At 43.0% G+C, this 113911-nt stretch overlaps 5 protein-coding genes and 3 long non-coding RNA genes across 25 annotated transcripts; 2 read left to right on the top strand and 6 right to left on the bottom strand.

Moving 5' to 3' along the window:
- Positions 1-473: 473 nt before the first annotated feature.
- On the top strand, positions 474-2579 carry LOC148863691 (uncharacterized). Of its 5 annotated transcripts, none has more exons than XR_016109064.1 (6): positions 474-806; positions 893-923; positions 1024-1067; positions 1166-1474; positions 1568-1686; positions 1858-2579. It is a non-coding gene; the product is annotated as an uncharacterized LOC148863691 (long non-coding RNA). The 5 variants fall into 5 exon arrangements; XR_016109065.1 differs by having other exon boundaries at positions 476-806; positions 1024-1077; XR_016109066.1 differs by having other exon boundaries at positions 476-806; positions 1911-2286.
- Positions 2580-6776: 4197 nt separating this feature from the next.
- On the bottom strand, positions 6777-45068 carry LOC148863692 (LEAF RUST 10 DISEASE-RESISTANCE LOCUS RECEPTOR-LIKE PROTEIN KINASE-like 2.1). Of its 3 annotated transcripts, none has more exons than XM_088978900.1 (3): positions 43661-45068; positions 8083-8109; positions 6777-7983 (listed from the first exon to the last, which is right to left on the bottom strand). In XM_088978900.1, exons 1-3 carry the CDS (start codon positions 44451-44453, stop codon positions 6860-6862), a joined length of 1944 nt encoding a protein of 647 aa, XP_088835026.1. In that variant the 5' UTR covers positions 44454-45068; the 3' UTR covers positions 6777-6859. The 3 variants fall into 3 exon arrangements, with proteins under 3 accessions (XP_088835026.1, XP_088835024.1, XP_088835025.1); XM_088978898.1 differs by lacking the exon at positions 43661-45068 and adding an exon at positions 40988-42312; XM_088978899.1 differs by lacking the exon at positions 43661-45068 and adding an exon at positions 30159-31014.
- A 3209-nt stretch (positions 45069-48277) lies between these two features.
- Positions 48278-71293, bottom strand: LOC148863693 (uncharacterized). 6 transcript variants are annotated; one of them, XM_088978902.1, is made up of 4 exons: positions 71099-71253; positions 70962-71019; positions 68646-68711; positions 48278-53042 (listed from the first exon to the last, which is right to left on the bottom strand). In XM_088978902.1, the coding sequence occupies exon 4, from the start codon at positions 52963-52965 to the stop codon at positions 52063-52065; it is 903 nt and encodes a 300-aa protein (XP_088835028.1). In that variant the 5' UTR covers positions 52966-53042; positions 68646-68711; positions 70962-71019; positions 71099-71253; the 3' UTR covers positions 48278-52062. The 6 variants fall into 6 exon arrangements, 2 of the variants coding, with proteins under 2 accessions (XP_088835028.1, XP_088835029.1); XR_016110084.1 differs by lacking the exon at positions 48278-53042 and adding an exon at positions 66879-67319 and having other exon boundaries at positions 68665-68711; positions 71099-71293; XR_016110083.1 differs by lacking the exon at positions 48278-53042 and adding an exon at positions 66879-67319 and having other exon boundaries at positions 71099-71293.
- LOC148863694 (mitochondrial-processing peptidase subunit alpha-like) lies at positions 49051-49873 on the top strand. 3 transcript variants are annotated; one of them, XM_088978905.1, is made up of 3 exons: positions 49051-49299; positions 49423-49590; positions 49736-49873. In XM_088978905.1, the coding sequence occupies exons 1-3, from the start codon at positions 49051-49053 to the stop codon at positions 49871-49873; spliced, it is 555 nt and encodes a 184-aa protein (XP_088835031.1). The 3 variants fall into 3 exon arrangements, with proteins under 3 accessions (XP_088835031.1, XP_088835032.1, XP_088835030.1); XM_088978906.1 differs by having other exon boundaries at positions 49051-49248; XM_088978904.1 differs by having other exon boundaries at positions 49051-49590.
- A 2526-nt stretch (positions 71294-73819) lies between the features above and the next one.
- Positions 73820-75740, bottom strand: LOC148863695 (PR5-like receptor kinase). Its single transcript, XM_088976276.1, has 2 exons — positions 75722-75740; positions 73820-74925 (listed from the first exon to the last, which is right to left on the bottom strand). Exons 1-2 carry the CDS (start codon positions 75738-75740, stop codon positions 73820-73822), a joined length of 1125 nt encoding a protein of 374 aa, XP_088832402.1.
- An 8502-nt stretch (positions 75741-84242) lies between these two features.
- On the bottom strand, positions 84243-85854 carry LOC148863696 (uncharacterized). Its single transcript, XR_016110370.1, has 3 exons — positions 85499-85854; positions 84994-85425; positions 84243-84919 (listed from the first exon to the last, which is right to left on the bottom strand). It is a non-coding gene; the product is annotated as an uncharacterized LOC148863696 (long non-coding RNA).
- Positions 85855-88027: 2173 nt separating this feature from the next.
- On the bottom strand, positions 88028-90037 carry LOC148863697 (uncharacterized). The gene is made up of 2 exons (XR_016110369.1): positions 89173-90037; positions 88028-88296 (listed from the first exon to the last, which is right to left on the bottom strand). It is a non-coding gene; the product is annotated as an uncharacterized LOC148863697 (long non-coding RNA).
- Positions 90038-98356: 8319 nt separating this feature from the next.
- Positions 98357-111383, bottom strand: LOC148863698 (putative protein phosphatase 2C 15). 5 transcript variants are annotated; one of them, XM_088976755.1, is made up of 10 exons: positions 111052-111261; positions 110471-110762; positions 109708-110186; positions 108798-108969; positions 108532-108685; positions 108390-108453; positions 108128-108235; positions 107834-107959; positions 107409-107641; positions 98357-98775 (listed from the first exon to the last, which is right to left on the bottom strand). In XM_088976755.1, exons 3-10 carry the CDS (start codon positions 109942-109944, stop codon positions 98556-98558), a joined length of 1314 nt encoding a protein of 437 aa, XP_088832881.1. In that variant the 5' UTR covers positions 109945-110186; positions 110471-110762; positions 111052-111261; the 3' UTR covers positions 98357-98555. The 5 variants fall into 5 exon arrangements, with proteins under 5 accessions (XP_088832881.1, XP_088832879.1, XP_088832878.1 ...); XM_088976753.1 differs by having other exon boundaries at positions 110346-110762; positions 111052-111242; XM_088976752.1 differs by having other exon boundaries at positions 110346-110762; positions 110906-111175.
- Between the last annotated feature and the right edge of the window lie 2528 nt (positions 111384-113911).

Below are 113911 nucleotides of genomic sequence, written 5' to 3' on the forward strand. Positions count from 1 at the left end.
AGGAGAGGAATAAAATAAAAAAAAAAGGAAAGAATATATAGATAAATACATGATATCAACACCGCCTTTAACCATATATCTGAACACATCCTTCACTTTTCAAGATTCAATATATATGCATTTTTAGTATCATATATATTCAATAATTTTATAATTTGGTATATTGTCTAAATTAATATAGATAAAAAATCTAGTAATGTTATATATCACTGCACCAACCAAATATAGTTAATATCTCCCAAAGTCTCTTACACTGAATTTAATTATTCAATTAACGGAGAAGGTATGCATTAATAACAAGCATAATCAAACAAAACACTTTCAACAAAAAAATTAAAAATATACAAATATAAAAACCCGTGCTCAGTACGGATAATTTCGCTAGTATATCCTAAACACAGAATGGGCCTTCGTTAAGGCGACGTGGCCTTCTCTTCTTGCGGTATCGGCATGTGTATTCATTTTCTTCGTGCGAAAACTGCGAGATGGGCCTTCCCAATGTAGCTGACACGTCTTTCTCCCCTGCTTCCCTCTTCCCTCTTCTCTCACTCTCTCGTCCTAGTCCCTCTTCCTCTCTGGTACAGTTGAAAACTTGAAATGAATCATATCAGTGTAACTTACTCGGAGTTCATGTGTTCTTTAGTTCCTATGAGTTCGGCACACCCCAAACCCTGCTTAACATTCGCACCCAAATTGCTGGGAGAATGGTAGAGAGGTTCTTCTTCTTATCCACGAAACAACACATCGAGAAGGAAAAGGATGCAGCAGCAGCCAAATGGTGCTCCATTCAGGGCCTCCCTCATGCGGTAAGACATCCCTCCTCTTCCAGTTCGCTTTTAATTCCGCTTACAGTAACCCATTGTCATGTCGTCTTCATCTGCAACCACCGCAGGTTAGAGTCCAAACCCCCTTACTTATCCCAGGTATTTTACATTTATTACTACTCTCTCTGTTTTTCTTTCCATTTTAACCTGTATCTGTATGTAATGTAATCAGTAATTCATTTTTGAATGTTGCTTGCAGGGCATCGATGCCTCGTCTGATGTGTTTAACCGAATACGGATGAAGTGAGTGCGAGTGAGAGCATTGTCCACTAGGATATCAAGAAATTCACTTTTCCTTACTAATAATTTACATCTATCCAAGCATTTCTGTTCGTTGCCAGGTATGTAGAAGATTACGAGGGGATCAACAAATACTAGGCTGGATTTCACCTGCACGAACTCGGAACCTACCCAACAACCGTTGTAATCGATGATTTCGGAGATTTCTTCAATGACAAGTAAGTCAAGTCAGTCATGTGTTTGTGTTTATGCTCCTCAGAACCGAGAACTACCCTGGTTTCGGTTTTGCCGTTTTGGCTCCACACTTCTACTTGCAAGAATTGTAAAGAGAGACTGGGTAATCCAAGAGGAAGAGACCTCGCCATGGTTCGAACTCTGGCCTTGTGCAGGGATGCCATCGCCCATGCCAAGTAACTATTCTGTTCCCATAGTCTACATTTTTTTTTCGCTTGAAGCGTTGTTTGGTTGTTTTCTTTTGATTCTTAGCTCTTTATATATAACAGTGAGAGCTTGGCGTCAGGAGAGCCTTGCAGGCTCTTGTTATTCGATACCCACCATGGCGATACTCCAAGGTGGTTGTTCATTTACAAGAGGTGGATTCCCTCCATTTTTACCATTGAAGGTTAGTTTACAAGATGTATTAATAACCTTAACATAAATCCCTAAAACCATCCAACCCATTTTTTGTTAGTCCATCCATGTTTATTGACAACTTTTCAATCTTTTCCCAGACTTTTCCAATTCCGCCCAGTTTTTTTTTTTCTTCGTTTGACTTATAAAAGAATGTAATTAGATTGAGTCTCTGGATTTCGGGGATGGATCGGGATCCTTCATTCTGACAAGCAGCGGCAGTGCTCCGGGGAGTGGCTCCACAAGAAACAAAAAGCGATTTGCAAAATTCTCCACGGCTCTACAGTATTTAGTGTTGCAGGAGATTTCCGAAGAAACCGAACAGTAATCTCTTTCTTACTTCCAACTTCCAACTGTCTTAGTTAGTCATCACAGACACAAAACATCTATTATGAATCCTGATTCTGTATTAAGATATAACATCTAAGCAATCTGGGAAAACTGATTGCAACTTTTCCTACAATCCAGCAGCACCAAGCCCAAACCCCATGGTCCCCATCACAAAGACAGAGCCCCACTCTTGCCATTGCCACCCTCTCTCCATTAATGGGAAAATTTCAACATAATGGCATTATTCATAACAGTGATGATCCAACGAGAAGGTTTTTCTATTTCTTTTCTTTTTCAGTATAATATGTCCATAATAAGATCCTTATCCCCGCTTTTGTATAATGACGATGATAGAAGAATAGAACTATAGAAAGGCTTTGGGCTTCTCCGAAAATATGTGGTGAAGAACCGAGGATTAAAAAGGAGGGAACGAATAAAGAACACCAACATTTTTTTGGGGTTCAACACCAAAACAAGTTGCCACGTGTACAATTATTTTTGTTGTTGGAATTAGTACTGAGAATCCAAATATATTAGCTGGTTTTCCTCTGTTAATTACTATGCTCAGCAAAGTTTCTTAAGTTGGAAATTATTTGTGAAAAACTGAAACTTCATGTTTTTTCATTAACATGTCTTCTTCAATACATTATCCATAATTTTCATGTTATTTTTTTTATTGGTCGTGGAGCTTGGGATCTGAAGAGGTGGATGAGTCCAAGATGATTCCAATACTAAACAGCTGCCACTTATAAATCCTTGATTGATTTTTGAAAACTGCAATTGACTGCATCTAGTAGCATTACAATTAAGCGGCTTCTTCTTCTTAGAACATTTGGGATTTAATTTTTTTGGTTAATTTCTCTTTTTTTGGATGAAATGCCTTATTACTTTTTTCTGAATTTCTTGTAATTCAATCCATAGATATTCTGAATCTATATGCATTGAAGTTTTGGTATTTATGGTATCTCTCTCTAATAATGCCATTCTTCCTCATCAAATTGCCTTTTCAATTTGTCTACGTTATGAAATTTGATAGAGTTTCGTTTCTCTTCTCATGAACAGTAGAAACCCTAATTTAGTGCCTATTAATCCAATTTCGTTTTTTGGTACGTTTTTTTTCAAGTTAATTCGGTCTGTTTTTTTCTACAATAAAATTATATATTTAATTAATCGGTTTATCTTTCTTACAAATTTAGTTGAAGTTGAACCTTACTCAATTTTTACTTTACGTTTTATTTTCTCACTCCTGTGCTTACTTCGCTAGTTATATATTAAAGTGGGATGGGCCTTGGTTAATAAGAATGGCAAAGGGAAATGGCGGAACGGGGATGGGGAGTAGGGGTATAAATTGATCGAATTCGAATAAGATCAAGCAACATCTGAATTTGAATCTGATATCTGAATTTGATTCGATATCTGGCGGATATTGAAAATTAATATCTGAATTCAGATTCAATTAAATATTTGAATATTCGATTTAATTGATTAGTTATTTTAGATAATTAATAAATATTTTATTGATATAAAGTATATAAATATATAAAATTTTTATATAATTTAATTATTATATATAAATTATATAAAAATTTTTATATTATATATAAGAATTAAATAATCGGTTGAATTTGGATATTTATTGAATCGAATCAGGTCATATCCGAATTCAAATCTAATTAACTATTCGGTAAAAATAGGATATCCAAATTCGATCAATTAGAGTTTTGAATTATCTGAATTTGATTCAATTATGTCGAATATCGAATTCGAAATTGGATTTTTAAATACCGTTGATACCCTTAACGGGGAGCCTCTCCCAAATCCCTACGAAAATCCCATCCCCGCCCTCGTCCTTGTCCCTGCTAAGGGAGACAAGGTTATCCCCATGCCCGCCTTCATGGGGATTCCCATCCTAGCATGGATTTCCATTCCTTGTGATTTTTTATAATATTAATCATTTTGTTTTTGCTTTTTATTTTATTTAAAAAATAAAATAAAATCATTAAATTTTATAATCCTATTATAAAAGATTTAAGCGTATTTAACTATATTTTAAGAAATATTAATATATATATACATATATACATATATATTAATGGGGATCTCACGGGGCAGAGATCGGGGTATCTGCGGGGTAGGATTTGCTCTTCTTGTCTCTGCCTCGTTCCCGCTAATGGGATGAAATTTTCCTATCCCCAATCCCCACCATACTTATTGAATTGCTTAATTTACATAGTTGGGTTAATTTACTTATTTAGTTTAATTAGCTTAATTTCTTTAATTTCTCTATTTATTTAGCCTAATTTACTTAATCAATTAGTTAATTTACTTAATTACATGGTTTTAAAATCGTCACTGATTGGGTGTCGAACCATTTGATCCAGGAATCAGTCAATTGTCCAATTCCATTTTGTACTTGGCCTAAAATTAAAAGAAAAAGACATTGAGTTGGTCAACAACAAATTGACCTAAACGGTTAAACCACTAAACTTTTCGATCTAATAAATGGATTTTGGGTCATTTTTATTTTAATTATATATTTTTATTTTTCAAAATGTATTGGGTTGATCCATTTGGACTAGACGGTCAAACCATACCCAAAAACTAGTGGCCAAAGTGATAAATTGGTAAATAAGTAAATTAAATTCCTATTAAAGAAGTAAAACAAAATAATTAAAAAAATTAGTTTAATTAGTTTAATTAGAAAATTGAGTTACTAAGTTAACTAAGTTAATTAAGTAAATTAAGTGATTGTTAATTTACTATTTACGCCAATTAAGTTAGTGGTTAAGTAATAATTTACTCTTAATTTTTGTTAATTATTTACTATTAAATTAACTATTGTTATTTTAATTACTCTAATTTGATAAAATCCTTGAAGTAATTTACTTTAAGATTAACAAAATTTATTTTCTAACTAAGAGATTTTTTAGGGTTTAAAGTGGTCCATTTTAATGGCTAAAATGATCATGGTGTCTTATTTGCCTGAGAATTATTTGCCCCTTTTAATAATGACTTTTTAGAGATAAAATGGTCATCTTCTTATTTACCCGGAAATAAAAGCATATAGGTAAATACAATTATCTAGGTAATTGCATTTTTATAGGTGTGTTTAGAATTGTAAAATGAGCATGAGTCCTGTAGGTTGGCATGGCATGGCCAGTATAATTAGACCATGTCGGCATGACCAATTATTTTTTTTTTTAATTTGTTAAGCGATTGCATTTTTGTTACTATTTTGTATTTTTTTGTTAATTCTTTGTCATCTTTACTTATAAAAAACAAAGAAAGTCAAAAAGGCAAACTTGTCTGTTTGGGCCAGCACATGCTAGCTAGGATTTGGGCCTTGGGCCATGCTGGGCTTCCCTCTTTGGGGGTGTTCTTTTTCTTGATTTTGAGAGGGGGGAAAGTTGGTCAATGGGATTTTGACTCTCATTGACCAAGAATCCTATGTTTTTGTTTTTCAGATTTATGTGGGGACCAAGGAAAGTTTATTTTCCTGGGTACCACTTACCTGGGTAAATGAGACCCATCTCATAGTTGGATAAATAACTTTCCCACCTGGGGGGGAAGAGTTGCTAACACTTGAATGGAACAAAGTGTCCTTTTAATAATGGACTTTTATGGTTAAAATGGTCATTCCATTATTTATATGGAAAATAAAAAAAAAATAGGTAAATACAATTACCCGGATAAGTCTTTACTGGAAAACACTTAACCGGATAAATAACTTACCAAAAAGCGAACATGACCTTAGAGAATTTGTGCTGAACAGTAACGACCCACCAAGGCCTGCATGTCAACACGGCCCACAAAAGTAGGCCAACCCACATTATAGCTCTAAGAGTGTTGTTATATGGGGATAGCACAGTTGTGAATCTGCCTCAAGGATGCGAATCTACGTCATTAGGTAATTATGGATCTACTTCACTAGGGGATACACACCTCTAAAGTGGGATTCATACAACAAATAATGAGGTGATTTAAAGGCCACCTGGAGTGAACCATAGAAGACTTGTCTCAACCTGTTGAAGATATTCCCTGAAGGCTATAAGCCTATAACCATTTTCCTTTCTCAGATTTTGACGAACTAGAAGTGAATATATGCTTTGAAAAAATCATTGGTATCCCACCTAGCTGTACAGTATGATGAATGCCATTATGATTGAGGCCCCGTTTGGTTCGTGGAAATAGGGGGTTTGGAATCGGAATCAAAATGGACTATTCCGATTCTAACTGTTTGATTGGGAGGAATCGGAATCCCATTTCCCCATTTGAGGAAATGGCCATTCTCTACCCCTCAGGAATAAATCTCATTCCTTCTGATTTTAATTCCCATTCTCATTCTTGTCTGAACCAAATGAATTATGGGAATGGACCATTCCAATTCTAATTCCGATTCCAATTCTAACTGCGAACCAAACAAACCATGATTATGATTAAATTAAATAATAACATGAAATTAAAATTGATCATTCACCTTTAACAAGTTATACAACCAATCAATAATAATCTTGTCCTTTTATGTGCAAGTTTAAAACAGGGCGACTCATGTAAGATTTCATGTTTTTGTATTTATTTTAACATAATCTACTATTGTAAGGCAACATCTTTTCTGATTTCATTTGTTCACTTATCTTTTTTAGGCATGCATTAACTATTCAAGTATTCCTTATTCTATCCGTGAGATTATCAGCCATTTCCAGCAGTGTAAAAACCTAGGAGATAATGTGAAGATAATGTGAAAAACACGTGTAAAAGATAATGTGAAGAAATAATGTACTACGTACGTACTTTGCCATAGCTACAGGATAAGCTTAAAAATGCAACTACATTTACTAACTCCATGATATTGACACGGTCGAAAATCTTGTTGGTGATCTTGGTGGGGATGACAGGAAGGGCTTAGGTGGGATTTGTAGACTATCAGCATTTCTTTCTAACATTTCTAGCACCTTACTCATCGATGGCCGATCTGCTGGGTCTATTTGTATGCACCACAAACCCACCAAAATCATCTTTCTAGCAATTTCACCTTCCATATTATTTGTAATTCCATGCAATCCTAAATCCTCTTCTAGCCCAAGACGCTTATAAATCCAGTGTGGAAAATAAATTTCGCTTGTATTATCGACTTCCACCTGAATATTTTTCCTTCCTCCAACCATTTCTAGAATCATCATACCATAGCTATACACATCCGATTTATGCGAGACCCTTCCAAAGTTTCTGGAGAACACTTCTGGTGCAATGTATCCTGCAGTCCCTCTGGCACCTGTCATCGATAGTATACTTTGGTTTCTGGGGCATAGTCTTGCAAGCCCAAAGTCAGAGATCTTCGGCCAAAAGTTGTCATCTAAAAGAATGTTATGTGGCTTTATGTCAAAATGTACTATTCGCGTCGTACAACCACGGTGCAAGTACTCTAGCCCTTGAGCAATTCCGACTGCAATTTTGTGTAGTATTTCAAATTCGAGGTGAGGAGTTTCTGTTGGTGTTCCACCATAAATAAATTTTTCAAGAGATCCTTTCGGCATGAACTCATAGATCAGAGCTCTTTTGTGTCCCTCGATGCAAAAACCTAGGAGAGTGACAATATTAACGTGGGAAGTCCTGCTAATGCTTGCAACCTCATTAATGAACTCCTCTCCATTGCCTTTGAATTCACTCAATACTTTCACAGCCACGAGACGACCATCACTTAGTTTTCCTTTGAATACACCACCATAACCTCCTTGGCCTAATTTATCTTTGAAGCAATTCGTCATTCTCTTGACATCTGAATACTTGTATCTTGTTGGAGTCAAGGATCCATAACTCTTTAGGAACGCTTCTACCTTTTGAATATTCTTTGTTTTCTCGTTTCGAGAGAGAATTAAATTATCTGAAGAGATTTTCTTTCTCATCCAACAGAATATAATTATTATTGCGATAAGAGCAAAACCTCCTCCAGTTGAGGCAGCTGTGGGCAATGAAAGGAGATAATGAGACAGACAGAGATGTAAATCAATGGGTGAATGGAGAATGAATAGAAGAAATTAGACTTTGCTAGGTGTGCTACCTATTGCAACCCAATTTCCTGTTTTCCCTGCAGCAGAATAAAGACGAGATAACATATCGTTAGAAAGCATAATCGGATTACTTGAAACTTATTTTGCAAGATCTCAAAATTATAGCCTATCAGGTTGAATGAAATTGTCAATCCAAGGGATAACAGATGAATGATATAATCCTGCATAAAGGCTCGGCATGTGACAATATATAGAGTTTAGATCGATGCTCATAACCATAAAGTAAAGAAATGCAAGAACTAAGACAGTTTCAGATCTTCAAGTCCTGTGGACCTCTGAGTAAAAAGGATTCCCTTGTCATCACATGATCAATACTCATGATGCTTTTGTCATCAAGCAAACCCTACACCATATGTAATGGCCCAAACAGAAAGAAGTAGTACACATTAATGAAAGTAGACCATTCAATTTTTTCTGTTATTTGTAGATGTATAATTAATATATTGGTAAATTTCTTAAACTATCCTTATAGTTTAGTTAATTGAACAAGTGTATACTTACTGTTTAAAAATTGACTGATGCTACTCCTACTATTTCTACAATTACCTAAATCTTACTGTTTAAAAATTGACTGATGCTACTCCTACTATTTCTACAATTACCTAAATCTTATCATGTTGTTAAACATGGACAGTGATAGAGTGCAATCCGGCCGGTCTTAGCTGTCAACGAACTCACCTCTGAGCTGGAGCATCGGGGGACCTAAAACTGGGAAGATGAGAGCTCCGGGGGGGAACACGGTGTGATAACTCCGAACCTCAAGTCAGTAATCTCTCAAAGGCAAATTGTAGACCAGATAGCGCAAAGTTCACATACCTTGTTTGTTGGGGGCAGGGGGTTTTATAATCACTTTGCCCACTCGCTCCGAGGCCCTTGTCAGGTCGGGTATGATTACCCTTGCGTCTGTCAATTTGGCCGCCGTTCTTTCTGCTGGGACAGAACCGTCACTGCCTAACCGTCTCTCTAACTGAACTTTAGAGTGCGGCCGTTTAGAGTGCGGCCGTCAAGCGTCAGATCCCAAGTTAGTCCGGTGCAACGCCCTCGGGTACGGACTTCCTCAGTGTCAGGCATGGTACGATTTGTTTGGTTTTGGTGCTCGGAAGCTGACGCAGAGTGGTGAGTGAGGCGAAGTCTTGAGTTCGGAGGTATGTATAGGGCGGGCCAATTCGGCGAGGTGTATCCCGAACTGTTACAAGGTTGGCCAGTTCGGCGAGATGTACCCTGAACTGTTACAAGGTTGGCTAGTTCGGCGAGGTACCCCGAACTGTTACAAGGTTGGCCAGTTCGGCGAGGTGAATCCCGAACTGTTGCAAGGTTGGCCAGCACGGTGAAGTGTATCCCGAACTGTTACAAGGTTGGCCAGTTCGGTGAAGTGTATCCCGAACTGTTACAAGGTAGGCCAGTTCGGATTACTTTCTGGTTTTGGGCCAAGGGTGAGTTCGGGCCCCCAGTAGGGAGTTTGGTCAGCTGGTGTCTCCCCTTGGTGTTCGCGCCTTAGGCTTGCTTTTGTGCCGAGCTGTTGTTTTTGCCACGTGTCGCATAACTGTGAGGTCGGGCCAAATCTTCCTTCATCAATTGCCCCCCACTCCTCGTGCAAGGGTCTTGCCCTGGCGCGGGGAGTTTTGCCAGGTAGTAGGTGGATTTGTCCCGTCCTTTGAACCTTGAATGCACGAGTTGCTTTTGCGAGGGTTCTTCGGTTTCTGAGAAGGCGGGAAACGTACCTAATAAATGTTGATGGTTGACCGCGCGCGTTTTGAATTTAAAAAATTCGCGCTACTGGGACGTGATAGTGGGTCATTCAAACTTGAAAAAAGCGCGCCACTACTGGACGTGCGCTGGCATTTGTCAGAGAGATGTGCGGCGCGGTCAGTTTTAGAAAGACGTGCATCAGCGGGACGTCGGTTTCAAAAAGACGTGCGCCGACGTTTCGCTTTTTTTGGAAGGACGTGCGCCAATCACGTCTCGACCTCAGGGGACGTGCGGCCAACGCGAATGTGGGCCGTCGGATCGTCTTTGATCTGTACGATCGGTTCTTGGTTACTGTATCTATAAATAGTGGGGGACCCCAGTTGATTTGTCACTTCTGCGGTTTGCCTATTGAGCTCGCGTCCAAGTTTTTTCAGCTCGCGCCTAGGCTGGTTACATAGCCTCCAAGGTTTCTTTGGCTTGTTCCCGTCTCCGGAGCCTTCAAAACTTTCTTCCGGTGAGTACTTTCCTAAATCCATCTCTTTTCCTCAATGCCTAGCTTTGATAGCTCAGACAACTCTTCAAGTAGGACTGACGTAGGTTCTACAAACCGAGTCATATCTCCCGACTATCTCAGTGATCCTGAGGTGGAATTCGAGGGCTATGAACTAGTAGGCCGAGCCGCTTCGGGTAGTTTGGCGTCTACCTCTCGCCGAGGTCGGATGCTAGACAGGTTTGGTCCCTCGACCATGATGCCCGAGGGGCTTCAATCTATACTTATGTCTTACAATCTGCCTGGGGGGTATACATATTTTATTCCGTCGGGTAGCTTTCCTTGGGAACACGGTCCTGATGAGATCATGATTTTTCGAGAGCAGCTCGCTGCGGGGTTGCGACTTCCTTTCCACCCCCTTCTCGTCGAAGTCATAAACCATTTCGGTGTCACCATTGACCAACTTCATCCGATGATAGGCGGGTTCTCTTCTTGGGGGAAGACGGGCGTATTACCTTTCTCCTCGCCGGGGCTTTAAGCTTCTGCACGATCTTCCTAATAAGGTCCCAGCGTGGAAACGGGACTACTTCGGTATGCGAAGTGCACAAGGATGGCCCTTTCAGACCGGGTGGGGTGAGGCCACTCCTGATTCAGGTGTTACTCACGACAAAGAGACGGTGAAGGGCCTCCGGCAATGGGCATGGCAAGGTTTAAAGTGCCATCACTACTTAACAGAGGCCAAGCTTATTGCGGCCGACCTGAGTTCGGGTAGGTTTCTAGTATTGCGGTTTCTTGTTGCCTTGTTCCTTTATTTTTTCTAATGTCGAACTCGTTTCTGCAGGTGTGATGGACGCGGAGAGAACTCGTGGGGGGGCGTCTGTTCCAAGGTATGAAGATGAGGAAGCGGGTCGCCAAGCGAACTCGTACCGAGCTGCCCCCGGAAGAGGAGCCTCAAGTTCCAGACAACACGCCGGAGGATCTACCCAAGGAGCCCGAGGTGACTCCGATTCATGAAGCTGCTGGGGCGCCTTACGTTGAGACCACCTATACGGGCGCTCCTGCATACTCAAGTGCTCCTGCTCACTCTGGGTCCGCTTATACGCGGGCTGGGCCCTCGGGTTCGGGAGCTCAAGGGGAGTTCAGGAGCGTGTTGACGCCGAACTACGCTCTTCAGAAGAGTAGGGAGGCTACTTTCCCTGAGGAGATCGCGGCGTGGACCGATCTTCCTTTGAACTAGGTCGCCTGCCGTGCCGTAACACATGCTATGGTGGTAAGTGAGATTTCGTTTGCCTTTTTCATTTTCTGTCGCTTTTGCTGTCATTGCTCACTTGTTTCTTTTGGTAGGTGAATTCTTCAATTCATGCCTTAGCAGCCCAAGTGGAGAGGAGCTCGCAACAGGCGCGAGCTGCTGAGGCTGTCGCTCATGCTGCTGAAGAGGCTTTCCGTGCTGCAGAGGCGAATACCCGAGCTGCTGAGGCGGCCGCTTATGCTACCGAAGAGGCTGCTCGCGTTGCAATGGCCAGGCAGGCGAGGTCTCTGCGTGATGCCGAGGCCATGGAGGTAGTTGTCAAGCACATGGCAGACTTGAAGTTGGATTTGCAACATCAAGTCGAGTATCTTGAAGAGAACATTAAGGAGAAAACACAGATTTTTTCCCAAGGCATTGAAGACGCCAAGAAGAAGGCCGTTGAAGACTACATTGCCTCTCCGCGTTTTGATGATCTGATGGTGGATTCTTACAGAAGGGGGTTCAAACTGAGGTGGATGATCCGGAACACATACCCTGACCTCGATGTTAGTGTCATATCCACCTCGCGCATAACTCAGGAGATGGCCAATGCTGCTGATGGCAAGCCGGACTCTGAAGGAGAGGCAGGGCCTTCGGGTGTTGTTGAAGTGCCTTCTGATGGCGAAGAAGTAGCTCCGGGCATGTAAAGATAATTTTTTTTTGAAGTGCCTTCTGATGGCCAATTTACTCCTATTTCTTGCAACGGAATAGGTAATCCTTTTGCCCAAGTGTTCCTTTGTCCTGAACTGATTCTTTCTCTAACTGATAATATGCCACTTTTCTTGTCCGGGTTATTATACTTTCGCGACCTGTTTTGTCACGGAGGCTTTTGCAGCGAGCTGTTTTTTTTTTTCGAGCTGATAATATGCCCATTTCTTTGCTTGTTTGCGTCGAGGTTCTTGGCTTGCATCGTGTTCCATAGGACCTGATTTCGCCCACCTCGCTTGGCGGTTTATAGGTAGTATCGCCTTAGGTTCACGATGTTCCATGCTCAAGGTACTTGTTTGCCTTCCAAAGTTTCGAGTTCGTATGCCCCCCCGAGCGCTCTCTTTAATTTATAGGGCCCTTCCCAGCTTGGTCCAAGTTTGCCCACGCCGGGTTCGGACACCATAATCTTACGAAGGACCAGGTTGCCGACTCGGAAGCTTCATTGCTTTACTCTGGCATTGTAGTAGCGAGCTACCTGCTGTTGGTAAGCCACTGTCCGGATGTGCGCGATGTCCCTTACCTCATCCATTAGGTCAAGGTTGGTGCGTAACTCATCTCCGTTTGTCCGATCGTCGTATGTTTCTAGTCGCAATGTTGGTACTTCGATTCCCGCCGGGATCACTGCTTCAGTGCCATAGGTGAGGTTGAAGGGGGTTTCTCCCATGGCGGTTTTTTCTGTAGTTCGGTGAGCCCACAAGACATTTGGTAGCTCTTCGGCCCACAATCCCTTAGCTCAATCCAGACGTGCTTTCAGTCCGCGCAGGATGGCTCGGTTCATTACTTCCGTCTGACCATTTGCCTGCGGGTGCGTGACTGATGTGAAGTTTTGCCGAATCCCCATGTTCTGGCACCACTCTTGGAACTTGATATCCTCGAATTGCTTGCCGTTGTTAGAAATTAGTACCCGAGGTAACCTGAAACGACATACTATATTCTTCCAAAAGAAGTTCTGTATGTTTCGGGCCGTAACAGTTGCCAGAGGTTCGACTTCTATCCACTTCGTAAAGTAGTCTACTGCAACAACTAGGAATTTTCTTCCGCCTGTTGCTGGTGGGAATGGCTCCAGGAGGTCGATGCCCCATTGTGCAAAGGGCCATGGGCTGGCGAGGTATTTGAGGTCGGAGGCAGGCTGATGGTGGAGATTGGCGTGCTTCTGACACTTGTCACATTTTCTGACGAGCTCGACAGCTTCTGCCTTCATCGTTGGCCAATAGTATCCTTGTCGGAGTGCTTTTTGGGCGAGTGCTCTGCTCCGCAAGTGTCCACCGCACAGGCCTACATGAGTGTCGCGGAGTACGAACTCAGCTTCAGCAGGTCGCAGGCAACGCAAGTAGGGGATCGTGTAGGATCGTCGGTATAACCGTTCGTCTATTAGGACGTATTTGGCTGCCTGGTGCTGCACCCTTTTGGCCGCATTGCGTTCTGCAGGGAGGGTTCCGTCTATCAAGAAGCTCGCGAGTGGGTCGATCCAGCTCGGCTCTGCTTCCAGGACGGGAGCGACCTCCTCTGCCCCCCCGAGAATACTAGCCGAGGTAAGTCCTCTATGTACACAGTTCTCATGTTGTTGTGACTTGTGCTGGCTAATCGGGACAGAGCGTCGGCCTCAGTGTTCTCTAACCTCGGGATTTGCCTGATGAAGTGTGACTAGAAGTTGAACAGGGCCTCTTTTACTTTTGCCAAATATGCGATCATGGAGAGCTCGCGTGCTTCATACTTGCCCGTAACTTGGTTGACCGCGAGCTGGGAATCGCTACAGATGACCAAGTGCTTTGCCTTCACCTTTCGCGCTAGGTCCAGCCCAGCTATCAGTGCTTCGTACTCTGTCTCGTTGTTGGATGCCGCGAACTCAAAGCGTAGTGCGTACTCTAATTTTGTGCCGCCCGGGCCGCATAAGACTATTCCAGCCTTGCTGCCTTACTGGTTCGAGGAACCATCCACGTGAAGGATTCAGGGCTCCTCATCCCAGTTCGCGTTTCGCCTGACTAGGAGAGATGCCACACTTATTGCTACTTCATGGGGTTCAGACTATTGGCTCGGGAGCTCCAAGTTCACCCGAACTTGGGACCTTAGGCTCGACCTGTAGGGCTTCGTGGCTGAAAGTGCACTTGGCGATAAAATCTGCCAAAGCTTGGGCCTTAATTGCGGTCCAGGGTTTGTACTGGAGATCGTACTCGCTGAGTTCAATGGCCCATTTCGTCAGCCTACCGGAGACCTCGGGCTTCAGCAAAACTTGTCTTGGGGGTTTGTCGGTTAAGACAATGACGGTGTGAGCTTGGAAGTCTGCGGATACCTTGTTTCTGCTCCCTACAGAATTTTACTAACATAATAGACGGGCCATTGGACCCGATCTACTTGTTTTACTAATACTGAACTGATCACTTCGTCACTCGCCGAGAGGTACAGTTCTAGGACCTCGCCCTCCTCGGGTCTGGCTAAGGTCGGTACGGTGGCGAGATAAGTCTTTACCTCGTCGAACGCGAGCTGGAAATCTCGGGTCCATTCGAACCCTTTGCCTTTGATTGCCTTGAAGAAAGGCAGGCAGCGGTCTGCCGACTTGGACATGAAGCGGCTCAGGGCGGCTATGCGGCCGTTTAGCCTTTGAACTTCTTTTACTTTCCGATGTGGTCTCATATCAAGGATGGCCTTTATTTTGTCCGGGTTGGCCTCAATGCCACGCCGGTTGACAATGTACCCTAGGAACTTACCCGAGGTGACACCGAATACACACTTGTTTGGGTTTAGTCTCATGTTATACTGATGTAGAATTTGGAAGACAGAATCCAAGTCTCTTATTAATTCTCGCGAAAACTGTGTTTTGACGACAATGTCGTCTACATAACATTCGATTTTCGTGTCAATTAAAGGCCGAAAAAGTTTATTTACAAGTCTTTGAAAGGTCGCACCAGCATTCTTTAGTCCGAAGGGCATGACCTTGTAACAGTACAGGCTGAACTCGGTAATGAAGCTGGTTTTTTCTTGGTCGGACTGGTCCATCTTAATCTGGTTGTAGCTTGAGTAGGCGTCCAGGAAGCTTAGCAGCTCGTGTCCCGAGGTCGTGTCCACGAGGCGGTCAATTCGGGGCAGGGGAAGCAGTCTTTTGGGCAAGCTCGGTTCAGATCGGTGTAGTCGACCCACATGCGCCACTTGCCGTTGGCTTTTTTCACCAGCACTGGGTTGGCTACCTAGCTCGGGTAATGAACTTCCCTTATGAAGTCCGCTGCGAGGAGCTTTTCGACTTCGTCGTCGACCGCCCTCCAGCGCTCCGGGGCTAAGTTGCGTTTCTTCTGTCTAATGGGTCTGACAGTTCAGTTTGCAAAGGCTCCTCAGTGGGTGAAGCTCGTTCCTCGCCTTGCTCTGCCGATCGCTCTAGTTCGAGGTCATTGGCTGCCTTGTTTTTTCCCTTTAGGGCGGCAACATAGCACTTGCGGGACTTGAGTTGGTCACCCCGCGCTACCCCACACCGAAGTCCGTGGGGAACTTCATTGCCAGATAATAGGTGAAGACCACTGCATGTAGAATATGTGTAATTGATCGCCCTATTATGGTGTTGTATGGGGAGGGGGTCGCGACCACCAGGAAATCATGGTTGAGTCTTACCGCGCACGGTCATGTGCCGACTTCCACAGGTACTGTTATTTTTCCCAAGGGCCTGACTTCCTCTTCGCTGAAGCCTACCAGAGGAGTGTGAGCGGGTTTCAAATCGCTTTTCTGCAACTGCAATTGGTCGAACGCCGATTTGAATAGTATGTCCACCGAACTACCTGAGTCTACCAGTACGCGCCGGACTTCGAAGTCGCTGATCCTTAGCTTTATGACGAGCGCGTCGTCGTGGGGGCATTGAACACCTCGCGCGTCGTCTTCTGTAAAAAAGATCGGGTCTTCCTTCTTTGGCCTCTTGGGAGGGTTCTGCTCCTTTCGGGTTGCTTCGCGAACTGACGTCCTTGCTGCCGCCGAAGTGCATCCTGCCACCACCAAACCACCCACTATCATGTGGATGGTTCCCCGAATTGGCCTTTCTTCTAGGGGAGGTCGCTGCAAGGCTTCGGCCGGTTTGTTGCTCGGCTCGGGGACATCCTTCCCGCGTTCCCCTTGCCGACCTGCTTTATTACTATTGTCATAATGTACAAAATTTCTTAAGTACCCATGACGAATGAGTCCTTCTATCTCGTCGTGGAGATTATTACATTGCTCGGTACTATGACCGTGATCTTTATGGAAACTACAATATAAATTTTTGTTCCGCTCGTTGGGGTTGCTCTTCAGGCGAGGTGGCCACTTTACGTAAGGGGCGTCCTTGATCGTCATCAGGATCTTGGTTCGCCTTGTGTTCAATGGCGTGTAATCCGTCCGAACTGCTAGGGGAGCTCGGGACGACTGACTTGGCTTCGCATCTCGGTTGTGGCCTCTTCTGTCGCCGAGGTTGGAGGGCTCGCTTTCTATTTTTCTTTTTTCAACACCGCCTTCGTTTCTCTGGTTGATCTCTCTTTCTCTGTTCTCATAAACTTGTCCGCGAGCTTGAGGAAGTCGGCCACGGTTGCTGGCTGGCTGGTCACCATGTGCCATTTGAATTCTTTGTGCGTCACACCCCTTTTGGCCGCGGCGAGCTGTACCGTGGGGTCTAACCGAGGGATCTGCAGACATGCCTCATTGAACCGTTTGATGTAGCTCTGAATGGGTTCTCCCTCCCTTTGGATTACCCCGAAGATACTTTCCTCGGTTCTGGAACACCTTTTGCTGGTGATAAAGTGCGCAGTGAAGATCTGCACGAACTGGGGCCAGCTTTTTATTGACCCGGAAGCTAGGTTCCGGTACCAGGTGCGAACCACCCCTCTGAAGGTGGTTGTGAAGGCCACGCACATGCACGACTCGCTTGCCCTAGCGAAGTGCATTTGCGACTGAAACGCGTCGACGTGGTCGTTGGGGTCAAAGGACCCATCATACTTGTCTAGAGAAGGGAGTTTGAAATCTCTAGGCAAGGGGACTGCCAACAGTTCCGCTGAAAGGGGGGAAGGAACTGAGAGAATGGGGACGGTTTTTACCTCGCCCGAGCTCGTTTCTTCCTTTCCTATGAGCTCGAGTAGCACGCGGGTAGCAGTTCGGCGACTTCGCCGGCGCCTTCTTTGAGTGGGCCTGGTGCTGGCGCTGCTTCCCTCTGTGTTGCCGAGCTCGATGGGCTTGGATTGCTGGCCTGCTACCAAGGCGCTGAAGCGGTTCTCCGTGAGTGGGAACTCGGGCCTGGAGCGCCAAGGTGACTTTGTTGGCGAGGTTCTTGACCCACCCGCAGGCTGCGAGGCGGGAGTGATCTTTCTTTGTTTTTGGCCCGGGGATGAGGCCTGACTGTTAGGGGGGTTCTGCGGTCGGGAAGCCTCTCCTTGGTGAGGTCGTCCACCTTGAGGGGAGGCCTTGACCGGCTTTGAAACAAGGTGCCGGGGGGGAAGTGGCTGGTTCAAGGGTAGCTGAGGGAATTGTTGTTGATAATGGTGTTGGGAGAGGTGGTGCAACACATGGTGTTGTAGTTGGTGCTGCTGGAATTGTTGCATTTGGGCCTGCATTGCCCGCATGCACTGCATCAAATCATCTATTTGGTTTTGGCGGGCTGCTAGTGGGACAACAGTCGGTTTCGCGAAGTTCGTTTCGACGGGGAGTGGGAGAGGGATGTTTAGCGAGGGAGTGTTCAGAGGTGCCACCGCATGTGGCACATTCAAACTTGGGATCCCATCCACTGAAAGGGGGGATGGTGAACTGCCCAATGCACACCGCCGGAGCATTAAGTTGCTCTCCAATAGTGGCTATTTCGGTTCCACGTCCGACACTGCTAGAGGAGGCCATTTCGGTGTTGGAGTGGGTGTTGGGAGTTTTTGAAAGAAGGGTAGGTAAAAGATATTTAGAGGGAGGCTTTTAGAAGCGTTCCACAGATGGCGCCAATTGATAGAGCGCAATCCGACCGATCTTAGCTGTCAACGAACTCGCCTCTGAGCTGGAGCATTGGGGGACCTGAAACGGGGAAGATGAGAGCTCCGGGGGGGAACCCAGTGTGATAACTTCGAAGCTCAAGTAAGTAATCTCTCAAAGGCAAATTGTAGACCAGATAGCGCAAAGTTCACATACCTTGTTTGTTGGGGGCAGGGGGTTTTATACACTTCGCGCACTCGCTCTGAGGCCCTTGTCAGGTCGGGTATGATTACCCTTGCGTTTGTCAATTCGGCCGCCATCCTTTCTACTGGGACAGAACCGTCACTACCTAACCGTCTCTCTAACTGGAGATGGCGGTGTCGGGTGTTGGGTGGCGGTGGCAAGTGGCCGTTTAGAGTGCGACTGTCAAGTGTCAGATCCCAAATCAGTCCGGTACGGCGCCCTCGAGTACGGACTTCCTCAGTGTCAGGCATGGTACGATTTGTTTGGTTTTGGTGCTAGGAAGCTGATGCGGAGTGGTGAGCGAGGCGAAGTCTTGAGTTCGGAGGTATGTATAGGGCAGCCAATTCGGCAAGGTGTACCCCGAACTGTTACAAGGTTGGCCAGTTCGGCGAGGTGAATCCCGAACTGTTGCAAGGTTGGCCAGTTCGGCGAGGTGTATCCCGAACTGTTACAAGGTTGGCCAGTTCGGTGAAGTGTATCCCGAACTGTTACAAGGTTGGCCAGTTCGGTGAAGTGTATCCCGAATTGTTACAAGGTAGGCCAGTTCGGATTACTTTCTGGTTTGGGGCCAAGGGTGAGTTCGGGCCCCCAGTAGGGAGTTCGGTCCGCTGGTGTCTCCCCTTGGTGTTCGCGCCTTAGGCTCGCTTTTGTGCCGAGCTGTTATTTTTGCCACGTATCACATAACTGTGAGGTCGGGCCAAATCTTCCTTCATTATACAAAAAGTCTAAAATGTTCATTTTACCCTTTAACTCAAACATTTTATCGATAAAATTACATTTTTTATCCCTTGTTTTAACCTATATGTGCGGGTTCCCTTAGCATGGATGAGTGGCCGCCGATGGCCACCGATCTCTTCTCGATGCAGCTGCTACCAATCTCTAAAGGAAACACTACAACATCAGCTGCCGCTAATCTCTGCTGGATTAACCTTAGATTGCTGCCTTTTGCTTTAGATGGAGATCAATAGAGGATTTTCAAAATGTTTCACCAGAAGAGGATTTAAAAACCCCATCAAAGGATGGAGATCAATAGAGCACCCAAGAATAGAGAAGAGCACCATCGCCTTCGCTCGCGACGCTTGTCGCTGCAATTTCCGAATGAGGATGGAGATCAATAGAGCACCCAAGAATAGAGAAGAGCACCATCGCCTTCGCTCGCGACGCTTGTCGCTGCAATTTCCGAATGACGGTGCGACGGTGAGAAATGTTGGAGATCTCAAATCTGCAAGGAACACAGATCTGAGATCTGGCCCGTCGTCCGCTTCTTCAATGTAGGTACTCATTGTCGATGATGATTTGTTTCGATAGGTGGGTGTTAATTTCTCACCACTTCGATCTACAAGGAGCCCTTTTTCTCCTATGTTGTCGATACTCTTAACCCAAGTCCTTTAAATGCCCAGCTGCTCCCGCCCGGGTTGGCCTTTTCCCTCTCATTCAAACTCCCCTCCAACCTTCTCTCATGTGAACCCTAGCCATTATGAGACCACTGGCGACCAACATTAACTGATGTGTGATGGCAAGGACTCAGCTGGAGATTGAGTCATTCCAATTCTTGAGGGAAGAAGATGAGAACTAGATCTCATCTTAAGCACGGTTTGAGGTTCTACATTCGACACTCCCGAGCCCCCATCCTCGAAAGTCACCCTGCATTGGCTAGGTTCGTGTCAAGACGAAGAAACAAGGGAAGAAGATGAGAATTATGTCAGAATAAGAGTTTCAGAAGAATAGACCCAACCCAGGACGGGATTCATCTGCAACCACATCAGGATTGCCTGTAGCATAGGAAACAGAGATGGGTTAATCTGCCTTCAATGATTTGCAAAGCTCTGAGAGCCTTTGAGGCCGAGTTTAACTATTTCCTTCCTTGCCGGTCTTCGTGTACTTCAACGAATGAAAGACAAGGTGGTAAAGGCGAGGACTTCATGAGAGTTTAACTGTTCATCGTCTTCGACGAAGAACAAAGTGACGAGAGCAGAGGATTCTGGTGACCTGTCTTCTTTGTTAGTTCAGGATCTCAATGGAGTGATGAGAGTTTAATTGTTCATTGTCTTTCTTAGCTTAGGAGATCAATAGAGGGTTGATCTTAATAAGATTGTTGATTTAGGAACCGATCTGGTGTTGATGGAGAGTAATCTCTGTTTGTTAGCTCTAGAGCTCAACGGAGGGTTGATGTTGGTAAGAATGCTGATTTGGGAACTGATCTGGTATTGATGGAGATGGTCGAAGGAAGATAGAGGAAAGGGAGAGAGGTCGGAGGGGAAAGGGAGTGGTGGGTTGAGAGGAAGGGGATGAGGGTAGCATTGGGTTTTAAAAAAAAATTAAATGTCATGTGTGGTGTCACATTTGTACGGGTTTTGAGGAAATATTAACAAATGCTAAATATAAGGTAGAACTAGAAAATTGTCAGAAACGGTAACGTAAACAGTAAAAGTACACTTATCTACAATGAAACAAAGAAAAGCAGTATCTAATCTACAAGCTCCACGTTTCCTATTGCAATAGTTTTATGAAATTCTAAATTGATCAATGTTGTATTGGGAACCGTTAATTGCTGTTTCTATGCCAAAGTTTTGGATGAAGAATACAAATTTGTGAGAAAGTTGATTCTTTTTTCTACCTGAAACTTTTGAGTTTATCACTACAAATTATTGTTTCTATGTGAAACATCATATTTAAGAGGTGTTCCTTTCCAATACATGGTTGATTTTGTTTTTGAAAATAAAAACAACTGCCATATCAGTTAAATTGTTTTTGTTTTCCATGATCAACCACACACGCATTGTTTTAGTTGATGTGATTTTCGTATGTGATGTGACTTAAGACTACATATTTCACCAATTTATGTTAGATCAACCCAAAAGGTATAGACGGGAAAAGGTATCAAAGACAACCAAAACTGTTTTCTCTAAGAATTGTGCTCCTAACCCCATGTCTAGAATATCTTAAGTAATATTCCAGCAAAGCGTCTGCTTCCACAAGTTATTCTACCCTCTCCTTCGAGCTTGCTGCCTATCAATTAATTTAGTTGAAGATTGTGGTAACTACATTCATAAAGTAAAGTAGACCATTTATTGGCCTTAGAGTTCTGATCATAATTCAGAAATTAACCTCAACTTTCCATGTCTGAGGTGATTGACGTAGGCCATCGACATTAAGTATGTACACATGGCACACTTGAAAAGGAATATCAATTCTCTTATTGAAAAATAAAATGGATATCACCTTAATCCTCTCTTTGATTTCAATTCCTTTTCTTTTCTAGATGACAACAACAAAAAAAAAAATCAAATTAAAGATGACGTGAGTATGATTAAGATGGGCTTGAAAACAACATTCAACAACTCTGAAATGAACGGGTCCATGTTTCAATTTTGACTAATAGGATATGTCTATACTGAAAACTCTTTTCCCCCTGGCTGCGTCGTGTAACATAGTTTGCACTTAGTCCGGGGTATTGAGGGCCCTAACACAACTAGAGTTTTACATTTTCTGCCTGGAGTGCACCAAGTAGGGTTTTGCAAAATTATCAGATCAAACTCAGCAGGATATATTTGAATCCAATCTGATTAGAATCCAATCAATTCGATAGCTAATGTATATGTAAAATATAAATTCAAATTCGATTTGATATCTGATTCCCATCCAATTGAATTGGAATGTTAGTGAATCTGTATAAAAATCAGCATAAGAATAAACCTAGTTAATTCTAAAAGTTTTGATACTAAAAACTAGTATTTTGTATATGTGTTGGAATTTGATCCGTTTATGATTAAATGAATAATCCAACTGCAAACTTAAACGAATCGGATTCGTCAGATTGAATCCAATCCATTTGCATCCCTCAAAGCAGCGGGTGTATCAAAATAGTATATATCATCAGAACAAAGTCCGAAGGTAAGACAACAGTAAAAGAAATATCCAAGAAAAGGTGTTTACATACCCGAGGATCCTGGCGGGCACGTAGTTGGGTAAGCCTCGTCAGGGCAAAAGCAAGTGGGTTCTTCCAAGGTGGAGTTATATCCGCATCATCCACCCGAGTCCAAGCATTCCCCACAGAATGAATCGTTTACATTCCACTGCACCTCAAAACCTTGCTTAAAAACCCCTCCCAAATCATAATAGTACTTCACCTCCGAACTTCCAATTACAGGAACCACCATGCTTGCTCCGCATATCCATGGTTTTACCAGGACAATTTCTATTGGTGGGTGTTGCTTGGAAGGTACAGGCGTGTAGATACGCCGGTTTCTAGTGGGGGAACAAAACAGGGATCGAGAGATGGGGGAGCAAAACAGGGCCGACTCTGATGTGACGACCAGAACTCTCTGTGGCTCCACTAAGGGCCATCTGATGGGGACGGTCAAATAAGTTTCCATGATGGTGGTAGGGACGGTGAAATAAGGGTCCTTCACTACCGAGTAATACAGTCTTTCAGCTTCTTCAACATGCATGAATACTGCAGCTTCAACCACCGCAATCGATCTTCCGGAAAACCTTCATGAGGAACAACCCTCCACAGTGTTTCTTCTCTCCCAGATGGATCATTTGCACTTTCAGTTGTTGTGTCATCAAGATCTTCCTGTGTATCGGCAGCCTGGAAAATTGTATTCCTCCTTTACTGGGTTTATGTGAACGATGATCAGAACAAATTTAGCCATAAGAATAGAACATGGCACTTGCAGACAGAAGAAAGAGAGAGAGGTAACGATACAAATTGGGTAAATGAGGTGTAAGAAGCATCTCTCCGACCTCAGAAGCAGTGTCGGCGTCTGCGCTTCTTGTCTCCGTGAGCGCTCTCATCGCCACTCAAGTCCAAACCCAAGCCGAAGAACGTCGGAAATCTGATTCACATCCACCGCCACTAGTCTTTCCCCACTCCGTCTCTCCTTACGTTCGCCGCCACTCGGACGATTCCTCCTGGCACTACAGTAACTTCGATCAACGATTTTACAGTACTCATCAAGTGGGTCCCACCTCAAACATCGCCGCGCATGGTCGTAAGAAGAAACACGAAAGGTTCTCTCTGCTCACCTCCCTTTTCACCTCCAGATCGAAAGACCATCGCCACGAAGCCGATGATGAACATCAATCTAGAGTTTCAGTTTCCTCTTCGTCGTCCTCTCCGATCTCATCCTCCTGGTTCTCCTCTATTCTCCCAAGTCGTAGGAAAAAACAATCCTGACTATTCTCCCTCGACGATTACTGCTGCTACTAAAACCACCACCACTACATGCAGTCGACGGCCATGCTGGGCGAGGAGTCGAGGAATGTCGCCGTCAAAGGGCATCAATGAAGGCAAATACTACGAAGACTACGAAGTTTCTCCTTAGGCGAGTTGGTACTCATTGGATGCCTCCAAACTCGGTAGAAACACCTGATGACGGCGCCGCTAGTTCGACGGAGAGAAACTCCACAGCACAACCGAAACATTTCGGGGATTGGCGTTTTGTTTGAGACCGATGGAGGTTTTGAAATGACGGGAGGGTCGCTTGAACATCATTTTTCTGCCACCATTTCGATGATGGGAGAGAGAGACCGGAGGGGGAGGGGAAGGTCTGAGAACTTCAACGACCAAAGAGGGATTTCTGAACTATGCTGGTGTTGAGATGAACAGGATCAGGGTAATATTGGATTTTAAAAAACTTTAATAGATCATATGGGGTTATATGTGCACAAATCGTGAAAGAGTATTAACGGATGACAACGGTAGTGGTAGAACTAGAGATAACTTAAGAGATTTACCCTTAATTAAATAAGCTCAGACTTGAGAAGAGGAATCAACGCATACCCAATCTACACATACCAACAAATCTCGTCGTAACCAACTGAGGCCGAGGTAAAAGAAAGGATAGCATCATGCTAAGAATTGAGACCTCTCTGCAAATCCTTCCTAACTGTTTAATAAACTGCTTGGCAGAGAGAGACAAGAACAAGTAATGTAAGCTAAAAATAACTATCGACCTCTCACCCAACCCAGCCCAACCCTCGTCTCCCTCCCCAACCCTGATGAAGATGGGGTTCGTTCCCAGGTCTAGCCATAACAAGCAAGAGTCTTTGCCAGGAAAGTAATTGGCAACTTCGTTGAAAGACCACACATGACTCAAATGCTCTTTTTTGTTAACCCATAAAAAAGATGCTCTTTCTGTTATCGTTGAAGCCTTGAAGGCAAAAAGATTTGGAACCTACTAGTTCGGACTTTGGTCAAGTCACATAGGAGACTTGACCATGGGCCGGTTTGAGTCATGGACTGGACGACTTAAGTTTGTTATCTCTGGTCATCGGGCTGATTGTACTGAGGTTTAATTGATTGTTGAATGAAATTTCAAAAAAAGAAAAAAGTCTCCTTTATGAAGAAAAAATAAATAAGGCATATTCTTCAACTGATCCAAAAAAGTACTATATCATCCCTGATGAGGGCAGATTTGGCCCTTCATTAAAATTTTGACACGTGGCACCCCGTGACAACTAGGAAAACACCCAGCCAACAAACTTACGAAGTTGATGACCCATTCGGGCACCTGTCTGGCCGGCCTGGCGCGACCTGCGCGCGGCCTGACGTGCGCCTGCACGGCGCGCACGGCCTAGCGTGCGGCCTGCGCGACCTGGCCGACCTGGACCAGCCTAGCGCATGATCCGGCCAAGGCGCCAACTTGACGACCTGATCTAGACACTGACCCGCCGACTGACACAAGCGCCATCTTGACGACCTGATCTAGACACTGTCCCACCGACTGACACAGGCGCCGACCTGACGACCTGGCCTAAACACTAATCCGCCGACTGACGCAGGCACCCCTCTGACAACCCGGCCTAGGCGCCAACCTGGCCGCCTGACACAAGCGCCAGCCTGACGACCTCGAGGAGTTCACCACCGTACCCCGGTTTTGACAAGATGCGACGAGTCTTACCGTTTGGAGGCTTTTCACCCACCTAACTCGCGAGGACTCCGGTATATAAAGACCTCACCCCCCAAAGGGGAAGGGGATGGAAAAGAAAGGGAAGTAACTCTGCTCTCTAGCTCTCTAGCTCTCTCATATTATCTTCAAAGCTCTCTATGATAAGAGTGCTAACTTAAGCATCGGAGAGCCCCCACCGGGAAAGTACCCCTGGGACCTCTGATTCAGTTCTCGCAGGTCCTTCAGCTCCCGCCGCCTACGAAGAGGAGGAAAAGATGTAGTTCTCGGAAGTCCCTCAGCTCCCCCCACCTACAAGGAGGAGGAAAAGATGGAGTTCTCGAAGGTCCCTCAACTCCCGCCACCTACAAGGAGGAGGAAAAGATGGAGTTCTCGGAGGTCCCTTAGCTCCCGCCACCTACAAAGAGAAGGAAAAGATGGAGTTCTCGCAGGTCTCTCAGCTCCCGCCACCTACAAAGAGGAGGAAAAGATGAAGTTCTCGTAGGTCCCTCATCTCCCACAGCCTACAAAGGAAAGAAGACCACCTCATGCTGAGGGCAGTCGGATTGCGCCGCACCAGGGAGCACCAACATTCTCTAAGGCATCGACCGCCTAGTAGGGAGTTCACCAGGCAGTTCGCCCCCTGGCAGTTCGTCCCCAGGCAGTTCGCCACCAGGCAGTTCGCCCCCAGGCAGTTCGTCACCAGGGAGTTCGCCACCAGGGAGTTCGCCCCCAGGCAATTCGCCACCAAGGTAGTTCACCCCTAGGCAGTTTGCCACCAAGGCAGTTCGCCCCCAGGCAGTTCGCCCCCAGACAGTTCGTCACCAAGGCAGTTCGCCTCCAAGGCAATTCGCCCCCAGGCAGTTCGCCCCCAGACAGTTCACCACCAAGGCAGTTCGCCCCCAGGCAGTTCGTCACCAGGGAGTTCGCCCCCAGGCAGTTTGCCCCTAGGCAGTTCACCACCAAGGCAGTTCGCCCCCAGGCAGTTCGCCAACAAGGCAGTTCGCCCCGAGGCAGTTCGCCACCAGGGAGTTCGCCACCAAGTAGCTCGTCACTAAGGCACGCCACCACCAGGTCGAATAATGAGGTACTTTGCCAAAAAATTTTACATCACAAAACATTGGTACGTGGCCGAAAACGGTTACATCAATTGGCACCGTCTGTGAGAACCCGCTACAAAAAGCTAACTTCTCATCCTACCAAAGCTAAGTTCTCATCTTACCAAAACTAAGTCCTCACTTTTTAGAAATTGAAGTTATCGCTTTATAGTTTACATTTTTTATGAACTCAGAGACTATGCAGGGAGCTAACGGACTAAGTAGCTCTACCAACCTTACTTTCAATTCAGATAATGCCACATCAGTCCTCTCTGCAAAGTCCCCCCTACAAAGATGAGCTCTTCGTGGCTTCCGTGGGAGTTGGCGGCCAACTAACTACATAGGCGCCCTTACTGGTCGAGCCTTCCAAGGGTCCCGTGTGAGCTGGCAACCTAAAGTTAGTGGTGTTGCCCCCGAAGGTCGAGCCCCTAGTAGCTTCTTGTAGGAGTAGGTGACCGGCATTACGAAGCTGATGCAGGCCAAGCCTACGGGCCACCTCACTACTTAAGACCCGGTTGCCTCTCCGGCATGGGCAAAAGTCAAAAAAGAGTAGACTACGAGTCGCTCCCAAAAGCCTACGGGCCACATTACTGCTTAAGACCCGGTTGCCTCTCAGGCATGGGCAAAAGTCAAAAAAGAGTAGACTACGAGTCACTCCCAAAAGCCTACGGGCCACATTATTGCTTAAGACCCGGTCGCCTCTCCGGCACGGGCAATAGTAAAAAAGGAGTAGACTACGAGTTGCTCCCAAAAGCCTACGAGCCACATTACTGCTTAAGACCCGGTCGCCTCTCCGGCACGGGCAAAAGTCAAAAAGGAGTAGACTACGAGTCACTCCCAAAAGCCTACGGGCCACATTACTGCTTAAGACCCGGTCGCCTCTCCGGCACGGGCAAAAGTAAAAAAAGAGTAGACTACGAGTCGCTCCCAAAAGCCTATGGGCCACATTACTGCTTAAGACCCGGTCGCCTCTTCGGCACGGGCAAAAGTCAAAATAAGAGAGTAGACTACGAGTCGCTCCCAAAAGCCTACGGGCCGTATTACTGCTCAAGACCCGGTCGCCTCTTCGGCACGGGCAAAATCAAAAAAGAATAGACTACAAGTCGCTCCCAAAGCCTACGGGCCATACTAGCAATTGGATCAGAACTTACTAGCTCATCGACTTACGGGCCAAAAGAAATCTACTCCCTTTGCTGAGTTACTATCAGCTCGGGAGTGGGGGGCTATTGATGAGGGCAGATTTGGCCCTCCAATAAAATTGTGACACATGGCACCCCGTGACAACTAGGAAAACACCCAGCCAACAAACTTACGAAGTTGATGACCCACCTGGGCAGCTGTCTAGCCGGCCTGGCGCGACCTGTGCGCGGCTTGCGCGACCTGGCCGACCTGGACCAGCCTAGCGCATGATCCGACCAAGGCGCCAGCTTGACGACCTGATCTAGACACTGACACAGGCGCCAGCTTGACGACCTGATCTAGACACTGTCCCGCCGACTGACACAGGCGTCGACCTGACGACCTGGCCTAAACACTGACCCGCCGACTGTCGCAGGCACCCCTCTGACAACCCGGCCTAGGCGCCGACCTGGCCGCCTGACACAAGCGCCAGCCTGACGACCTCGAGGAGTTCACCACCGTACCCCGGTTCTGACAGGATGCGACAAGTCTTACCGTTTGGAGGCTTTTCACCCACCTAACCCGCGAGGACTCCGGTATACAAAGACCTCACCCCCCCAAGGGGAAGGGGATGGAAAAGAAAGGGAAGTAACTCTGCTCTCTAGCTCTCTCATATTATCTTCAAAGATCTCTACGATAAGAGTGCTTACTTAAGCATCGGAGAGCCCCCACCGGGAAAGTACCCCCGGGACCTCTGATTCAGTTCTCGCAGGTCCTTCAGCTCCCGCCGCCTACGAAGAGGAGGAAAAGATGTAGTTCTCGGAAGTCCCTCAGCTCCCCCCACCTACAAGGAGGAGGAAGAAATGGAGTTCTCGGAGGTCCCTCAACTCCCGCCACCTACAAGGAGGAGGAAAAGATGGAGTTCTCGGAGGTCCCTTAGCTCCCGCCACCTACAAAGAGGAGGAAAAGATGGAGTTCTCGCAGGTCTCTCAGCTCCCGCCACTTACAAAGAGGAGGAAAAGATGAAGTTCTCGTAGGTCCCTCATCTCTCGTAGCCTACAAAGGAAAGAAGACCACCTCATGTTGAGGGCAGTCGGATTGCGCCGCACCAGGGAGCTCCAACATTCTCTAAGGCATCGACCGCCTAGTAGGGAGTTCACCAGGCAGTTCACCCCCAGGCAGTTCGTCCCCAGGCAGTTCGCCACCAGGCAGTTCTCCCCCAGGCAGTTCGCCCCCAGGCAGTTCACCACCAAGGCAGTTCGCTCCTAGGCAGTTCGCCACCAAGGCAGTTCGCCCCTAGGCAGTTCGCCACCGAGGCATTTCGCCCCTACGCAGTTCGCCACCAAGGCAGTTCGCCCCTAAGCAGTTCGCCACCAAGACAGTTCGCCCCTAGGCAGTTCGCCACCAAGGCAGTTCGCCCCCAGGCAGTTCGCCACAAAGGCAGTTCGCCCCCAGGCAGTTCGTCACCAGGGAGTTCGCCACCAGGCAGTTCGCCCCCAGGCAGTTTGCCACCAAGGCAGTTCGCCCCCAGGCAGTTCGCCACCAAGTAGCTCGTCACTAAGGCACGCCACCACCAGGTCAAATAACGAGGTACTTTGCTAAAAAATTTTACATCACAAAACATTTGTACGTGGCCGAAAACGGTTACATCAATCCCCCTTCCCCCTAATTACTAGTGCTTTGAAAACCTCCTTTTCTTCAATGGTCCAAAAATTTTCTTTACATTAGATGATCGAGCTAATGGTAAATTTCACTTTTGGTTCCGAGAAATTGAGCTGCCTAATTGGCAATTCAGATTTCCTATCTAGGGTGTGGGTTGAAAGAAATGAAGGGAAGGGAAAAGAAAATAAGGGAGGGAAGCGAAAAGGCAAAAATGAACCACGGTAGATTGGCATATAAATATAATTTTAATCTTAAAAAGAACCAGTGTAGTAAATAGCATGGTTTCGAAACCGGACCGGACTGGATGATCGGACCAGAAAAACCGGTAACGATCAGGCCCCTAGGTCCGGTTATACTAAAAACTGGAAATCTCTAAAAGAACGTTGAAAAAGTTAGAAAACCACTGACTCGGGCGATCGGACTGCAAAACCGTTTGACCTAGGCAATGGTTCGTGGGTTCTTTTTTTTATTTTCACTATTTTAAATAAAATAAAAAAACAAAAAATAAAATTGCTTTAATATCCCAATCCCAAATCGATTAATCGAATGTAGGGTTACAACCCCATTTTCGTTCTAATCCTTCCAATTGTTTCCGCCTGCAAAATAATCATACATACAACAGGTTTAATTGAAAAAAAATGTAAAGGTAAATTTGCTTCAAACTGGGAATCCACATTTTAAGCAAGGATGTAAGTATGCCAAGACACAATTAAAGAAAAAAAGAAGGGAAAATAAAAGAAAATTCCTGCCAGTTAGATCAGTTCTACAAATAAGCAAACTGGGGCTGACTGGATACAGAAGCCACCCGGAAAGGAAGAACCTGGATTGTGAATTGGAAGTAACAAATTTGCAATTGCCACAGACATAAACAAGGACCGAAACAATGATGAACGCATTTATTTAACAATAAAAAAAATTAGAGGATAAATTAAGTTGTATTCAATTGTATACCGTCTCTTTGGGCTTGGGGCCTGTATTTTCATACCCGTGTTTATATTTGCACACTCGACAGTTGAAGTCAGTGGATCCCGTCGACAAGGGACTCCTTTGACATTGCACTCGTGGCATTCCGGGGGAAAGCTCCATTTAAAAGAGAAGCCGGCGTGCAACAGAGGCGAGAGGTGATCATCCGTTTTGTTGACAGAATCAGATAGAGGCGGCAACAGATTGTGCACGGGAATTTGGAAGACTGAACAAAATTCCTTTGAAACATAGGAGAGTGATCGACCCTGCTTTGGATCGCTGTTCTGGTAGAAGACATGCAAGGCCCCCCGCCCCGGACAATAATAGGTGTGCTCGAAAAATTGATTCACGATTTCTTTTGGTGGGGAATACTTGGGGTTGTAAGAACACGTGACCAAGGTAAGGTTAGGGCTAATTACTTGAAACAGGAGAGTAGTGGCCAAACTGGAGAAAGTGGGTGCCGTGAAATTGTGCCAGTGACAGGCTGCCTCCTCCACTCCTCCGTCTTGATCACCATCTGAGAAGTGACGGATCACAATAGTGTTATTATTGTCATGGATTGCTTCTACTTCGTAGCGTTTTCTTTCACCACCAAAACCAAAATAAATAATAGGTCTGTTATATTCATCGCAATGGATAACGCTTAACCCGCATTTGGGATGTTGTGAATTGGAAAATGGGTGGATAATGTTGTTGAGATTCCACTTGCTGCGACCCCACTTGCTTGGGTTGGCGGGTTTACCTTCTCTTTTTCTTTTCTCGACCCCACCTTCCATTCTTTGGTTGATTTCTTCCTCTGCTCTCATGAACTTGTCCGCGAGCTTGAGGAAATCGGCAACGGTTGCGGGCTGATTGACCACCATGTGCCATTTGAACTTCTTGTGTGTTACCCCTCTCTTGGTCGCGGTGAGCTATACTACGGGGTCTAACCGCAGTATCTGGAAGCATGTTTCATTAAACCGCTTAATGTAGCTCCGGATGGATTCCCCTTCCCTCTGGACTACCCCGAAGATACTTTTCTCGGTTCTAGGGCACCGCTTGCTGGTAACGAAGTGTGCGATGAAGATCTGCACGAACTAGGCCCAGCTTCTTATTGACTCGGGGGCTAGATTCCAGTATCAGATGCGGGCCACCCCCTTGAAGGTGGTGGTGAAGGCCACGCACATGCACGACTCGCTGGCCCTGGCGAGGTGCATTTGTGACTGGAAAGCATCAACGTGGTCGTTGGGGTCAAAGGACCCATCATACTTGTCCAAAGATGGAAGCTTGAAGTCTTTAGGCATGGGGACCGCTAGGAGTTCTGACGCGAGGGGGGAAGAAACTGAGAGAATTGGGACAGTTTTTACCTCGTTCGAGCTCGTCTCTTCCCTGCCTCTGAGCTCGGGTAGGACACAGGTAGTAGTTCGGCGACTTCGTCGACGCCTTCGCTGAGCCGGCCTAGTGTTGGCGCTGCTGGCCTCCATGTTGCCGAGGTCGATGGGCCTAGAATGTTGGTCTGCTGCTAGGGCACTGAACCGGTTCTCCTTGAGTGGGAACTCAGGCTTGGAGCGCCGAGGTGACTTTGTGGGCGAGGTTCTCGACCCACCCGCGAACTGTGAGGCGGGGGTGATTTTTCTTTGCTTTCGACCTGGGGATGAGGCTTGGCTATTAGGGGGGTTCTGGAGTTGGGAATCTTCTCCTCAGTGAGGGCGTCCACCTTGAGGGGAGGCCTTAACCGCCTTTAGGACAGGGTGCTGGGGGGGAAGCAGTGACTGGTTTAGGGGTAACTGAGGGAACTGCTGCTGATAATGGTGTTAGGAGAGGTGGTATAGTACATGGTGTTGCTGGAGTTGATGCTGTTGGAATTGTTGCATTTGGGCTTGCATTGCCCGCATGCATTGCATTAGGTCGTCCACTTGGTTCTGGCGGGTCGCCAGTGGGACAACAGTTGGTTCAGTGAATTTTGTTTCAATAGGGAGTGGAAGAGGGGTGTTCAATGCAGGAAGGTTCAGGGGCGCCACTGCTTGTGGCGCATTCAAACTGGGGATCCCATCCACCGAAAGATGGATGGTGAACTGCCCGATACACACCATGGGAACTTGGAGTTGCTCTCCAGTGATGGTCATTTCTTTGCCACGTCCGACATTGTTGGAGGAAGCCATGGGTGTTGGAGTTTTTTGGAAGAAGAGTAGGTAAGAGAGGTAAGAGAGATTTAGAGGGAAGATTTTAGAAGCGTTCCTACAGACGGCGCCAATTGATGGTGCGCAATCCGGCCAGTCCTAGCTATCAACGATTTTGCCTCTGACTGGAGCAACGGGGAGCCTGAAACAGAGAAGATGAGGGAACTCCGGGGGGAACCCGGTGAGATAACTCAAAGGCAAGATAAAGACCAAATAGCGCAACGTTCACATACCTTGTTGTTGGGGGTAGGGGGCCTTTTATAACCACTTTGCGCACTCACTCCGAGGCCTCTGTCAGGTTGGGTATGATTATCTCTGTGTTTCTGCCAGTTCGGGTGTCATCCTTTTTGTTGGGACAGAACCGCTACTGCTCTTTGTCAGAGCCGCCCCTGTAATTGGAGATGGCAGTGTCAGGTGGCGGTGGCAGGTGGCCATTTGAAGTGCGGCCATTTGAAGTGCGGCCGTCGAGCGTTAGATCCCAAGTCAGTCAGGTGCGCCGCCCTGGGTACGAACTTCATCGGTGTCAGGCATGGTATGGTTTGTTCAGTTTGGCGTCCCGGAGGCGAAGTGCTGGAGTGGTGAGCGAGGTGAAGTCTTGAGTTCAGAGGTAAGTCTTGAACTGCCATAGGGCAGGCCAGTTCAAAGAGGTGTGTCCCGAACTGCTATAAGGCTGGCCAGTTCGGTGAGGTGTGTCTCGAATTGCTTTAAGGCAGGCTAGTTCGGTGAGGTGTGACTTGGGGCCTAAGGGAGAGTTCGGATTCCAAGTAGTGAGTTTAGACTGCTGGTAAGGAGTTCGGACCGCTAGTTCCTCCCTTTGGTACTCGTGCCTTATGCGTGCTTTTGTGCCGAACTGTTGCCTTTGCCACGTGTTGCATAACTACGAGGTCGGGCCAAATCTTCCTTCATCAGTATGTATGAACACAATGACCAGAAACAGTAGTATCCTCTAATTAACACGAAGAAAAAGACAAGGTAGCATAGAAGAAAGTCTATAGGAAAATCGCGAGGATATGGATTGGGCAGAGACTAGACTTTCGGTCATAGTCCTCTTTAGAAGTGATGAAGCCAAGGAAAAGAAATACAAGAAGCGAGGAAGGGTACAATAATTTACCCAAAAATAACAACGGGCACTACAAACAAAATAACATAAAAAATTATAAAAGTGTGAGATAATTGGAGCGTGTTCTTAGATAGAGTAGAAGGAGGAGCAGATCGAAATAGGGATAAATGAAAGCAAACATGAGAAGTCCCTTGTTGATTTTCAGACATAGGGATGATAATTTCTATCCTACCCAGTGGATACAGGCCTCAAAGGTGTCAGATTTTTTTTTGCTTGAAAGACGGGTTTTGGGGCAGGGGTAGATTTTGAGATTTTACAATTCTTGTACAAATAGAGTATAATATTAGGCTAAACCTAACCTTTCCTGACTTTATGTGTTGAATTTAATAATATTTTGAATTTTTTGTAAAGGATATTTGAAAATTATATCTTAATCAAAGAAATAGAAATTTTGCTTTTCTTTCATATTTATTTTACTTATTTATTGCTTATATATAATAAGAATTATGTAATACGAAATTAGATGTAAGTTCTAAACCCAACTTGTCCTACCTATAAATGCAAGAGGGGAGGGTACCGTTGGAGAGGGTTTTGCATTTTCATGTGTGGGGGAGAGTTTGAATTTATTATCAGAATCCAATTTAGGGGTTTTAGAGAGGATATGAATTAGGTTTAGTTAAACGGGTAGAGTTTTGAATTTACAAAACCTTCCCTGAACTCGCACTCTTGCCATTCCTAATCAAACATCACTAATTCATGGAGCTCCTACGTAATTTTTCTTAATGAAACAAAGGTATTCGTACCTAAAAGCCAAAGATGTTGTTTCCACAATAAGCGATCAAGGAAAGAATAGGGAAGGACTCGAACACGTTTGAAGCAAATGCAGATCCTGGGTGCCAACAGTATAATCCATCACCAGGTACTCTAGAAGCACAATCAGGTTTTGGGGTTCAGATGGATAATGTATCTCTATCTCCCTTCAGTTCTTTTCTCAACTCTTGAAATTGTCTGTTATTGTTAGGCTTGCAATTTTCTTTTGTCTTCTTTTGTAGCTTACCTCTACTTTCAAAAGTTCAATGCAAGCCTCAAACCAGTCAAATCGTGTTCGGGCAACTGTTATTCAAATTACATGCTGAAAAGGAAAGGAAGGGAAAGAAAAGGAATCACATCTAAGAATGTTTTGTGGGATATGACCCTACGAGAAAAATATCTGTACATCAAACAGTTGGATTTGGGTCAATTTCATTCCTGGTTTCTCAGATGACACAAGAGCAATGTCATAATGATTCCATAAGGAAGACATCAGTTTCATACGATGGAACAGATATCTGGGGACAAAAGGAGGAGGTATACGCTAGGGGGACTCATTAACCAAACTCTGAGAAAGTTTCAATATCAGTGACAAGTGCGAACTACATAAAAGAGGGCCCTGTAGCGCGGTCAGTTCTAAGTTCTAACCACTCTAAATTAATGATTCCCACAAGTCACAACACAATACAATCAATTTTCCTAGCTACAAGATAGAAAGAAAAGAATAGACAGAGAGAACACAGAGACCATGCTGTTCTCCGTTATTCCTCCGAGCCTAAATTGGTAAATAATTATTGAAAAGAACGAGGGAAGAAATCTGAAGAGCACATGGATGTCCATTTGGCTTACCATCACCGCAGCTTAAGCGATGTCGTCCATCATGGCAAAAGCATACGATTTTTTTATTATAGAATCCACAACGGCCGCCACTGCCCTCACATTTGATGCAATTACTCGGCTTCCATTGCAAAAGAAATCCCTCCTTCAAAAACTCCCTATAGTTCTTTTGCTCTTTAAATTGAATACGTGTTGTGTCTATGGGTGCTCTAACAACTGACTGGCATGTCGCTAAAGAAAGATTCAAGCCAAACTGCCCATCATACACAAACATTGCGAAGGAGTGATGGCTGGTGTTATTGCTAGCACAAGTCACTGGGTATACCAAGTGATTTGCAGGAGGGGAATTGGAGCAGTTGTAGTAGAAGAAGAGATTGAAGTGATTATCGCCAAATTCAAAGCGAGTGCCGTGGAGGGTCTTGAAGAAATCGTTTGAATATTAGAAAATATTCTGTTACCTTATATATCATAATTTTAGTTGTAAATTTCTAGAATTTAGACTGTAATTATGCTCTGTAATTTAGGCTGTAATATTCTGACCGGCATGCTTTTGTTAATGAAACACAATACTTCAAAAAGTATCATGTGTGTGAGTACATCAAAATCTTTTTTGAGTAAAAATTTTTCTAAGTGTTGGTTACCTTGAAGTGTCGAGCTAACGAGCTGGACTCCAAGTAGGAATAACCTCGTATCGTTGTACACCGAGGTGGACGGATACTGTAGGGTATATACTCGACCTGTCTACGCACAGGCTACTCACTTGCCTAAGTGTTCTTTATCCCTTAGTGCCGAGCTAACAAACTGGACTCCAGGTGGGATTAACCTTACGTCGTTGTACGCTGAGGTAGATAGACACCATGGGGTTTGCACTCGAGCTGTCTATGCCTCATAGGCGACTAGGACTTGTCTGCCTATGCCAAAGAGGCGACTAGGACTTGTCTGCCTATGCCAAAGAAGCGACTAGGACTTATCGTAGTGTCGAGGTCTTTTGTCAATTTGGTGCCATGGCCCTTAGGCTCCTAGGAGTGACTCGCAATCCTCTCACCATTCGGTCGTCTTTTTTGACTAGTTCGGTATTCACATAGACTTAGAGAAATTTTGCCCTAAAGTCATGGGTTCATAAGTAATACCTTCTTAGGTTATCGATATTTCATGCTCGAGGTACCTACTTCCCTTCCAAAGTCTCGAGCTCATATGTGCCTTCCTCGAATAACCATTTTACACGATACGGACCTTCCCAGTTTGGTCCGAGCTTACCTACATTGGGCTCAGGTACCATAACTTTCCAAAGAACCAGGTCGCTGACACGAAACTGTCGCTTTCTGACCCGAGCATTATAATACCAAGCTACTCTTTGTTGGTAGGCTGCGGTCCGAATGTAGGCCAGGTCTCATACCTCCTCTACCAAGTCCAAGTTGGTATGGAACTCGTCATATTTTGCTTCCTCATCGTAAACCTCCAATCGTAATGTGGGTACCTCGATTTCTGCCGGGATCACCGCTTTTGTGCCATACGTGAGGTTGAAAGGGGTTTCACCCATGGCGGTCTTAATAGTAGTTCGGTAAGCCCAAAGGACACTGGGCAGCTCGTCCACCCACAATCCCTTGGCTCGAGCTAAGCGAGCTTTCAATCCACGAAGTATCGCCCTGTTAGTTACCTCTGCTTGCCCGTTTATTTGGAGGTGTGCCATCGAGGTAAAATTTTGTTGAATCCCCATCTTAGCACACCAGTTTTGAAATTTAACATCTTCGAACTGCTTCCCATTGTCGGATATTAGCACTCAGGGTAGTCCTAAGCGGCATACTATTCTTTTCTAGAAGAAATTCTATATGTTGCGGGTTGTGATCGTTACCAATGGTTCGACTTCCACTCACTTTGTAAAATAATCTACTGCTACAACCAAGAACCTCCCTTGCCCTGTTGCTGGTGGGAAATGACCAAGGATGTCGATTCTGCATTGCGCAAAGGGCCACGGGGTGGTTAGATGTTTCAAATCAGCAGCAGGTTAGTGGTGAATGTTGGCATGCCTCTGGCACTTATCACACTTTTTAACGAGCTCGAGTGCATCTGCCTTCATCATGGGCCAATAATAGCATTGCCGTAATACTTCCTGTGCGAGGGCTCTGCCCCCCAACTATCCACCGCACAAGCCTTCATGGGTGTTGCAAAGTACATGCTCAGCTTCTGAGGGTCGCAAGCAACGCAGATAAGGGAGTGTGAAGGATCTTCTGTACAATTGTCCATCTATGAGGATGTACTTGGCTGACTGGTGCTTTACCCTCTGAGCTGCATTGTGTTCCGCAGGTAGGGTCCCGTGTAGTAGATAACTGGCGAGTGGGTCGATCCAGCTCGATTCCGCTTGTGACACGAGAGTGACCTCTTTTGCTCCCTCGAGAATGTTGGGCTGAGGTAAGTTTTCTATATACACAGTTCGCATAGAGTTGCTACTCGTGCTAGCTAGTCGTGACAAGGCATCGACCTCAGCATTCTCGGACCTCGAAATTTGTCTGACAAAGAAGGAGACGAAGTTGTACAGAATCTCTCTGACTTTGGCCAAGTAAGTTGCCATAGTGGGGTCATGGGCTTCGTACCCACCAGTGAGTCGCTACATACGATGAGGTGCTTTGCTTTCATTTCCTTTGCTAAGGTTAGCCCGACGACCAGTGCTTCATATTCTGGGTGGTTGTTGATTTTCTTCCCCTAAATGGAACTTGATCACCAGATGGAATACAAGTATGAACATGGTTTCCATCTATTGCACCTACACAATTCTGCAAATGAAAAGATTAAAAAATTATCTCACATATAGTATGAGATACCCCAAACCATGGATAATATTTTGGATTGTTGAGTATCTTAGGCGGTACAGTAGTTAGATCACCGAGTCATACAATTTCCTTGCCAAATTCACAAATTGCCTTCAATGCAGAATTAAAGTGTCGTGAAATGGTTTCCCCAAATTGTTGAAAGCGGTCTGCAGTATCTCTATTTGATTTGTTGTGTCCAATGATTTTTAAAAGAATTTCAACCTACTCATCAACTGATACATATCTACTATCTTTCACTAACCCTCGCTGTCTCAATGCACCTATTACCTAGGCTAATAAATGTTTATGGGGTCATTCTAAACATTTTCAAACACCTATTACCTTCATTGCATATGACATTTTTCAACCACTCTTACTCGGTCAAAATGTCATTATGGTAAGGTGTCTTTGAGAGATACATTTCTTCCTTCTCAAATTCCTTCGCAATGAGGACATTTATCGCCATTCACTGCTCTTCATCATCTACAACAACAGCCAAAATTGCTTGCAACACTACCCTTATTTTAAATTTTAAATTTTTAAATTTCAAGGGCTTGGTCAAGTTTACTCATTTCTGTCTACTACTGCTTTGGTGCTTATTGCTCTGTTTTTTGTCTTCCTTCCCATATGGGTTGCGTCTCTTCCACTTTGCTCGATCACAACGATGACTTCTCCCATCTCACGAGCTCTGGACTCGGTCACCATATCGTTTTTCTCACCTCCACCACTTATGGTCTCCTCACCCTCGATCCTCTCCCTCGTGCCAACCACCACCTCCTTCTGCTAACACCTCCTCCCTTTATCCTCGGTTCCCTTTTCCCTAAGTCCTCTCTCCGAACTTGAAGGGTGCTCAACCTATAGAGCATGCAGCACACTAATAGAGCTCAAGAATCATTCAATTAGCAGGAATGACCCAACAACCCAGCCCGCCGATGAACACCCATTTAGCTAGGACATATACAAGTGTTACCCAGCCAATAACCAATTAAATGGATCCCAGCCCAACCCTCAGTATGTTTAATCAAATTCCAGATGCTGTAAATATTTGCTGTACAGACTATTGGGATGATGGTCACGAGCCCAATTGTTCCATGTGTATTTACCATCAATCCATTTGTTCAAAGGGTAAAATACGAAAAGGAAGTTTCTGACAATCATATTAACTTTCCCTCAAGTTTTATTTTAACAAAAACCTCCCTTGGACTTTAAGAAAACTCTACACATACCTCCCTTCAGTCACTGAACTAGACCAAAAACGTTCAACTGATGCATTAACTTTTCCAAAATGACCATCTTACCCTTTTAATGTGCTATAGATTTTTTTTTTCACGTATAATTTTATTACAATAATCCTGATTTTAACTTGAAATAACCCATTTACCATCATTTTTCTTTTTCAATCTCCTACCCCTAAAATTCAGTCAAAAGGAGAGGTAGCATTCAACCACTACAGATTTCTCTAGTAGTGGACCTGTGAAGCAGACTAGCAGATGGAATTAACCACCTTATTTTAAATTTTAAATTTTTAAATTTCAAGGGTTTGGTCGAGTTCACTCGTTTCTGTCTACTACTGCTTTGGTGCTTATTGCTCTGTTTTTCCGTCTTCCTTCCCATATGGGTTGCGTCTCTTCCACTTTGCTTGATCACGACGATGACTTCTCCCATCTCGTGAGCTCTGGACTCGGTCACCATATCGTTTTTCTCACCTCCACCACTTATGGTCTCCTCACCCTCGATCCTCTCCCTTGTGCCGACCACCACCTCCTGCTGCTAACCCCTCGTCCCTTTATCCTTGGTTCCCTTTTCCCTAAGTCCTCTCTCCGAACTTGAAGGGTGCTCAACCTATAGAGCATGCAGCACACTAATAGAGCTCAAGAATCATTCAATTAGCAGGAATGACGTTTTCATGTCCTATTAGAATGATAACAGGGCTCGAGAATCCTTTTAAAATGGTAGGATGGCTATTTTGGAAAAATTAATGCATCAGTTGAATGTTTCTCATTTGGTTCAATGACGAAAGGGAGGTATATGTAGAGTTTTTTAAAAGTTTAAGGAGGTTTTTGTTAAAATAAAACTTGAGGGGAGACTTTTCTAATTTACCCTTGTTCAAATGGTTTATCTCTCTTTTGTGGCTGGTCTGGTCATCCACTTAATTATGCCAAGTCTTCTATGCTACTGAGTAAGAATACTCGCAGAAGAAATAGGAGACGGTTAACAAACTTATTGGGGGTGAAGAACTGCAGATGAAGAAACTAAATGAGCCAATGTAATGTTATCTAGAAGACGATGTAACGCAAACTTGAAGAGTGGAAATCCAGAATTACCTTTCACATGCTGGGAGCACTGTATTTATATGGTACTAACCCAAGAATAGTAGTTACCCAAAAAAAAAAAGAAAAAAAATCATCAATGTGGGCGTGAACAAAGGGCTCTATCTCCGACATGGATGGAAAATATGTTCATTAACACGGTAGCATAAATGCAATAAGGAAAGCACAAATTCAACGTAGCGAATCAACATGATTTAGATCAGGCGGCTGCTTCAAATATAAATGCATAGGCCCGTGCTATAAGCTGCCTACATAGCAGACGAGTGGTGTTAGGGAAACAGGGGTACATGGACACTGAAATAATCTATGAAGCCGGCAAGGTATGATACCTGAAGAGGATTGACTAATCAAAACCCCCGGTGAATTTTGATGAAAGTATAGGAAATGACGGGGTAAGGTGGGTTAGCTTGCATTTGGTGGAAGTACAGCACCTAACTATGGCCTCTAGAAGACTAAAACTATTAATCAACCATCGATACATCCAGCTGCCTACCCCACTATCATGAATCGTGTTCGTGGAGGAGTCCTCTTTAGGACAACGGTACTGCATGTGCTGCTGCTATTTTATCTTCATTAATTGTTATAATAAGAATGACAAGCTGTATATTTCAAAGAAAAATGATTTAAAAGAAGACGAATTTAGCTCCCTGCAGACGATATTCTAAGCCCTATAGATGAACTTATCAAAATAAATACACTACAGGTGAGGTGATGCAAGATAAGTGGTGATGCCTACTGTACTCCGATCAATTCTAAGCTTCTAAATTCAACAGTTTTAAGCTCCAAAAAGTAACAAGTACGACATAAGGAGAGCAGAGTAGATCAGGCACCAGAAAAATGGTACGTACCCGGACTCGCAGTCGGAAATGGATCTAAATGGGAATCCGGCGCAGCGTGCGGGGGGATGATGGGTGTGGGGGGAGCAGGAGCAGCAGCACATCCCCTTAATTCATAAATCCCAAACTCGCAAAAGCAGGTGGATGTCTTCGATTCCCAATTCCAGCCGCACTGCCCTTGGGATGGTAAGCATCCGCTGCATCCCCACGTGTCAATACTACTACTCCACCTCAAATCCACATCTTGGCTGATAACTTCGCCGAATCTCGATGAGTTCTTCTCTATCTCAGCCTTAGCATTTGAGGGAATTGGGACTATTACACTACTACCTTCTTGACATTTACCAGTTAGTTTTTCGTCTGGAAATGAATCATCGAGGACATAGTAAACCTCAGCAGGATCACCAATGCCGGGGCAACTAACACTGACCTTGGTTGCACCATCCATAACCCCTAAGCTTGGGGAACAACCGTAGAACAGAGCCATGTAATGCTCACTAGTTGGACCAAATCCAGGAAAAACGAGGCTGGTGGCGTTGATAGATTTTTGTTTTTTCTGGCAAATACTATCCAACAAATCTGCCAGGTCGACCTTGAGATTTTGATTCTTGTAATCCATGCTCGAAACCTTGTATGTTGCCGAGTTTATCTCTATGGTAGTAGTAAGGCGATGATCCGCATCGCAGTGGAGCTTGAATCCCGGAAGGCCACAATAATCCGGTCGCTCATCTCCCCAAAAGGGGTATCTTATATTTTGGATGTCTCCACAGTTAAACGACAATTGACTGCAGTTTGAGTATCTCGAATAATCAACAACATACTCGCACCTAGAAAGTGGCAGATCAAGCGAGAGGAGGAGGATGACAAAGATGAAGAAGAAGAGGAAGAGGTGAGGCGTCATTACTCATTAATGAGTGGAGATCACCAGAATGTAACAAATGAATGAGAGAAGGGAGATTCCATTTCGATAATAATCTATTTGCGAGTTGCGACTGATCAGAAAGAGGGAAAAAGGGTTGGAGGAGTTGCAGATTAGGAATGAGTCTCTGATAAGTAACCCAAATCATCAACAAAACCGTTTGACCAAGTAACCCAGCACTGGCGCAATTAAGCAAGCAGCTTCCAAGATTTTTCCCAACATACTAAAGTGATAGAAAGCAATAAAGAAAAACGTGGAGTCTTCGTCAATGCAAGAGCTGACTTAGAGATTCTTTCTACCCACAAGTTGAACAGTTTTTATTGCAGACCATGTGGCCACAACCACAGTATAATTCTAGAGTATGAGTCGCATGGCCGATAACCATGGTAGAGTATTTGAAGAGGGGTGGATAAGATGACAAAGTTGTCAGCTCATTTGATATCCTTATCGTATGGTTGCAATAGCTAGCAAGTGGTTCACAACAGATATATTTATATGCTCCATCACCAAGCCACAAAGTCGTCGCTTGGAAAATAAAATACCAACACATAGACAGAACCCAACAAACGGTGGCTGTGATGGTTACCCTAAATTAATTATTAATCATTTAATTGTTTGGGTTAACCATTACCTACTTACAAATATAAAAACACCCATTTGTTTTATTTTTCTAAGAAAAAAAAAACCTATTTGGTTGACAAACAAAATTTATACAAAATTTGCATTAACAAAGGGAAAAAATACGGAAGAAAGGGATAGTAGATATAACACAAGTTAAAATGCACACGCAAGAACTCTTAACCGGCTCGCTAGGTAGCCCAAACGAGCTATGTGTACTATTACTATTAGAGCTAAAGAAATGTAGTTATGTGAGCCTAAGCAAATACAATAGCGTTAAGTCGTTAGCTCACTGCCCACCAGTGGGCTTGGATATTACGATACTCGTCAGACAGCAGAAAGTCAAGACTCGAGAACAAGGTCTCTCATCTGGCTCAATTGGATGGGCTACCCTTATTGCTGTTGGTTCGGAGGGGAGGGGGGTTGGCGTTTCATCTCACGAGATTTTATATCCAATCGTGCTAGGGAATTAAGTGGAAGGACCCAAATACCTACCAGTCCTACCCAGTCGAACAAACTACTACATTCTTTCTTTGCTGCATAGTCACCATATTGGTCAAGCCCATCTTGGCATCTCCTGTGACAAGGCAAACGTGTCCAATACTAAGAAATTGGCCCATTATATATATGTTGAAACTTGGATGGGCTTAAGCCCATTCATTAAAAGTTCGATTCATTTTCACTACTACTAACATATATATGGCAATAGTAACTCTAAACTCTAAAGTCACTGACAAGTGTTGGCATATAATCCAGTCAAAAAAATGAATGCAATGACGATTCGCTCAGTTAAGCTACCCAAATCCAGACTCCAGCCAAGCCGCTTAACCAACCACAATGGGACTTCATGAATGTTTTGTCAATCTACATGTTACCCAGTTATGTCACAGTCCTTTTACCGGTAAACTAGTTCCTTAATTTTCAAGAAAAATGTAGAAATCTGCAAAATGGATGGCTACATGTTACCCAGTCATGTCAATCTACATGTTTTGGGGAGTTGGTTCCGTCCCGTGATTCCATCCCATCCCTGATTTCCTTCCCAATGTTAAGTTCGAATGAAGGCTTCGGTGGCCTGATCTTTGTGGTCGGAGATTAAAATAACTTTTCGCAGACAAAGCGAGATGGGGGGGGATTAAGAGAAAACTTACCGGAACAACGCTTCCAGATTCCCGTTTTATCCTTGCAAAAGCAGAGTAGCTTTGTTGAATTGGTGTTGTAGGCACAACGACCACCAGAGTTCTCGCAAGCACGGCAGTCGACCAGGCTTCCCCAATCCAACTCAAACCCGCCTTGCAGGGCCCTACTAAACCCGCTAGTATTAATAACTAAAGCATCCATAACCGCCGATCGCATAACCGACGTCACCACTTTGTCCTTGCAATACCGATACCAGTCAATAGTTTCTGGAATCGCATCCGACGAGAAAACATAGGACTGATTCTGGCCGGATATAAGGCAGGATAGCGAAGCGTAATTATTTAGATATGCTTGGGGGAATCCGGAGCAATCAAAGAAGAATGTGAGGTTTAAAGTGGTGTAGTCAGGATAGCGCAATTGAGGCACTAGGCTGGTGAGGGAGATGTTGTGGCGTACCCTTGGGCATGAATTGCCCATTACATCTACATCAACGAGGGTGACGGCTTTTGTGCTATAATTGATGTGCTTGACGTAGTAGGTGTCACTAGAAAGACGGAGGATTGTTTCGTTGTCAGGTGAGCAAGAGAGGCCGAAACTCGGGTAACCACAATAAGGACTTGTGCTTGTGTTGTTGTTCCAGAAAGGATAGCTGATAACAACGCCGTCGCCACAGTCGTACGAAGGGCATAAGTCCGACGAGGTCGAATTCACAGGAGTGACGCCATTGGTTCGGAAGGAGGGGAGGATGAGGGAAAGGAAGAGGAGGAGGTGGAGTTGGAGTTGGAGAGGTTCCTGTCGAGACATTTCTGGCCGAGGCCTGAGGGGACGGAGAATCAGAAATGTTGGACGACCACGGAACCGGACTCTTATTCTACACCGGCTTTCGGATATGGAGGCAGAGCGGTGTTCATTCTTTGTTTTTTTCTTATCTTATTATTAAATTATCGTGGTCAAATCTACATTTTCTGTAAAGTTTGGGGGTTTACCGCTAGCTTTTTTGACTGACCACTAGGATGTAATCGTCTCTGATTTGGACCCAGGTGCATCCACATGGACAGTGAACTCGCGCCGTCCAAAAATACTTTAATTCGTATAAGTAGTGACTGATCAAACGGTTTTTGAATTTTTTTTTTTTTTGATAAAATGTTTATGAGTAATTGAATATTTAATAGAGGAAGAATTGGTGGTCCAACCCATTTCAGCTGCTAATATTGTTGACCTTATTATTTTTTTGACTGATTAATCGTTGGATTTGGTTCAAAGTTTATACTTGTAATTTTCCTGAAGAAATTTGATCCAATACAATTTTCTTAAATGAAAGATCTATTTGAAGTTTTTGAAGTTGAACACAGTCGGTCATATTGAAATTCAGATACCAACATAAAGCTCCCATCTGAGGCCAATCATTCAATAAAAAGCCTGTGGCTGTAAAAAAGTGAAAAAAAAAAAAAAAAAAAAAAAGAGTATGGTCCACAAAATCTTTTCGTTGGAGTGAGGACCAGGGGAGTCACTGGGCTGTGTCGGATTTGAGGTTTTAGTTCTGCGGGGCTATGTTGCCCATGGCTCGAGTCAACCTCCCAAAATATCACAGGGGAGGGAGGTATCGCCCAAGACAGACTAAGAAATATTACACATACCTATTAATACTTGTTATTTGTTTAAATACCATTACTCATACCAACTAACAATACTTGTTAATTTGTCTTAATACTATTTAATATTCTTAATTTATCTTAGTAACATTTTATTTTGAGCAGCTACCATCAGGGACCTAAACCCCCGAATTCTTTTTTATTTTAAATAAAAGCTTACTCTACGCTTAATTTAGAAAGAGTACAAATACAAACATGCAAAGTGTAAAGCCTTGCATTTTGTATTATTTTGTATCATTTGTACTCTTTCCCAACTAAGCCTTGGGGAAAAATTTTACTTCAAAGAAAGAAAAATTCAATAATCACCAAGATGTTGGTAGCGGCATTAATATCATCGCTAATCACCAACATTGAAATTGAAATCTATCCAATATAAGTAGCGGCTAATTATATAAAACTATTTTCAAAATTTGTTCATTTTGTCTTGATGGGTTCCTTATTGGGGTAAGGACTTCACTCGTCATCCCCATCCCTATTCTCAATTGAGTCGAAGATACCAAATACCCAACGAATATCCTAGTTAACTAAATTAATTTGTGTTATATTTATTTAACTTAATTTTTATAAGTTACTAATTACTTAATCGAATAATGCTTAGCAAATTGGGTCTACTTAATATAACAATTAGTTTATGATACATTACATTTGTTAAAATAATAATTAATAGAAGAGGGAATTTACTGATGGGATGAGAGAGAGAGATGAAATACAAGACTTTTAATAGGGGTCAATGCTCCGCGAGTTTTAACATCTCTATATTTGTGCGTTTTCATTCATGGGAAGCTGTTCCCAATGTAATAAACATTTTGGAGCACCACGCTACTTGGCTCACCTTTTTGTTTATTATATAGAAATATATAGTAATCAATAATTCTACTTTTTTTCATTGTTTAAACATGTATACAAGTGAACCGAGGGAATAGCTCAACTAATACATTAGCTGATTTATTCCATCAGAGACGCGGATTTGATTCCTCTAGGCTGTAACCACTAATTTTGGGGAAAGGTTATTGGTGTGGTGATGCAATATTCATTATGAATTTTAAGCATTTCTCTTAAATTCACCATAACTTTTTAAAATGTCTAAAATTCACCATGTCACTAACTTGACGTTAAACAAACTACCAGGTGTTAATATATTATCATTTTAACCTTCATAGAAAAATATAAAATATATACTAAATAAATTAACGGGTATTAATATATTACCACTTTAATATTTAGACATGAAAAAAAGGAAAAAGTTCAAAATATATTTTTAAATTTAAAATACATAAAAAACATAGAAATTGCAAACAAAATAAAAAATTATTTTCATATTATAGAAACTATAGAAATTGAAAAGCAAAATTAGATAATAAAAATTGTAGAAAACCACAAAAATTACAAATAAATAACAAAAAATACAGGAAAATTTATAGATTATAGAAAAAGGAAAATGTAAAAAAAAAAAAACAGATATTATAAAAAACATTGGGAATTATAACAAAATACTAGAAATGCAAAAAAAAAAGAAATTTAAAAACTGAAAAAGACCATTTTTCCTCTAATTCCCATTCAAGGGTAATTTGGTCATGAAAATTATTATTTATGCAAACATGACACATTTGTTAAGAAGCATTAACAGTGCGCTAACATAAAGTGAGTTTTGAAAAATAAAAACTTACTGGATAGTGAGTTTTAGACAATTTCCCTTCCAATATGATGATGAGTTTTAAACAATTTCCCATCCAATATTTTGCAACAGGAGCTTCGTCCCGATTGACGAAGAACGCTTAGAGTGATCATCCGAGATTCATTTGATTTTCTTGGTAGAAGATCACCTGTGTTTCCGTGAACCCACAATGTTAGGTCAGCGGCTTCAGCCACGTACACCTTACACAGTCGACTTCCCCACCCTGCTCTTCCCTTACATGTTTAAATAGCAATCTGTCACATTATTGTTTTGACTGAGATTTATATTTCTGGCTTGGTAAGTACAAGCCATATACTTAGATGTTTTATAGAAGATTTGTGAATTTGGTGGCCTTTGGTTTCATTGTTAATGCAATGGCCAGGTGTTTTCTAAGGTGGTGTTTGGAATTGGTGTCGGTTGCTTCAGAAAATGGTGATACATCAGCATCATGTTAGAAAAATCGGTGTTTCAAAAAACAGTAACATGTTTAGAACCGTTTTTTCATAAAAAAATGATAATCTAAATCACATCTTGAAAATTGAGGTATGGTATGAAAAAATGTCAAATTCAACGTTTTTTCAATTCGGAGATCGTTACTGCCAACAAGAATATAATGTAACAGTGATATTGACTTCCTATAATGGATATCAATACTGAAAACAGATATAGAGCATTGATATCAAACAAAAGGTACTGTTATTGCCAGAGGAAATATCCTACTAGCAGCAACGTTTCCAAAAAAAAAAAACAATATTATAATGCAGCATTGATGCCAAATACATACTAAGAAAACAGTGCCATGTCAGGACTACATCAGTGACGATTGCCTACAACGCTTGCATAAAACAGAAAACATCAGAATGATGTTTCCCACAATAGAGCCGATTTTTGAGAATCGATGCATGCATTTTTTTTTTTTGAGAAAACATGCTAACCAAACAACAGATTGATGTGACACTGGCGTGGTGCCATTTTCTCATAAAATGTCAATTGAACGAAACACAGGATAAAAGAGAATTCTTTAATTTCTAGATCCGACCCATGCCCACCCTAATACCCTCTGGCACCTATTTATCTTAAACATGAATAAACAATTCTGCACTGGAATCGAATAATTTACCTGAAAACATTGCCTCAACCAATAGCATGGTATCAAACACCACCTTAGTGGAGTCATTCCTAGGTTCTGATGTATGATTTCATTTCTAGTCCTATCCCTTCTAATTTTACTATTCATTCATTTAAGTGTCAATAATTTTATCGGTACTGGATTCGCACCAACTGAATAAACATTTATATAATTGATTTTTGAAGACCCAACTTTGTTTATATAGAAAAGGATAATTGCATTACAGAAGTAAATTAATAAGTTCTAAGATAAATCTCTTAAACTATTTCTACTGTTCATGAAATTGACTAACTCTATCCTATCGTTAATATCCACTAATGTTCCATTAAAATTCATACACTTAAAAAGACCACCTGATGTATAAATTTTTTTAAAAACCCAATTTTGCCCTTTTCTTTACCATCCCTCTCCCTGGCGGCAGCTACAGCGAACCACTCTACAACCATTCCACTCGCTGTCTCCCTGCCGCCATTACCACCTCTGTCGTCGTCTGTATCCGATCACTTTCACCGGCGTCATCAGGTTTTTCTGGCACCAAGTCGTAGAGGATTGGCAATTGTTTGCAAAGAGACTGAAAGCTCCGGAACAGGTACGAAGGAACGGGGGAGAGGGAGAGGGAGAGAGAGACTCGCGTCCCAGATCTGGTTCCCTGGCAGATCTGGGACGAGCACCGCCAAGGGAGCTTTGACGCAACGGACGAGCACCGCCGACTGGTTCCCTGGCAGCTAATGGAAACCATACCTGGTATGTCACAGACGCTAGCGGACGAGCACCGCCATAAGAAATTGAGAAGAAACTATGACTTCTGAAAACCCAGTTGACGGCGATATTTACCTTTGAAAATCAGTGAGCTTGGATGAGTAAAATTATCTTTGCTATTAAGCACTAATTAATTACTGCTGCTTGGGTTGGTTGAAGAGAACCCTACTGCCTCCATGGGTTTATATGTTGATTGTGGTTCTGTGTTACTCGTTTGGGGCTACACATCTACTGGAGCGGATGGCATTCAAGAGCACAGCTAACAGAAGCCACTTACGTATTGTGCGGGAAGTTGAAGCAATTGGAGGCAATGTGACAGCATCAGCTTCGCGAGAGCAAATGGGTTACTCGTATGATGCTCTGAAAACATACGTCCCTGAAATGGTAGAGTTGCTTATTGATTGTGTGAGGAACCCTGTATTCCTGGATTGGGAGGTCAATGAACAAGTCTTTCCTGTTACTTTACCATGCTTGTGCCATCTTGACCTTAAGAGATTTGTTAGATCATGTCATGTGCCAATTCTGACTCCATTAAATTGCATTTTTCTGCTTCTACAGCTGCAGAAGGTGAAAGCTGAGATTGCAGAAATTTCCAACAATCCACAAGGCTTGCTTCTGAAGGCAATTCATTCTGCTGGATATTCTGGTGCACTGGCCAATCCTCTTCTGACACCTGAATCTGCACTAAACAGATTGAATGGTACAATTCTAGAAGAGTTTGTTACTGTAAGATTTTTCATCTCCATCCTATTAGCATATTTCTTTTTTCTTTTATTTTCTTTCTCTTGTGATTCTTTTTAAATCACTGAACTCCTTTATACTTTTTGAGTTCTTTGTGGTCTGAGACTACTGTCTGCTTTGTGAAATTCAGGAGCACTATACTGCTCCGCGGATGGTTCTTGCCGCTTCTGGGGTTGAACACGAAGATTTGGTATCTATTGCAGAACCCCTGCTGTCTGACTGCAGCTGTAGAAGGGGTATCTTATATTTTGGATGTCTCCACAGTTAAACGACAATTGACTGCAGTTTGAGTATCTCGAATAATCAACAGCATACTCGCACCTAGAAAGTGGCAGATCAAGCGAGAGGAGGAGGATGACAAAGATGAAGAAGAAGAGGAAGAGGTGAGGCGTCATTACTCATTAATGAGTGGAGATCACCAGAATGTAACAAATGAATGAGAGAAGGGAGATTCCATTTCGATAATAATCTATTTGCGAGTTGCGACTGATCAGAAAGAGGGAAAAAGGGTTGGAGGAGTTGCAGATTAGGAATGAGTCTCTGATAAGTAACCCAAATCATCAACAAAACCGTTTGACCAAGTAACCCAGCACTGGCGCAATTAAGCAAGCAGCTTCCAAGATTTTTCCCAACAAACTAAAGTGATAGAAAGCAATAAAGAAAAACGTGGAGTCTTCGTCAATGCAAGAGCTGACTTAGAGATTCTTTCTACCCACAAGTTGAACAGTTTTTATTGCAGACCATGTGGCCACAACCACAGTATAATTCTAGAGTATGAGTCGCATGGCCGATAACCATGGTAGAGTATTTGAAGAGGGGTGGATAAGATGACAAAGTTGTCAGCTCATTTGATATCCTTATCGTATGGTTGCAATAGCTAGCAAGTGGTTCACAACAGATATATTTATATGCTCCATCACCAAGCCACAAAGTCGTCGCTTGGAAAATAAAATACCAACACATAGACAGAACCCAACAAACGGTGGCTGTGATGGTTACCCTAAATTAATTATTAATCATTTAATTGTTTGGGTTAACCATTACCTACTTACAAATATAAAAACACCCATTTGTTTTATTTTTCTAAGAAAAAAAAAACCTATTTGGTTGACAAACAAAATTTATACAAAATTTGCATTAACAAAGGGAAAAAATACGGAAGAAAGGGATAGTAGATATAACACAAGTTAAAATGCACACGCAAGAACTCTTAACCGGCTCGCTAGGTAGCCCAAACGAGCTATGTGTACTATTACTATTAGAGCTAAAGAAATGTAGTTATGTGAGCCTAAGCAAATACAATAGCGTTAAGTCGTTAGCTCACTGCCCACCAGTGGGCTTGGATATTACGATACTCGTCAGACAGCAGAAAGTCAAGACTCGAGAACAAGGTCTCTCATCTGGCTCAATTGGATGGGCTACCCTTATTGCTGTTGGTTCGGAGGGGAGGGGGGTTGGCGTTTCATCTCACGAGATTTTATATCCAATCGTGCTAGGGAATTAAGTGGAAGGACCCAAATACCTACCAGTCCTACCCAGTCGAACAAACTACTACATTCTTTCTTTGCTGCATAGTCACCATATTGGTCAAGCCCATCTTGGCATCTCCTGTGACAAGGCAAACGTGTCCAATACTAAGAAATTGGCCCATTATATATATGTTGAAACTTGGATGGGCTTAAGCCCATTCATTCAAGAGAAAAGCGGCAAACATCCATCACCCTACGGGAGAGTTAGACCAATAAGATTTGAAGATTTTACTACCATAAAACGACAAAATACCTAAATCAGTTAGCTCACTTTAACCGAAACTCATCCAAACAGTAACACTAGGGTCGCAAACAATCCTTTGCTTATACGAGTGTTGGTGAACTGATGATAGCCCTCCCAATAAATTCCATTCCATGTTTGAAACAGCTAATTTAAGAACTTCAATGTTACACAATCAACCACAGATCAAGTATTAAATATTCACTGCAACTTCATGGGTATCTTTACTTATTTAGAAGAGGCAATCTGAAAGAGATGCTAATTTGCAGATTCACTGATCTCTTATGATATTATTTCCAACATCTCTGGCCCCAGTACCAACTATCCCACCGTCCTACTGAGACTGAGTTAAATAAGTTGATCTCCTCCCCAAGTGGCTCTATAAGAAAGGATTTTGATGAAGAGAAGATGGATCATGCCCATCTTGGCCCCAATATATCTACGTTAGTTATGGTGTTGATGATAATCCATTAATCCTCCCAATGGCATGCCATTTATGAACCATACTTCGTTTTAGGCCAAATAGGTAGCTTCCATCTAGAGCGCTAAGGTTGTTAAAAGTTTAATCCAAAATCTATACAAGGCAAAAATATAGGACAGCTGAGGCGTGTTGAGGAGGAAACCTAAGACTAACAAATTTGCAATTGCCACACACATAAACAATGACCGAAACAATGATGAACGCATTTATTTAACAATAAAAAAAATTAAAGGATAAATTAGGTTGTATTCAATTGTATACCGTCTCTTAGGGCTTGGGGCCTGTATTTTCATACCGTTGTTTATATTTGCACACTCGACAGTTGAAGTCAGTGGATCCCGTCGACAAGGGACTCCTTTGACATCGCACTCGTGGCATTCCGGGGGAAAGCTCCATTTAAGAGAGAAGCCGGCGTGCAACAGAGGCGAGAGGTGATCATCCGCTTTGTTGACAGAATCAGATAGAGGCGGCAACAGATTGTGCACGGGAATTTGGAAGACTGAACAAAATTCCTTTGAAACATAGGAGAGTGATCGACCCTGCTTTGGATCGCTGTTCTGGTAGAAGACATGCAAGGCCCCCCGCCCCGGACAATAATAGGTGTGCTCGAAAAATTGATTCACGATTTCTTTTGGTGGGGAATACATGGGGTTGTAAGAACACGTGACCAAGGTAAGGTTAGGGCTAATTACTTGAAACAGGAGAGTAGTGGCCAAACTGGAGAAAGTGGGTGCCGTGAAATTGTGCCAGTGACAGGCTGCCTCCTCCACTCCTCCGTCTTGATCACCATCTGGGAAGTGACGGATCACAATAGTGTTATTATTGTGATGGATTGCTTCTACTTCGTAGCGTTTTCTTTCACCACCAAAACCAAAATAAATAATAGGTCTGTTATATTCATCGCAATGGATAACGCTTAACCCGCATTCGGGATGTTGTGAATTGGAAAATGGGTGGCTGATGTTGTTGAGATTCCCACACTCAAACGGATGGCATCGTGCTGCGAAGAACAAGTCATCTTCAGCTGACTCCAACTGCAAAGAAAGGCGGTGCAACAGAAGAAGGAAGGTGATTGCAACGACAATAACAACAGAGGCATGGGAACCCATCTGATCTGACCTTATTATTAACTAATCAACACTCACCCTAACTCCAACCGGAATCTTCTCTCTTTTATATTTCTACTCTGGAAGCAGACAGAAAAAAGAGAAAACAAGAAAGATGAGTTAATACGGGCCCCGTTGACACGTCAGTTGACTTCGACAAGAATATATTATATATCTGTTCCCACTTGTATGACTAGCAAAGACTGACCTTCCGTAATCATCCCAACTGAAATAAAGTCGAGAAGCCAAGTCTTGACTTTCCGCTTATTTGAAATGCACGTCAATATGATGACCAAACGATGAAAAATACGCAGCACTCGTTTATCATGGAAGCAACCCCTCCTGTTTCTACATTGATCCCAGAAAACGAAAACTAGAGTGGTATGTATGAACACAATGACCAGAAACAGTAGCATCCTCTAATTAACACGAAGAAAAAGACAAGGTAGCGTAGAAGAAAGTCTATAGGAAAATCGCGAGGATATGGATTGGGCAGAGACCAGACTTTCGGTCATAGTCCTCTGCAGAAGTGATGAAGCCAAGGAAAAGAAATACGAGAAGCGAGGAAGGGTACAGTAATTTACCCAAAAGTAACAACGGGCACTACAAACAAAATAACATAAAGATTTATAAGTGTGAGATAATTGGAGCGTGTTCTTAGATGGAGTAGAAGAAGCAGATCGAAATACGGATGAATGAAAGCAAACATGAGAAGTCCCTTGTTGACTTTCAGACATAGGGATGACAATTTCTACAGGCCTCAACGATGCCAGATTTTTTTTTGCTTGAATGACGGGTTTTGGGGCAGGGATAGATTTTGAGATTTTACAGTTCTTGTACAAACAGGGTATAATATTAGGCTAAACCTAACCTTTCCTGACTTTATGTGTTGAACTTAATAATATTTTGAATTTTATGTAAAGGATATTTGAATTTATATCTTAATCAAAGAATTAGAAATTTTGCTTTCATGTTTATTTTACTTATTTATTGCTTATATATAACAAGAAATATATAATAAGAAATTAGATGTGAATTCTAAATCCAACCTGTCCTACTCTTAAATGCAAGAGGGGAGGGTACGGTTGGAGAGGGTTTTGCATTTTCATGTGTGGGGGAGAGTTTGAATTTATTATCAGAATCCAATCTAGGGGTTTTAGAGAGGGTATGAATTAGGAGGTTTAGTTAAACGGGTAGAGTTTTGAATTTAAAAAACCTTCCCTGAACTCGCACTCTTGCCATTCCTAATCAGACATCACTAATTCATGGAGTTCCTACGTAATTTTTCTTAATGAAACAAAGGTATTCGTACCTAAAAGCCAAAGATGTTGTTTCCACAATAAGCGATCAAGGAAAGAATAAGGAAGGACTCGAACACGTTTGAAGCAAATGCAGATCCTGGGTGCCAGCAGTATAACCCATCACCAAGTACTCTAGATGCACAATCAGGTTTTGGGGTTCAGATGGATAATGTATCTCTATCTCCCTTCAGTTCTTTTCTCAACTCTTGAAATTGTCTGTTATTGTTAGGCTTGCAGTTTTCTTTTGTCTTCTTTTGTAGCTTACCTATAGTTCCAAAAGTTCAACGCAAGCCTCAAGCCTCAAGCCTCAATCGGGAAAGAAAAGGAATCACATCTAAGAATGTTTTGTGCCAGGCCGCCAGTTCGCTGCCTATGCCAGGCCGCCAGTTCTGCGCTTGTGCCAGGCCGCCAGTTCGGCACCTGTGCTAGGTCGCTAGTTGGGACACCATCGTCTTGGCTAAGGCAAGTTGTTGCCTAAGTGATTCTGGGTGTCACCTAGTTGTTCCGAGATGCCATGTGTCACAATGTCATTGGAGGGCCAAATCCGCCCTCATCATTTGCCCCCCACTCCCAAGCTGAAAGTAACTCGGCAAAGGGAGTAGATTGCTCCTTTTGGCCTGGAATGACTAAATCAATAAGATCGTAAGGGTCGATCCAATTTGCTTCTCAGGTCAAAAGAGTCCAAGTGTTTGCAGCCTTGTGTAGGACCTCGCCATCTTTATTTTCGGTGCCCAAGAGCGAATTCATCTGCTTGAGGAGAGGTGGAGCAGGTACCCCGAGGACATCTACCTTATTAGGGATGTGACCATCAAGAGGTTCTGCGATCTGGCTAAGTACCTCAAGAGTGAAGCTCATCATGCCGTCCTTAAGAAGGGGTTTTGTGTGACTGCTTTATCAGGTCGCTCCACCTAGGTAGACTTCTACGCAGTGTTCTTCGAGCTGGCCCTAGCTAGTGAGTTTGATGCGGAGCCTGCAACTGAGGTGGAGGTCGGCCATGAAGAAATCAAGTTTGCTTCCATCATGGTGCTGAGAGTGAACTAGTCTTTCTTTTTTTTTTTCTCGTGCTGAATACGAACTGCTTTAGCCCTTAGGCCCGGAGCGACTTGTAGTCAACTCTCCTTACCCTTGGTTTTGCCTATGCCAAAGAGGTGACTGGGTCTTATGTGGTGCCGAGGTCTTTTATCAATTAGGCACTTTAGCCCTTAGGCTCTGGGAGCGATTTGTAGTCCACTCTCCTTGATTTTTCCCATGCCAAAGAGGCAACTACATCTTATGTGGTGCCGAGGTCTTTTATCAATTTGACACTTTAGCCCTTAGGCTCTAGGAGCGACTCGTAGTCCACTCTCCTTGATTTTGCCCATGCCGAAGAGGCAACCGGGTCTTATGTGGAGTCGAGGTATTTTATCAATTTGGCACTTTAACTCTACGGCTGCGCTGCATCAGCCTCGTTAGTGACGCCGGTCACCCACTCCTATAAGAAGCTACTGGGAGCTCGACCTACAGGGGCAACACTACTGACTTTAGGTCACCAGCTCACAAGGGAGCCTAGGAAGGCTCGACTGGCAGGGGCGTCCATGCAATCCATTGGCCGCCAACTCCCACGGAAGCCATGAAGAGCTCATCTTGCATAGGGTGCCTCACAAAGAGGACTGATGAGGCTTTATCTGAATTGAAATAAAGTCGACAGAGTTGCTTAGTCTGTTGGCCATCAACTTCCTGCATAGTCTTTGAGTTCATAAAAATTGGAAACTAGAAAGTGAGAGCTTTAGTTTCTAAAAGGTGAGAACTTAGCTTTCTAGAAGAAGAGGACTTAGCCTTTCAGAGGATGAGAACTTAGCTTTTTGTAGCGTTTCCCAAAGACGGTGCCAATTGATGAATCAATTTTTTATGCTAAGTACCTCGTCATTTGGTCTGCTTCCAAGTGGTCGATGACTTAGAGGCCGAAGTGGAGAACTTTTGCTGGATGAGGACCCGGATGCCGGGTTGACCAGGCCAAGCTGGGGGTAGATTAAGTGTCGAGCTGACTGAGCCGAGTTGGGCAGGTTAGGTGTCAAACTAATTATGCTGAGCTGGGCAGGTTAGGTGCTAAGCTGACTAGGTCGAGCTGGGTAGGTTAGGTGCCGAACTGACTAGGCCGAGCTGGGCAGGTTAGGTGCCGAACTAATTGGGCTGAGCTGGGCAAGTTAGGTGCCAAATTGACTAGGTCGAGCTGGGCAGGTTAGGTGTCGAATTGACTGGGCCGAGCTGGGTAGGTTAGGTGCCAAACTGACTGGGTCGAGCTGCATATTAGGTGACGAGCTGACCAGAGGTCCAAGCTGCATATTAGGTGACGAGCTGACCAGAGGGCCAAGCTGCCTATTAGGTACCGAGCTGACCAGAGTGTCGAGCTGCATATTAGGTACCGAGTTGACCAGAGGGCCGAGCTGCCTATTAGGTACCGAGCTGACCAGAGTGTCGAGCTGCCTATTAGGTGCCAAGTTGACCAGAGTGTCGAGCTGACTGGTGGCGAGCTAGATTGATTGTTGAGCTTCGTAGTTCTTTAGAGAGCTCCAAGGAATCAATGTCAAAGGACCCAGGGTGGCTAACCTGGCAAGGTGGGCTTCATGCACTGCATTTGAGATTTCCGAGAGGTCATCTAAGTGGTCCGAGATTGCCGGAGGCAACCGCCATGCAAGCTGACCACCCTTCAGATCATTCAATACGTGGGCCAACTTCCAAGGATTGTGGGAGTGTTGGGATATGCATGCCGAATTTGTCGGCGAGCACGTCTTGCAGGTCGCTAGGTCGGCGTCTATGCCAGGCTGCCAGGTCGGCACCTGTGCCAGGTCGCCAGGTTGGCGCCTGTGCTAGGCCGCCAGTTCGGCGCCTATGCCAGGTCGCCAGGTTGGCGCCTATGCCAGGCCGCCCGTTCGGCGCCTGTGCCAGGTCACCAGGTTGGCACCTGTGCCAGGCCGCCAGTTCGGCGCCTATGCCAGTTCGCCAGGCTGGCGCCTATGCCAGGCCGCTAGTTCGGCACCTATGCCAGGTCGCCAGGTTGGCGCCTATGCCAGGCCGGCAGTTCGGTGCCTATGCCAGTTCACCAGGTTGGCGCCTATGCCAAGCCGCCAGTTCGGCGCCTATGCCAGGTCGCCAGCTAGGACACCATCATCTTGGCTAAGTCAAGTTGTTGCCTAAGTGGTTTCGGGTGTCACCTAGTTGTTCCGAGATACCTATGCCAGGTCGCCAGGTTGGGATTTGCATGCCGAATTTGTCGACGAGCACGTCTTGCAGGTCACCAGGTCAGAGTCTATGCCAGGCTGCCAGGTCGGCGCCTATGCCAGGTTGCCAGGTTGGCGCCTGTGCCAGGCCGCCAGTTCGGCGCCTATGCCAGGTCGCCAGGTTGGCACCTATGCCAGGCCGCCAGTTCGGCGCCTATGCCAGTTCGCCAGGTTGGCGCCTATGCCAGGCCGCCAATTCGGCGCCTATGCCATGTCGCCAGATAGGACACCATCATCTTGGCTAAGGCAAATTGTTGCCTAAGTGGTTCCAGGTGTCACCTAGTTGTTCCGATATGCCATGTGTCACAATGTCATTGGAGGGTCAAATCCGCCCTCATCATGTTCTAAACCCAACCTGCCCAACCCTTGATTGCGGATGAGGAGGGTTTTGCATTTTCATGTGTGGGAAGGGTTTGAATTTATTATCAGAATCCAATCTACTACAGATTTTAGGGAGGGTGTGAATTAGGAGGTTTAATTAAACGGGTAGAGTTTACAACAAAACCCTCCCTGAACCAGCACTCTTGACATACCTAATCAGACATCACTAATTCATGGAGCTCCTACATAATTTTTCTTAATGAAACAAAGGTATTCATACCTAAAAGCTAAAAATGTTTCCACAATAGGCGATCAAGGAAAGAATAGGGACGGATTCTAACACGTTTGAAGCAAATGCAGATCCTAGGTGCCAATAGTATAATCCATCACCAATTACTTGAGAAGCACAATCAGATTTTGGGGTTCAGATGGAAAATGTATCTCTATCCCCCTTCAATTCTTTCCTCAACTCTTGAAATTGTCTGTTATTGTTAGGCTTGCAATTTTCTTTTGTCCTCTTTTGTAGTTTACTTCCAAAAGTTAATGCAAGCCTCAAACCAGTTGAATCGTGGTTGGGCAACCGTTACTCAAATTACTTGCTGAAAAGGAATGGAAAGAAAAGGAATCACATCTGAGAATGTTTTGTGGGATATGATCCTACGAAAAAAATATCTGTACATCAGACAGTTTGATTTGGGTTAATTACATTCCTGGTTTCTCATATGATAAAAGAGCAAGAAGTCATAATGATTCTATAAGGCTATGTTTGGTTTGAAGGAAAATGTAGGGAAATGAAGGATAAGGTAGGGAAACTTTTAGGCTCCGTTTGGTTTGTGGGAAGATTTGGATGGGATGGAATGGGATGGGATGGAAAAGTGTAAAAATTTAACTTTCCAGTGTTTGGTTTTACATGGGAAAATAGTAGGAAAATTATCCAACACAAAACAGAGATCTCAGAGGTTCAATCCACAGAGATCAATCCGCCAACGCTGGTGAATGCCTACTAAGTATCGTCATCAATGGTGTTACATCGTGCGAAACTGGAATCGCCAGCAGCAATAATTACCAGCATATGCATGAGGGAGGATGAAAACGAAACCAGCATCGGCAGATCTGGGTTCCTGAAACCATCTGTTGCCAGTTTCCTTATATAGAAGGTAGAAGAGCGGGTTCCTGAAACCATGAAGTTCAAACCCTCTTCATCCTCATACATATGCTTTACCAGCAGCGACAGATCTGGTAAAGGCAGAAGGGCAGAAGGTAGAAGACGAAATAAGCAGCGGCAGATCAAGTTCCTGAAACCATCTGTTGTCGGTTTCCTTGCGCAGAAGGTAAAAGGGCAGCGGTTATTACCAGCAGTGGCGATTAACAGCAGCGATGAGGATGAAGACGAACTCGAGTTTTCTTGAGTTTTTCCACCGGTATCTTCGATTTTGAGATCTCACATCCCACTTTTTTCTCACCCCATCCTCCTCTTCCCCTCAAAACAAATATGAAAAAAGAGAATATTTTTGAAATATTCTCTTGTATTAGTTTCCTTGTCTTTCTCTTCCTTTCCCTACCTTTTCCTTCAAACCAAACAAGATATCAGTTTCATCCGATGGAACAGACATCAGGGGACAAAAGAAGGAGGTATAAGCTAGGGGGACTCATTAACCAAACTCTGAAGAAACCTTCAATATCTGTGACAGGTGCGAACTACATAAAAAAGGGCCCTGTAGCGCTGTTAGTTCTAAGTTCTAACCACTCTAAATTGATGATTCCCATAAGTCACAACACAATACAATCAATTTTCCTAGCTACAAGATAGAAAGTAAATTGAAAAAGTAAAGAAGAGACAGAGAGAACACAGAGACCATGTTGTTCTCTGTTCTTCCTCGAGCCTAAATTGGTAAATAATTATTGAAAAGAACAAGGGAAGAAATCTGAATAGGACACGGATGTCCATTTGGCTTACCATCACCGCAGCTTAAGCGATGCCGTCCATCATGGCAAAAGCGTACAAATTTTTTATTATAGAGTCCACAACGGCCGCCACTGCCCTCACATTTGATGCAGTTACTCGGCTTTCATTGCAAAAGAAATCCCTCCTTCAAAAACCTTCCTATAGTTCTTTTGCTCTTTAAATTGAATACGTGTTGTCTATGGGTGCACTAACAACTGGCTAGCATGTTGCTAAAGAAAGAATCAAGCCAAACTGCCCATCATACAGAAACATTGCGAAGGAGTGATGGCTGGTGTTATTGCTAGCACAAGTCACTGGGTATACCAAGTGATTTGCAGGAGGGGAATTGGAGCAGTTGTAGTAGAAGAAGTGATTGAAGTGATTATCGCCAAATTCAAAGGGAGTGCCCTTGAGGGTAAAACTGTGGAGAGGGGCCAGGCAGGATTCGTTGTTCAATGCCCTGGTGTTCCCCAATCAAAGTGAATTGTTTGAGTAGAAGATGTCTTGGATGAAGTAATCAGCATCTGGCATCTTGAGGACGGGCTCGTTGTTCTGACAGTTGGAGAGAAGGAATCTGATGGTGCATAATCTAAATACTAATAGCTGGAAGACGATCCGAACTCCAGTTAGGCAACGAGCTAGACCAATCTGTAGAATAGTAGATCAGAGAACCCGGGGTATATGACCCGGCGAGGTCGCTCTGATGCTTAAGTCAATACTTATACTATGAATGTGAGCTGAGTCTTGAGTGCTTGAATGCTAGTGAGTAAAATAATCACGTGTACCTTTGCCTTGAAGTTTCTTGTCCTTATATAATGGAGTAGTCGTGGGCCTTATGAAAGAGCTCCGGGATCTTTGAGCTATATAGATAAGGTTTGTTCCGTTTTTTGAAGGAGAGCAATATGTTGATAAGATTTATCATTTACCTCTGATTCGGGCGAAGCTAGGATGATTCTCGTCATGATCTCAAGAAATTCGGTGTCTGTTGGGGAAGCCTTTGGAGTCAGTTATGTGGCATTTCGGCTCATTAGCTCCGAGCTGGCACTTCGATTCTTTAGTCTCGAACTGTATTGGGTGTCGAGGTGTCTCTACGCCAAGGTGGTTGTTTAGGACGAGGTGGTTGGATACTCGAGCTCCGAATGTTGCAAAATGGGTTCATTTGGCTGAGTGTCACCCCTCGAGCAAATCGTGTCTACATATCCCCTTCTTACTAGGTCATGCCAAATCATCCTTCATCAATTGCCCCCCCCTCCTCATGCTAGGCGTCCTAACCCGGTGTGGGGAGTTCATGATGAGTCCAGGTGGATTTAGCACGAAGTCTAGACAATTTGGAGGGCGAACCGTTGGTCGAGCCTGTTCAACCATCTAGCTCAACCATGAAATGACCCAGGTCGCGTCATGGGTATGCGCAGACGTCACATTGTTTATAAACTCCGCAAACGCCAAAGGGCGTGAACTCTGCGGATGCTAAAGGGCGTGCTCAACCGATTTCGTCCTCGAGTAGCATGCAGCCGATTTTCATGGGTGTCGTCGGATCGTACAGGTCTCAACCGTTGATTGTCGAAATGTAGTGGACTATAAATAGAGGGCCTTACCTTCACCATAAATCATGTAATTGAGCTCTCCTGAGATCGCGTCAGAGTCCTTCAGCTCGCCATTCTTCCCTTTGTGTCTGAGGTCGCTATAGTATTTTTGGTGAGTTCGTCGTCTTTCACTAGTTGTTCCCCTTTCCTTTTCCTATCTAATATGTCTAGTGCTAGCATAGATAGGTTACTTAACGACTCTAGTGAGCCCGAGGGTCCCGAGGTACGGTCCTCGGTTCCCGCCAGTGAGGCCGGCTCTTTTCTAGAGAGCTCCTCTTTACACCTTTTAGGGGAAACGCCTTTACTTGACGTTGGGCCATTACGGCTCGAGGAACTTGAACCTCAGGTAGAGTGACCGACCTCAGGAGAGGGGGTCCCATCTTCTTCTCAAGGTCAAGATCTGGACAACTTTGGCCCTTCCATGATGACCTCGGACAGATTGTTGTCCTTGGTAGCCCATTAACATCTCTCCGACACCCTTGTCTTCAGAATTCCTTTGGGTCAATACCCTTGGGTTCATGGTCATCATGAGCTCGCGGTTTTTGAGGAGCATCTCGTGGCTGGGTTGCACTTCCCACTCCACCCTTTCATCATAGAAATCATTAAAATCTTTAACATCACTATTGACCAGCTACACCCGAACTCCATCCATACCATTGTTGGCACAATCTCATTTTTCCACGAGTATAACCTGATGTAGGGTGATTTGGCCTGACCTAGTAATAGGGGGACACGTGGACACAACCTAACTAATAGGTTGACAGCTCAGTCCGATGCACCAAGTTTGTAGCAGATCAAACTCGGATGACCAATTCACTTTGGGGCGAGTCCACCTCGGGACGAGTTCACCTTGGTGCAAGGTCACATCAGGACCACCTCGGTCCCAAGGCACTTCGGCGTTCATACCAGGTCGGATCTAAAGAGCACTAGCTCGGGTAATACTGACCGACCACCGCATGGCAACCCCGAAGATCTCGCCACCAGATTACGTGCCTCATGGGATCATGCCTCGTAACAGCTAGCATTATCTCCCCCGTTTGATTCGGGCGGAAGTGGTGAACCTTATTAGTTGGCAGCGTTTTCCCCAATTAACGCGGAAACGGACCTCATCGTGACGAGGATCCCGGAACCACTCCACGAAACCTGCGAAGACTCCACTATATAAAGGCTCCACCCCCCGGGGGTAAAAGGTATGCATAATCTCTGCTCTCTAGCTCTCTTGCATTCTAAGCTATTATCAGCTCGCAACCAAGTACTAACATAAGCATCGGAGCGACCTCACCAGGTAAGCAACCCCGGGTTCTCTGATTCGCTTTTTACAGATCAACCAAGTCCATCATCTATTGGGAGCCAGATCACCTCCAGCTAGGAGCAGCCAGATCGTGCTTAATCATAACCAACCTCTTACCTTAGACATCTTTAGTTCGATTTGCTCCATTAAGAAGAACTCTTCTTTGCTTGCACGGGGACACCCGGTAGAGCTATAATTTCTCTCCTCGCACTGGGTTTAAGGTTTTGTCCGGTAACCCGAACAAAGTATCAGCCTGGAAGATGAGGTATTTCTTTGATCGAAATCCTGATAGATGGCCATTCCCGACTCACTGGCGAGTGGCCATTAAGGACCCCAAGGTGAGGCTGGATGTTGAGACTAGGGCGGTCATCAACTCTTGGAGGGACCTCGGCCTTGAAATGAAAGATCTCTTGGATGAGGAAAAGTTTGTACGAGCTGGGCTGAGTCCTTCTGATAGGCCTCCACCTCGGCACACACATTACTTTTCCTTTTTCTTTTTGCACTTACTTCAGTTCGTGGCTAAATTTTTCTTCTCTCTTGTAGAAGCTATGACGGGTGTTGGCATTTCTAACCTTCTGAGGAGTATTCAGAAGGGAAAGAAGAAAAAGACCTCGAAGAGGTCTCATCGAGAGGAGGCCAATTCTTCGGTTCCTACCGAACTCGAGGTCGTAGCGCCAGAGCCAATCTTTGCCAAGCTCCCGAGGAAGGAGGTTCGCCCCCAGCCTTCGGTTGTTGATCTGGACGAGGACCAGAATGAGGGGATCCCACCTCGCGAGCCCAAGGGTACATCAATGCCCGAGCCTTAAGCCTCCCTCAGCGAAGGAGAGTATAATGATTCTGCGGCTCGGGCTTCTTAAGAACAAGGATGTCATGTTTCTTACGGAGGTCGCAGAGTGGGCTAACATGCCAACGAGTCAGCTCGGAGGGAGAGTGACTAGCTACTGTATGGTGGTAAGTAACCTGCCACTTTTTTTACCTTCTTATTCTTTTGTTAATGGTACTTACACTTCCTTTCTATTTATTAGGTGAACTCTACTATCCACTCGCTCGTCTACCAGTCTAAGATCTGTTTGAAGCAAGCTTGGGAGGCCGAAGAAAATGCTCGAAAGCTTTACCGTGAGTTGGATTTAGCTCGGGGTGAAGTTCTTAGAGCCAAGAAGGGAACTTGGAGCCAAGAGGAGCTGATCCTTGTGCTGACGAAAGAGAAGAAGAAGAAGCTCAAAGGGGAGAAGGAGGCTCTCCTCTAGGAGAACGAGAACCTTGAGGCGATGATCAAGGAGTGCATTGAGATCTTTGACACCACCATCCAGGAGGCGTGGATTCAAAAGAGAGATCGCACCATCAAGGAGTCCCTTGAGTTTCACGACCTCCAGGTCGAGTATGGCTTTAGCTCATACCAGTCAGGCTTCAAACTTTGCAAGTGGCTGATGCGGCAGAGGTTTCCTGATATCGACTTTATATTTATTTCCATGTCCACCGTCACTCCTGAGATGGCGAAGGAGGATGACGAGGAACCTGACTCCTCCAAAGGGGAAAGTGATCATGAAATTCTCGAGGCGAGACTGTTAGGGGAGGTAGGCCAAGACGAAGTGGAGAACTACATGGAGACCGACCTACCTGTTGGAGGGGATTCTCGCAGATCTGATGCTTAGACGTGTCTCTTTTCTTGGACCCCCTATATATGATGTATATCCCGGGCCTCCGAGCTCGGTTGTAGTAGTTTTTTTTTTTGTACTCAGAACTTTTGTTAATGAAACACATTACTTCAAAAAGTCTCATGTGTGTGAGTACATCAAAATCTTTTTTGAGTAAAAATTTTTCTAAGTGTTGGTTACCTCGAAGTGCCGAGTTAACGAACTGGACTCCAAGTAGGAATAACCTCGTATCGTTGTACACCAAGGTGGACAGACACTATAGGGTATATACCCGACCTGTCTACGCATGGGCTACTCACTTGCCTAAGTGTTGGTTATCCCTTAGTGCCGAACTAACAAGCTGGACTCCAGGTGGGATTAACCATACGTCGTTGTATGCTGAGGTGGATAGACACCGTGGGGTTTGCACCCGAGCTGTCTATGCCTCATAGGCGACTAGGACTTGCCTGCCTATGCCAAAGAGGTGACTAGGACTTGTTTGCTTATGCCGAAGAGGCGACTAGGACTTATCGTAGTGCCGAGGTCTTTTGTCAGTTCGGTGCCATAGCCCTTAGGCTCCTGGGAGTGACTCACAATCCTCTCTCCAGTCGGTCATCTTTTTTGACCAATTCGGTATTCACATAGACTTAGAGAAATTTTGCCCTGAAGTCATGGGTTCATAAGTAATACCTTCTTAGGTTATCGATATTCCATGCTTGAGGTACCTGCTTCCCTTCCAAAGTCTCGAGCTCATATGTGCCTTCCCCGAATAATCGTTTTACACGATACGAACCTTCCCAATTTGGTCCGAGCTTACCTACGCCAGGCTCAGGTACCATAACTTTCCAAAGAACCAGGTCGCTGGCACGGAACTGTCGTTTTCTGACCCGAGCATTATAATACCAAGCTACTCTTTGTTGGTGGCTGCAGTCCAAATATAGGCCAGGTCTCGTACCTCCTCTACCAGGTCCAGATTGGTACGGAGCTCGTCATCTTTTGCTTCCTCATCGTAAGCCTCCAATCGTAATGTGGATACCTCGATTTCTGTTGGGATCACTGCTTTTGTGCCATACGTGAGGTTGAAAGGGGTTTCACTCATGGTGGTCTTAATAATAGTTCAGTAAGCCCAAAGGACACTGGGCAGATCGTCCACCCACAATCCCTTGGCTCGGACCAAGCGAGTTTTCAATCCATGAAGTATCGCCCTGTTAGTTACTTCTGCTTGCCCGTTTGCTTGGAGGTATGCTATCGAGGTAAAGTTTTGTTGAATCCCCATCTCAGCACACCAGTTTTGAAATTTAACATCTTCGAACTGCTTCCCATTGTCGGATATTAGCACTCGGGGTAGTCCTAAGCAGCATACTATTCTTTTCTAGAAGAAATTCTGTATGTTGCGGGCTGTGATCGTTACCAAGGTTTCGAGTTCCACCCACTTTGTAAAATAATCTACTGCTATAACCAAGAACCTCCCTTGCCCTGTTGCTGGTGGGAAAGGACCAAGGATGTCGATTCCCCATTGCACAAAGGGCCACGGGCTGGTTAGATATTTCAAATCAGCAGTAGGTTGGTGGTGGATGTTGGCATGCCTTTGGCACTTATCACACTTTTTAACGAACTCGAGTAGATTTGCCTTCATTATGGGCCAATAATAGCCTTGCCGTAATACTTCCTGTGCGAGAGCTCTGTCCCCCAAGTGTCCACCGTACAAGTCTTCATGGGTGATGCAAAGTACATGCTTAGCTTCTGAGGGTCGCAAGCAACGCAAGTAAGGGAGTGTGAATGATCTTTTGTACAGTTGTCCATCTATGAGGATGTACTTGGTTGACTGGCACTCTACCCTCCGAGCTGCATTGTGTTCCACAGGTAGAGCCCCATGTAGCAGATAACTCGCGAGTGGGTTGATCCAGCTCGATTCCGCTTGTGACACGAGAGTGGCCTCTTCTGCTCCCTCGAGAATGTTGGGCTGAGGTAAGTCTACTATGTACACAGTTCGCATAGTGTTGCAAATCGTGCTAGCTAGTTGTGACAAGGCGTCGACCTCAGCATTCTCAGACCTCGGAATTTGTCTGATAAAGAAGGAGACGAAGTTGCACAGGATCTCTCTAACTTTGGCCAAGTAAGCTGCCATAGTGGGGTCATAGGCTTCGTACTCACCAGTGACTTGGTTAACCACTAGTTGTGAGTCGCTACATACGATGAGGTGCTTTGCTTTCATTTCCTTTGCTAAGGTTAGCCCGGCGACCAGTGCTTCATATTCTGGGTGGTTGTTGATTTTCTTCCCCTAAATAGAACTTGATCACCAGATGGAACACAAGTATGAACATGGTTTCCATCTATTGCACCTACACAATACTGCAAATGAAAAAATTAATCCAGTTTGGTGATGGATTTTTTAATAAATAATAAATGATTAAAAAATTATCTCACATATAGTATGAGATACCCCGAACCATGGATAATATTTTGGATCGTTGAGTATCTCAGGCGGTATAGTAGTTAGATCACCGGGTCGTACAATTTCCTTGCCAAATTCACAAATTGCCTTCAATGCAGAATTAAAGTGTCATGAAATGGTTTCCCCAAATTGTTGAAAGCGGTCTGCAGTATCTCTATTTGATTTGTTGTGTCCTATGATTTTTAAAAGAATTCCAACCTATTCATCAACTGATACATATCTACTATCTTTCACTAACCCTCGCTGTCTCAATGCACTTACTAGGCTAACAAATGTTTCTGGGGACATTCTAAACATTTTCAAACACCTATTACCTTCCTTGCATATGACATTTTTCAACCACTCTGACCCGGTAAAAATGTCATTGTGGTAAGGTGTCTTTTAGAGATACATTTCTTCCTTCTCAAGTTCCTTCGCAATGAGGACATTTGTCACCATTCATTGCTCTTCATCATCTACAACAATAGCCAAAATTGCAACACTACCCTCTTGGTCAGACTATCAACCATTGTAAATCTGATACAACATTTACATATAAACATAAGGCTTTATGTTTGATTAATTGCAAACCTGCACATCATAAATTAAGGACCAAATGTGTTACCCTATCCATTAAACCATCCAAACAATAATTAATAAGCAATTCACAAAACCATATAATACCATATGAATTGTATCTACTGAAACCATTGCTCAATCCTACACATATGAAGTAGTTTAAGAAGTCATAACAATTCTAAACAATTCTTCACCTAAAACATTAATAAAAGGGTTCGTGGATGAGAATATAACATTCAAGAGTCTAATGATTAAGGACACCGAACACCCAATTCTTCCTAAGATTAACAAGCATGTTCATGAACCACTCTCTTAAATCCGACTTCTCAAACACTTCATAAAGTTTTAGGTAGTCATTATGATCCAGCTCTTCAATAGAATTCAACTATGTTAAAACATTGCTTATAGAGACATGATTCTCCGATTTTTTATTCATTTCATTAATTGCTTCCACAAACTTCTCAAATCTCTTATCTACTGATACATTTTGTTCAGAAATTGCACCAGAAAATTCAGAAGGCCTCTTCCTACAAGCATTTTCTTGGTGGTTGTAGTAGAAATTTGATCACCATCAATATTGGCTGAATCAGCAATGCCAGGTGATGGTTGTTGAACTTCTTTAAGGTGTGGATCATTGGAGACATGCCCGTCCTCCCGGGGTGGAGATTCTATTCCACAGGCTAGAGATGCAGAGATCCTTCCTATAGGTGTGGTACCCCCAAATATAATTTCAAGGCTGTTATACTCTAGACAGCCCATACTACGAAACCTTTTCGCATTGGGGTTAGCCTAAAAAGATAAGGGGGCACTTATCGACATATACATTTACATACATATAAAGTCCCAAATAAAGATGATCTCTAAATAAATTCAAATTCAAAGTTCAAAAAATACCAATAAATAATTCTCCCATGTCTCTGGGGAGGCTACAACCATCTGCTTCTCCTCGTCCCAACGAAATCCCATTTGTTCGAACCTCAATTTCTTAAACTCCTTACACCTACTTTTTAGATCTTGTATTTTGTTACTGAAGGATTTAGTGTTGAACTTCAACCCAACTTGTGCAAAAAAACTTTGTCGAACATCCTTCCAACCATTTGGTTTTAGACACCCAGAAACCATTCTCCCACTCTGTACTTGAAGTACTAGTAAATCTATGAAAATATTTTCTTGCGCAAGAGTCCAATTTACATTAATAATGGGTGCATCATCAAATGTTGTGGTATTGACTACACTATTTTCCATCTATATAATAATCAGATCATTAGTTACTATCGAAGTGCTAAAATCATTTTAAATTTTTTGTTGAATAAGAAAATAACACAAGTATGGAATTACTTGCAGTGATAGGAGTCACCTATGGTAGATGAATCCAAAAAATATGCAAATGGCTGTAATATAAAGCTGCACAAAAAAAAGAAAACAAAGTTTGATAGCTTCAGCAAACTTGCTAGTACAACCCCCAAGCAACCAAGTTCACTACCTTAGAAAGATGCATTAAAAAAATAGGAGGTATATGTAAATAGGTATTTTCACACCATACCTACAACATGAAGTTTATGATGAAACAAAACAATTTAATAGTGGAGAAGTATATGATATATGTAAACAGGTGGAAAAGCATATGATATATGTAAGCAGGTCTTTCACAACTCTATGTGGATTGCATTGTTGATCAGAACTATTCATTGGGGCACTCCCTTAATTAACTTCAGGTTTTGTTTTTTTCTACAATGCAAATAAAAAAAAAAAAAAAAGCAGAAACTAAAACAAAAATAAATAAGAATTTACACTGAAATCATCATTGGTGTCTACCATGTCAAGCCTCATTAAAAACTATTCTTAATGAATTTTATTGATAATACATAATATCCAAATTAATTCTGATGGATAATATTTCATTCAAATTCAAATGTTGTTGCTAATAGGAATTCAAATCTACATATATTTGATCTGGATCCAACCCATTTACAGCCTTGAATAACAATGAAAGCTCTAGAGAGATGTGCAACTCAGTCTAGTTTGGGTTTGAGGCCAATTTGATTAAGTAGCATGCTATTTAGGCCCTAATTGAATTAGATTGGATGAGTGTGTACTTCTAGAGGGTTGATGTATGCATGCTTTTTACAAATACTTATATCTCACATGTTCAAATACCAATCTTTATAGCTTGGAACCAACTAGCAGTGATGGAGCAAAATCTGTTTCACCCAATCTTTATAGATTGGAACCAAGTGGCCAAATTTTGTTTCACCCAACCTTTATAGATTGGAACCAACCAAATCAATAAATAGAAATGATTTTGATGCACACAGATCAATAAATTGAGCTTCCACATTGCGCCTTTGCATAAAAAATTATTGATTGCTTTACTCCAACATTAGAGTTCAAGTATGAATTCCGAAGCATCATAGCCCAAAGAAATTAAAAAAAAATGAAAAATCAGTATACATCTGGCAAAACTTGTTGGGGATACAGTAAGTGAGCAGGGAATCCATATTGGAGATAGCATATAAGCACATTAGGAAACAGTTATGTGATAACTGTTATTCACTCCATTACATAGGTCAAAGATATTTCATAATCCCCAGTGAATGTGACATGATGCATGAAATCTAGGGCTTATGAACAAAGACAGCTCTCCACCCAAAATGAATTATTGGCTAGGCAAGGCAATCCAGCTTCCAATCATAACCAGTAGTTAGTCAGCAAGATTAAATCACATTAATTCAATTACAATGGAACTACGTTTCTCTTTGTTGCTTTGGACTAATGTGTGGTAGATCATAGATATATAGATTCATTGGATCTTTTTCTTTAATCTTTTTATAATCAAAATTCAAAATGATTGTACTCTGAGACAATTGTACAAAGAATCAAACGCTAAAGCTCAATATGATCCTGCATAGCTAAAGCTTTGCATAGTAGCATTGTATTCTATAAGTGTTAAAAAAACTGATAACGAGAATAAACTCCAAAACAGAAAGGTGAGAGGTGGGTCTTGTCACTGACTCTAATCACACAAATCACAAACATCGATCTCAGACCACCCTAATATTGTTTACAGGAGGTGGACCTCATGGCCTACACATGGATATATAATGTCTAGAGCAAATATTTAAGATGAGGATGGTGTGACGTCCATGGGAGCTACATCACAGGGGGTTGGGACGTTCCATTAAGAGTTAATGGTAAGGCAGGACAGAGAAGAAGAGGTCGAGCTAGCAATTAACTCTCAGTAAAGAATAAAAGGTTTAGAAGGAAGGTGTCCTGTTGTGTCTCATTCGCTCAGATCAAGTCGTACTGAGGAGGACAAGGCAAAGAACAATGATCAGAAGTGGCAAAACAATATCGACTTTTTTCACTAGAAAAGCTTCTACTTTTCAAAGAGAGTGCTGATAAGGGACTTACGTAGGTAGACACTAGACAGCAATGAGAATGATCAAAATTTGTTGAAAATTAGGGAGCCGTAGTGAAAACCAGAGAGAAACAGTTTTGGTGAAAATTAAGGAGGATAGTAGGGAAACGGTTTTGGTAGGACTAGAAGCCGTAGGTTGGCTTAAGGGGTTCCAAACGAAGAAGGGTTTATACTATAACAACAGCAATAGAAGACGAAGAAGAAATTCCATACAAAGAAGGGAAATGGGGTTGTACCTATCTTGTTAGCAGGTTTTCAAACCTCTGATTATTGCAAGTTACCCAGATGGTATACCTGCAAAAAGGATGGAAAGATTAGCCCGCATGAAGAAAAAGAGCAAAGAGACACTTGAAGAAGAAGAAGAGAATATTACGCAGGTCGACATTGGTGAAGCTAAGAGCTAAGGCTCGAAACATCTAAGAGTTTTTATCAAAGGATTGGTATTTTGTCACAAACGTGTGCATTGTGGCACACATTCGAAGAAGGCAAAAGATTGTGGAAGCTTAATTTGAAGCTTCCCGAAAAAGCCCAAATTCAGGTTTTTCGCGTCTTTTGCGGGCTGCGTCTTTTTACAAATACATCTATCATTTACCAAATGGAAAAAGCCCGAAAATCAAGCTTCTGAGCTTCTAAACAGCTAAAAGCCCGCGCGAACAGACTTGTCAAACGTAGTCTTAATTAATCACAAGTCATCAATAGTAATAATAAAATAAATCAGAAACGAAAATAGTAAAACAAATGAAGGTTATAAATTAGCTAAAAAGCCGTCATAGTCCATGATAATGAGAATTTGACAATAATTTGAGATCAATGCCAGAAGACAAGCTCACAAAAAAATTAACAGAAAAGTACAGATACACATGATGTAGAATTCTGAATTCTAGCCCCTTATCATTAGCCCTCTCTCCCTATAAACCACATCTTGCCTTTGAATTTGGCATCAATAAATGGGAATACATTATTATGGGGCTATAAAATTCTGATCTGGGCTGATTGGTCATTCTACCAAAAAATAATGATGGAAACATGTTTGGAACGACCATTTCTCAAAACGTATAAACAACAAAAACACAATACTATATACGACGCACAACCCCTCGCCCTAGAACAAAGTTGACCTACCAGAATTAGGTCCAATTCCACTACACAACCTCACACTAATTGGTCGCATCTCCAACAACGAGGCCCAACACTAATTATAAGTCCAACTCCCCCAGTCGGCCGGCCCCAACCCAACCCACTAACAGCCACCCAACCCACTAACAGCCACCCACCCACTAAAAGTAAGGGTGCTAACCGAACCGTAGGGCTTTTTTTAGCACCAAATTGGTCTTATTGGTTTTTGGAAAACCGGAAACTAAAACCAAACCGAAATCAGTCGGTGAATCAATCGATTAGTTCGATTAACCGTCAGTTCGGTTCGTTGGTTTTTCGGTTTTTCAATTTTTATAATATATATTATAAAAATATATATAAATATATAATAAAAAATTATAAATATATATAATATTATATTTTAATTAATAAATAATATATCATATATTATAAATATATATTTATATATAATACATATTTATTAATTTATAATATACATAAATATATATAAAAAATATAAAATATATGTATATTGGTTGGTTCGATTAACTGTCGGTTTTTTATATTAGTTAACTGAAATCGAGCCGATACCTTTGATTTTTTAAAAATATCAAATCAAAGCTAAACCGCTCAATTTAATTAACCGATTTTTCATTCAATTTCAATCATTTTTTCAGTTGGTTCAGTTTTTCGGTTTTTTTTTCTCACCGCTAACTAAAAGCCTAGTAGGCCCGTCACTACTAGTGAGAGAGAGGAATCAAATTACTCTTCTACAGATGTTACGGACTCACGATTGATCTTGTATTATGTATAAAGAATACATTTACAGCACACGGTACATTACAATTACATCAATATATTGGAAGGTTCAAATAATTGGTTGGCCAAGAAGACAAAAGTCCTAATAAATTGAAATCAGGAGAGAGAGGACATGACAGAAAAACTAGACAACCATTTCACTTAAACTCTCCTCTAGGTCGGTTTTCCTTCCATCAAATCCTTCTTATAACGACAATCAGCACAGAGGAAAGGTTTTGAGCAAATGGAAAGGATCAAACCGGCATGAACCGAGATCCCCTCAATTGGGGCAAGGTCAACCTGGCAAACAGCACATGTCAAAAGACCATATGTTGATTGCCCCATAGATGACTCAATCCCAAGCCTAAATTCCATAATCAAAACAGCAACATTATTAATGTGATATAAATAATCAAAAGATATGGCCAATTACTACACTTTCATGTATATAGTGTACAATTTAGCACAAAGTGGCATTGCTTCTTTGCAGCTTCTTCACAAAAGTTGGACCCATGTTCTCAAGTGGTTTGGCCTGAATTGGGCCACACCTCCGGATCTGGCTTTCCTTATGGGTTTCCATCAACAGCCTATTCAAGGGATGCGGCTTTAAGGTTTTTATAGAATAATGGAACTCGATAATATGGGATGAAAATTATGTATTGTAAAGTAGCCTTTTGACTATTCTCTGTATTGCTGTTTGAGGAAATCTCTCCCTCAACAGAGCTTCTCCCTTTCTTCTTAATTTATATTATTAATATATATATATATACCACCATTTCTCAAAAAAGTGGCGTTGCTTCTTTGTACAGGAAAATAAATGTGATTGTCTTTTCCAGCAGTTAAGGTACGTAGTCTATGAGGAAACATATCTGGGTTCTGGTTGGAACCTTAGAATGAATACAGGGAGACGCTTACAATATTGATGCCATGGAATAGCTTTCTCATTTTGCAAGGGAATCTTGTGGCGATCCCGAAGGAAAAGTCAGAAAAGACTGGTGGGGTGGGGTTGGGGGAGGCAATATAGTTTGCAAGGATTTAAGTTTCCTTCTAACATTTCAACAACTGTACTCATTGAAGGTGATTTTTATTATTATTACTTTTTTTTGGTATTTAACACAACACATAGGTAAGTGGTAATAGCGGGACGCATAAAATACAGGAATTAATATGCTTGCAATACTGATGCCATGGAATAGCTGTCTCATTCTGCAAGGGAATCATGGGGTGATCTAGAAGGAGAAGTCAGAAAAGGCTTGGGGGGAATTTGAATGGATTCAAGGCTTCCTTCTAACATTTCAACAACCTTACTCATTGCAGGGCGACTTAAGGGATCAGTCTGGATGCACCATAGACCTACTATGCTCATATTTTTCACAATTTCATCTTCTCCTTCACTTATGTCTTCATCTAGTCCAAGATCCTTGCCTACTGTAAGACGTTCATAAACCCAATGTGGAAAATATACTTCGCTACCTTGGACCTCTCTCAAATCTATTTTCTTCTGTCCTCCCACCATTTCCAGAACCATCATTCCATAGCTATACACATCCGACTTGTGTGATACTTTTCTAAAATGTCGAGAAAACACTTCTGGAGCAATATACCCAACAGTCCCTCTCGCACCCAACATTGATATGGTGCTTTCTTTTCTAGGGCATAACTTTGCCAGCCTGAAATCAGATATCTTTGGACAGAAGTCTTGGTCTAGTAGAATGTCATGTGGTTTTATGTCAAAATGAAGAATGCGTGTGTTACAACCACGGTGCAAGTATTCTAGACCCCGAGCAATTCCAATTGCAATTTGATATAGTCTTTCCCATCCCAACTGAAGATTCATCATTAAAGACTTGTTATCATATATGAACTTTTCAAGAGATCCATTGGGCATGAACTCATAAATAAGAACTTTCTTCTGCTTCTCAAAGCAGAAACCTAAAAGTGTGACAACGTTTACATGAGAAGTTCTACTAATGCTTGCAACCTCATTAATGAATTCTTCACCATTATTGCCTTTGGTCTCACTTAGAACCTTCACTGCTACGACCCGACCATCAAGCAGCTTTCCTTTGTAAACACTACCAAAGCCTCCTTGGCCTAGTTTATCTTTGAAGAAGTTGGTCATTTCCTTCACTTGTGAATAACTGTACCTCTTTGGGGCTAGGGATCCATAGTTCTTGAAAAAATCCTCCACATCATCACAATTCTTCCCTCTTTTCTTCCAATGTATTGTTGATGTATCTGATGAAAGTTTCCTTGCCAAGAAGCAGATTACAAGAATGAAGGTCACTACAATCCCAATTCCTACACCTGCAAGAAGAGAAACCAGGAACTAAAACAGGGGTGGAATGTCTGAAAAAATTACTCATCTCACAAGACTTCAATGATGAGTAGTACTAATTGACAACTACAGATAAATTCATCCACATGAAAATAATTCAGGCTGCATTTGTTTCTTTAAAAAATGAACATAAAAAAAATTGCCATTATTTCTGTACATCTTACGGTGAAAACTTTGATGTTTTCATCTCTTTTAGATTCTTTTAAAAGGCAAGAGAAAAAAAAAAAAAAAAAAAAAGTTCCCCAAGCAAAACATAGTTCATATATTTTAGCCTTAAAATTTCCCATTCTACACTAAAAAGTTTAAATTGCTAAAACATCCCTTGAAGTTTCTGATACAGTTGCAAGTAGACCCCCTCTATTATAAACCTTTAACAAAATATATGAAAATGTCCAAAATACCCATACAATTACTATTGATGTTAGTTTCTACGAAAAAACAATTCAAATTTTATAAATACAAAAAAAAATAAAGAATTTAAGGTTGCAGCTTTACCTTTGAGCATTAATATGAAGAGCAAATTTGAAAAATAAATCAATTTCATAAAAGAGATAAAAAGGATTTGGACCAACAATTCATATGTATATAAAATTTGGAAAATAAACATTTTAGTTAAAAGTAACTGAATCAGTATTTTGAACATTTTCATGCTTCTTTAAACCAACATTAGAGTCTGATTAGCAAAATTACTTCTTTGCAAAATAAGTAATAAAATAAAGGGTTAATTAATTATATATATATATATGAAAAATTACTTATATGTACCCTCAACTTTCAAAACCATGGCCGTAATAACATAAATAGGCCTTCCATCAACGAAACGTTTAGAGCTGCTTGTAGTTATCATTAAAATATTTCATAATTCCAAATTGGTCCTTCTGAAAGTTTTTGGGTTAATTTTTCAATTAAAAACTAAACAAAAATAATAATCTTTTTACGAAAATTTGAAAACTCCTCCTGTTACCGTTCAAAGTAGTTGAGGGAGAGAAAAGAAGATCTGGAATCTTTTATCAATCAGTAGTAACCAAAGGATAGAAGGCAGCCGACTACATTCTCCCTCCAATAATTTCTATTTGCTTCTCTGTTTTTGGGTGTGGATTGGGCGGAAGAAAAGAGCTTGATACGGTGATGGTTTGAATTGGCAGCAGTTTGGTTATTGTTGGTGTTTTGTTATTATCGTTGTCATTGCTGTGGATGACCATCTTTGACCCATCTCTTCTGCAACAATGGATACTTGCTCTTGATTCCTGTTGGAACTGGACCCTCGTCTTCCAGCTCTCTCTCTCTCTCTCTCTCTCAATTTTTTTTTTTTGTTTTGTTCTTTCTCTGGCTTTATTTTAATAGCTTCAAAGACTCTTTTAATGGCATTCACGGCTCTGTACGTTTGCTGGATTTACCGCTCAATCTTATAACAACTCGTTGTCAGATCCTTCTCAAACCCTCCTTTTATTTTCGATGGGGTTGATTTCCTAGAAGTCAGTTTTTTCATAGGTGGAAACATTATTAGAACAAAAGCAAGAGCGGAGACAAAGATGAATGTAGCTGTGGCTGTGCTGCTTTTCTTGCATAGGAAGTGTGGGGCTTTATTTTGAAAATTTAATGAATAATTAAGGTTATTTTTGTCTTTTAAGTTTTATCCATCAGATTTAACCATTGAAAGTTCAACAAGGCATCCTTAAGTTAATTTTAAAAGTTCAAGATATATATAAATAGTTTCTCTATACATAAATAATTAACCGTAAAATAAAAGCAACCACAAAACACTTTCCAAGAGAAATCGGCAAGCCGAATCAGTATTTCATATATAGTAATTCATTTTTTTTTTTTTCCTTTTTGGTATTTGGTGATACGTGTGATGCATAAAAACACTAATAATCCTTCTTAAAGTCGGTGGTTGCAGGAATTGAATCCGCATTTATGCTTAAGTGAACCAGATAACATATGTGCCACTCCTCCAGGCTTTTTGATTTTTCAGCAACTGGTCCTGCTCAGTGCTCATTGAGAGTAAGAGACTTTTGAATTATTATTCATTAAGTAACTTTAAAAGTTAAAAAAAGGGGTCGGGTGACTCGGGTCTCGATCTCCATCCTCGCATTCAGGAGGGCGGGAATTTGTTTTTAGGGACAAGTATCTCGGTAAAAGCACTAGGACGGTGCAGTGGAAAATCAGAGGATTCCAATTCCATCTTCCATGCTCCAATCAGCAAGTCTACCAATCCGAAGATTATTGGTTGTTTCTTTTTAGTTGATTCCAGGTACAATTCTAACTAAAAAATGGAAAAAAAAAAAACAAGAAAAAAGGAATATATCAGTTTATAAGTGATGAAGGAAGATTTGGCCTGACATCACAGTTATGCGATACGTGGCAAAAGCAACAGTTTGGTACAAAATCAAGCTTAAGGCGCGAGCACCAAGGAGAGAAACCAGCGGTCAGAACTCCCTATTAGGGGCTCGAACTCACCCTTGGCCCCAAACCAGAAAGTAATCCAAACTAGCCTGCATGCATAGTTCGGGACATACTTCGCCGAACTGGCCTGCCTTGTAACAGTTCAGGACATCGCCGAACTGGCCTACATGCACAGTTCGGGACATACCTCGCCGAACTAGTCTGCCTTGTAACAATTCGGGATACACCTCGTCGAACTGACCTGCCCTATACAAGACATCTCCGAACTCAAGACTTCGCCTCGCTCACCACTCCACCGCATCGCCTTCAGGGCACCAAAACCAAACAAACCACACTATGCCTGACAACGAGGAAGTCCGTACCCGAGGGCGGCGCACCTGACTGACTTGGGATCTGACGCTTGACGGCCGCACTCCAAACGGCCACCTACCACCGCCTCCTGACACCGCCATCTCCAGTTAGAGTGACGGTTCCGACAAAAAGCAACGACGGTTCTGCCCCAACAGGAAGGACGACACTCGAAGTGATAGATGCAAGGGTAATCATACCCGACCTGACAAGGGCTTCGGAGCGAGTGCGCGAAGTGATTATAAAAGGCCCCCTACCCCCAACAACAAGGTATGTGAACTTTGCGCCATCTGGTCTATACTTTGCCTTTGAGAGATTACTAACTTGAGCTTTGGAGTTATCTCGCTGGGTTCCCCCGGAGTTCCCTCATCTTTTCCGTTTCAGACTCCCCGTCGCTCCAGCTCAGAGGCGAATTCGTTGACAGCTAAGACCGGTCGGATTGCACTCCATCAATTGGCGCCGTCTGTGGGAACGCTTCTAAAAGCCTCCCTCTAAATCTCTCTTACCTACCCTTTTTTCAAAAACTCCAACACCCACTCCAACACCAAAATGGCCTCCTCCAATAGTGCCAGACGTGGAACAAAAACAGCCACTACCAGAGAGCAACTCCATGTTCCAGCAGTGTGCATTGGGCAGTTCACCATCCCCCTTTCAGTGGATGGGATCCCAAGTTTGAATGTGCCAGAGGCGGTGGCACCTCTGAACACTCCTTCGTTGAACATTCCTCTTCCACTCCCCATTGAAACAAACTTCGCGGAACCAACTGTTGTCCCACTAGCAGCCCACCAAAACCAGCTAGATGATCTAATGCATGCATGCGGGCAATGCAGGCCCAAATGCAGCAATTCTAGTAGCACCAACTCCAGCAACACCAGGTGTTGCACCACCTCTCCCAACACCATTATCAGCAACAGTTCCCTCAGCTACCCTTGAACCAGCCACTGCTCCCCCCCCGGCACCCTGTTTCAAAGCCGGTCAAGGCCTCCCCTCAAGGTGGACGACCTCACCAAGGAGAGGCTTCCCGACCTCATCCCCGGGCCAAAAGCAAAGAAATATCACCCCCGCCTCACAGCTCGCAGGTGGGTCAGGAACCTCGCCCACGAAGTCACCCCGGTGCTCCAAGCCCGAGTTCCCACTCATGGAGAACCGCTTCAGCGCCTTAGCAGCAGGCCAGCATTCCGGGCCCATCGAGCTCGGCAACACGGAGGCCAGTAGTGCCAGCACCAGGCCCACTCAAAGAAGGCACCGACGAAGTCGCCAAACTGCTACCCGTGTGCTACCCGAGCTCAGAGGCAAGGAAGAAACAAGCTCGGGCGAGGTAAAAACCGTCCCCATTCTCTCAGTTCCTTCCCCCCTTTCAGTAGAACTTCTGGCAGTCCCCTTGCCTAGAGATTTCAAACTCCCATCTCTGGACAAGTATGATGGGTCCTTTGACCCCAACGACCACGTCGACGCGTTCCAGTCGCAAATGCACCTCGCCAAGCCCAGCGAGTCATGCATGTGCGTGGCCTTCACCACCACCTTCAGAGGGGTGGTCCGCACCTGGTATCGGAACCTTGCTTCCGGGTCAATAAGAAGTTGGGCCCAGTTCGTACAGATCTTCACCGCGCACTTTGTTACCAACAAGAGGTGCCCCAGAACCGAGGAAAGTATCTTCGGGGTAATCCAAAGAGAGGGAGAACCCATCCGGAGCTACATCAAGTGGTTCAATGAAGCATGTTTGCAGATCCCTCGGTTAGACCCCGCGGTACAGCACGCCGCGGCCAAAAGAGGGGTGACGCACAAAGAATTCAAGTGGCACATGGTGGCCAGCCAGCCCACAACCGTAGCCGACTTCCTCAAACTCGCGAACAAGTTTATGAGAACAGAGGAAGAGATCAACCAGAGAGCCGAAGGCGGGGTTGAAAAAAGAAAAAGAGAAGGCGAGCCCTCCAACCTCGGCGACAGAAGAAGCCAGAACCGAGAGGCGAAGCCAAGCCAGCCGTCCCGAGCTCCCTTAGCAGTTCAGACGGATTACACGTCGTTGAACACAAGGCAGACCGAGATCCTGATGACGATCAAGGACGCCCCTTACGTAAAGTGGCCACCTCACATGAAGAGCAACCCCAACGAGAGGAACAAAAATTTATATTGTAGTTTTCATAAAGATCACGGTCATAGCACCGAACAATGTAATAATCTCCGCGACGAGATAGAGGGACTTATCCGTCGCGGGTACTTGAGAAACTTTGTACATTATGACAATAATAAAGCGGGTCGGCAAGGGGAACACGGGAAGGATGCCCCCGAGCCGAGCAATAGGCAGGCTGAAACCTGCAGCGACCTCCCCCAAAAGAGAGGCCAGTCCGGGGAACCATCCACGTGATAGTGGGCGGTTCGGTGGTGGCAGGATGCACTTCGGCAGCAGCACGGACGTCAGTTCGCGAAGTAGCCCGAGAGGAGCAGAACCCTCCCAAGAGGCCAAAGACAGAAGAACCAATCTTTTTTACAGAAGACGACGCGCGAGGTGTTCACTACCCCCACGACGACGCGCTCGTCATAAAGCTAAGGATCAACGACTTCGAAGTTCGGCGCGTACTGGTGGACTCAGGCAGTTCGGCGAACATTCTATTCAAATCGGCGTTCAACCAATTACGGTTGCAAAAAAACGAGTTGAAACCCGCTCACACTCCTCTGGTAGGCTTCAGCGGAGAGGAAGTCAGGCCCCTGGGGAAAATAACAGTACCTATGGAAGTCGACACATGGCTGTGCGCGGTAAGACTCAACCATGATTTCCTGGTGGTCGTGACCCCCTCCCCATACAATGCCATAATAGGGCGACCAATTACGCATATTCTGTGTGCAGTGGTCTCCACTTATTATCTGGCAATGAAGTTCCCCACGGACTTCGGTGTGGGGTTAGTGCGGGGCGACCAACTTGAGTCCCGCAAATGCTATGTTGCTGCCCTAAAGGGAAAAACCAACGCAGTCGGCGACCTCAAACTAGAGCGACCGGCGGAGCAGGGCGACGAACGAGCTTCGCCCACTGAGGAAACAGTCGCAGTCCCGACCTCGGCTATAGATCCGACGCGAACACTACAGATCGGTGCTTCCATCAAGGAACCTTTGCGAACTGAACTGGTGAGTTTCTTACTTCAAAATTTAGATATTTTTGCATGGTCCGCGACAAATATGCCTGGTATTGACCCCGGCCTTATAACTCACAAACTTAACACTGACCCTGTAGTCAAACCCATTAGACAGAAGAAACGCAACTTAGCCCCGGAGCGCTGGAGGGCGGTTGATGAAGAAGTCGAAAAGCTCATCGCAACAAACTTTATAAGGGAAGTTCATTACCCGAGCAGGGTAGCCAACCCGGTGCTGGTGAAAAAAGCGAACGGCAAGTGGCGCATGTGCGTCGACTACACTGACCTGAACCGAGCCTGCCCAAAAGACTGCTTCCCCTACCCTGAATCGACCACCTAGTGGACGTGACCTCGGGACATGAGCTGCTAAGCTTCCTGGACGCCTACTCAGGCTACAACCAGATCAAGATGGACCCGTCCGACGAGAAAAAAACCAGCTTCATAACTGAGTTCGGCTTGTACTGCTACAAGGTCATGCCCTTCGGACTAAAGAATGCTGGTGCGGCCTTCCAAAGACTTGTAAATAAACTTTTTCGGCCTTTAATTGGCACAAAAATCGAATGTTATGTAGACGACATGGTCGTCAAAACACAGTTCTCCCAAGAATTAATAAAAGACTTGGATTCTGTTTTCCAAATTCTGCATTAGTATAAAATGAGACTAAACCCAAACAAGTGTGTCTTCGGTGTCACCTTGGGTAAGTTTTTAGGGTACATTGTCAATCGGTGCAGTATTGAGGCCAAACCGGATAAAATAAAGGCCATCCTTGATATGAGACCACCTCGGAAAGTAAAAGAAATTCAAAGGCTAAACGGCCGCTCTGAGCCGCTTCATGTCCAAATCCGCAGACTGCTGCCTGCCTTTCTTTAAGGCAATCAAAGGCAAAGGGTTCGAATGGACCCGAGATTGCCAGCTCGCGTTCGACGAGCTAAAGACCTACCTCGCTACAGTGCCAACCTTAGCCAGACCCGAGGAGGGCGAGGTCTTAGAACTGTACCTCTCGGTGAGCGACGAGGTGGTCAGTTCGATACTAGTAAAGGAAGTAGATCGGGTCCAATGGCCCGTCTATTATGTTAGTAAAATTCTATAGGGAGGAGAGACGAGGTACCCGTAGATAGAAAAAATAGCCTATGCACTGGTGATATCAGCTCGGAAACTCCGCCCGTACTTCCAAGCTCACACCGTCGTTGTCTTAACCGACAAACCCCTAAGACAAGTCTTGCTGAAGCCCGAGGTCTCCGGTAGGCTGACGAAGTGGGTCATTGAACTCAGCGAGTACGACCTCCAGTACAAACCGCGGACCGCAATTAAAGCCCAAGCTTTGGTAGATTTTATCGCCGAGTGCACTTTCAGCCTCGAAGCCCCTCAACAGGTTGAGCCCGAGGTCCCCAGTTCGGGCAAATCCGGAGCTCTCAAGCCAATAGAGTCTGAACCCCGTGAAGTAGCAGTCAGTGTGGCATATCTCCTGGTCAGGCGAAACGCGAACTGGGATGAGGAGCCCTAGATCCTTCACGTAGATGGTTCCTCGAACAAGCAAGGCAGCGGGGCTGGAATAGTCTTATGCGGCCCGGGCGACACAAAATTGGAATACGCATTACGCTTTGAATTCGCGGCATCTAACAACGAAGAAGAATACGAAGCATTGATAGTCAGACTGAACTTAGCGCAAAAGGTAAGAGCAAAACACTTGGTCATCTGCGGCGATTCCCAGCTCATGGTCAACCAAGTTACGGGCGAGTACGAATCACGCGAGCTCTCCATGATCGCATACTTGGCGAAAGTAAAAGAGGCCCTGCTCAAATTCCATTCACACTTCATCAGGAAAATCCCGAGGTCAGAGAACACTGAGGCCGACGCTCTGTCCCGGTTAGCCAGTACAAGCCACAACAACATGAGAACCGTGTACATAGAGGACTTACCTCGGCCTAGTATTCTCAGCGGGGCAGAGGAGTCGCTCCCGTCCTCAAAGCAGAGTCGAGCTGGATTGACCCACTCGCGAGCTTCTTGCTAGACGAAACCCTCCTTGCAGAACGCAATGCAACCAAAAGGGTGCAGTGCCAAGCAACCAAATACGCCATAATAGACAAACAGTTGTACTGACAGTCCTACACGCTTTCCTACTTGCGTTGCCTGCGACCTGCCGAAGCCGAGTTCGTACTCCTCGACACTCGTGAAGGTCTATGCGGCGAACACCTGGGGGGCAGAGCACTCACCCAAAAAGCACTTCAACAATGATACTACTGGCCAACGATGAAGGTAGAAGCACTCAAGCTCGTCAGAAAATGCGACAAGTGTCAGAAGCACGCCAATATCCACCATCAGCCTGCTTCCGACCTCAAATACCTCGCCATCCCGTGGCCCTTTGCACAATGGGGTATCAACCTCCTGGGGCCATTCCCGCCAGCAACTGGTGGGAGAAAATTCCTAGTTGTGGCAGTGGATTACTTCACAAAGTGGATAGAAGTCGAACCTCTGGTACATAGTATGTCATTTCGGGTTACCTCGGGTACTAATTTCCAACAATGGCAAGCAGTTCAAGGATATCAAGTTCCAAGAGTGGTGCCACAACATGGGGATTCGGCAGAACTTCACATCAGTCGCGCACACGCAGGCAAACGGTCAGACAAAAGTTATGAATAGAACCATCCTGCGCGGGCTGAAAGCACGGCTAGATCGAGCTAAGGGATTGTGGGCCGAAGAGCTACCAAGCGTTTTATGGGCTCACCGAACTACAGAAAAAACCACCACGGGAGAAACCCCCTTCAACCTCACCTATAGCACTGAAAGTAGTGATCCCGGTGGAAATCGAAGTACCAACATTGCAACTAGAAACATATGACGATCGGACAAACGGAGAAGAGTTGCGTACCAACCTTGACCTACTGGACGAGGTAAGGGACCTTGCGCACATCCGGACAGCGGCCTACCAGCAGCAGGTAGCTCACTACTACAATGCCAGAGTAAAACAGCAAAGCTTCTGAGTCAGCAACCTAGTCCTTTGTAAGATTATGGTGCCCGAACCCGGCATGGGAAAACTTGGACCAAACTAGGAAGGGCCCTATAAAGTAAAGAGAGCGCTTGGAGGGGCATACGAGCTCGAAACCTTAGAAGGCAAACAAGTACCTCGAGCGTGGAAAATTGTGAACTTAAGGCGAAACTACCTATAAACCGCCAAGCGAAGTGGACGAAATCGCTACAAGGGCCTAAGGGCCATGATGCAGAGCCAACAAGAGGAACCTCGGCGTAAGCAAGCAAAGAAAAGTTGGGCATATTATCAGCTTGGCAAAAAATCAGTTCGCTACAAAAGCCTTAGCGCCGAAACAGGTCGCGTAAGTACAATAACCTGGACAAGACAATGGCATATTATCAGTTCGACAAAGAATTAGTTCGGGAAAAAGACACTAGGCAAAAAGATTGTCTATTCCGTTGCAAGAAACAGGAGTACATTGGCCATCAGAAGGCACTTCCAAAACAAAAAAAAAAAAAATCTTTACATGCCCGGAGCTACTTCTTCGCCATCAGAAGGCACTTCAACAACACCAGAAGGCCCTACCTCTCCTTCAGAATCCGGCTCGCCATCGGCAGCATTGGCCATCTCCTGAGTTATACGCGAAGTGGATATGGCACTAACATCGAGGTTGGGGTACGTGTTCCGGATCATCCACCGGCTCAGCTTGAATCCCCTTCTATAAGAATCCACCATCAGGTCGTCAAAACGCGGAGAGGCAATATAGTCTTCAACAGCCTTCTTCTTGGCGTCTTCAATACCTTGGGAAAAAATCTACGTTTTCTCCTTGATGTCCTCCTGAAGATATTCGACCCGATGCTACAGGTCCAATTTCAAGTCCGTCATGTGCTTGACGACTACCCCCATGGCCTCGGCATCCCGCTGAGATATCGCCTGCCTGGCCATGGTAGCGCGAGCAGCCTCTTCGGCAGCATAAGCGGTCGCCTCAGCAGCTCGGGTATTCGCCTCGGCGGCACAGAAAGCCTCTTCAGCAGCATGGGCGGCAGCCTCAGCAGCTCGCGTCTGTCACGAGCTCCGCTCCACATGGGCTGCTAAGGCGTGAATTGAAGAATTCACCTACCAAAAGGAACAAGTAAGCGACAACAGCAAGAAGGATAGAAAATGAAGAAGGCAGACGAAATTTGACTTACCACCATAGCATGTGGTACGGCACGGCAGGCGACATGATTCAAAGGAAGATCGGTCCACGCCGCGATCTCCTCGGGGAAAGTAGCCTCCCTACTCTTCTAAAAAGCGTAGTTCGGCGTCAACACGCTCCTGAACTCCCATTGAGCTCCCGAACCCGAGGGCCCAGCCCGCGTATGAGCGGACCCGGAGTGAGCAGGAGCACTGGAGTATGCAGGAGCACCCGTATGAGTGGTCTCAACGTAAGGCGCCCCGGCAGCTTCATGCATCGGTGGAGTCACCTCGGGCTCCCTGGGCAGATCCTCCAGCGTGTGGCCTGGAACTTGAGGCTCCTCATCCGGGGGCAGATCGGTACGAGTTCGCTTGGCGACCCGCTTCCTCCTCTTCAATGCCTTGGAACAAGCGCCCCCCACGAGTCCTCTCTGCGTCCATCACACCTGCAAAAAGAGTTCAACATCAGAAAAAACGAAGGAATTGAGCAAACAAGAAACCTCTGAGCTAGAAACCTACCCAAACTCAGGCCGACCGCAATAAGCTTGGCCTCCATTAAGTACTGATGGCACTTTAAACTTTGTCATGCCCATTACCGGAGGCCCTTCACCGTCTCTTTGTCGAGAGTGACACCAGAATCAAGAGCGGCCTCACCCCACCCGGTCTAGAAAGGCCATCCTTGTGCACTTCGCACACCGAAGTAGTCCCGCTTCTACGCCGGGACCTTATTGGGAAGTTCGTGCAGAAGCTTAAAGCCAGGGCAAGGAGACAGGTAATACGCCCGTCTTCCCCTAGGAAGAGAACCTGCTTGTTTCTTAAGCATTAAGATGGAGGAGAATATCTCCAAGTCTAAAGGGAAATTCTACTCGCAAAAAAGGGAGATTGTCTTCACTAGGTTCCGAATAGAGTTCGGATGAAGCTGGCCAATGGTAACACCAAAGTGGTTTATAACTTCGACGAGAAGGGGGTGGAAAGGCAGTCGCAACCCCGCAATGAGCTGCTCTTAAAAAATCACGATCTCATCCGGGTCGTGTTCTCAAGGAAAGCTACCCGAAGGAATGAAATATGTTTACCCCCCAGGTAGATTGTAAGACATAAGTATAGATTGGAGCCCCTCGGGCGTCATGGTCGAGGGACCAAACCTGTCTAGCATCTGACCTCAGCGAGAGGTAGATGCCAAACTACCTGAAGCGGCTCGGCCTACGGGTTCATAGTCATCCTCAAGTTCCACCTCAGGATCACTAAGGCAGTCGAGGGATACGGCTCAGTTTGTAGAACCTACATCAGTCCTATTTGAAGAGTCGTCTGAGCTATCAAAGCTAGACATCGAGGAAAAGAGGTGGATCCAGGAAGGTACTCACCGGAAGAAAGTTTTGAAGGATCCGGAGACGTGAACAAGCCAAAAACCTTGAAGGCTAAGTAACCAGCCTAGACGCGAGCTGAAAAACCTGGACGCGAGCTGAAAAGTTGGACGCAAGCTCAAGAGGCAAACCACAGAAGTGACAAATCGACTGGGGTCCCCCACTATTTATAGCTACATTAACCAAGAACCACAGTGCAGATCAAAGACAACCTGATGGCCCGCATTCGCGTTGACCGCACGTCCCCTGAGATCGAGACGTGATTGGCGCACGTCTTTCTGAAAAGAGCGAAACATCAGCGCACGTCTTTTTGAAACCGACGTCGCGCCGGCGCACGTCTTTCTGAAACTGACAACGTGTCGCACGTCTCCCTGCAACTGACAAAACCGCCAGTGCACGTCCCTTCAAAATGGCAATGGTGCGCTTTTTTCAAAATTGAGTGACTCGTTGTCACGTCTCAGCAGCGTGAATTTTTGAAATTTAAAATAAACGCGCGCTGCCACGTCTGTCAACATTTATGAGTAGTAGGCACGTCTCCCACCTTTTCGGACACTCCAGAAAACCGAAGAACCCTGGCAAAAGCAACTCGCGCAGTCAAGATTCGAAGTACGGGACAAATCCACCTACCACCTCGCAAAACTCCCCACACCAGGGCATGACCCTTGGTGCGAGGAGTGAGGGGCAATTGATGAAGGAAGATTTGGCCCGACCTCACAGTTATGCGACACGTGGCAAAGGCAACAGCTCGGCACAAAAGCAAGCCTAAGGCGCGAGCACCAAGGGGAGAAACCAGCGGTCAGAACTCCCTACTAGGGGCCCGAACTCACCCTTGGCCCCAAACCAGAAAGTAATCCGAACTGGCCTGCATGCACAGTTCGGGACATACTTTGCCGAACTGGCCTGCCTTGTAACAGTTCAGGGCATCGCCGAACTGGCCTGCATGCACAGTTCGGGACATACCTCGCCGAACTGGCCTGCCTTGTAATAGTTCGGGACATCGCCGAACTGGCTTGCATGCACAGTTCAGGACATACCTCGCCGAACTGGCCTGCCTTGTAACAGTTCGGGATATACCTCACCGAACTGGCCTGTCGTGCAACAGTTCGGAATACACCTCGCCAAACTGACTTGCCCTATACAAGACATCTCCGAACTCAAGACTTCGCCTCGCTCACCACTCCACCACATCGCCTTCAGGGCACCAAAACCAAACAAACCATACTATGCCTGACACTGAGGAAGTCCGTACCCGAGGGCGGCACACCTGACTGACTTGGGATCTGACGCTTGACGGCCGCACTCCAAACAGCCACCTACCACCGCCTCCTGACACCGCCATCTCCAGTTAGAGTGACGGTTCCGACAAAAGGCAACGACGGTTCTGCCCCAACAGGAAGGACGACACTCGAAGTGACAGATGCAAGGGTAATCATACCCGACCTGACAAGGGCTTCGGAGCGAGTGCGCGAAGTGATTATAAAAGGCCCCCTACCCCCAACAACAAGGTATGTGAACTTTGTGCCATCTGGTTTATACTTTGCCTTTGAGAGATTACTAACTTGATCTTCAAAGTTATCTCGCCGGGTTCCCCCCGAAGTTCCCTCATCTTTTCTGTTTCAGGCTCCCCGTCGCTCCAACTCAGAGACGAATTCATTGACAGCTAAGACTGAGTGAATTGCGCTCCATCAATAAGTAAGGCTGCAATTGGATAGATTTCAAAACAGAAACTCTTACATTGGTATGAAATGTTAAGCTATGAAAAAGGCAATTTTTTTCACGTATTGACCTTTTTCTTTCATTCAAATCGATATAAGTTCCAGGACCTTTAGTCTCGAGGTCCATGTATAAAAAATGTAAGATGGTTTTATTATTTGGAGACAAAGAAGAGTGAGAGAAGAAATTATCAGGATGGATCATTCCCGGTTGCAATCTTTATTTTCCAATGTGCCGAGGACCCTGCGATGGAATTGTCACATGAAACAACAGGATTAGCGAAAAATCAAGAATGAACATCTAAGTTGCATTTATCTACAAAATCTCAGCACACCAGTGGAAAGAAAACAATTCCTGACTCCCCTCCCCTCTCTACCATACATACACACACCCAACACCTACAAAGAAAAGAAGAAATACATAATAAAATAGCAATTCCTTCTTTTACAACGTGGTGACACTGTTTTCTGTGGACTGCAAGCCTGCAAGGTTGAATGAGAACTTGTCATATGGTATGTAGAACAGAGGAACTCAGATGTTTACTGGTTAGAATATGATAAAAACCTAAAACACATAAATACTGTTTTTTTTTTTTTTTTCTGTAACCGGTAAAATAAACTAATTTTTATTTCCATCCCATCTTTGTCTTTCTCGGCCTCTATTAGATTTCCATACCATTCCTTAATCCAATTTGAGGCAATCCGTGGGAAATCTCTGTTGAAGGGAGACACTGGCGTTCAACCGAAGCTAGGGGTGATTGAACAACCGTGTGGAACGTACAAGGGTGATTGACTCTGGTTTTAATCGCTATTCTTGTAGACACAAGACGTCATTTTATACAGGAATTTAAATATGTCCACTGAACAGTAAAAGAAAATAGAAAGGAAAATAACAGAAATTTGTTACTGAATAGTCAAAGATTCCTATCTAATAGGAATCCTTCGGACCGACGACCTACTTAACGAACAGGGCAAGATTGGAAACAGAAGCCACCCGAGAAGGGATGGTTTGTTATTGAATCAGAAGGCAAATGTTCTACCCGAAAAAAAAAAAAAGAAAAAAAGAAAGAAAAATCAAAGATAGAAATAAGGATTGAGAAAGTTGTTTTGATTGACATACCATTATTTTTAAGCTCCAGTTGGATATTATTGCCTGCATTTGTACAAATGAGGGTATTATTTGATGGATCCCGTCGACAAGGGACTCCTTTGACATCGCACTCGTGGCATTCCGGGGGAAAGCTCCATTTAAGAGAGAAGCCGGCGTGCAACAGAGGCGAGAGGTGATCATCCGTTTTGTTGACAGAATCAGATAGAGGCGGCAACAGATTGTGCACGGGAATTTGGAAGACTGAACAAAATTCCTTTGGAACATAGGAGAGTGATCGACCCTGCTTTGGATCGCTGTTCTGGTAGAAGACATGCAAGGCCCCCCGCCCCGGACAATAATAGGTGTGCTCGAAAAATTGATTCACGATTTCTTTTGGTGGGGAATACTTGGGGTTGTAAGAACACGTGACCAAGGTAAGGTTAGGGCTAATTACTTGAAACAGGAGAGTAGTGGCCAAACTGGAGAAAGTGGGTGCCGTGAAATTGTGCCAGTGATAGGCTGCCTCCTCCACTCCTCCGTCTTGATCACCATCTGGGAAGTGACGGATCACAATAGTGTTATTATTGTCATGGATTGCTTCTACTTCGTAGCGTTTTCTTCCACCACCAAAACCAAAATAAATAATAGGTCTGTTATATTCATGGCAATGGATAACGCTTAACCCGCATTCGGGATGTTGTGAATTGGAAAATGGGTGGCTGATGTTGTTGAGATTCCCACACTCAAACGGATGGCATCGTGCTGCGACCCCACTTGCTTGGGTTGGCGGGTTCATCTTCTCTTTTTCTTTTCTCGACCCCAGTTTCTATTCTTTAGTTGATTTCTTCCTCTGTTCTTATGAACTTGTCTGCGAACTTGAGGAAATCAACAACGATTGCGGGCTGACTGACCACCATGTGCCATTTGAACTTCTTATTTATAGAAATTGATGAGAGAAATGAATAGTTATATTACAAAAGAGAGTTAATTCAACTGAAAAAAAATATATATGTAGGGACTGATCATTGCTCTTTAGAGTTGAAATACCAAATTTATACATCAAGTAACAACAATAATTTGTGTTAATCAACCCAAAACGTTTCTGATTATGTGACATAACAATTCATATTTTAACACTAATTTTATTGATCAACTCCAAAACGTTTCATGAAAAAATAACAATGATACCAAACATATTTTTAGTGAGTTGCGTGAAATGGAAATACTGAAGTGAATATGCCTAGTAACAAAGCAATTGCACCGTACAAGATCACAGTTGAAATAGAGTAGACAGTGTGGCCATTGTACTGCTATTTCTAGATGAAATACAGCACAAGAAACTACCACATTACCAAAAACCATCTTAGGTGGGCGGAATCAGAATCTCATTTCCATTTTTTTTAGAACGGTATTTTCTTATATGAGAGAATAACAATTCTCACACCCTCTCCTGGGAATGAGAATTAATCTATTCCAACCAATTTTGATTCTGATTCTTATATCAGTTTGAGAAAAAATAAAATCAAAGGAATAGACCATTCATTCTGATTCCGATTCTGTGGAAATATTTCAATTCAGATTAATTCCAACTGTAACACAAACTGACCTTTGTAGGCTAAAATGAAAATTGATATATAATATAATGCCAATACATAACCCAACCAGTCAAGTTCAAAAGGGGAAAGAGTGGAATGGAACTTTTCTACTACAAAAGTGACATGTAATTAATACACGATGCTGTAACACAAAACTTCAACCTGGTGATAATTCCTTTTTAAGCAATTGAGCCTTTTAAGAGGCGGTGCCATTTTGGAATTTGTTCTACTTACTGCTATAAATCATTCAAGGGCAATGGATCTTTTCTACTGTTTCTGACTATTTCTCAAATATCCAAGTTAGGGCAATCCTATTAATTATTATCCATACATCAACACAAATATATTAATTCTTGTCCTTATCCGATTACAACAAATTCAAGATTGACCTGTTCATCCTTCCTATTCTTCACATATTCTAACTCATGTTTACAATATCAACCGGCAATGGAAGTATACGAGAAGTAACATCCCCAGCTAAACAGATTCATCATAGATGAAAGTCTTTGTTCAAGAAAGATACGTGCCATGTTTTTGGAAAGCAATCCAACAGGTGTTAAGATGACTGTTTCTAACTGTCACTTATTTTTAATTTAAGCATTTCCAAACATAACCTTAGTCACAATTCAACCTAACCCCTTCTGTTACATGATAACTCGTTTTTTCAACAGCTGATATCATTTTGTAAAAGGTCCAAAATCATGAATTCTGATATCAGCTTTTGGAAAAAGCTGATGTTGATATCAGCTTTTGTAGGCCATGTTTTAAATTGATTGATAAAGTCATCAGAATTTTCTTCGATTTTTCTAAGCAACACATTAAAAGAAAAATAAGAAACTAGAGTTTCTGACCATTTCTCAAATACCCTTTTTTTAAATTTCAAGGTTATCCTATTAAGGTAATTGATAGTGCTACAGTTGAACTCTTATTTTAATCGATCTGATGAGCAGAGCAGAGTCAAGTCAGGTAATCCCCACCTTATTAACAGATGATACACACAAATCATGCTTGAATTCCTTCCTAAGTTTGGGGAAATTTTTGACAGGATATACTTAATGAACTTGGAAATATCTACCACATGTATCAAAATCTTTGTTCAATAAGACTATGCGCCATGTTTTGGGGAAGTAATTAAATATACCGGTAGGTATGAGATGACTGTTTCTTAGTGTCATTATTTCTTTGAGAAAGTGTCCAAATTAAGAACAAGATTTCAAAGAAATGAGAGCAGTTGTGGACTTTATAATTAATTCCAATAAACAATTAATCCAATCCTGGATTACACGCGGAGACCAGATCAGAAGATACAAGACCATTTCATTGGCTTCACTCTATAAATAGCACGGCTCTCATCCCAACCTTCTCAACCCATCAAACAAGCAATTTGTTCATTTGTTCTGTCAAGACTTCAATATTGCTAGCTAGTGAAAAATGAGTGCTAGGAAGGTTGCAGTTCTTGTCCTCTTGGCCCTTTGCTCTCAAGCTTTAGCCTCTGACCCAAGTCCTCTGCAAGACTTCTGTGTTGCCATTAAAGACACTGAGACTCCTGGTACTACATGCATGCACAATGTGAAAATGCAAATGTTATTAAGCTTCTTTTCTATTGTTTTGAAAATCGGATTGAGTCGAACAGTTGAACCATTTGATCTGAGAATTGGTCAAGTCATCGGGTCTATTTTAGCTTTAAACCGTTATTTTGCAAAAAAACAAAAAAAGAACTATTGAAATGGTTAGAAAACTGTTAATTCGAACAATTACACTACTAAACTGTTTGACCCAAATAGTAGTTTACGATTTTATAAAATATTTAATTTTTCATTTCAAGGATCATTAACAAAGAAAAAAAAGTGGTGTAAAAATGGGGGAGGGACTGAGACGAGATCTCTAAGATCTGAGATCACTGAGAGAGAGAGAGGGGAGGGAGGGAGGGAAGGGTGGGGAGAAATGTTGCCACTGCTTTCTATCGCCACCAGCCCACCACTGCTGCCACCGCCGCCGGTGAACATCATCAGTGAGCATTTCCTCCTCTTTTTTCCTTTTTTTTTTCTTCACTATCTTTTCTTTCCATTCCTAGCCGATAATTACCCCCACTTTTTTCTTAATATATATATATATATATATGTCTCAACCATTCAACTCAGATGGTCAAACCATTGACTCAAAAATTGGTGATCAAAACAATTTCATTTCTGGATCGATTTTTAAAACCTTAATCTTTGTTGGTCTGACCACAATTATTCGTTTGATTTTAACCCTATAAAATCTGCTATTTGCTTCTTAGATTTGAGATATATTGCATGCCACTTGGGACAGCCTGCTTTTATGTTGCTTTTGCCAAGAGAATTACAATCTTGGGCTTTTGGCAAGTAATTGACATCTGGCTACTTTTGGAAACAATAAGAAGTTCGACTCTATGAATGTGTTGGTGTCTCGGTGGCCGTCTCATAGCCATAGTTTCATTACCACTTAGGGCGAGTTTCTGTGACACTAGAGGATGCCTGTTCTTTGACTGGTCTTCCTGGTATTGGTAATGCTCTTATTGTGTACCCGTCGGAGTTCAAAGCATCGATACTTATCTCAGCACGATACGTATTATATTGGGAGCTTTCTGATACGTTACTATAGAGAGTGTATCGGGGTTTTGACTAGAGGTATAAAATGGGTCGGCCGAGTGTATAAAATGGGCCGTGCCGTGCTGGCCCGGCATGGCCCATGGGCAGCCCGTGCAAAATGCGGGATATGCCATGTTGGCCCGCGGGCTATGCCGCCCTCCCTAGTGAACGTTGTTTGATGCCATAGTGAATGATCAAATAAGAGAAAGTGATCTTGTGAGCACCAACTTCTGTTACCAAGAGATGGAAAGGATTGAAGGGTGTATCCGTGAAGCTGGCCGCCGCTCTTTGGTTGTCGAGTTGGGGAAGAAGATGAATAGTTATCTTTTTCATTTTTTATTTTCAAAAAATGTTTTATAAAATTATAAGAGGACAAAGTTCGGTTTAATTTTTTGGCACATGTGAGACGGGTGTGCATGAGAACCACGACGTGTTAAAATTCGATTGGAAGTACACCCCAGCATACACGAAACCAATTGCAGGAAATCCGGACCCGTCAAAAGTCATGATTTTGCGGATTAAGCGCATCGCACAATAGAGGATTGGAGGAAAACTCAAATACAAAACACAAATATTTTGGACTGCTTCCCTTGGTTAGCAATTGGCATTGCATTTTAATTTTCCCAATATATTTTTAACACTTACCAGCTCACCTGATTGATGATGATACAGTTATACACATACACTCAAAACTTAAAACTTAAAACATCTACCATATTCATCTTTCTTAATTCTTAACTAGTGAATGACGCGGGGAACTTAATAATATATATATGAATAAATATTAATAATTTTTATTACTATTTTTTATTATTATTTATAAACTGCCATTTTTTAAGATATTCATACAATCTATGGGTCCACATAAATTGACTCTTATATGTCAAACCCATAAAATTATACAGGTCATTAAATTCAACTTGAACTATTTATTATTTTAATTTAACCATTATTGTTATTATTATTTTTATTATTATTATTATTTAATTTAAAATTTTTGTTATATAGTAATAATAATAATTAAATTTGTAATTATTTAAATATTTACTTAAAATATTTTTTTTCCAACCGAGTATAATTATTATATAATAAATTTGTTAATTCATATTTTGCATTTAAGAATAAACATTAATTATTTGACTTAACAATTTTAATGACTTTTAATAAATATTGATTCTTATTTAAGGTTTAATTATTGTATTTGGTAATTATTATGGGGCATGTTTTGAATAAACATTAATGATAACTGATGATTGTTATTTTTTTATTATTTACTTAATTAAGTATTTATGATTGTTATTATTATTAATTATTTTTATAAATAATTGGTTGTTATTATTATTTACTTAATCCAGTAATTTTCAACAATTAATTATTTGATTTAATTTGAATTATTTCATTTTTTTAATTATTTATAATAGACATTTAGGGTAAGCTCATTATTTGATTTAAGAGATTTACCATGTTTTATCTAGACAATGACCCCGTACTAAGGGGCAACTACAGTATCATTTAATTTGAAATTTACTATTTAACAATAAAAAATCAATGTCTTGTTGAGCAACCCACCCCCAAAAAAGTATCAATAACTTTGAAATCATTAATCTATTTATAAAATAGTAAAATTAGATGAATGTTTACAACAATCTCACCAATACTGCTTAATATTTAGGGGCATATGAATGGATAAAAAGCATTTAAATGATATACATTCAAAGAGGCAAAAAAGGAAGAAAATCATTCAAAGAACTGCTAAGAAAAATAGTCCATGCCAAACCACATTTGAAGATGCATCCATCCTCTGAAGTAAGAGATGAAAAATATATGACTACAACCAAATCATCATCATGTATGGCTACAATCAACTGATAATATAATTAGGACTCCAAAGCCCATCCAACAAAAGAAACATGAAAAAAAAGGAGAATAATGAGACCATCCTAAGTATGGAAGTCACATCCAAGTTAAGTGGCAACACTTCTTTTGGTCAATCATGGTTATGGATTTTAAGTCTAAATTCCCCATAGTGCAACTGGCTTGAATTTATCTTTAGGAAAAAGGTAGGGAATCTTGTACATAACCTAATGGTATGTTTGAATTATAGGAATTGGGAGATAAAAATAGAAAATGTAGGTTGAAATTATAATTTTGGGCATGTTGATGTGTCAAATTCAAGTGAATTAGAATAGTCATAGATTTTTTAGTTCATTCATTTAGTTGTAATTTGAATATTTTTTTATTCCATGTCTTTATTGAGTAATATAGATTAATAATATATTAATAATTATGAAATCAATAATAATAATAAATATATTATTATTACTATTATTTACTAATATTATATTCTTATTATGTGTGCATTGATTTTGAAATAAGTAATATTAAACTATTATTATTATTATCTTTATTATGAAGTAATTAATTTGTTATAATTACAATTTTTAATTAATTCCTAAAATAGTAATTGCTTTTATAATTCTTTTAGTTTATAATTCTTTTAGAAGAAACACCAATAACATGCTAAATGTGTGAATATGTTTTTCTTTTGCCAATTGGAAGCAACATTTACTTCTTTTGTCTTCTTATTGTAACTCAGTTGCTCTTTCAATGTATGATAGCTGATTCAATCAATGAAATAATATCTAAACAATTTGTTTGGGATTTCATTTATGATAGACAAACCAAAACACAGATGTACATTAGAGACTATTTAATCAGGACACAAACAAATAGATCTGCATAAAACACAAAATACAAATGTAGGATAAAATGTGAATGGCCTTTGTCCGAAGAAAATGAAAATGCCGAGTGCAAGAAATCACTCTTCGAGATATAGGTATCACAAATAACTATGTCACGTGCATATAGTCCAGTATGAAATGGAAGAAACGTAGACATACTTGGCCAATCCCCCCAAAAAGCTCTCTTAGCTCTTCAATAGTCACATCCGATGGCAGATTGGAGATGTAGATTCTTGAGTTGTCGCAAGAATCCCCACAATTCTCATCGCATTCATTGACCTTAGCTGGAGGTTCAGCTGGAGAACCACCATAGCCACCACCTGAGTGTCGGGGGCACCACCATATCCACCATCATACCCAGCCGGTGGACCTCTGCGACTACTTCCGCGTGTATCAACCGGGGCACGCCACCATAACTATTTGGAGGGGCACCATAGGATGGGGATAGGAATTAGGACCACCAATGTATCTGGTAGGAGGAGGTAGGGGTGGATTCGAGCCGAGCCGAGCCGAGTCGAATACTATTAAGTTCGAGCTTGGCTCGAGACTGTTCTACAAGACTCAAGTTCGAGTCAGAATCTTGAGTATAAGCTTGGTTCGAGTAAAAAATTCATAAGTTCGAGTTCGATTTTGAGAAAAAATATTTTATAAAAATAAAAAATTATATATAAAAATATTTTTTATTTTATATTTAAAATTTTAAGAATTAATATATATATATATATATATATATATATATATATATATATATTTAAGCTGGCTCGCGAGCCGAGCTCTAATAAGCTCAAGCTCAGCTCATTTAATAACCAAGCTAATGAATCGGACTCGAACTTAGTTGAAACCGAACCGAATTCAAACAACTCGTAAAAAACTCAACTCGTGCCACCCCTAAGAGGAGGAATTGCTTCCGTTCCATAATTACTATTTCTACCATAAGAATCGGGTGAGGAGGATAATTTCCACTACCACCATCCTAGGATCCCGATGCAGGCATAGCCATCTGACCCTAACTACCATCTTCTCTTCCTTGACCACCAACATAAGAGCCACCTCTAACTAAATTACAGTTTGGATATAGGGGGTACTGATGAATTAGTTGGAACAAATATTTTGAAATTCAAATAAAATTAACTATTGGGTTTTTTTTCTTGAAAATTGGCAATGTGGGCTTACCCACACATACCAAACTGTACGTTTATGACAAATTACTCAAGTCTAAACAATCAATTCATTTAACATATTGTCATTTTTTCTTAGAAGAGATTGAAAGTTGGATGAAGTTGCAGACTTCTGAGATGCAAACCTCTCCAAATGTGCAGAAAGATAGATGGTTCGGTTGGATGAAGTTGCATATTGTTCAGAGATGAAAATTAAAATGTTGCATATTCTCCCTTTTATTTAAGGAAAGAAAGAGTGGGAGCTTCCCACTCACTTTTTTTTGTTAAAAAGAGTTTGAATGACACGTTACTTTGCATGGTCGTGGGCTGTGTTCTTGAATGGCCACTTCTCAGATTATTGACACGTCTACTTTTTCTTATAACATTTGGAAGACCGCTACTCAGATTGTTCTTAATTTTGCAAATTACTGGGAGGACAATTGTCTTACAATAGGGCTGCCTTGTGTCCGACTAGAAGGGGGTTTGACCTGATATATATTTCATCTTCTACACTTGTATCCTCTTCCAAGTTAATCGGCGTTTCAGACTGGTGTGGCTCCCAATGGATGGCATGGCCATATCTACTGACCACAATAGACTGGCCACTCCACTAGGTGTGCTTATAAAAAACTGAAAATCTGAAAAATCAAATGAAAAAATGCGATTAATCGAATCAATTGGTATATATATTTATTATATATGTGTTATATATATTATATAAAAAACTGAAAATTTGAAAAAACAAATTGGTCAAAAACCAAAACCGGTCAACCGGTTAAGCAGTGATACCGATTCGGTTTTAGTTTTGGTTTTGATTTCAGAAAAGAGCTAATGATTCAATTAACTGAAACATGAGCACCCCTTCTAGCCACAAAGCCGTAGAGCTGCACACTGGGAACATCTCTCATAGGAGTTCGGGTTTGTTGATCACAGCACATTGCTGGTCATTAGTCAATGCGTTGTGGTCAACATTATCCGCACTCTCTCATATTTGAATTCTGTCTTCATGGAAGATGTTCCCAATGTGCAGTGGTATGGTATTGTGGTCAGCTGATCCTAACTCTTCGAACAAGTCATCTTCAGTAGAGATCAAAGGTGGTAAGCAAATATTGAATATCAAAAGCTAGAGAGAGGAGGAATCATATTATTTTTCTTGAGATGCCATAATTGAGCTTGTATTATGTGATAATATTACATATACAGGGGGGTACACCACCATATTTGGAGATCCAAACAATTGCCTGGCCAAGAAAAAAGGCCTAATAAATTGAAATCAGGGTAAAAAAGAGTGACAGAAAAACTGGACAGTTATACCACTTTAACTCCACTAGGTCGTTTTCCTTCCATTGCATCCTTCTTATTACGGCAATCAGCACAGAGGAAAGGACCTTGCCAAGGTTTTGAGTTGGTGGAAAAGATGGAACCAGCATGAACCGAAATCCCCTCACTTGGGGCAAGGTCAACTTGACAAACAGCACATGTGAAAAGATCAGATGTCGACTGCCCCATAGATGACTCATTCCCAAGTCTGATTTCCATAATCATAATAAATAAAGTACAGGAACATTGTTAGTGTGAAGTAAATAATAAAAAGACGTGACAAAATACTGAGCAATTGATACAATACCATGAAATAAGTAATGAGAAGCAAATGGGAAGCTGGATTCATCATATCAAGGTGATACCTAAGACAGCAGAATAGAGATCCTAGAGGAAATCATCGTCATACCAAACATGGCACACTCTGGTGTCTTTTCTAACAGGAACCAACATTATCAGAGCATCTTAGTTGTTACAATTCAATGCCCTGGGATTTGGAATAGAAATGGGTGTCTAATGCAGTAATTCTCTCTTTACCTTGTTTAGGGGTTCTTCTGGTGATGGGAGATAACAATACAGAGATTCGATACGAAATTGATTTTGGACCTGTTGGGGTCTTATCACTTTCAATTCTGGTGTTGGGCTTCATTGGGCAAAGGAAGACAATTTGAGTGGTTACTGATGAAGAATAAAGATAAAGAAGTAGAGAGCTTGCTGTCTACCAGACCAGAATGATTAAAAGATTATGAAGAAATAGAAGAACCCGTGCTGCTCTTGTAATTTACAATAACAATGACTCAATGTATAGACTCAATATAAGGGCTCAGATTACTTTAAATGTAAGAAACAATGTCTGATTACTTCAAAACAAAGGCAAACTGTTATGGACGCATTCCTCGGGAAAAAGTATCATCGCCGCCGGTAGCAACAGGAGCCTGACCCACCGCCAGCAGCAGCAGTGATTCAATGATCCTCGTCCTACCCAGTTCGGCAACAACAGATTAGATTAGATCATCTTGCTTGTTCTTATCTTATTCTATTGCTCTTATCTTATCTTATTAGTGGATTATCAAATTAGGATTAACTTATCTTATCCTTAGCAAGATAGAACTGGAAGTCTTGCCCTAAGATTATGACTCTTGTAATCTCCTATTTAAGGAGACACCATTATTGAATGAGATATCGAATATTCAGTTAAAGAAGTGAGCTAGGAGAGTTTGGTGATCTCTTGAACAAATCACCAAGGTGCCAAGATAGGTTCATCAAGAGCAGGAAGGAACAAGGGAAAACAGGAGGTTTTCCCCGTGGACCGACCCGTGACGAGATCCTATTCTCGGGCCCTCAACAACTTGGTATCAGAGCAAGGCGTCATGGGAGATCTGGAGCAGCTGCCATCCAGGGTCCACGACCTCGAGCACCAACTCGTGGAGACCAGTTCAGAAGTACGTGAGATCAAAGACGAGGTAAGGGAGCTACGACGTCTGATAGAGTTGTTCCTTTCTAACAAGGAAAGGAACACGGAAGGAGGGACAGCCACTAGCGACCGCCAACCAGATCTGCCGGAGTCTTCCGGCGAACAGCAGTCCGTTAGCCAAGGAGCCACAATCATCCCCAAGTACAGCAGGTTGGAATTCCCGTCGTACAACAGCAACGGAGACCCCTTGGGCTGGCTATATCGGTGCAAGCAGTTTTTTTCGGAATCAGCGGACAGATGACCAGGATAAGGTAAGTCTCGCCGCCTTTCATTTAACAGAGGAAGCACAACTTTGGTTTTATCGGTTAGAGCAAGAAGAACCCGGGCTCGGTTGGCCCCAGTTTAAGTCCTATTGCCTCCTTCGGTTCAGACCCCCACTGACCAGCAACCCCCTAGGTGAGCTAATTAACCTTAAACAGACCGGAATGGTGGCAGAATACCAGCGCCAGTTCCAAACCCTCCTCGCGAGGGCATCCTCCGTGCGACCGGACCAGCAGGTGGACATGTTCACAACAGGGTTAGTAGAACCCCTGCGGGTGGATGTCGAGCGCAAGCTGTAGCTCAGCCATGAACTTAGCCCACGCGTTCGAGCACAAGCTGCAGCTCAGCCGCGGGACCTACAATGTGGGTCGTCCACCGAACTCATGGGCACCTCCAAAATCAGCGACAACGACCCCCTCTTCGGCAGCCAGCCGGGAACTGAGATCTCACACAACCGCCACCTCTACATCGGTGACAAGTGTAGGTAGCAACATGGCCGCTCCACCCATTAAGCGGTTGACCAAGGCAGAAATGGCAGAACACCAAGCGAGAGGCCAATGTTTCAACTGCGATGACCTCTACTCGGCAGGACATAGGTGCAAGAGGCTTTTTTGCTTCCTAGTCGATGAGCAAGAGGAGGAGGAAGAAGAGCCCGTCGTATTCGAGCCGGAGATCTCCCTCCACGCGATCACCGGTATTAAAACCTCTCAGACCATGCAGTTACAGGCACAGATAGCAGGTCAACCAGTGCACATTCTTGTCGATTCAGGTAGCACACACAACTTCATAAGTGAACAGGCCGCCCTTCAGTTAAAACTGCCAATGGAACGTCGGCCACGACTACAAGTAGCCGTCGCGAACAATGAACGAGTTCACAGTCCGGGAATCTGTAAGAGCGTCCTGCTACAGGTCAATTCTAAACTATTTTTTGCTGATTTATTTGCACTCTCCTTGGATGGGTTCGATGTTGTTCTTGGGGTCAAATGGTTAATTACCCTAGGCCCGATTTTATGGGACTTCAGTGCACTCACAATGACATTCCACCTAAATGGGAAGCAAGTTTCATGGCATGGTTGTAAGGTTAAAGAGAGAACACCACAGGTCCATTCACTTCAGACAGAACCGGCGACCATGGAAAGACTCCTCGCCGAGTTTTCAGATATGTTCCAGGAACCCAAGGGTCTCCCTCCTCCCCGAGCATGCGACCATCTAATTCCTTTGGTGGCAGGTTCAGAACCAGTCGCTGTCCGGCCTTATCGCTACCCTCACCTGCAGAAGGACGAGATAGAAAAGCAATGTACAGAGATGCTGAAACAAGGGATCATACGCAAGAGTCACTCTTCTTTCTCTTTGCCGGTTCTATTGGTGGCGAAGCAGGATGGATCTTGGAGGTTCTGTGTTGACTACAGAGAACTCAATGGCCGGACGATCAAGGACAAGTTCCCTATTCCCGTTGTGGGCGAACTGCTGGACGAGCTACATGGTGCTTAGTACTTCTCTAAGTTGGACCTCAGGTCCGGATACTTCCAAGTTCGCATGGCTCCCGGTGATGTGAAAAAGACTGCCTTTCGAACCCACCATGGCCACTTCGAATTTTTAGTCATGCCATTCGGTCTCTCCAATGCCCCATCCACATTTTAGTCATTGATGAACGAGGTATTTCAGCCCCATCTACGCAAATTTGCTTTAGGATTCTTTGATGACATCCTCGTTTATAACAAATCATGGGTAGAGCATGTGCACCATCTGCGGACACTTTTTGAGCTCCTGCACCAACACAAACTCTTCCTCAAACGGTCCAAGTGCTCCTTCGGGGAGCGACAGGTTCTTTATCTCGGCCACGTCATCCACAGGCAGGGTGTGACGGTTGATAGTTCCAAAATTCAGGCTATCAAGGACTGGACCAAGCCTCAATCAGCCAAGGCCTTATGCGAGTTCCTCGGATTTACAGGTTACTACCGCAAATTTGTACAAAATTATGGACTATTGGTAGCCCCGTTAACCAACCTGTTAAAGAAGAATTCCTTCCGGTGGGACAACGCAGCCGACGCAACTTTTCTAACACTGAGAAATGCCCTATCTTCCACCCCAGTCCTGCAATTACCAAATTTCGCTCTCGAATTTACAGTCGAGTGTGATGCCTCTGGAATGGGTATCGGGGCCGTGTTACAACAGCAAGGGCACCCAATTGCTTTCTTCAGTTGTAGACTGGGCTATCGGCACCTGAAACTTCCGACCTATGAGCGCGAACTAATCGGCCTAGCCCGAGCCGTCCAGCACTGGAGGCCGTATTTGTGGGGGCAGTCGTTCGTCGTCAAAACTGATCATTATAGCCTCAAATACCTATTGGAGCAACATCTCACCACTTCCCCTCAGCAGCATTGGGTTAGCAAACTGCTCGGGTTCGATTTCCGGGTGGAATACAAGGCGGGTTCCTCAAATCGCATAGTTGATGCCCTGTCTAGGCGAGATGAAAACGCAATGGCTCTGTGTGCAATTTCCCAACCCCAGATCACCCTGTTAGACGACATTAAGAAGGCAACACCATAGTCTCTGGAATGGTCACTCCTAGTCCAGAAGATCCAGTCTGGCGCTGCCAACTCCAATTGGTCGCTTCACGACAAGTTGGTACTATATAAAGGCCGGGTACATCTTCCGCCTGGCTCCCCGTTGATTTCCACCATCATCACCGATGTCCATAACTCCACCGATGAAGGCATTCAGAAGATGCTACACCGCGTCCGGGCTGATTTCTATTGGCAGGGTATGAAGACTTCTATTTGGGATTTTGTTCAGAATTGCTCCACGTGTCAACAGCATAAATGGGAAAACCTACACCCAGCAAGCCTCCTTCAGCCCCTTTCGATCCCGACACAGATCTAGGTCGACATTTCCATGGACTTCATTGAGGGACTACCCAAGGTAGGTGGCAAATCAGTCCTCTTCGTGGTAGTAGATCGCTTCTCTAAGTATGCCCACTTCATCCCTCTATCACATCCGTACAGTGCCACTTCAGTTGCCCTCGCCTTCTTTACACATGTTTTCTGCTTACATGGGTTACCAAAATCCATCGTCAGCGATAGGGATCCGGTTTTCACTAGTGCCTTCTGGAAGGAGTTATTCAGACTGCACGACACCACCCTGGCCTTCTCCTCAGCTTATCATCCACAGACCGACGGTCAGACAGAGGTGGTCAACCGCACGATCGAGATGTATCTCCGTTGCTTCATAGGGGATCAACCGCGACGGTGGGTGGATTGGTTTCCTTGGGCCGAGTACTATTACAACACGGCCTACCATTCTTCCCTTGGCATGACTCCCTTTCACGTCGTTTATGGCCGGGACCCTCCTTGCTTGCTGTCCTATGAGCCCGGTTCTACTCGTTTGGAAGAAATTGATCACTCCTTACAAGAACGCGATGCCCTCCTAGCGACATCCACCTTCGCTTACAGCAGGCCTAGCTCCGAATGAAGCTCAATCATGACAAGCACCACCGGAACTGTCGTTCGAACTAGGACAATTTGTTTGGTTAAAACTCCAGCCCTACCGGCAACGCTTCTTGTGCCACAAGGCTGCCCCGAAACTGGCCCCTAAGTTCTATGGGCCCTTCAAAGTTCTACGGCGGATTGGCAGTGTGGCCTACCAGCTGGAATTGATAGAGAACAGCCGGATTCATGATGTTTTCCACATCTCCTTGCTGAAACCATTTACGGGTGATCCTCCGGACCAAGTCCCCTCCCTACCGCCCTTGAAAGATGGCAAACTTGTTCCCCAGCCTAAGGCTCTCGCCCACTCTCGTTTCAATCGAGGAATTCTTGAAGTCTTGGTGAAATGGGGTAGCTTACCATCGGCTGAAGCTACCTGGATTCCATTGGCAGAGTTCTAAGCCACGTATCCAGAGTTCGAGCTTGAGGACAAGCTCTTAGTCCAGGAGGGGAGTAATGTTATGGACGCATTCCTCGGGAAAAAGTATCATCGCCGCCGTCAGCAACAGGAGCCTGACCCACCGCCAGCAGCAGCAGTGATTCAATGATCCTCGTCCTACCCAGTTCGGCAACAACAGATTAGATTAGATCATCTTGCTTTTTCTTATCTAATTCTATTGCTCTTGTCTTATCTTATTAGTGGATTATCAGATTAGGATTAACTTATCTTATCCTTAGCAAGATAGAACTGGAAGTCTCCCTATTCAGCAAGGAGACTCCCTAAGATTAGGACTCTTGTAATCTCCTATTTAAGGAGACACCATTATTGAATGAGATATCGAATATTCAGTTAAAGAAGTGAGTTAGGAGAGTTTGGTGATCTCTTGAACAAATCACCAAGGTGCCAAGATAGGTTCATCAAGAGCAGGAAGGAACAAGGGAAAACAGGAGGTTTTCCCCGTGGACCGACCCATGACGAGATCCTATTCTCAGGCCCTCAACACAAACCTATTGATAACCCACTGAGAAACCTAAATAAAAACTCTTACTCATAAACAATTCTAGTGACTCATTATTAATCCAACTAAAACTAAACAAACCAAAAAGAACTCCAATAAAGACCAATAGAAAGACTGGAATCTCACCAAAAAGTGACACCCTTTTCGAAAAACAGACCTAACTCTCTCAAAACACGCTAGAATTACAATATATATTAATCTGATTGGATAGATAACTAAACAACCGGTCTAGTGACACCGAAATCATGAAAAACATTGAACTCATGAAAGTTAGGCTAAAAGAAAAATTCATGTAATTCTAACTTCAACTTCCAACACTCTCTAGAAGGGGATTCAAAGGTGGTCATAGACTGGCTGATGAATCATGAAGAGGCTCTATGGACATATAGAAATGAAATTAAGAGGATTAGATGGTTGACAAGGACTATGGTTGTGAAGGTGCAGTGGATTCAAAGATCAGCCAACTCTCTGGCTGACACTCAAGCTAAGCAAGGGGTAATATGTAGACGTGGACTGTCTAAAATATTTTTACCCTTTAAGATGATTAACCTTACCTCCAATACACTGAACTAGAAATTGAATAAATCAATATCTTGAGCACCCAAAAATTTAAGAAATTCCCATTGGTGTAGGCATAGGAAGAAAACTGATTTCTTTCTCCATGGATTCTTTCCTTGTTTCAGAAAAAGGATTATTCCATTGTATCCATCATCAGAAAGGCTATAAAACAGTTTAGCAGGTGTCATCTCAATGATGCAAACCACACGTCAGGGAAGGGTAATGCTAACATAGTCCAAAATCCTGGAATTGTGTTCTAGTAGACATAAAGATCTAGCAAAATTGCATGAACTATTCAGTCAACTCAGCTTCCAACATGCGTGTGTCAAAAATGATTGTCTTTGCACCTTTGCCCTCAACTAATGCTACACAATAATCTCCTAGGTGGATCCATAGTAAGCAATGAACTGGTGTTTCAGAGAACCACCTATGGTAATGTGGTTTGTATTTCATTTAGCATATTCTATGTGTACACATACACACATACATATTAATTATCCAATTGCAGTGCAGATTTTCCTTTTTATTCTCTGCAGTAATAGCCCTCTTGGTTTCAAAATCGAACAGCGACTGAGAAGTCATTACTTTCTTTATTAGCAGATGAAATGTGTTAGGATGTCTAAACTTGTCATTTGTTAGGTTTTTTCTTAAATTAGCAGGTCTATATGGTCAAATATCAAGTTTATTACTTTTTTTGATGGATAACATGAATGTTTCAAAAAAGTTATTTATCAAATTTATTATTTGTTTATCATAAAAAGTTACCAAGCTTTAGGCATTTAATTAAAATCAGGCCTTCCTCACCAGGCCCAATTAATAACAGAGTTAGTTCTGGGCCTGTTATTTACAGACCCATATGGTCTAGGTCAGCACCAGGTCTGCCTTGCCTAGTTTCCTATCAGGTAGGGACTGGATCTTGCTTGATCCAGCCCAGACCGAACTTATTAATGGATCTACTTCAATGTCACCAGGGTAAGCAACTAGAACGAATTAGACCCATTACCTATGCTCACCTTGGCATTTAGATAACAGTTAGAAAATAAACAAGCAATAGTTTGGTGCAATGGTACAATCTTGGGCTTACAAGTGCATGAATGCAAGTTTAAGTCTGAAAACAACCACTGTGTGCAATAAAATGCCAAGGTTATTTCTATATCTAGTCCACCCCTCCCAAGCCCAGATACAGATAGCCAGGGCCAGCACGGGATAATAGGCCTTCAGGAAATACAAAAGTAGTCCCTAGTAATCTTAAATCAAATTGAAACAAGTTTTTTTTGTACGAAAACCAGATGATAACACAAAAATACAAGCTCTACTGGAGGTCTTCAACGGTTCAAGTGTTCAACCACAGCCAAACTGGACCAGACAAGACTGTCATACTTGATCCAATTACACCATTTTCCATTGGAAAGTTCAATAATAAATACTTGGATGTTACTACATCACATGTGAAGTTGGTTGACAATCAGTAAAGAAATGTTACAAAAGCAAGAACAAATACATTAGGATGTTGCTTGGTTGAAATTTTCCTATTTAAGTTTGAAAGTATCATGGAAATCTTATAAGTTGGAAATTTCTGGTCTCAAGAGCTAATCTAGACAGAGGACCTGTAATGTGGCCTGGGGACCTAACTTGCCACTGTCACATATTTGCAGCATCCAGTTCCACCATCAGATGGACCTTACATAGTATCAGGTGGGCCAAAAATCAGTGTATACAGAAGAACAGAGCTGTTCAATTTTACCAGATTTAATTGGATGGGTGAGAGTTCTTTTTATAGTCAAAAACAAGCTCTATAGATCATCTGATTATGCTGCCTTTTGCATAGACAATATATTGGTTTAGACCCAATTGGTTGGTCCCAATACTTGACACATAGGACAGGTGGCAATTTATAGGAGCTCATACCCCACTCCAGATGCAAAACACTGCCTATTGCGAGAATCAAAATAAAGCTATCACTATTGCAATCTTCTAGATCACTTCTACCCAAGGAAAAAAATAACAAATAAATCAACTTCACTTTATTTGGCAGATACAAAGAAATCAAATATCAAAATAAAAAAAAGAAAAAAAAAGAACAGGAGAGAGAAAGAATACTAACCTTTCTGCTAGCATTGCTGAACCTTCTTCAAATAACTCTTCCACTATACCTACAGCTGATAACTTTTTGGCTAGTTTATTTGCAGAATCTTGTGATCTCTTTCTGAAGATAAGAGCTCTAAGCTTATTTTGCTTTTTGGGAGGGGTTAAAAGCAGCAATGGATTCTCTGGAGGAATTATGTCAACAATAATACAAGTTGTATCATCATTCAGCCCTCTCGTCCTCAAGGCTTCCTAAATAATGATCCATGGAATGATATAAAGCATTACACCACTTAATAACTTGATTTAACAACAAGCTTAGCATCAAATCAAAGTTTGATTTATCAATACATTAATCATATTGAAAAATAGAAATAAAGACACAACAATTAGATCTTATAGCGAAGTAAAAGGAGAAAATAGCAACAGATGAACTTAAATCACCTTGACAACTTGCCTGGCAGCAAGCTCTGCAGGCAACCCACGACAAGACTTGGCAGCCATCTCAGAAGATAGCGCATCCCAGATGCCATCAGAAGCAATAATGAGCCTTCCCCCTGCATTTGATAGCTGGTACACCAGAGAAGAATGTTAGAAACATAGAAGCATGATTAGGTTAGCATCATGATGGCCAAAACTAACCTGATGAATCAGAAATTAGGAAAAAAACTACAAGCCTATAAATACCCAAACAAAAATGGAAATTCAAAATTTCAGGCTCAGTAAAAAGATCGATACCTTCACTTGTTTAACATATGGTATCGGAACTATAAATTCCCCAACATCCATGTCACCAATGGACCTTGAAAGGCATAAACCCCCTGGCCAGCAACGGAGGGGACCGACCTGTACATATAGAATTTAAGCATATAAGTATCACGCTTTATCAAAATTGTAGAATAATGATAAAAAATTATGTACTCCTATAGAAAGCCTAAAAGCGGCAGTTCTTTATTTGAGATTTTAGTACACGTAAAAGAGTAAAACCAGGGCACCTCACCTCAACACCACCAACAATGCTAAGTCTTCCAACTTCACCTCCACTTGCAGTAACACGTTCTCTCCTGCAGTTACAGTTTAAGCTCCTTGCTTTCTAAAAGGAACTAAATAAAGATTCATAACATTAAAATAAAAGCACGTACTCTTCCACATTTTCTTCAAGCCTATGATCAACAGTTAAGATAGATACAGCACCACCCTGAGCATCTAAGATGCAACGTGAGTCCCCAACTGATGCAACTGTCACAGTCCACCCATCAACTATTACAAATGTAGCAGTTGTTCCGGAAGTTTCTCCTGGCAACAGTAAGATGATGAAAGCTGGCATTAGCATATCCTCAGAACATAAAAATGAATAAAATAGAAAGCAGAAACAAGCCAAGTGTGACAAAAATGATTAATCGCATGCCTCGATTCTGGAATTCCTTGTCAGTCTTCACGAACCCAGCAACTAATGCCCGAGGTAAGGCATGAAGCCACTCTTCCCGTCCAAGACCACGGGGTAATGCACCCAATACGTGATTTAACAAATTTTCCCTTGTAAAAATTGCTGCAGCATTCCCATTATGCCCATCAAAGATCTGAAAGTTGGTTCATCACATGAGTTACAAACAATCACATATATAGGATAGTAAAAAATCCATCAAATTACAACATAGGAAAGGGATTATGTGATAACTTGAACATATATTAACTGGAAAGCTTATCAATATATGATCATTGATAACTCAGTCATGATTTCCTTTTATTTATATTAAAAAATATTACAGAAGTTGCATTAAGACGAATAAAATTACTAGAATCAGGGAATAAGCTCTATATAACAATGAAAGTTTAGAGCCATGGCACTCCAAAGCAATCTGCAAAATCAACTGACACCTCTGATTTGAGATGGCCAATGAGAGACCCAACAGATAAAAAAAAGCTAAAACATAGCTCCGCACCTAAAGGCAGAGCCCCTACTTTGGTTGCAAATGCAAAAGCTATGATTTTCATATTATCCTAATTCCAAATATGGGTTTAAACTTAAACAAATTACCAACTTCAAGCGTATATTTATTTGAAGATAAGCCAACCATGACCTAATACTGACGTGTTTTTTGGTAAAATTAGGAGGAGCTACACAAGACGGGGGTAGCTCTGCCCCAAGCATCACAATTGCAAATGTACATTAGAGCACTAGGAAGAGCATAAATACGACCTAAGACTGAGTTCAAATGAGGAAATTAAGTTCCCAAATGCGGATATGCATGTTTTTGTAGCATTCGCGAGAGAAAACTAAAATCTTAAAAGTTTAGAAGAAAGGAATGGTTACATACTGCAAATACAGAAAAGGTAGAGGAAGAATTCCCTGTTACTCTCTGACAGTCTATTTTTATCAAGAAATAGTCCTCCCCTTTCCTAGACTGAGCAGCATAACCATATCTGACACTCGGCTTCTCCATCTTTTCGCTCTTCAACTCTCTGCTGATCAAGGCCGCAAGAGGAACTAGATCGTGCCGATCATGCCTACCATGCCGATCATGCCGATGCCGCCTCCCTTCTGCCGACGCCATATCAACCAAACCAGAGTTAAGTCTTTGGCTCAGGCCCACAGCCTCCAAAACATCAAAACCTTGGTTTTAACTTTTAAAGTGCAATCCAACTCCGTCATGATCTCATCATGACATCCCAAAACAACTCCATTAAATTGAAACCCATAACAGAAAATCCTTAAGAAATCTCCATTTCCGGATTAGTTCTCTTCCCCAACATCACCAATGTCCCACACTCCATTGAATGAGAAGCACACCAGTCCCTAATTAAACACAAAAACAACCAACATTTACCAAATCAATTACAACATCTCCAACCTGAACCAAATACTAAACTAGCGGAAGTAACTCAATAAACGTCAATGTACTTCAAATCGTAGCGAAAACAAATGAGCCCAGAAAAACAAAAAGAAACAACAAACCGTTGCAATTCAAGCAACTGCAAGCTCTGAATGAATCCATCGCATGGAGGACAAAATGTCGAACACTGCTACGACCCAGTCGATCAATTCAACTCGAAACGAAGTATAAAGAGAGTGAGAATTACCACGTCAAATCTCGATCGTCGCCGAGTCACAACACCTGCACCAGCCTGTAGAATGAATCCAAATGCAGATCTGATCGCAGTCACCACCCACAACTACAGCAATCCAACAAGAAGAAAACTCGATACCAAACGCAGAGTAGTGACGGCCTGACGGGATATGTACTGTAAAACTAAATAATCTAAGCATATATCCCAATTCAAAGAATTCCGCAGAAGGCACTGAAATTAATAATAATTAAAACACCCTCCTCCTTACGCCTCTAATTTCTTAGTTCAAACCAGACCAGGTCATCTGCATTGCACAAAAACACAGCCCCACCACCAAACCCAAAAAGAAAAGAAAGCTCAAAATGCTTTCCAAAATAAAACCAATAAAAAATTCTTCAAAAGAGAGAATTTTGGTTAGTTCAGACTTTAAAGGGCTAAAAAGCAAACTTTTTTATTCATGAAGAAACAAAGCGGCCCCTTTGCTGAGTAAGTAACGCAATTTCTGATCCTAACTATAGAACCCAAAAGCCATTTGTCCTAGAGAAACTGTACAGGGAAGGAAAGAAAGAAAAAACAACTTAAAATATATTTACAGTGGATTCAGATCTTGAGAAGGAGTTGTTATTATTATATTTTGGACGAAAACGTGGAAAGGCAAGAAAAACGGGGCCTGTTAAAAGGGTCCAAGGTATTTCTGTGTTTGTTCTCTGTTATGTTGTTCTGTTTTCTTGTGGGTTCGGTTGAATGAAAGCTGTTTTTTTTTTCTACCATAAAAAAAAAAAAAGGTTAAAAGGGTCCAAGGTAGGTTGATGTTAATGTGACCGCATCTTCTTCTAAACTAAACTAAACGAAACGTTTCTGTTCTGTTCTGTGCTGGTCTGTCTAGTGCTCTGCTCTTGTTTATTGTGTGGTTCTATGTTTCACTATTCACTTCGCTTTCACGCCAGAACTATTTTCCACTTCGTGGAAAAAAGCCACCACGTGCCGACCTTCTTCATGTGTTTCTGTCCCTGCAATCATATGATACTCCTAACGTGAGCCATATGCGCAGTTGGCACTTCGAATCACATTCTAGCCCATTACCCCATTTGGTGGGCCCAATTTTCACAACCCAAAAGTTTCACCAATCAGAAGGTAATGATATTCATCTATGGGACCCATATCACTGAGGATCATTGTAATGTGATGCATTGTGAAATAAAATAAAAATAAGAAAATTAAAAGAAAAAAATAAAAATCTGAAAATATGGCAGCTGTACATTCTGGCTGAGTTTGTAATTATACATGATTGTAGGGTTTAAGTATCCAATGGTGATCAAAAAATATTAATAAGTTCTAGCTGTTCTTGATGAGAATTTTTCAGATATATAATGATTTATGTAGCACAGTAGCAGTAGTTGTGAAGAATGTTGTTGGCATTTATTATTAGTCTTCAGTTGTAATTTAAAGAATTTTATATATTATAATAATTTATTGAAAATATAAGTGTTATAATAATCTTTTTCCTTATATTCTTCTTTCAATCAATGGCTAACAGCTCAAGATTTGGGGTATTATCAACCATGAGATCTTATGTTTAAGTAATTCCAAATCCAAAATGGAAAAAAAAAAGAAAGTCGACACCATCATGATGCAATAAATGTGGGCCATCATGTTTCAGTTGTAAATTGGCGCCCAAGTTCATCAGGGGAAGGGACCCACCTAGGGAACCAGGTGGGTCCACTAGTCGGTGGAGGATCTACATGCACATTGGCGTTGGGATCAATCCAACCTATTTCCTTATAAATATGGGTACACTACGGCAATCAGATTGTCTTAGCCTCTGTGAATGTGAATCCCAGTTAATTGAAGCACGCAGTATATCTGTTTTTCTGTTTTCATGTCCTCTTCTCTCATTTCCTGCAACTTCAACATTTAACTAAGTTAAGTTTAGTTTCTTGGTTGGAAAACAAGAGTGAGTTCCTATCAACCCTTACCAACTTCACTATTAAGGGTATGTGGAGGGATCCAATGACTTCAACCATTTATTTGTCGAACCCATTCCATCAATAATTCTGAGCAGTGGATAGACATTGAGGGGCCGTTCATGTGTCATCGTGCCTTTAAGACTATATATTGGCCCTACCCCCATGTACGTAACTCCACCTTGGAAGATTTGCCACACTATTTTGGATCAGCTCGACTGTCCTACTAATTGAATCCTTCACTCCTCTTTTTTTTTTTCAATATATAATATATAGTATTTTGAGTGGATAGGAAGGCACTGAGGAAATAAATAAAGTCTCTCACTTAATGAAGCCACTGTTTGTGACCTCAGAAAGAGCTTGACTGCTCAGAGCAGGAGGCAAATGAGGGGACAGACGGCGCTTCCCGGCGTTGTAGTGCAGCGTGTAGGTGGCCGTTGAACCCAGAGAGCTCATAAGTCGTACACACCTTATGGACTTCAACTACCAACCTCCCACATGGAGGGGAACCACTGAAAGGGAGTCAATGGCCCATCAAGCCGTTAAGGTTGAGAAGATTAAAGGAATGAAATCGAAGTAGCTAAGGGTTTGTGACGCGGGTCCCGGCCAGCTATGCTAATCTAAGAAAACTAAATACGTTCGTTGAGTACACGCATCTCTGAGGATCGTCATCTATAAACTTAACAATTAAGAGAAGTAAAGAGGATGCAACAAAACATCTATATTTAATTATGAGGAGAAGTCTGAACCCAGAGCTACAAAAATATAAAAACCTCATTTCACACTTAAAATAGGAAATGAGTCTAGTTTCTATTTAGGTGTTTCCCTGAAGACAAGTTAAACTAATCCTGATCCAACTAGGAGGGAATCGCAGGTGTTGACGACCCACTTCCTCCAACTTTATATAAGAAACCTTTTGCAGGAAATATCAGAGCCCACTTACCAATGGAACTGGCTTTTACGTTGAACGGTTGAAACACGAGTGGTGGAAAATTACTTCACTGACGACACTGACTTTTCATTTCAAAAGCTTCAGATGAAGTTGCATTATGTTAATGTCTCTGTAATAAGGCAGCCATTATTTTTATTTATTTATTTTCCATGTGGTCCTAACAGGTCTATTGGCCTGATCGAGCTAGCACTGTAGGACATGGGATACGGAGCAATCAAGCACCGGATATTAGAGCATGGAACTAGTAACAGAAGAACTTTAACCCGGTTATACTCAGATAGATAGAACCAAGTTGTTCCGGCAGTTAGATCAAGCTTCTGTCTTCAGACACTGTTAGCTTCAAATTTTAGAATGAGATAAAGAATGGGATAAGCAGGGATCTTCATTCACATGTTTAACTAACCAATCATTAAGATCAGCTTGGAAAATGGACAAGACTTACCCCGTAAAACGGCAGTTTGTTTCCTGTACTTCCTGGATATAGCTTCTATAAGTAGATATAGTGGCTTTATGACAAATAAAGAGCCATTTGACAGA

Source organism: Nelumbo lutea, chromosome 3 (assembly GCF_056320005.1).
Source record: "Nelumbo lutea isolate HS-2025 chromosome 3, American lotus-T2T, whole genome shotgun sequence".
NCBI lineage: Eukaryota > Viridiplantae > Streptophyta > Magnoliopsida > Proteales > Nelumbonaceae > Nelumbo > Nelumbo lutea.

Coding starts and splice junctions, on each gene's coding strand:
- LOC148863692 (XM_088978898.1), bottom strand. CDS start 41,876: ATGACGCCTCACCTCTTCCTCTTCTTCTTCATCTTTGTCATCCTCCTC. Junction 8,110..40,987: donor ATTTCCGACTGCGAGTCCGG/GTACGTACCATT, acceptor ATTCTGCTGCAG/GGAAAACAGGAAATTGGGTT. Junction 7,984..8,082: donor AGGAAATTGGGTTGCAATAG/GTAGCACACCTA, acceptor CATTGCCCACAG/CTGCCTCAACTGGAGGAGGT.
- LOC148863694 (XM_088978904.1), top strand. CDS start 49,051: ATGTTGATTGTGGTTCTGTGTTACTCGTTTGGGGCTACACATCTACTG. Junction 49,591..49,735: donor TTCTAGAAGAGTTTGTTACT/GTAAGATTTTTC, acceptor TGTGAAATTCAG/GAGCACTATACTGCTCCGCG.
- LOC148863693 (XM_088978902.1), bottom strand. CDS start 52,965: ATGGGTTCCCATGCCTCTGTTGTTATTGTCGTTGCAATCACCTTCCTT.
- LOC148863698 (XM_088976751.1), bottom strand. CDS start 109,944: ATGGCGTCGGCAGAAGGGAGGCGGCATCGGCATGATCGGCATGGTAGG. Junction 108,686..108,797: donor CAAGGAATTCCAGAATCGAG/GCATGCGATTAA, acceptor TACTGTTGCCAG/GAGAAACTTCCGGAACAACT. Junction 98,776..107,408: donor TCAGCAATGCTAGCAGAAAG/GTTAGTATTCTT, acceptor TATGGAAATCAG/ACTTGGGAATGAGTCATCTA.